Source organism: Chlorocebus sabaeus, chromosome 8 (genome assembly GCF_047675955.1).
Source record: "Chlorocebus sabaeus isolate Y175 chromosome 8, mChlSab1.0.hap1, whole genome shotgun sequence".
Taxonomy (NCBI): Eukaryota; Metazoa; Chordata; class Mammalia; order Primates; family Cercopithecidae; genus Chlorocebus; species Chlorocebus sabaeus.
In genome coordinates, this window is record NC_132911.1 from 120382157 (window position 1) to 120526335 (window position 144179).

The following is a 144179-nucleotide window of genomic DNA, read 5'->3' on the forward strand; positions in this document are numbered from 1 at the left end:
TTTCGTTCGAATGTAAAAACAGTAATCTGTGGATTAAAGGAGAATATATTTTCTTTGCAGACAACATCAGACAATGAGACCTATTTTGAGGGGTGGGGAATGCTTAGGAAAAGAAAGCAAACACGTACCTGAATCCTATTTTAAAAGACTTCAAGCAAGTCCTAGAATAAGCATGAATTCAGCAGTCCATCTCCTATCCCCTCAACTCACGATGGTTCCAGGGAATACTCAAGTTAGTAAGACTCTGAGGATGTATTCAATCTGTAGCAGACTGCTTGCCATTGATTCAATGAAAAGATTGAAAATTGGCTGCCTAACTCATACAAAAATGCAATTGGCCTCAACATCTGATCTCATGGAATCAAAAATTTTTTAGGGATAGGTGCAGTGGCTCACATCTGTAATCCCAGCTCCTTAGGAAGCCAAGACAGGAGCCAAACCAGCCAGGGCAACATGGCGAAACTCCGTCTCTACAAAAAACACAAAAAAATTAGCCACGTGTGAAGATATGTGCCTAGGGTTCCAGCTATTCGGGAGGCAGAGGTGGATCAGCTAAGCCTGGGAGATCGAGGCGGCAGTGAGCGGTGATTGTGCCCACTACGCTCCAGCCTGGGTGACTGAGTGAGATTCTCAAAAAGAAAAAAGAAAAGAAAAATGTATAGAGATGCAGTCTTTACTATGCTACCCAGGCTAGCCTTTAAAAAAAAAAAAGCTTTTGGGAGTACAAGGGGTTTTTGGTTACATGGGTAATCTGTATAGTGAAGTCTGACATTTTAGTGCACCCTTCACCTGAGTAGTGTACTTTATACCCAATAGTCAGTTTTTATCCCTCATGCCCCCCTACTCTCTTCCCTCCTGAGTCTCCAAAGTTCATTATACTCTTCGTGTGCCCACAGCTTCACTTAGAATAATGGCCTCCAGATCCATCCGAGTTGTTGTAAAAGTCATTATTTCATTCTTTTTTATGGCAGAGTGGTATTCTATGGTGTAGAAATCAAATTTTGAGTCTAATAAATTGATCACATGGCAACTACGTGAGGGCTTAACAGCCGATAAGAACAAGAATGCAGGTACTCAGACAAAGAAATGTCTGGGAAACACCAAACTCCTACCGAATGGCCCAAACTCCCCACAATGGATCAGGGGTATAGCACTTAGAAAGCACTCCTTGCATACCTGGACTATATCCCTAAAATCACCATTGAGGCTTACGCAAAACCAGTTCAGGTTCTGCCAGGAGCTGTGGAGCCAAGCAGGCTCAAAGTGCATTACAAGGAAGTGTCTATTTATGTAAAATGAAGTCTCAAGGCAGTAAGTACTGGGCCACAGCAGTTTGCTCCAGCAAACTGTAATTTCCCAATAGCTCTGGCTTCCCATTTCTCACTCCCTGTCTCAGGTAATTTGGAGTCAAATGAACCCCTCTTCCAATCCATCCAAAGAGGTTCTGACTCCAACTTGGGAGTCACCACTTTTCAATAATAGACTCAGATCTTTATCCTCTTACCACAATGACTACTAACCACTGTCACCCTTTCTGTACACCCCAATTGCAGAAGGATCCTCTGTTGAGATGGCCCAAAGCACTCTCCAAGGCACTTATGACTTCATACTCTATCGGCTTGTATGACTTCATGTTCCCCTCTTGGGTCATATGCTGATTAATAAGCTCAGAGGCAGAATCTGTGTCCTGTCTGCTTTGGAACATCAAGAGTGCTTGACATAGTAGGTATCTGATAAATACTTGTTAAATTAAAAAAAAAAAGAGAGAGAATTTGAAAAAGTACAGAACTAGCATAGAAAAAGATGCCCAGTAAGAATTTTTTTTCAAAATGAGTGTATTACATACTTAATTTGGTTGAGAAATGTTTATTGTAAAAATGGAGTTTCTAATGAAAATAAAAAATTATTTTGTAACATTCTGATACTACTACACCTGAGTTTGATGCCAGCATGGTTTGAAAGTGAAGCTGATACAAGTTTTGTAAAGGATGTTAAAAAACTATAGTATGAAGAATGTAATAATGTTTTAGAAGACACTAAAACTTAAATATTTAGATACTGTATATGAGAAATCACACCAAGCTCTCTTAATTGGGTTAACATTAGATAACCACATCTCAATTTCCAAGCTTCCAAAAATAGGTTAAAAAATTATTTTAGTTTAAGTTGATATTAAAAAGAATAATGCATTGGAAGCAGGAATCCATTCTTTCAGGTTTTAAGAATAATGTTATGACTATTAGATTATCATCAATGACTATAAAGTTAATGTCAAATATCTTCTATTTTCTTGGTGTTTTAACATTCGATTTTTTCATTAGATTAACATGCTAGCTTTTCCTGTCTTTTTGTTCTTGCGTAAGTGAATGATTTATTAGACCTGGTGCTCAATTTATGGGCTTTTCTCATTTCAACTTGAAGAAACTGCAAATATTTATAGAAGATGAATCACATGTATTTGTTCCTAAAAAATGTCAGAATACAGCACTCAAATTAAATGCCGAACAGAAGCTATTCCCTAACACTACATACTGTGGCGATTTAATTTCCACTGACATGTTTTCCTAAACAGTTTTTTCCACTATGATTAATTCCCAAATCAAAAATTACTGAAATCTTTCATTAGCTGTGTATTCACGTTATTAAGTTATAGAAATCTAAACAATCATAAAGAATTTACAAATCACACCTCTAACAACATAGTTGAATTGATTCAGTTAAATGACTCTTACATCCTAAAAAATACGTAGGTTATGTTCAAACTGATTTTCCTTGCTTTTATTTTGCTTGCTTGCTACTTTGAGTGCTTTGTTTAACTCCACAGTAAGATACCAAGTCTAGAAAATTAGAATGCAGAGGAAATGAACCAACAGAGCATACACTCCACAAGGGCAGGGGCCATGGCCAGTTTTACCTGTTAATATATCCCTTCTGTCTAACACAGTCACACTCAAATTTGTGTTGACTCCTATTTAACGTATCACCATGGGGAGGAGGGCAAAACAGCAGAAACTCTTCAAGGCAATTTGGCAATACAGGTACAAGGGCTGACATTTTACATATCCTTTGACTCCAAGTCTACATCAAAGATTATCCTAAAGAAATAATTATATATTTGAGCAAGTGCTTGGATTCTAGAATGTTCTAGGTCCTGAGCTTTTTAAAGTAAAACCCAGCTAACAACCCAATATCCTGGATAGGGTGCCTAGAGTGCCTCCCGCACCATAAATACATGCTGAGTGGCTGCTGCATACCAACCAGAGTTCTGCATGCTTCACCCCAACTCCCAAAAAACGTCTTCAACACTTGCAGCTACCTTGTGAGGTAAGAGACCTGCTCCCATTTCTCATCTCATCTGGTTGACAAAAAGTGAGGGCCAGGGAGGTTAAGTAACTCATGAAAAAGAGGTGCCAGGTTTCAATCTGGCTGCCTGATCCTAGAGCCCCAGTAGTGCCTTCAAAACAATGTTGTCCAAAAAATGGATTTCTTGACTCTCCTGATCTTTCACCCATCTCCTTTTTTGATAACCCTCCTAGGGGACCGTCATCTAAAATTCTCAAAGGCACACTGCCACCAGCTGGCAGGTCTCACTGATTTGGTGGTGCACAAACAGCAAAATCTGTGATAATCTTTAAAATAGAAAAATTACTAAAATACATTTTTCCCAGCATACTACTAGTCTCCTAATTCCTCATTCCTCATTCACAACACTTGCTGTTAGCAGAATTATATTTCATGGTTTGGGAAGACAAATGTGAAGTCCTAAATAATATAAACCAGATGAAGTTTACTTGCAGTGACATGATTCTTTTCATTAAAATTTCTGTGTCCTATCCGGGAGTGGTGGCTCACGCCTATAATCCCAGTACTTTGGGAGACAGAAGCAGGCGAATCACTTGAGGTCAGGAGATGCAGACCAGCCTGGCCAACATGGTGAAACCCCATCTCTACTAAAAATACAAAAATTAGCCAGGCGTGGTGGCACATGCCTGTAGTCCCAGCTACTCTGGAGGCTGAAGTGGGAGAATCGCTTGAACTCGGAAGGCGGAGGTTGCAGCGAGCTGAGATCAAGCCACTACACTCCAGCCTGAGAGACAAAGTGAGACTCTGTCTTTAAAAAAAATATATCTTGTGTCCCATGGCCTATGAGTATGGAGACTGGTTGACCATCACCTGCAGAAATGAAAAGGCAGAATGACCGGAATTACGCCAGGTGATTCCAGGTCCGGAGACAAGGAATTCCTGGGCAAGTACATGAAGCGTGGACATCTCTTGGGGTGCTCATTTGGGAGCAGCGAAGTATAAAAATTCAAAAAAAAAAAAAAAAAATTCTCAATAGGTGCCAGGGTCTCTGAGTCAGGAGCTGGGATAAGTAGTTGGGAGAAGTGGATGGAAAGGTGGCACCTGAGAGGCAGCAAAAGTGGTGAAACTTCTGGTCAAGGCTTGTTTTAGCTTTCAGAAATTAAGTATAAGCAAACAAAAGTAAGCTAGAGAAAAAGAGAAAATACATCTAAAATCAAATGAGCAAGCAGTCAAGATTTTGTTTTATTTTATTATGGCTAGAAAGACACTGTTAGAGCCAAAATCAGCAATGACACTAAAGAAATCCTCTGTGCTTTTCAATATGCAAATATATTTCTTCCAAGAGTTGCCCTGGGGTGATTTCAAGAGTTCATGTCAACTTCTTTTCTGGAAACTTCCTTTTCTTAGTTGTTGTATTCTTGAAGAGCCTGGGCCATGAAGAGCTTGCCTAAGTTTTGGGCAGTGAACTCCTTGATGTTCTGGCAGTAAGTGTTTATCTGGCCTGTGCATTTGAGAAAGAGATAGAGCCATAATGTTCCACAAATTGTAAAATGATCCAGAAAGCTAGTCAAACAGAAAAATCAGCATAAAACAGAATCACCTGTATATTGTTTTGAATCCAGAGTTTATTTTTCCATAAGGGATAAGAAATACAAGTTCTCAAACTACTCCTCAAAAGCTTATCAGCCCTAAGGAGCTGTCAGTCAAAAGGACTGACTAAGTAGATCAAACCAATGCTGTACAACTGAGAAAACAGAGAAAACAGCATTGACTAGCCTTCACAGATAGAAAGGAGATACTAACAATACATCACAGAGCTGCAAACCAGCCAGACCCACTGGACCCAGATGTGAACAAGTATGGTAGGTTTTCAGTTTGTGCTTTGAATATGTTAAGGAGTTTTCCTATGAGTCAAGACAGAGTAAGAGTAGAGAGTTCACTTGAAGAAAGGGCTCCATCATTGCTTTTTATGTCTTTAATGATCTAATCCATCCAACAGTTACATCAGTTACACGCTTCTTCAAAATATAAGGATTTCAATTCTGTTTGAATTGGACCTTTGGGAAGGAATTGTGTCTCATTTCCAAATTTAATTTGTATGTACACTAGAAAATGTTAAGGAATTTGGAATTTCCTCCCACATTACAAACGTATCAGTAGAATTGAGAAACTGCCAATGAGCTTTTGAGTAGGATTTTCACTTTGATAAAATCTTCTCACAGGTTAAGTCTGATTGAATCAAATGGCATTTAGCATTTCTATAAGATTATAGCCAAATAAGGGCATGAATGCCATACATTCAAAATCAAGTCCTAGCACAGGACACAGGACCTCTACTGCTTAAAGGTGGTATTAAACATTAAGTATAACCAGAAAAAGTTCATCCAGAAATATATTCGTGCTGCCACAATTTAAGTCCAAATAAGGGAAATAATTTCCTAAATTCAAGTCAAGTACCAACTGTACAGGGCAGGGCTGGAAGAGGAATAGTAAGAGGACTGAGCTAAGTGATCTTCTGCATTAAGACTATAAACAATTTTTCTGGCTTTCCCTGAAAAAGAACTCATTTTACAAAGTTTATAATGCCATCTCAAAAATGTTTAGAAACATAGGGTGAAGCACTGAAAGGATCTGGACAAAATAACAAACTCTTACAAGTTCTTAGATTTCAGATATTACAGGTGCTAGATTCAAATTCATCTTGTAACTACTGCAAATATACTAGCTTTTATGGCGTGCTTTTCTGTTTGTAAATTTCTCACTGTCTTCTGCTTCCTGAGCAACGAACAAAACCAGCCAGGTTTTGCACGGGGCAACAATACCTGCAATGAGCAGCGAGTCCATCCTGGCAGGGGGCTGTGGCGGTTTGAAGAGTTTGGACAGGTCCTCCTCAGGGAGCGGGGGTTCTCCTCGGCTCTGGCGCTGCATATTCTCCTGCTGGCGACGCTGCTGATACTGAAATTCAAAGGAAAAATGATTTGGTTATATGTCTCCGAGGAGAAAAAAAAAGACGTCCTTCCGCTACACAACCAACAGAACCCTACTGCTCTGAATTACAACCTCAGTTTTTATCAGCGGCAACATTTGGTAACTTACGTCTAAGAAGTTAAATACGCCAATAGTAGAAGAAAATTCCTTTGCTGAAAACTCTAGTGTCTAGAGTTTTCACTCTGAGCTCGCAGAGTCTATAACTAATGATTCAGAAAACAAAACTAGTTATGTAAGTAACAGGGGGCTTAAAGGGAAAGCTCATGATTAGTAAGGTAAAGGGAGTTTCTTTACCATTTATGACAATGGGGTAATAAATGATTCATCCTAATTTTAATGACTAAATAATGAACTACCACACTGGAAATTCTTTCACCTTTACTCCTATTGACCTAAAAATAACAATACAGACTGCTATGTTCACTACTGTTACAACTTTTTTTTCTTTTTGACAGAGTGTCTCACTCTGTCACCCAGGCTGGAGGGTAGTGGCACAATCTTGGCTCACTGCAACCTCCGCCTCCCAGGTTCAAGCAATTTTCCTGCCTCAGTCTCCCTAGTAGTTGGGTTTACAGGCGCCCACCACCACACCTGGCTAATTTTTGTATTTTTGGTAGAGATGGGGTTTCACTATGTTGGCCAGGCTGGTCTTGAATTCCTGACTTCATGATCCACCCGCTTCAACCTCCCAAAGTGCTGGGATTACAGGCAAGAGCCACCACTCTTGGCCTATTGTTACTACTCTTAACAGATAATTGTCTGTACCTTAGCTCCAGAGCTAAGGATGGATACTATTAATAGCTCAGATAATGCTTCAAATACTTTCAAACTCTGGATTCCTATAATTCGCTGAAGAGAAAGTAGGGATATATATAAACTTTTACTATAAACTTATAGATCAACTACAATAAGAGCTAATAGCTACGACTGCTCGCAACAGTGAAGCACATAATATCCCATACACAACCTTAAAATGTCAGGTAATGAGAAACCAAGGTGGGCTAGTAAAAATTTAGTCTTTGGATTCCTAAGAAAATCAAGGGAAACAACAATTCTTTCTAGTGAAGGAAAGTAACTTGCTTTGTGAAGATTCCTGTATTCATTATGGGGTACTCATAGGAAACAAATATTCAATTTGATACCCTGGGTGAGTCCTTCACCTACAGGAAAAACCAGCAGGAAAATGAAATCCAGCTGAGATGATTGTTTTCCTCCTCAGTTTATCAGACATTTGTAACCACTCCCATCTTTTCAGTTAATATATATATATATATATATATATATATATATATATACTGATTTACATATGTTTTCTCAATTCTAAGCTGGCAGAAACAAAGTACTTTAAATTTCACTATATATTATATATGAACTCTGATATTAAGAAAAAATTTAAATACAACATTCTCAGAATCACTTAGTTGCGCTTACAATTCTATATTTAACAACGCTCTGTTTAAAGTACATTGTAATGAACAGAGTAGTCATATATAAATACTACTTTCACAGATAAACATTCTGGAATCAACTTATCTATGAATCAAACGCTAAGAACACTTTAGAGCAGTATAGTCCAAATACAATATTCCAGGAACTGTGAAAACCATGTGGCCTGCAGGCAATATGAATAAAGGTTAAATGGCCAAAGCCATAGATGTGTGCATATGAGAATATTCGGATAATTCCAGGGTTTTTGTCTGTATTATACTATCTACTTCACAGCAGTTGATCTATTATTTCCTATCAAAATTGCTTGCTCTTAATCACAATTGCTCAGTTTTTTAAATGAACTGAAGATTGCTAACTATGCCACAATGAGCCACTGCCATACCAATTACAGTTAGTAAAGAAATGAGCTGTGACATTCTGGAATCTCTTTGCTTCTATTTTCTCAATAAATGTACCTCTTATTTGCACAACCTTGGCATTACAATCTGAGTTTAACAGCTCTTTTTAACACAGGTATGTTTAAGTATAACATGTAAATAACATGTTACGAACATGCCATATAAATAATAATCTTTTAAAAATATAATATAGAGTAACTAGCTAACAGTCAGTGCTTTACCAAAGATAATTTAGGCCATTTTGAACATGACTCTTGAAATACATGAAACTTAGAAATACATGTTTGTTGAATTTTTCCACAATACCAACCTGATGTTTCTGCTGCTGTTGTTTACTAGTATTCCTCATGTATGTGTTGTATTTAACTATATCTTGGCTCATTTCATCCACTCTGTCCATCAGCAACTGTAGATTCTTCCCCAAATGATTGCTGAAATGTAAAGTAAACATACTGACAGGTCTTACTTTAAGTTATACCTTTGCTACTGCTCTAAACAGTTTTAAGATATGAACTTGAACTGGCTTTTGCTAAAAGAATGAGAGCACACATATGCACAAGAGCAAGGGCAGAGGAAAAAAATCTGAGTCAACTTGTTACTAAACTTTCCATACTGAACTTCCAACTATAATCTCAGGGATACCTGAAATAGCTGAGTTTCTTATTGAGAGAGCATAGGTATGTGAGGGTAGGAACTGTGAAACATACCTAGTGAGCCATCTATAATACATATTTCTTACACCAAGTTCAGTATTCCCAAACTCTTTTCATTAACTTACCCCTGCCCAAATGCATTCCATAACATTTAAATCAGTAGTCACAGGAAAGAACCATACAGATTATGACATCTGGCACATGATTTCTCTATCTAGAAGGTTTTAAATGAGCAATGGTAACCTTTATTCTACAAAACCTGATGAACAGGCTCCTTTCCTCTTACTTTTCCCAGAATCTGTAGTACAGTCTTTCATATTTCTTATTCTCTCCAGAAATTTCTATTGCAGCTCAGTTACCAACATCGCTTTATAAAGTAATGTAATGATTGACACAATGACCAGCATATTCACTGATTGCTGCCTGCAACTTACCTCCTACCATGGTAACGCCTGGACAGCTACTATATTTTTAAAATAGCAAGCTTCTAAAGAATAGTGCCCATTCATTAACTGCCAAGAGATATTTACTAAACTCCTATTATGTGCCAGCCTTAGTACTAGAAAACAGGGAGACAACAGTGAATAAGACATACATGTTCTGTATCTTCATTGATCTTATAACTGATTAGGGATGGAGGAGAAAGAGAAGGGGGAAGTGAAGAGACACTTACTTTAGATAGCACAATCAGAATATCTCTTTGAGGAGATGACAGACTGAAAGTGAAAGATGAGCCAGCTATGCCAAAAATCTAAGCAAAAGAAAGTACAAGTCCTGAATGCCTGAGATGAGCAAGAATTAGGCAGATTTGATAACAAGAAGAGGCCTGGCATGGCTAGAGCACAGTGATTGGGTCAGGAAGAGCAGACAAGCACATGTGGGAAGCTCATTAGCACCATACAGCTCCCCAGCAATGTAGTTTGTTGTGAATGAGACCTCACAACTGCAATGTTAATGATACCCTGGAGTTGCACATGTTTACGAAACATTTTGCTTAAATTTTAAAATGATCATTTTGCTGCTATGCAAATAGGCTGGAGAGGAGAAACCAGGAGGTTAGTTAAAAGTCTACTGTAGGGTGTTGGCGAGGATGTGGAAAAATGAAAACACTCATACATTGGGGTGGGAAGGTAAAGTGATACAGCTACTGTGGAAAACAGTTTGGTGGTTCCTCAAAAAGCTAAACCAAATTACCAAATAACCCAGCAATTCCACTCTTACGAATATACCCTATGAATATGTATATACCCTAGGGAATTAAAAATATATACTCACACAAAAATTTATACATGTATGTTAATAGCTACATTATTCTTAATAGTCAAAACTAGAAACAATCTAAAATTCCATCAAATGATGAATATTATATGTCCATATAGTAGAATGTTATTTGGCCTTAAAAATGAATAAAGTACTGATACACCCCACAACATGGATGAACCTTGAAAACATCTGCTATGGGAAAGAAGGTAGACAAATTTATTTATTTATTTATTTATTTATTTATTTATTTATTTATTTATTTTTGGAGACAGTTTCACTCATCATCCAGGCTGGAGTGCAGCGGGGCGACCTTCACCTCCCGGGCTCAAGCAATTCTTGTGCCTCAGCCTCTCGAGTAGCTGGGACTACAGGTATGTGCCACCACATCTGGCTAGATTTTTTCTATTTTCAATAGAGATGGGGGTTTCGCCAGGAACTCCTGACCTCAAGAGATCCTCCCACCTCGGCTTCCCAAAGTGCTGGGATTACAGGCATGAGCCACTGCTCCTGGCCAGGACTCTGTTTTATAAAATATACAGAATAGGCAAATCTGTAGAGATAGAAAGTGACTAGAGGCTGCCAGGGGTTAGGGGAATGGGAATGACAGCTTAATGGGTTTAGGTTCCTGTTCAGGGTGATGAGCATGTTCTAGAGCTAGTAATGGTTGAACAACATTGTGAATATACTAAAAACGACTAAAGTGTATGTTTGAAAAGGGTTTAAATGGTCAATTTTTTCTCCATTTTAAAAACTGCACCTCTGGCAAACAATCTATCGTGACATTACACAGAGAAATTGTGGTGACTTGAACTAGGATGGTGGCAGTGAGCATGGAGAAAAGTGAGCAGAACTGAGAGAGATTCTGGAGGCAGAGCAGGCAATCTTTATTTGCTAGGGGGCACAAGAGAGGAATGGAGGGTGACTCCCAGTCTTCTGGCAGCTGGTTATTACATTTACCGAGAAGGATAAAGGGCTGGGATTACAGGCGTGAGCCACCGCGCCCGGCCGTAAATTTGCCTTTTAATCCCAGCCTGGCACCACCTAGATAACTTTCGTCCAGTAAATGGTCTGATGACTTCACCTGTTGAGGAATCAAGTGCTTCTTTCTTATTTATTTTATTGTGTTGTAATTTTTAAAATCACTTTTAACTTCAAAACAATTCTTCTCTGGATACAGTGTATTTGCTTCTGTTTTACCCTAATTTCTAAATAGTTGATTTAAATTCACTCAGACTTAAGTATTTGAATTTGGCAAGACTGGGGAAAAGAGAGGCAGACAGCAGTCAAAGTGCAATGACTTAAAAACATACTACAAGTCTGGAATCTATCCTCAGGACAGTGGGAAACCAGCTAAAGATTTTAAGTAAAGGAGTAACATGAGCATCTAATTTGCATTTAGCAAGATCATTACAATTTTGAAAGAGGAAAAGGTCAAAAACATGAAGTCAGGAAACTGTGAAAGTAATGAGGAAGAGAAATAAGGTCCTAGACTAAGGCGTTAAAAGTCACAGGAGTAAAACAAAATCGTCCCATGAGTACATGTGTGAGAAGACAGACCCTGAGGGACACGGACAGAGATGAGCAGAGGGTTCACTGTGGAAAATGAGGGGAAACCCAGAAGAGCTATAGTTTCACAGGCTCCTAGGAAAGGATCTCAAGAAGAAGGCCTTATCAACATTATTACGTGCTGAAGAGTCTAAACTACTCAGTGACGCAGTGACATCAAAGTCTTTTGTGACTTTGGAGGGAGGTCTTACTACATACAATGGGTGGAACACTACAAACTGTCGTCAATCACTGGGAAATCAGTGGGAAATGAGGAAACAGTGACATCAAAATTCTATCGAGAAGTTTGATTATGAAACAAATAGAAAAATTCAGCAGAAGACAAAAGGAGATGGGACACTAATGGCATGAGATCAAAAAGTATTCTTTTCATAAGTTTTCTTTTGAGATGGGGGACATAAACAAGTTTAAATGTCTTTGTTTTTAGGAGATGCATGCTGAAGTATTTAGGGGTTAAAAGTCATGTCTACAATTTACTTTCAGATGGTTCAGAAAGAAAAAGTGGTGTTTATGTATGTAGATAGAGTGCAAACGTGGCATCATATACAATTGGTGAATCTAAATGAAAGGTTTATGGATGGATGTTCACAGTGTTTTTCTTTCAAATTGTCTAAAGAGTTGAAAATTTAAAAATAAATTTTTAATTGGAAAAACAAGCCTATAAAGATTTAAAAAAAAAAAAAAACTAGTATAGAAAGAAACTGAAAATCTATGAGGAAGGAAGGAGTACATCAATCTAATGAGGTCCTGAGAACGCAAGAAGACAGGGGGCACCAGCTTCAGATTTCTGATCCTTTCATTTTTACCAATGAGGAACGTGAAGCCCAAAGGGCTATGTTAAGTATAAGAAATGTCATTAGCTACACGATTAGTTGTTAAGTCATTTATGTCATTAACTGCAAAAGGAAATCAGAGAAAGAAAAGATCGTCACCAATGCTGTGGCTGGAAGGTTAAGGGGAAAGCAGTGACAGTAGGGAAAAAATAACAGCACAGGAGAGGTACTGTCATATGCAGAGAAAAATCTATTATTTATACCCAGACCTTAACTCTTGGAGGTTGTTTACAGTAATGAGAAAGGCACTACTAAAACAGACTCACTGTTTCTACCAGAAAAGTCTTTAATATAAAGTACTATTATTATCTGCTGCAAGTATATGAAGTTATTGTGAAAGAACACTGCCACAAGGACAAATATGCGGACTTTACGTATTTCATAACTTTTATATTATGATAATGCTCTTCGGAGAAAACAAATCAGAAACACACACACACACACACAAATCTGTGTACTACAGGCCTTAAAAGGGCATCAGAAATTAACACTGACAGAAAATCAGACCACTACCAAGACCAACTTTGTGAGAATCTTTTCAGTACCAGTTTACCTAGGATGCTGAAACAGGGACTTAACTGTTAGGAGTTTCAGTAACATTGCCTTTTCTTTTATTGCCAAGCAAATAAAGAACTGAAAACAGATAACTTAAACAGATGTGAACCAGCACATGAAGTGTTAAGTCTGCTCTGGCTACAGTATCAATTTATGCTTATAATCCTTAATGTATGATGCCCACCCTTAGTTTACTTTTTTTAAAAGAGGAAATAAAAACAGAATTGTTTTATATGTGTGAAAAGCTGAACGCCTGTGTTACACATTTTTAAAGACTAATAAAGGCTGTTATGGAATAACTATTGCTAGAACTTCTACCTAATAAAATGAAAATCAAAAATTAGAATTTTTCAACAAAAGCAAATGCAGTATGTTTTAGTTGTCACACAGAACAAATTTATCAGTCACATCAAAGAAACTAGTGCCCATGTATAGGCTCTGAAAGGAAAGACCAAGTTTAAGCACCTGCATAAGAAAGATTTCTGATGAGGTTTCTTATAAAAATTTTTATGGCAACTGGCCTGAGCCATCATCACACAACTACTGTTAGAAATTAAAAACTGAGATGTACAAAACGTTATCTTTCTTTTAAAATACTATAATCGATTTGGTTCAATGTAAGAGTCTAGTAGCAAAAACGCACTGCTTCAAGGTTGCTTCATTCTTCTTCCTCCTAACAGAACACCAATTTACACTTTCAATAATTTCATGTGGAAAGCAAAGAAATGGGGCCTCTTTTCCTCATTTACATAAAAATACAGAAGACAAAAACTATAATAAAATATTTGTCTAGGTCTCAGTTGCTAGGGCAAACTCAGAACATTTTCTTGTTTATTATAAATGCTGCTTTGGACAAACGGACATTACAGACCGGCTCATTGGCAATGTTAAAGCACCATCAGGGATGTATTTCTTTTGTATGCTCAATAAAGGAAGCCTGGGAAAAGGTGAAGACATGAATTATGTAAGCAAAGTTTTCATGCAGTAAATTTAAAATTATTATATAACTATATACTTAATACATCAAATTGTAACCTTGTATGCTGAAAAATGTTCTTAGCTAAACGCTTTAAATACAGGTGTGCCGAGTGTGTTTGTAAAAACAATAAAGAAAAATATGACCTTCTAAAATAGACAAATTAAAGGACTATTATGAATATATGTTTGCAGTCAAACAGTACACTCTTTGGTGCCAAATTAGCCTTGCAACCTGGCTATGTTACTTAGCACTCCATTTACATTCATCGTCCATCTCCCTGCCCTGTTAAGACTTTCTTGTGGCCTTTTGATCAATTAATGCAATGGAAGGTGGCGCTTCAACCACAGTCCTACCCATGCCAGAGCATGAAGAAGAACATTGATGTCTCTGGCCCTTCTGGGTTCATCCCACTTGCCTTATCTCCAGGAAGTACAAAGTCTGTACACTTTTTTTTTTTTTAACAAGTCTCTAAGATAACTAGAAATCTGATAAATAATTTAGTCTGCTTCAAACTGGTTGCTTAAGAAAACACACCTTGTTTCTTTCAGCCAACAAGCATATATTGATTCGTTACCTACTCTGACCATTTAATTTCATTCCACAGGTCTGCTGCTAGCCTCCTTCCACCATAGACAAAATAATCACTAACATAACGCTCAAAGGGCATTTAAGAGGAGCTATACATGTGGCTCTATTCACATTTCTGTTAAGAGTAATAGATGAAGGGGGAAATAAACATTAATTTCACAAAGGGAACAATACTTCCTTTTGGAAACCTCAGTCTGCATTTTACAAATATAATAAACATTATCTCAGCAACTAGATAGCTAAGGCAGTTATGCTGGAGGAAATCGTATCACCAACTAAAATAGCTGAAGCCAGTATAAGGTTCAGAAAATTCAAATTTTAGTTGAAAACTCAAACAACTGGAACTTTACAACTGCAAGAGTCTGCCTCTGAACAAGGGCAAGTACAGCCAGTAAAAGAAAAACGCATTTCTGTTCTTTTCCTGAGCATTATTAAACATCCAGACATAATACCCTAAGCCTCTTAGGATCGTGTACAAGAAATAAAGCTGAGCCATATAAAAAAGCCCTCCCTCATGGGCACTGACCTTATCAAAGCACAAATGATACAGCAAAGAAGGCAGCAGAGGGTTCTTCTAATATGAGCAATTAGTATTCAAACAATGTGTCATTTCATATGATCAGTTTGGCGTTTTTCCCTGAGATCCTAACAAGGCCAGACTATTACTCCATGTTATTACAGGTTTTAAGAACCTATAAATGTTCTTAAGTAATTGTTTTCTTGTTTCACAGGTAAAGTTTATGTGAAAGAATCTTTTGCAGAAAGTTCTAAAAAAATGGGACTTTTGATTAGGCAGGGCCACTTACCTGCTGGCAAGGCTGAGCAACTCATGTTTATCTGCAACAGCTGACTTCTTTTCAAGTTCCCACATTAGGACATTGATCAGATGTGAATTTTTAATTACAATCGGCACTTCTTCAAACATGTACTCAAAGGTGATATTTGCTTTTTTCAAACTGTGAAGCATGTTAAAAATACTTTAGTCTGATGGTCAAAAGTAGGTGCTAAATTGACTATTTCATAAAATTTACCTAATTATAGGCCCTATCCAATATCTTTGTTTCATTAACACTCTTAAAAAAAAAAGTAGAGAAACTAGAGTTTTACAGAGTCAAGCATAAGTTAGGTCATTTGAGTAACTTTGAAAATGATCTGAATTTGAGCTAAAGCCCAGAAAATAAGATTCTTGGCAGAAGAAACTACTCATTCTTTGTAATCAGGTATCTTTAAAATTTCACTGATACTAAAATGTAAACGTCACAGTAAGTTATGCTACACAACCTACATCTACAACTTAATTTAAAATAGCTAGAAATGAGAAATACTCTATTTCTTGAAAAGTTCATTTTAAAAGCCTCTTGAATTAAGAGTTTAACAAGTAGCAGAACACTCAAGGAGACTCCAGATACAATAGTTAGAACACGCCAAGAACACAGTTTCTCATAGTTTAGTTATAACTACCACATCCAGGAATTGTCCATGAGGTAGCTTTTCTTTTAAAATTCTCTGTACCTTAACTTTTTAGGAGCCAAATGGGAAACTAGAGATGAACTGTCCTGCATGAAGTCAAAGCCATTAATTTTGATTCAACAGGAACTAAAAATTTCTATAATTAACAGAAAATGGAAGAATTCTAAGTATTTAATTGATTTAAAGTAAATATTACAACGCCATTAAATAGGATCCCAAAACAGCTCCATCCATTAATTCTCTGCATACCTGTCACCCATAAAATTGCCAATAAGCCACATTCTTTAACAAATTCTTAAAATATTTATATCTTTCCCACCCCCTCATTAAACAAGAGTTCGGAAAATAAGACACACAGCTCACAACCAGTCTGACACAGAGCTTACAACCTGACAGCCACTGATCACTCTTTCCACCTCCCTTTATTCAATCATTTATTTCTTCGAATCCGGTAGCTAATTAATTCCCATTCTAACTGAATTCACCCTTGCTGAGAACAACAGATGAGACATTCCCTAAAGAATAATTTAAACATAGAAAGGGATAGAGCAAGCAGCACTCGGCATGCAGAAAACTTCTACAGTCCACATGGCAAAAGCATTACTACACCACAACCGAGGATTCAAGAGACGTGGCAAAGAAAAATCTTAACAGAAAAATACCCAACCCTTTACCAGATGCCCCCAAACACTTACGCTTCAGGGGAAAAATCCTTTTCTTTACAAACTTCCATCAGTTTAGGAGTCAGTCTGTAAGCCTTTAGTGAGAGAGACCCTTGGGCAGTTTTTATGGGATCTCAAACAAGGAAAGAGAAACAAATTACTAAGAATTTTGTCACTACCATGCTTGAATAGCATTGGTTCTAGGCACATTCTGTTGCATATCACACAATCTTTGCAAAATAAAGATCAAAATAAACAACCAGAACACAATTTGAAGCGGACTCAAACCACTATACAGCAAGTAGCACTCGAAAATGCAGGAATACTTCTATCTATCCTACTTATTATGATAGAGTAATTTCCTCTGTCAAAAACTAAACATACAAGAGTTATTTTCAAATTCATTCCTCAGCAAGAACCAGTAATCTTGCTGAAAATTGAATGTATCATATGTTCTAGACATCTTGTATAATTAGGAAATCACTGATAAATATTAAACATGAAAATCCACTGCATATACTTGGGTAGCTCTTCATTCAACTTAAAATGAATAGCCCTGCACACAAAATTTATCCATCCTAATAATCACTGTTCACATTTCTTCGTTAAAACAGATTGTAAAAACCATTCAAGTCAAACTGCTATCACAGAAGTGTCTTTTTGGAGAAACTAATTTTGTCAAAACTAACCGCTGAAACACTCCATGCGTAAGGGAGCTTAGCACTTGCTGCATGATAACGGCTCTGGCATGCCAATATTCGCCTAAAACCTGTGTTAACATTCATGTTGTCTGAAACTTAACACAGTGAAACTTTTTGCAATAGGTGATAAAATGAAAACCAAAATAGATTGAAACAAGTGGAAAATTCATCAAGGTCTGATGATGCAATGTTTCCAGCCAATATAAGTACACTTTAACAACTTGTTCTTTACTGTAATCCAATTGTTAACATACTGAAACAATTTTGGGGCAGCTCATAAGATTGATCGTATTCATTAGTATTTTTTCTGACAGATACTCAGGACGTTACATTTACTTCTCAGCTGGAAACTATATGCAAGTCTGCCAGATATGGCAAACTGTGAGTGTTTGGGGAGGGGGAAGGCTATAAAGCTGTTAAATTGCCTACAGTTCTGATACAGCACAGAACATCTGGTCTGGAGAGCTTGAGGAAACACCATTAAATAGGCCGAAAAGAAAAAAATCTTTGTGCTAAGAAACAGTCCAGGTTTTGTACACTGTTGTCAGAGGTATAAAAAAAAACTTGGCACACTGTATTATGATTGGTCAGTCACGTACAGAGCCAGACACTCTAGCAATCGGGGTTTGTTAGACATCTGGTCTAGTTCCACCAGCCCCTTCAATGAGGGAGGGGAGATGGAGGAATAAAAATGAAGCAGCTACTCCAGCATTCCAAAATGTACACATCAGGGCTCTGATAGCAAGAAAAATAAACAGAAAGAAGGAAACCCTGTCTAGACTGAGCTGCTGCTGAGGCTGCTGCAGAAACAGGGTTGGTATTTACTTGAGAAGGCCTGCCAGACTGCTCTTAGAGGCAAAAAAGACAGAAAGCAAAAATAGTAGTAATAATATTAAGGGAAAAAAAGAATAATAAACCTCCTACTAACCATAAATGAGAACGACAGATTCTTCAATGGCATGCTGGTAACTGAACTGAGAGTCCAGGAGCGCCCGGGTAACGAATGAGCCATAGTATGTGGACTGGTACCAGCCCACATGAAGATGATCAATGTTTACATGGCGAAGGCTCCGCATCATTTCCATCTGATACTGGACTGGATGATGGGGAATAGGAAATTAAAAGAAAAAACTTTTTAATGATGTTACTAACATTAAAAACAAGCCTTTTTGGAAACAAATGTCTACATAACAATTTATTAGCATTAGGGAACAGGAGTCCAGATTTAAAATTCATTCAATTCATATATAAAGCAAAACAAAATTAGGCTTTTAAATCATCGGGTTTCCTTTTATTTAATGAAAAAATATTTTGCAGAAAATGTATTACACACAATATTAATGCCTTGTTGTAACAAAAGAATTATTAAATGTGGCTTCTACTCCCCTTTTTGAAACTCTCAAAATAGTAAATGTTTAAGAAAAATTTGTATAATTACTAAATTGGTTGGTTGTAAGAAGTTTCATTTGAATTAATAAAAGAGGAAGAGTTATCAATCTCTTGTTCAACACAGCTTTTAGAGCTGAAAAACTAAAACCATTAGGAAAACTAAGGGGAAACAATTAACTACCAACCACACTGCTTATATATGAAGAGGATACAGGCTGCAGCTGATTCAAAATACAAGAATACATTTTTGCCTTCATCTGGTGCCCCCTGCTGCATATGCTAAATTTTTTAAAGAATTATTTTTTCTTGTTTGTGTGTTCCTTTGTTAAGTAACAGACACTATTTTTTCCTTAGAATAAAGTTATATTTTAATGACCATGTATAGAATGAAAAGCTTTAGTGACTTTTACTTTTTGTCAAATTAATGACTACAATGTATAATGACTATAATGTATACTATATTAAAGCAGCATTACCAGAAAAACAGATTAAAACAATATAACAAATGACATTTTAAAAAGCAATATAGCACAATAATGCACAACAAATGTATAATACAGGAGAAAGCTTTATAGTCAACATAATAGCCATGCTACTTCTATTATTATTATTAATTATTATTATTAATGAGACAGGGTATCACTCCCATTGCCCAGGCTGGAGTACAATGGCATGATCTTGGCTTACTGCTGCCTCCGCCTCCCGGACTCAAGTGATTCTTTTGACTTAGCCTCCCAAGTAGCTGGAACTACAGGTGGGTACCACCACACCCAGCTAATTTTTGTATTGTATTTTTGTAGAGATCGGGTTTCACCACGTTGCCCAGCCTGGTCTCGAACTCCTGGGATCAAAGGATCCACCCACCTCCGCCTCCCAAAGTGTTGGGATTACAGGCATGAGCCACTGGATTCGGCCCCAAACTCTTTCTATTATAATGAACACATGACCATGCTGAGTAAATGTATTTGCTTAACTTGAAACCTGTTTCATTTTCAAAATTCTTACTCAAGTTTTAGCAAAAGTTATACATCTGTCATTCTTTTGGTTAGAGCACTATGGTTTTACAAAGCCAACAAGACTCAGGATCATAAAGTATAAAAGAGTGTTCCTCAGATGGACACAGTCTGATTTTTCATTACTTGTAGGGGAAGAAGTTATAAATCTGCTTATCCCAAGGAAGGTTACAGTTCTCATGCTAAAAGATGGCAGTCAACTCATCAACTGCTCAAGAATTGTGTGTTTTTTGAGGGTTTTTGTTGTTGTTGTTGTTATGTAGAAAAGCTTAAAAAAAAAAAAAAAAAAAAAAAAAGGTTATTTTGCCACTATCTGAAGAGACTTTCTTAAGCCTATGGCAACGCTGCAACAGAGCTGGAAGCTACACTATTGTCAAGATGCACACAGTTTAAGTGCCTGTTTTGAAAGTGGGCTCATTCATTCATAAAAAGGAAAACCAGTGTTAATATAGAGGAAGTTAGGCTACCAAGAGTATGGGGGAGAAGGTGATACTAATACACCAGACACTTTACATACTAAGCCAGTGTTTCTGTATACTTATGAATAAAATACAAAAACAAAGTCATATAATCTATGCTATACTCTAAACCACCATTTCTACCTTAGAAATCTATTTTATACATAGTATGATAGCTTGAAAAAGCACTATGAAATATGATAATCTTACACCAATTATTTTTTATCTTCATATTTTATTTCTCTAGCATGTAAGAGGAACCTCACCCCGCCCCCCCAGCTAGTTTAACAGATTCACATCAACCACATAAATTTGGCAAGTGGGACAGAGTCATTGCTATGATCTCCTTCTGTTTTGAAATTCCATAATTCTTTTAAATCAGAGTAAAATCACTGATTTGGCTAATAAATTTTAATTAAATTTAATTTACGAGTGAAAAGTCCCAGTTTATTATAAGTAAAATGGGAGCTGAAACTAAATTTGCTATTTATTTTAAAAGGAAAGGGAAGAGGAGAGATTATTAAGCAACTGACAGAATAAGTAAGATTTTTAAAAATCTTTTTTTTAAATCAATACTTACGAAACATATTATTCAATTTAGCTACAACATAAGCAGAGGTTAGAGTCTGCCGACGTGTAATAGCAGAAAAGAAAGACTTGGAATATAGAGGTTGAGGTTCTCATGCCAGCTCTGAGATTTCCCCTGTGAGGATCTTGCTGTACATTTAACAATTCTTCTCTGATATTTAATTTTCCCATCTCCAAAGAGATCTGAGAACCCAATCCCAGTCAAAACGTCATTATTCCACATTGTTCATTGGATATACTAATTATAAATAAAGAACTTTATATTAGCTAGAGGGGCTTCCAGCATGTATTATGATTTAAAATAAAAATACATTCCTCTGAAAAATATTCTATAATCTTGCTAAGTCTCTCCTCAAATACAAGAAATTCTCTAACCGCATTTCAGGATACATGAGGTAAAATCTCCAAGATTAGTAGCAAACTTCCAAATTTCTTCTTTATCCAGTGTCTTACCTATTCTGCAGCACCTCTGATAAGGATAAGAATGAAAATGAAGTGTTCCCCTCAACTAGGGAAGAAAGTCAAGAAAGCCTATAGCCATGTGGAGATACCACTGCTCCAACATATTTCTAGGGACTGAGGAGTAAAGAGAGATCAGCTTCTTTATTAGGAGGAATGAGGTGAGCATTTCCATTTCCTCTTCCATGGTTTAGAATATGACAAAACATTTTGCAAGATTTTGGACACATTTATAAGTCGTTAAGAGTTTTTCATATCACCTAAATATCAGAATAAAGGGGCTAAGAGCAACGATTGGTCAATTAAGAAAATCACTTCAAAAATGTACAATGTACTAGAATTTCACTAATAAACAATGTATGTGTTGGCCTAATCTACGTAAAGTGCCAGGAGATTCTCTATCTTGGTTTGGACTTACCACCCCAGTTTTAAAATTAAAACAAAACCTTTTTTTTTAAGTGCCCTCTCAGAGGCATTATATAAAGAAAGGACCTAAACAGTCTGCAAGTGAGTCTTAAAAAGGTGGGGCTGCGTATGCTAGAGCTCCGAAATGAACCACAGTGCACACAGGCCCAGTTCTCACCATGACTGCTCACATGAAGTGCCAAAAAATGCAATGTTTGAAGAAAAGAGCTCACTTTGATTTAATAAGGTAAAAAAAAATTATAATACTGTTTCTGTTTATTATAAGCCAAGGAACAAGAGACACAACTCACAAACAGCCATGTGAACTGCGTTATCTCTGTACACTTTCAGGTCTGTGTCCCCATTCTTTGAATCCCTTCTCCCTTCACCCCCAGTTTCTCCTCCTCTTCCCATTCAAATTTTCAAAAAGTAGAAAGCCAACTCCTGCAAAAGCTTCCTGGTAAACCTAAGTAGGGATACTAAATGAACAGCAACTGTCCCAGTGACCTGAGTCAAAACCATGCTCCTGGCAGGCACCATCAATGGAGCTAAGCTGCCACACCAGCTGACATGTATTTCCCCCTCTGGACTATGGTAGGGACAAGGGAACAATCGTGAAATGATGACATGCCGGTTAAGTTTTACACAGGAAGTAAGAAATGGTCGTTCCAGATTCCAATCTCCTGGATGAACACCCTTGCTTTTGTGGCTACGCTAGTTTCTCTCAGGAGTTACACTGGGTGGGTATGTAAGGTGAGCACAAAAGACCCAGTTTGGCTACAAAACAGACAAAACAAGGGAGGGGAGAAGCCTCTGCCTACCTGGAATTGTCTTGTGATGATGATGCCATGTCACAGCCCACAGGCACTGGTGACTGTGAGGTAATGCTCTTTGCCTCTTCATATGCAGGCAGTCCTCACATTTCTGGCTGATTTTAAAAGGAGGGTATTTCACTCCTGAGAAATAAGGCTCAGGAGTGGCTCACACCTCAGAAGGAAGAGAATCATGTCCAAAGAAACAAAAGGAAAAAGGAGGAGGAAAAGAAAAAAAGGCTCCTTGACTCGAAGTGCCAGTTGCCTACTGCTGTGTTAATGCAGACCAATGAAGAAACAGGCACTGATTGGCAAATTTGCAGAGTTGGTCCAGGGTTAGACAAGCTTCAATTTTTGTTCTAAAGTTCTCATATTTAATGGAAGTCAAAAGAGCAATTTCTACCAATGACATTCTCTTCTGAGTTAATGTCTAAATATTCCTGGAGAAATTTTCCAAAGATGAATGGCAAGAGGATAATCCTTTAGGGAGAGAGAACTATTTTAAAATTCATAATGTTTAAGAGAAGGACTTAGTAGAAAATAACCTTTTAGGCATTCTTAGTACAAAAAAGCAAACATCCCCACTGAGGAAAAGTAGTATGCAACACATAAATTTCAAAGACAAACTGGTCGGCTGGGCCGTGGCTCATGCCTGTAATCCCAGCACTTTGGGAGGCTGAGGCAGGTGGATTACTTGAGGTCAGGAGTTTGAGACCAGCCTGGCCAACATGGTGAAAACTCATCTCTACTAAAAATACAAAAATTAGCTGGCATGGTGGCAGGCGCTTGTTAATTCCAGCTACTTGAGAGGCTGAAGTGGGAGAATTGTTTGAGCCCAGAAGGCAGACGTTGCAGTGAGCCGAGATCACGCCACTGCACGATACTTGGCAGTAAGCCGAGATCATGACCAGTGCACTGAGCGACAGGGCGAGATTCAGTCTCAAAAAACAAACAAACAAACAAACAAAAAAGACAAACTGGTCTTTACTATTAAGCCAACTGAAACTACTAATACAAAAAGTCACACTTGGACGCAGTTGAGCTGGTGCTACAAAATTTGGAAGGATTATAAAAATGAGAAGTTTTATAAATCTCTTCAACTTCTGCAATTGTTTTAATTGGTACGCATGTCCCAAGCAAAGGAAAGCCTGCTTTACAACACTGAATAACTGCTTGAAGTTCAGCACCAGTATATTCATATTCAGTTTTTCCAGATAACCTCTTTGCAAAACAGTCCATTTTAAAGTGCCTAGAGCTAATCTGTCTTAACTGAGGTGAACTGTCCAATAACTATCCCTTTCAAATATCAACCACATTTGTTGGGATTTCTCTTGTTTGACCGTCACATATGAAAACACTGAAAATAATATGCTGTCTTACATTTAAATGTTATATATATCTGGAGTTGCAATGGCAACCAACCAAGCAAGAGTATGAGATCCAAGTGCTCCTGAAGATCACTGGAAAGGACAACAGAGTAGACGCTTTTCAGTTCAGCAGAAAAACTAACCAGCATTCTTCTCACCTTCAATTCTTCATCCTCATTTTTAAAAAATCATCTTTTTGATTGTATTATTTTAAGTAAGCCCTCGTGAAATACAATTTCTCACTGAAAAACAGGAACAAAGAATTGCCACCGATGGATAGGCTGGGATGAGGATTAAGTGGAAAACTAAAAATGGAGCTTATTCAAACTCGAAAACTCAAGATATGTCCAGTAGATCAAGAAAAAAGAAGTGTTTTGCAGATATGTTATTAGGGAACTCTTAATGAACAAAGTCATTTAACTTCTAAAAATTAAAAACAATTTAAGAATCTACCATCTAATGACTTAATATTTTACCAAATAAATCCAAATTATTTAAAAATACAATAAAATTATTTCTAAAATAAACATAGCCTGCAGGGAAAGAGTAGAGCTAGGCACAGAGAAATAAACTACCACTTAGTGAGCACTTATTATGTCAGACTTCCTGCTAACTGTTCCACATGTTATCTAACTTTGTATTTCTCACAATAACTCTAATGAGCTAATCATGATTATTGAAATCCTTTTAGAAAAGCTGTTTACCATAGCTATGACTTCAGACTCTGACTCCAAAGGCTAGCCAGCCACCCATTTTGAGAGCCTCATTACTTCCTATTGGTGAAGTATACAGTAAATTATTTCTGAATCATTGAAGCACAGCACAAATACAAGAGAAATACACAACAAATTTCTAGGTTTTCAGAAATCACATCTTGTGTATATTTGATATTAAATTAATCAATAATTTAGCAGTACCAGTAAAATTTTAAGTGATAAAACCACCACCAAAGATTGTTAAATACTACAGTTGATAATTATCACAAATACATAATCAAACTCCTAAAACGCTGCATTCTATGTTACTATTTGAGGCTTGTGCCATGACTACTTTGTAACTAAATACTGGCTTAGATCAAAGATGACCTGTACAGGTATACAGACTGAACAGAGACCAGATCTAGTTTTTTTTTTTTTTTTTTTTTTTTTTTTTTTTTGCAGCAAAAAAAACAAAGCTCAATCAGGAGATGCAAATAGCTTAAAAAGCAAGCAAACAAACAAAACCCCACAATGTCCCAGAAACAAACCAATGATCTCAACAAATACGACAGGGAGGTGGAATGCATAAAAACCTCCTATCTGTTCTGGCATGAGAGCTAACCAAAGTAGGACTTTTAAGAATGTAATTAGAGGCCTCCTTCCCAGCTGCAACACGGGACACGAGTGAGCACTAGGCTGTGAACAGTGAATGCTCTGTGCCATTATTTAACAAGACAAACTTTATTCTGTGCTTTCCTCTTCATATCAGACTTTTTGCCAAGCTGCACATACGTTTCAGGCAACATTCAAAGCTACTAGCAGATGTAGACTTAGGCAAACAGAATGTGCATTTGAAAAAAGAATTAAATAAGAGTCTACTTTGGGTGGAAAGAATTATGGAGTACACAAATTCCTTAAAACGTCCATATTCTCTGCATCCAGTCTGTACCACGTATTCATCTCGTTTCAATTAATACATGTTATTAATACCAACCTGTGACTGCTTAAAAATTTTAGTAACAGTTCAATTTTTCACAATGAAGTGTCCAATATAAGTTCTATTCTACCTAGACACTAATCTGTTGTATTGTAAAAGAAGTAACAAAAATACTGCCTTTCTTAATAATCTTACAGAAATATTTTTTAAAATCGTGGGTGGTTTAATGTCTTCTTTGAAGTGTTTATGAATTCTGAAAAAATATTTTTTTTTAATGCCAAGCTGGGGGATAATGGAATGGGAATTGGGTGGGGGCAGGCACTGTTGTCCTATTTTATCTTTAAAACTAGTAATAACTTTGACAATTATTAGAAATCAGGTATTTTGAGGTTTTCCTGTGTCTCAAGAAGTCTTCTATGAAACAAATTGGATTCTTCACACAAAATAACACTTACATCCTGTAACAAATTTATATTATCTTCTTAACCAAATCATGAAATAAAACCATGAGATCTTATTTCTTTGAGGTTATATGAATCTGAAATACATAAATATATTTATGGCCTTGGTCATGAAAACACATATACACAGTGGAAGATAGAGAGCCATCAGGAAGTTAATTGTGTGTCATTTGAGATGTGTTTATACAAACAAACTGAATTTACCTGGAAGGGCTCACCATGAAGAACTCTCACATAAAGAACAGCTTACTGACCAATGCTACCTCTTGCTACAACTAAGAGCATGGTATGTTAGAAGACAAAATGACAATCTTTAGTGTTAGACAAAAAAAAAAATATTACACTATGTAATAGGCTCTTTCACGAGGACAAGTAACACCTCCTGTCATATTTCCCAGGTACTAGGTTAATGTTAGGACAGAGGTGCTGAAAATATTCCCAAAGAATGGAATATTTCAAAAACGTGATTGCTGTTAATGTACTTGAAAAAAGTCACAACTATTGGGAAAGTATACGTGTGTGTGCATGCACCTGTGTGCATGTGTGCACACTCTGCCCCATCCACAAAGGACCTGAGATAGCTTGCATTAAACGATACAAGTGGTAAGTAGTACCAGAACCACAAAACATCTAAATTAGAATATAGAAAGTAGAAACTGAAGGAGAGGCAGAGACCAGAACAAAGTGAATCAGGCCATGGATATTCTGATTAAAACATACAATTCGGCTCCAAGCCAAATCAAAGCAAAAAGGAAAACATGGTCATTCATATCCAAAGGGAGACAAATATCAGATCTTAAAGCAGGTAAAACATTTCCTAGTACTTAACCCTAAATGAAATTAGTTTAACCCTAAAATGAAATTTTCACGTGGGGCTTCAATGAAAACTATTTTAAGACATTTCTGTTATAGAAAAATCATGCTTGATTTGCCTTTCCTATAAATCTCAGTTTCTAATGTAAATCAAGGAGAGAACGACCTGAGTACTTTTGTAAACACAGAAAACTGCACAATTTTACAAAAAAAAAAAAAGATTAAGGGGCTAACAAAATGAATTAACAGGTTCTTTCTATCTACAGAAACAATCTGTAATCAAATTTATAGAAACAATCTGTAAATTTCAAACTCCACGTGTTTACAAAATAGAATAAGACGTATAAGAAATGAGCACTAAACATTCAAAAGAGAACAAATGAATCACTTTTTGGAGGTACAGTTTGTAGTGTACACACAAAAGTGTGGTGATAATAAATGACTCACAGAATCACTTCACTTTATTTGTTCTGAAATCATTTACTGGGCACTGCTTGCACTAGGAGCCTGATAATGCTATAGTGGCCTCATCTTCTAAAAGATACCCTCTTCAATACGGTTGTCCAATGAACCAGTGGTAGTTAACACATTTGTCTCTCTAGGCCTTAATTTCCTCACCTAGAAAGTAATCGTTTCAACTTCCAAACACATGATGATGGCAATTTAAAAAACTTTCCTACAAGCCCAAGGGCTCTTTGCTTAATGAGCATTTTCAAAAGTCCCATAGGTACCACACACCATAAAGGTACAGACTGAGTTTATTAACCCCACCCTCAAACTCTACTACTTCTATATTCTCTCCCTCAGGTAGGAGATTTGTGCCATCAGTTGTGACTACTTCTCCACCACCCAGCTTATAACAGTCAACTACCTTCTGAGTAGAATTCGTTTTCCTCAAGGCAAAATCATTTAGAATATTTCTAAAAATTTTAAATGGCACATAAAATGCTCGTGAGGTGCTAAGAGAAAAAAGCAGAATATAAAACTGTAAACCATCTATAAATGCCAATACGTAAGCAATGTGGACTGCAGTCTCCTCCTAAGGAGAAAGACTGGAAAGAAATACGCTAAAATGGTAATGGAATTGTTCTCCAAAGAGTGAGATCATACAAGGTTTTTGCTTTGTCATTTACTCTTATTTTCCCATGTTTCTTTGGCAAAAGCATTATTCAATGTATACGATGTTAAAAGAAGTACATACATACATACTTCCATACGTACATACACAGTGACAAAAGTTTTCTATTGCTTGCCAACTTGCTGATTTTCCCATGGTCACCTATAGCCTGGTTACCAGTGCTCCTAAACTGTGGGAGCAAGGAACAGGATAGGGTACCAGACTACTCTGAATCTGAAGCACCTAACCTGGTCTGAATAACATCTTTACCACACATTAATTGTGTGACCGGCGAAAAATTAACTACACTGGCCTCCTCTGTTGCCAAAAGAAAAAATGTGGGGAATGTGGGGGATGTGGGGGCTGAGGGGGTGGGCACGATACTATCTACTTCATAAGGCAGTTAAGATTAAATGAAATCATTTACATCAAAAGCTTGGTGCACTGGAAACCTGAGGAAGAGCTCAAACACTTACCACCATAACCTATTATTCAGAAATGTTACTTAGAACCCAGGTACTATGATACTCACCTGGGTCAGAAGGAAATATATGTGTAGAATTGGACTGGATTAACTTGGTCTCCACGGAGTGTTATGCAAGCTCCCCTTTTCTCATCTCCATATTGGCGATGGGGGAAATCAGGAAAATGGGGAGGGGGACTGGAGGCTTTATGTGTCACTACAAAAATCAAAGTCTATGCATTTCTAACATTCATGTCATGAAACAGAATTCATATGTACAAATAGGAATATGATCAAAAAACAATCTACCATGAGAAAAAAATACTTCTAAGATACTAAAAACACTAAGCTAATTATATTCAGTACAATAAAGAACAGATTCAATAAAGAAAGAGACAAGCTACAGAAATTAGATTTCAAGAAAAGGTAATCTTGGGTGTTCTATTATTACTGTGCATATAACAATATAATTGCATTGTGCCATATAAGTTTCTATCTCCTGATTCCATTAATAACTCTTCCAAAGAGAGGAAATAAGCTTCCTGCCCCTATCCCCAACAGGTGACGTTTAAAAAAAGAAAAACATTGAGAACAGGGGTGGGGATGGGAAAGAGGAGTGAGCAGTAATGCCAGCTTACTCAGGGGACTGGGTCAAGAGCTAAAGTCAGTTAAATACAGCAAACAGCTTTATGATACACCATGTATTGCTTAGGAGAAGGGTCCACTCTAGCAACCTCAACTGCCCAAAGATAAGCTCCTTTACCTTCAAACATCAGGATGATTTGGATTTTAAAAAATAGTATTAAAAGACATTATAAAAGCCTGAGGAATATAATTTTTGAAGACTATCCTTAACTGCAACCTAAAGTGGAAGCTGTCAAGAATGGAAAGTGACAGGAGTTATAGACAAGGTTAGGAAGAGCAAATAATTTCCTATGGTTTAGTTAAACCAGAAAAATAGAAGTTTTTATAACCACACACTCCATCCATCCTTTCTTGTCCTCCCTCACTTCCTCACTTCTTTCCCTACACACTCTGCTTCTTCCAAACACTACTCGTAGGACAGGAAATACAGCATTCCAAGCTAAGAAAAATGACCAAGCAGAAACCTTCATTGCAGCCCATGATAAACAACAAATCTGAGGTTAGGAACCTATGGTGTATTTTTAAATGGCGCCACGTTACGTTTCCTGTTATGACAATATCTAACCCGGGAATCCTTATCCTGGGATTTCAAGAAATCTGTGAATTTCCTATAATCAAATGCATATGCACTACTGTGGAGACAGTCCAAAGCTTTCACCAAATTCTCAAAGGGGCTCAAGATCTAAAAGGGTAACAAGTACTGAGATGCAATGGAGAACAAACCAAATGTGCTCCTGGAACTCCCAATGCCCCACAAGTATGTGGGGAGAATGCTGAGGTGAGGCTAGGTGTGAGGCAGTTATCAATCCGGTTCCGGGGCAGCTACAAAGTAGCACGGATCAGTACTGAGATCACCAAAGATACACTATCAGGACAAGTACAAATGACAGACCAAGGGTTCAGAGAAAACCCCAGCTTTCAGCAGGAGAGTCAACAGAATGTGACTGTTACCCTTGCTCTCGTCCTACCAAAAACACAAAGTGCGTGATGAGGGAAACTGGATGGAGGTTTCACCTAACTACTCTGTGATCCAGACTATTACTTTCCAAGGTAGAGAAAGAGACAAAGCTGTGCATGCCCTTACCCACCAGGTGATATGACCAGAGACTTCTACATTTGAGAAGAATATATGTTTATAATTTGGGGGGAAGTTAGTCTCTAGCAAAAATATCACATTATCACATTATTGAAATACTCTCAGGACAAATTTTATTCTATGTTAAGAAGTGTACCTTAGATATAAAGAGCTCTACAGTCACATACTAAATACTAACTTCAAGCAACCATCAAACAAACAAAATTTTTGGAGTTTTTACACACAGATCTCTTGAAGTCATTACTGAGATCAGCCTTACCAGCTGTCATTAGGTAATCTGAAGCTCATGAAGATACTTTCCTATGGAGGGCCACTAGGATTAGAGGAAGGTGAAACACAGTATATATAGGGGAAGTAAAGAATATTGGACGGCAAAAACATTACTACAGAAAGATGTCCGAAGGCTACAAAACAGGCCAAATAATTATCTTCTGCAATTGGCAAACAGGCTCCTGTGAGATGTTTAAAATGGAATTAACTTCTATGGGCTATACTGATAGGAACAAACTGTACAACTATAAATAAATAAACATCTAGGAAAGCATAAATAACTGCCTAGGAAGGACTATCTTTGTTTTACTTTCCCTAAACTTATTTCAGATTGTTTGTCATCCCCTAACCCAGCACAAAAACTGTCCTTCAGTGTAGTATCCACTGATACTAAGCCAGCAGTGTATCCCAAGGCTTTTGAGAATGTGTCAAAGGCAGACCAAACAATACCTGCATAGGGAGCTAGGTTTAATCAGAGTATTTGCAATGTTTCAAAGCATTTCAAAGCAGGTAATAATATCATCTTAACAACAACAAAATCTTCCTTTTCCCCTGAAGAATATATATCTTCTCCTTGCAGAAAAGATGATGAGGCTCAGTTAGACCAATGTGTTAAATGGCTTACATGCTTTCTCCTTATATTTTGGGAGAGAAAAATCTGAAAGAATGAATTCATGCATTCATTCCCATGAGAATTATTTATTCTGTGTTCTAATTGTGCCAGACCTTCCAGATGCTGTCCAGCATAGGTCAGTAAAGACAGAGAAAGCTCCTGCAGCTGACACAGTAGTGTAGAGCAGCAGACAGGGCACAAAGGCTGACAGCATTCTAGGGTCTACGCAAATGCTTAATGTTTGTTCCCTAAAGAAAATACCTGGGTAATCCCACAGAGTTCTCCACGCCTTTAAATTAAACAAACTATCTCTGTCAAGAACCACCAAAAAATCAAGCTTGGAAGTCAAAGGCCTGGCTTCAAACCTTGTAAAATAATACAGTGTAAAAGAATAGTTGTAGGCTGAGAAAACAGAAGATCGGAATTGTAATTTTGGCTCTGTCATTACATGTAATAAACCAAAGCAGAGAAAAACCTCCCCAAAACCTAAATGCCCTTTAAAATACACTTTAAAAATAAACTAATTTTTATTTTATTCCAAATGAAAAAATTGTCTGGTTTAATGTTTATTACAATTGTATGGAGACAAAATAGTAAAACAGCAACGAGTATCCTTGTTAGGTAAAGAAAGCTGACATTTCAAAAGAGTTAAAGCAGACACCAGATAAAAATCTGCCATGAATAGAATTCCATGTATGTCTTTGCTAACTTTTGGTATTAGAATCAATTATCTCTACTGTATGTTCAAAAACTTATATTCCATAGAGATAAGTGGAAAAAGGTAGCTTCACTAAAAATATGGTTTAGAAATCCTAATAACCTGAAATGAACAGAAAATAAGACTCAAAACAGGCCAGGTACAGAGGCTCATGCCTGTAACCCCAACACTTTGGAAGGCTAAGGTGGGAGGACTGCTGGAAGCTATGAGTTCAAGACCAGCGCAGATGACATAGCATCTTTAGAAAAAAAATTTTAAAAATTAGCCAGGCATGGTGGCACATGCCTGTAGTCCTAGCTATTCAGGAGAATAAGGTGGGAGGATCACTTGGGCCCAGGAGTTCGAGGCTGCAGTGAGCTATGATCATGCCACTGCACTCTAGCCTAGGCCACAGAGTGAAACCCTATCTCTTAAAAAAGAAAGAACAAAAAAACCTGAAACAGTGGTCAGTGGTCAGGAGAGGGGGGATAGCAACAAGAATCACAATTTAAGAAATGCCAAGAGTTCTAGTCTAAAGATGACACCAAAAAGCTTATGTGGGTTCCCTGACAGAAAACTGGTCTCAAGCTAATCTGAAAAGGAGAAGGCTCAAAAGGTGTCATCAGATTTTCCTCCTGACACTTTCATTTTTATTTCAAACAAACAAGAATGTCTCTCTCAAACGTTTATCATTTGCAGACCCTTTAACAGACATATGGCATTCATGAAATCCACTGAGTTCAAGTTTTAAAAAGTTAAGTTATCTCAGTCTTAATTATATAACTGAAAGTTTTAATAAAATTACAAAAAAAAAAAAAAAAGAAACACAAAAAACTGCTGTGTGCCAATGACAGGGACAAAGATGATGTGTACCTCTCCCCAGGGTTTCAATACACACCCAGGAGGCAATGGCTTGCACTATAGGTTCCATGTCTAGGAAGCTTATTTTCTCGATTTCTACTCAATTAGAAGCTCTTTACTCAGACTTTTAAAACATCAGCAAAAGCAGCAAGCATTTGGTCACTGTTGGAGGATCCTAGATATATAAACAAAATAGAGACTCTACAATTAAGATTTCACCCTAAATGTCTAAGAAACATGCTATATCTAAAAATTAATATTTCAATTATGGGGATTTGATTCTGATCCTTTAAAGCTCTGGAAGCTTTTCATATCATACTGTGGTATTTAGATGTGGTTTTCAAAAATATGCCCAGCAATCTCATCAATTTCTTCCTCTAATAAAATTAGGAACAAAGCTTGGTAAAGTAAGAACGTCTTACTAACTGCAATATGATAACCTCGATGTTAAAAACTGTGATATTTTTGCTCAGAAATAATGCTGTCAAGCTACCCAGAAAACTGTATGTTTAGCTAAGAATGTCACTTTGGCACATTATTTACAAAAATAGAAATAGCTTTATTGGCATTAACTGTGTCATAAAGAAGGGGTAAAAATGTAATCTCTTCTCTAACGTCAAAGATTCATGCAAGTCTCTCTCCTCAGAGGCAGCATGGAAAAGCAGGGTCAGACTTAAGCTCATGACACATGTTTTTCATTCAGCACACTATAAAGATGAATACTTAAAGGTGGGAATTTAAAATGTATTGTTTTGACTACTTCCTTCCACAATGAATTAAGATTAGAAAGTATAATACATTATTTCATAAAGCCCAAGACTCTACTGAGTAGAAGAAGGAAAGGGAGCTGGTAATTTTAATTCTAAGACATCAAAGATTAACAGATGCATCCCAATTTCATAAGAGTTCAGGTGCAAAAAAGGGGTCTGGGGGTGGAGGTGGGGGTGGGGAAGGGATTCTAAAGCAGATAAAGCTGTTCCCAGCAAATGAAGTAGTGGATGGGTAGGCACTGTGGTAGTAATAGCCTTTTCTTGAAGCACAGCTGCATTCTATCATATACATTCTACCCATCCCACTTTTCCCAGTCTATGTCATAACTCAACACAACTGTTAAATACAAAGTCTCTTCCCTTGAATCAGGTATTTTCCATTACGAATGAAAACACCTAGTACCTCTCCATACAAGAACACACATGCTCAGAATGAATGCTCCTGTGCAGATCAACTATGAGCCTGAATATCTAGTAACGTGCACAATTAAAATAAGTGCTTTTGCGTATTGTATGTGACTGATATTAACCAGTATTACCCGACAGTCATTTTGTAAAGGAAATATAATTACTCTACTTTCTCTCCAAATAATATTTGTCAGTAACTTTGTAGATGTTTTTACAAGGTTCTCTGCTATTATAGTGAGACTTCTGCTTTTTTGTGTTAAACCAAGTGCTACTTTGAACAATGCTCCTGTAGTTGGGACTCCTGTCCATCTTTAAAGACAAGACTCATTATTTTTGGAAATAATCCTTTAGAAAATATAAAATATCTCATTTCACATCGGTCCTCAAAAACTTTATTGACTTATAAAAAATGTCTTTGTAACATATTTTTAAATCACATATGTTCTGATGGCACTGTGCTACCACTTGATAAAGTCATAAATACACAAAGATTCTTGGAACTAGGATCAAATGACTCAAGAAACCAATAAAACCTATTTCAGATATGTGTCATTTTAATTCCTATTTACACACTTCTTTTTCAACTGCCTGTGTAAATCATCAAACTCCTAGATTCTTATTCCCAGTATATACAGATCTACACTCCATTTTGACCAGACTTTCCCATCCTGGCCACTAATGATGGTATTTCGGGTAGGCTAATTTTTTGTTGTGGAGAACTATCCTGTGCATTGTAAGATGTTTCATTCACAGTGCCCCAGCCTCTATCCTCTATGTGCCAGTAATGAGCACACACACACCACTTCCCAAGTTGTGACAACCAAAAGTGTCTCCAAACACCTCCTGATGTCCTCTGGGGAGTAATCCCAATACCGCTCCCGCCCAGAACACTGATTTAAGCACTGGAATTCTGTTTAAATGTCAAATTTATTTTAGTCAAATAAAACAGTGCTATGTTACTATTTTTATGATTAGATAATCTACTGCTGATCCACTTTTGAAAGGGGATTACAACACAAAGAGAATGAAGCATCTGAATGCAACAAAATACGTAACTGATATAAAAATGTTAACCAAAACAAACTACTCTATTAATTGAATATTATCTGACACATGATAACCAACTCACTGTCCTTTATGGTACACATACAACCTTTAAAAAGTTAATAATTACTAAGAACATAAAAAAGCATTCTAGAAAATGCTTAACCAATCTTATATTTCAATGTGTAAAACGTGTATGAATAAGATTGTTGCAATGTCTTATCCTCTGAAAACATCAAAATATGAGGATCTTTTAGAAAGTAAAGGCCAAGTTAAAAAAAAATAACTGCTATTTTAAATAATAAGTATTTAACCTAATTCACTACCATCAAAATGTGATACAGGCCCAGGAGCATGCAGGAACCTTTAAAAGGTTAGATAAACTAACAACAGTTACATATATGCAGTTAAGATCTTGAAGCTGGTTGTCAACTGCAGCAGTTAGGACTTCTCATAAAACTTGTCTCTTGTTATAATACTATTTACTAATACTAATGAGAGAAAGAATACAAGGTGGAGAAGAACACGTATTAGTCCGTTTTTATGCTGCTATGAAGAACTGCCTGAGACTAGACTGTGTAATCTAGAAAGGTCTTTTAATTGATTCACAGTTCAGCATGGCTGGGGAGCCCTGAGGAAACTTACAATCATGGAGGAAGGTGAAGGAGAAGCAAGGCACCTTCTTCACAAGGTGGCAGGATGAAGTGCCGAGCAAGGGGGAAGAACTTCTTATAAAACCATCAGATCTCGTGAGAACTCACTTACTATCATGAGAACAGCATGGGAAAACCGTCCCCCATGATTCAATTACCTCCACCTGGTCTCTCCCTTGACAAGTGGGGATTATGAAGATTACAATTCAAGATGACATCTGGATGGGGTCACAAAGCCTAACCATATCAGACCACAAGCCTGAATTAGTATGACAGTACTACTAATATAAATGGCAAGGAAGAGAAAGGTTAAACATAGGATGCTCATCCTTCAGGTCTTGGCTTAGAAGTCTCTTCTTTCTAGAAACGTACTTAGTTCCCCAAAATTCAGGTTCAGTTCCTTCACTTGGTGCACTGTATTTCTGCTTTCGTAAGTTTAGCCCCTTATGCTATAATTGTCTTGTTTTGTCTACATTTTCCCAAATAAGCCACTGTGAACCCAGCACCATGCAGGCGATTGGCACCAGTGGGTGCTTTACTAAGTCCTTGCTTAAAAAAAAAAAAAAAAAGATTCATATGAATACTGTGATAGCTCTCCTTACGTAATGTAAAAGAAATAACATATACAAATTTATCCAGCATAATTAAGAATATCAAGGGGGGAAATTCCTGATAGCAATCTAAAACATTGCAAAGACTCCAAATTTTTACAAATCTCAATGAGCTCTGTGTATAATGGTTGTTATATTTAAGAAGGGGTGAGTTAAAATTATATAGCTAATTTTACTTACGTCTTTTGCAGAAAAATACACCGTGCAAAAATAAAGATAATCTTTTAGATGATGTTTAAATTCAGAATCTTACTCCATTGGGCTTATCCAAATAAGTAGCTTACAAATCAACGTATTTTGCAATCAAATACATTTTCAACTAAAACATGTAATTTTCACCTGAAAAATGTGCAACTGAAAAAAAAAAAAGTTCAATGATGGTTAAGATGTGTTTTAACCATAGAGGGACATATGTTCTAATGTGGCTGGATCCCCATTTTTACTTGTCCTGATGTCCCACATGATTTAGCATTTACTTGGGAGTAAGGCATTCCAGTTTGTATGGTAAATTATATGGTCACAGTTAAATGCCATTCTCATATACTGAGAGCAACAACGTTGAAGAAAAAATGCTGGCACCAACAATAATAGCTTCCATTTACTGAGCACTTATTACACTTCAATCAATAAATCTGATAGTTTCCATATTGTATGTAAGGTAGGTAGGTTTTTCCAATCGTCATATGTGTAACTTGCCCATATAATAGTGACAACTACAGCTCAAGGCTAGACTTTCTCAGTTACCAAGCTCATGTTCCTTTCAATATACCATAAAATGTTTATGTCCTGTGATTCTTTGATTCTGTTGATAGAAATCTAGAATAAGGTTACAATTCTAATTTGAAAGAAAAAATATTTGTTTTTAAATGGTTACCAAAAACTATGTATACTAATAAAAATATTAGAAATTACCTAACAGGTCTGATGACAGGAAATGCTAAGTAAAATGTAATATATTCACGCCTTCAAGAGTTTACAGTACAGCTTAAATAATGATGGTGATGAGATCATTCAATAATACAAAAATGTACTTAATCTGAAATACATACATACGGTAAAAAAAAAACTGGCCAGGTGCAGTGGCTCACACCTGTAATCCCAGCACTTTGGGAGGCCGAGGTGGGCAGATCACCTGAGGTCAGGAGTTTGAGACCAGCCTGGACAACATGGTAAAACCCTGTCTCTACTAAAAATACAAAAATTAGCCAGGTGTGGTGGAACACGCCTGTAGTCCTAGCTACTCAGGAGGCTAAGGCACAAGAATTGCTTGAACTGGGAGGCAGAGGTTGTAAGTGAGCTGAGATTGGGCCACTATACTCCAGCCTGGGCAATACAGCAAGACTCTATCTAAAAGAAAAGGTACAAACACTACGACCAGGCACGGTGGCTCACCTGAGGTAGGGAGTTCAAGACCAGTCTGACCAACACGGAGAAACTCCGTCTCTACTAAAACTACAAAATTAGCTGGGCGTGGTGGCACATGCCTGTAATCCCAGCTACTAGGGAGGCTGAGGCAGGAGAATCGCTTGAACCCAGGAGGTAGAGGTTGTAGTGAGCCAAGATCGTGCCACTGCACTCCACCCTGGGCAATAAGAGCGAAACTCTGTCTCAAAAAACAGAAACAAAAAACAAAAACAAAACAAAAAACACCCAAAAACCCACTCTAAAATTTTAAAGCATATTTTAAACATTTAGAAAGAATTATACCAACCTAGTAACTACTGTGTTAAAGATGATGCAAGATAAACAATTCTTTTCTAAATTCTATAAAATATTGTTCTGATAATTTTATTTTTCAAAAAACATTTAAAATAGAAAAACTTACCAAGGGCTGAAAGTTCAGAGAGAGTACATTCTGTTCTCTAATTCATAACAAAATTCACATGCTCACAAAAGTGATAGTTAAGTTTAAAGATATAGATAAGATAGGGAGAGAAAAAGCAAATGAGAGATGCAAGAATTTAAGGAGTTCAGTAACGGAAGCATTTCAAGAGGTAAACCAGATGTTCCTATGGAATTGCAGCATAGAATCCAGCAGACAGAAAATCATAATGTCAATAGCTGTACTCAGATCAAAGAACATAAAAGTAGTGTCCATCCACTACAGAAATGTCCATTATACTCAAAGGATCAGGCCACTCTATGCTCTCAGCAAAACCCAAAATTAAAATCAGCTGAAGGCTGTTGATTAAGAAAGTACTGGAAAGATGAGAAGATTGCTTCCTCAAACATTTCACTGGTAAACGGAAGCTTGGCAATCGAGTCAATACATAGAGGTCAAAAGCATAATTTAAGTCAATAATATCTCATTTGAAGCTTTAAAAAGTTACTAACAGTGATTGGTATAGATCCATTTTACTTGCTTTTGCTGCCATCATCATGCCTTCCTTTCCAAGTATCTCTCTCCTGCTTTACTTTTACAAAGGCAATGCTGTAGATAATGTTGTAGACGCTCCCTCCAAAAACCTCTCAAAACCAGACGAAAAACTCCTAAAGATAGTCCTGTCTCCAGAGGCAGTACAGTTCAAATGCCCTCACAAAACACTTCCTAGGTCTGTATCACCTTTCAAGAGGATAAAAGATGCATACTCTGGTTAAATTACTCACAATAGGTAAAAAGTAAAAATTATTACAAGTGGTCTGTACCTATTAAATGTACCTTGCTTCCAAAATTAAAATGGAATTAAGGTTATATAGAGTAGTATGTAGCTACTTAAGCTGGGAATGTTTGGTTTTTTGAGGGGTAAAAGTCTTACTTTCCAATTGCCTGTTACTTCAACAACCTAATCAAGAGAACATATAAAATGAAATGTTGTAATATGTGGTTTGCTATGGTTGTGACCCATGAACTTTTTCATAGAGAACTATGCTTAGATGATAATCATCTGACACTGAATTATGACTAGTACATTAAGTGCCTGTCCAGAGAAGATCAATTAAATTTCCATGAATGTTAAAGGTCAAAACATCTCAGGCTACCTACCACCTACTAAACAATAACATTTTACAGATGGTGTCATAAAACAAAAATTTCAATAGACATCTGCTCTTCTATCAGGAATAAAGGCAGATAAAGCTATACCCCACACATTAAGCAGAATGCCTTTCATTGTTTCATGTTCTATATAATGAATTTATCTCCTTCGTATAGACAGAGATCAGCCTGCTTCGTACATATTTGCTCCAATTTTCAATTTCACTTGGGTATTGCTCTGCTCTGGCTGCCATTACAAAACACCACAGGCTAGGTGGCTTAAATAACAGGATTGTATTTTCTTACAATTTCTAGAGGCTGAGAAGTCTAAGATCAAAGCTCCCAACCAATTACACTCCTTTTGAGAGACCCTTCCTGGCTTGCAGATGGCCGGCCATTTTCTCACTGTGTCCTCAGGTGGCAAAAGGAAGAGTCACGCTCTCTTGTGTGGATGACACAAATTAAAATTTTTTATTTAAACCATAAATTTTGGAATAAGAAATGGTTGATATCAATAGTCACAAAAAAAGACTATATAAGAAAATAATACCAAAGCTGGATAAAGCAAAAAACAATCTCTGGTTATGAAGATGCTATTTTATAAATGCTAAAGGTCACATTAGTACTTGCTGATTTATATAATCCAGGCAAGTTACATACGTTCAATTCTTTCTAATTCTAGCTATCATTTTTTTCTGAAGCCACAGGCATGATTAACAGTAGCCCATATTTATTCATAGTTTACTACACAGTAGCCACTTAGCATGTATTTATGTTAATCTTCCCAATAGTTCAAAAATAAGGCTACTGTTTCTGACCCCATTTTACAGATGAGGAAGTCTAAGCACTGTCTCCTACAGTAGTACAACTTTAAAATACAGAGTTTAGAAAAGAGAAAAATAAGCCGTGTCACTAATAATCCCATTTCTGCAAAAAGAACTAGTAAAAAATCTGTAGCTTTTCATTTGACTATTAATAAAAGGAGTCTGTCTTTGTTCTATGTTTTAATCTCAAAGAGATGCTCTTATACAACCACTGGAGAGGGCCAAGATGAAACTGGGCAGAAAGGATCAAGTTCTCCCCAGATGGAAGTCCTGCAGACGTGAGGGCTTTTTCCAAAGTATTTGATTGAAAGTAGAAAAAACAGAGTGAATCTTCTAAAATACATCCACTGTAAAACTGTTCTTTTTGGATCCCCCCTAAAGTGAAGATCTAGAATGAACAGTTTTAAAGCAGTTTCCAAAAGACACGTGATTCTTCCCTTTCTTCAATTAATACAAACTTTAAAATTACCTTGCAGCTATTCTATTCCTATTATTCCAAAAAAACAAGATGATGCATTTCTCCTTAACTACTACTGCTATTTTTTTAAAGTAACAGTCCTTAATGTTACATAAAACCACTAGACAATTATTGATGGGAAGGAAAAACACAGAAATCTGGAATATCATGAAATCTTTTCCAGACTCAGAATTATGACCAGTGCTAAAATTCAAAGATTGAAGGAAATAGATAAGAAAATAATTCTTTTGAACTATACACATACACTACAGGAAATATGCATAGCATCAAAACAACACAGTATTTTACAGTGTTTATAAATCAACATCCTGCAGATGTTATCATTAGGAATATCCACAATTTGTTCAATTATAAAATGTTTTAAATTGTCATATTAACAAGAAACTCATATCTGCTTCAAATGCTTTTTTGGAATGCATATGTAAATCATAAATATTTGCTGTACAGTCAAGAAAGAATACTAATTTACTATTTATTCGTAAGGGGTACTTCTTAAAAGGTATTTTTTCCCCAACGTTTTCATACAGAGTATAGATGCAATATGAATCAGAAAAACATTTATAAAATGTAGCTGTAGCACAACTTATTTGATATTATGAAAATCACTCAGTCTTTAGGTTATAAAAGACTGTGTGTTTTCGTTCTCCTATCTGTTTAAGATAAACTTCAAATTCTGATTTCTTATGATGTTTGATGTAAGAAACTAACCAGGAGGATACCCTACAGAGAAACAGAACATCTGGTGAAATGTGTAACATGCCTCAGGATTATGTCTGCTACTAAGGTTAGTGTCCAATGTGAGAGCTGCAGTCTCCGTGTTAAACGGTAAAAGCATAACAAAGAACCAGGCAGTAAGAAGCCTGTTCTTCAGCCACAGACTACTTCCTTTTTCTCAGCAATGTGTTAACACTGAGCCTCACACAGTATTTGGAGAAATAGTTCCGTAATAAGTATACACTTTGGTTCAGAACGCGTAGCTGTTCAATAGACTGCTTCTCTCATATGACTGCTCATTACATTCCTTCCCCAAATATATTAACCTAGGCATTCATCAAGACAGGATGTATGCTGTTGCTTGTCTGTGATTCATCAATGTATTCTGCTTTTATTTTTCAACCCACAAATAAAACAATTTGGAGCAGAAGAAATAGGAATGAAAAGCTGAGCAAGTCCAGGGGACCAGGAGAGATGGCATTATTAACTCAAGAAGGCACATAATGCTCAGCAGCCTTGCTCCTCCATTTGTTTTTAACTTTCCATTTTCTACCATAAACAGCAACAACCAAATTCTACACTTACTTCAGTAAAAACTGCCTTACTTCTGTGACATTTTTAAAAGCCCCTACTGCATCATGAAAGGCTCCCAAACAAGGAAAGATCTGCACAGCAGGAGAAGAACCTACTTGGATTTTCTGACAGCTGTGAGGGATCAGTCTCCTACAGTAATAGAAATCAACCCCAAACTGAAAAGTGTTTGAAAATAAAATGTTTCCATCACCTCACACTATCAGCTACTTCCATTAGTACCCATGAAAAAGACACTGGATTTTACCCAGCATTTTAATACAATAAACTTTACTGACAGTAGAAGAGAGAATACAATTACAAACTAATCCTGTTACTAAACATAGGAAGTAATCAATGAAGAGAAAGAATACTTCTACCTCTTCCCTACTGGACTATACTAACCACAAAAGCCTTACAGAACAGTTTACAAATGTTACTCATGAAGCTTATTTTGGGCTCCATATTCTGAGTCAAAGTATTATTACTTAAAATATAAAAGCATCTCATCAGGAGTTGATTTTACATCATTTTACATCAAGTTCCAAGTCAATGATAAGCCCCATGGAATGAATTTTGTCTGTCTGTGGCTATCTTGACTACCTACTTATCAGAAAGAATAATACAATCTACATACCCTGGAGACTAAATGTGCTCGAGTTATCCATATTACAATAAAAATAAAAAGGTTGTGGAAAGATATTCATCGGTCATTACAGAGTCAGTCCCTAACTCCAGTTCTTGATTTCTGCCAGTATTTCCTGAGCGCTTAGCTCTGTTTCTAGGATCTATGGTAAAAGCTGACACAGCCAGCTAAATTAAGACATATTCCTTGCCTCCCAGCAGTTCAGAGTATGTTTTAAAAAAAAAAAAAGTCACATAAACAATACTAGGTGATCAACAGGTTGTAGGGTACAGAATTAATGCAAAGGGGATGACTATGGGGACAGGGGAATTAGGAAAGGCTTTGCAGAGGAAATGATACCTCTGCTAGGTTTTGCAGGATGGGCAAGAGTTTGCCAGGCCAAAAAAAAAGGGAAAGCAGTATTTCAGCCAGAGGAAACCACTGTGCAAAGGCATAAAAATGTAAATAAATTTTTAGGGTAATCTTCAAACAATCTTATACTATATACAGGAGAAAGAATAAAAAATAAAGCTGGGAAGGCAGGCCTGAGCCATATCTCAAAGGGCCACAGGTCAGGGAAACTTAGACTTTACTGAACTAGCAAGGAGGTGTCAGAGAAGGGTTTAGTTGGAGAGTGACATTCAAACTTCTGCTGTAAGACATTACCTAGGAGGAGAGGATGGACTAAAAAGGAAAAGACTTGGATAAGGAAACCTATTAAGAGGCTACGGCAGTAATTCATGCACAAAATGATAATGAAAGCCTGGAGTTAGGAAATGTGAATACAGAGTCAGCAATAAAACTGGAACATAAGCAAGAACTGTATGTGTTACCTTTAAAAGGTGCTCACGGAAAAGTGCTTCAACAAGAAAACATCAAAATTCCAGAAAGAATTTTAGGCCAGATACAGTACTAAAGGAATATTCCAAAACAAATTCAATTAGTAAGCATCAACAAAGTTTACACATTCACAAAAATGACTAAAAATCTCCATCTTATTTGCTGAAACTTTTGGAGCTCCAGCAAAAGAAAAGCAAATCACAAACTGATAGCACTAAATTCACAAATCAACAGTGTAATCTCCAAATTTTTAAATAATTGCTACAATGTATAATTACAGAGTTTCATTACTGTATCACATAACGACAAAACTAGGAATTCACAAAAAATTGATTTGTCTATTTGTCCGTACTTTATGAAGGGTCAGGAAACATTTGTTTAATTTGGGGCATTTTTATAGGATTTTAAAACTGCATCATTTCCAATGCTGCTTTCATTTCTGAAATAATTTTCAAATCTATGGTAAACCATCTAAATTTAAAGAAAAAAAAAACCCCTCTAACACTGAGGGTTGCTAAGTTATTTGTGTACTCCACGATTCCTTTTAAAGACACTTAGAAAGAGTATCATGAAAGCAATCACTCATTTAAATAAGGAACCTGAAATGTCCAAGATGCCCATCTAGAATGAATCAGTTCTGACTACTGTCAGCATATATTTAATGATACAAGCTAAGAATATTTGTAAAAAATAAAGTACTTTAGAAGGTCCAGGCCTTCTAAATATTGATCACAGCTTAAGTTCAAAATAAAGTGTTACTACCAATGCAAAGAAACAATCTGAAGACAAATATATTGAACAGTCCAATTTAACTCATAATTTCCTTCACTTATATAAGATACAGTATCGGGGAAAACTGAAGAAACATACCTGAATTCCAAGGGAAACATTTCAAAAATTTTGCTACACGCCACTACTGACAAACTTACCACAAGCTAGACAGTAGTGAAATACCTTCTACAGAATATGCCATATGCTTGAAACATAGAATGATGTCTTATCTCGCTGGTATTCAGACCTTAGATAAGGGTTGTAAAATGACTAGCTTTACAGGACAATTTCAGCATACAAATGTTCTGACATATACAGGGCTTTAAAATAATCTAGAAATTTCACATAAAAAGTGGGAACAGCCAAAATCCCTATTGACAGTAGAATGAAAAAATAAAATGTGATATACTCATACCAAAGGATATGGCAATGAAAAATGAACTAGAGAAAATGAACCCACAAACAATGCTGAGTAAAAGAAGCAAGACATAAAAGATACACTGTCATTACATTTATAAAGTTTAAAAACCCACAAAATTAAATTCATAAGGCATGTAAATGCTGCTGCAAGAATTACGAAAAACTTGAGTTTCATAAAAGTCAATATACTGGCTACCTGAAAATAAGGGGCAGCATAGGAACACTCAGGGAGAATCCATGGTGCTACCTATGTTCTATTTCTTGACCAAAGTAATGGTTACATAGATAGATATTTGCTTCATAATTATTAAGTTGTGCATCTGTTTGATGTACTTCTCTTGCAAATATCTTTTGTAACAAAAAGTTTTTAAATATGGGAAGTAATAAAAACTAATGGGTAGTATCTTGATTTAAAAAATAATAAAAACGTGTAAATGGTGCAACTGCTTTGGAAAACAGCTTCGCAGTTCCTCAAGGGATTGCATGGAGTTACCGTATGACCCAGCAATTCCCTCCTAGGAATACACCCAAGAGAAATGAAAGCAAGGTCCACACAATTTTGTACACATAGATTTATAGCAGCATTATTCAAAATAGGCAAATGTTCAGATGAATAACAAAAATGTATTACTTACATACATTTAATGGAATACTACTCAGCAATAACAAGTAACGAAGTTCTCATGTATGCTGCACTATGAACCTTGAAAATATTATTTTAGTGAAAAAAGTCAGAGACAAAAGGACAAATATTGTAATGATTCCACTTATATGAGTTATCTAGAAAGAGCAAACTCAAAAAAAAAAAAATGTAGATTTGAGGATACCAGAGACTGGGAAGGAAGGATGACAGGGTTTCTTTTTAAGGTGCTGAAAATACTCTAGAATTGACCCTAGTGATGGATGCACTTATCTGTGAATATACTAAAAGCTACAGAATTGTAAGCTTTAAATGGGTGAACTATAGAGTATAAGAATTACGCCTCAATAAAATTATCAAAAACTAATGTGTAAAATATTTCAATAGAAGTGAGGGTAATGTTTTAGCCCCATCTGTTTAGAAATAATAATGCAGATAGAGCAATTCAAATTATATATTTTAATAACTACAGATTTCTGAATTAACTATATAAAAAGCATCCATGAGCTGAATGCAGAAACAGGTTTCATTCTTTTCATCTAACAATTAATTACAATTGACTATTTTTAAGAACCAAGAAAAACTAAAGCCAAAGAAAATAAGTGTAATATAAAAGAGCTCAGTAATATGGGTTGTATGTAAGTTCATTAATGAAAGTCCTAAAACCAATGCATTGCTATTACAAAATCATCAAGAACTCTGGAAATCATGTTTATATTTATTAAAAACTCCAATGTAGTCAGAGGCTCTATCCATTGAAAGGTCAGATTTCCTTGATTTTAGTTAACTAATATGAGTAAAATGAATGGCACAATAGGAAAAGTATATATAATATCAACACAAGCCAAAAGATGCAAGAGGTTTGACAGCTGGTGGCTTGATAATGCCATATCTACCCCTCCCATATATAATAACATATTCATATCTATAACAATCCCTGTCAGTTTAATATCTGCTTAAAATAATTTCTACATTTAGAATTATTTCTAAAAGTCAGTCATATCTGTCTTTTCAGAGGATACCAAGCTTCAGGTCCTTCTCCATACTGGCTCTCCGTTTATCCTTTTCTGTTTCCTACTATTATACTCTTTTGTGTTAAGTGAAAGCAAAGAGCTGGTAGATCTTAGAGATGACAAACCTCTGATGGACCACACAACAGAAACTACTAGAGTCACGTGCTCTATTACTGAAAATACAGCAATATAAAACTATCAGATTGAAGGGCTAATATAATTCAAAAGAAAAACAGCTCCTCTCTTCCTTTATCCCTCAACCCCACCAGTAATAATGGTTATTGGAAATAAACTAGAAAAAAAAAAAAAAAGCCATAAAGTTTGAAAAGAATGGGCTGGACAGAGCGGCTCACACTTGTAATTCCAGCACTTTGGGGGGCCAAGGAGTGAGGACTGCTTGAGCCCAGGAGATCATGACCAGCCACGGCAACATGGTGAGACCTCATCTCTAAATAAACAAAACAAAACAATTTGAAAAGAAATTCTAACTGAGCTAAGGCACTTACTGAAAAGGCTGTAATAGCAGACATTTAAGCCTAGAAAAAGGGGCACAGAATGTATTAATCCTTACAGACTGCCATAACATTACTTTGATCCTAACTGCCATTTCCAGGTGTGATTTACATTAGGATCTAATTATAAAGTGTTTTTCTTATAATTCTCAGAATGCAGAAGAAAATATGCTTACTATAATGAGACACAGCAAATATTCAAAGATTATCTCTGCTCTCTACACTCATTTTAAATAAAAAGTAAAAACAGGCAGAAAATACTTTTCCTCTGTTTGTTAAATCAAGCAAATGAATCAGAAACCCATTATTCTCAACATATTAAAGGCTCTGATAAGCAAAATGAACATGTTATCATGGCTAAGTCTGTACTAATTTTCACCAAAATCAGTGATACTGCTGCTGTGTTTCTGGGAATACAGTCAACCCTAATGTTTACTGTTCAGTCAACTCTGTTGCTCCTCGGTATTCTTAGATCAAAGGGGTATTTTATAGCCCTAGCTAAATACATTTTACTACGTTACTAAGTTTGATGGCAACTCCCAATGAGAGCAAACATTGGTTAAACTACTTAGTTAGGAAATGTAGAAACAACTTTAATTTACCATTCATAAATAACAATCCATTTGTAGACGGCATCCACGAGAAACACACATATACCACACTTTGAAAGAAATGTTGCCAGCAGTACTAACAGCTGACTGCAGTTCAAGACCAAATGCCACCTTTTGGTTTTGACTCACTCCCCAAGCTCCTACAAACCTGGAGGAAGAGGAGTGCTGGGAGGTGCTGGGTATGATTCTGTCTAAAAAGCCCCAAGACATCCCAAATATATGGACTCTCAAGTGTTATTTCCTTTGGTCAGTTAACATGTACTACATAATCTCCATGCATTTTCTGTCTGACATACCATGTTCTTCAGTCATCTAAATTTTGCCTCAAAATACTACCAACAGAAAGATCTATTTTAGTCGGGGGGGGGCGGGGGGAAGGCCTATAAAAGAAATGCCCTTTTAGGCCAGGCACAATGGTTCACACCTGTAATCCCAGCACCCTAGGAGGATGAGGCAGGAGGATCACATGAGGTTAGGAGTTCGAGACCAGCCTGGCCAACATGGTGAAAGCCCATCTCTACTAAAAACACAAAAATTAGCTGGGTTTAGTTGTGCACGCTTGTAATGCCAGCTACTTGGGAGGCTGAAACAGGAGAATCGCTTGAACCCGGGAGGCGGAGGATGCAGCAAGCAGAGATCACGCCACTGCACTCCAGCCTAGGTGACAGAGAAGGACTGTCTCAAAGAAAAAAAAAAAGGGAGGTACAACATTTAAAGTTTCTATTTTGAATGTTAAGGTTTTCTAGGTTAGACACAATTACCTTTTATGTTATTCCTCCTGGAAAAGAGGTTTTCTGATAGCTTGTCCAAACACTAATATAAACTTCCGTCTTCCCAAATGCTCACTGTTTCACATTGTTGTCAGTTTAAATACGGCTTTCTAGATTACCAATCTCCCAAGAAATCCTTCCTAGGATCCCACTCTGGCACTACCTTCTTTTACTTATTAGACTGAACTAAATCTAACAGACTACAGGGGTAAGCATAGACAGATACACATGCACTCTGCAGGCTCCCTAAGTCCAATAATTCCACAATTTCAATAATATGAAATAACCCAGAAGAAACTGGAAGAAAAGAACCATTACTATTCACTTTATAAAGACCTTCCCAAGATTCCTCTCAATAGCAAATTCTCAGCACATTTAAAAGATTATACATTTACAAAAATACAAGCTGCATATTTTTCTAGGGCCTTGATTATACAAAAAAAAGCATCAATATGATAAAGACCAATTAAATCTTCTAATTTAGAGAAAAGACCACCTGGCTTATTAACTGTGAATAAAGGTAAATACTGTTTTAAAATCTAACCTAACTGGAACTTGGGCAAAACATTTAGAGAATGCTTTCATATGATAAATGACTGAGACTTACTTAATTAAGACAGGATTTCACAGCACAATTAAAGAGCACTCAGGAAAAGTACACTCTGTCCTACAGAAAGCAAACCCCTTTCCTTCCACTCACATTATATTTTCACCTTATACTGTGGCACTCAAACATTTATTTTAAAAGACTGTATTCGTAATGTTTAACGAGTTTATTCTCCAAACTAAAATATTAAAATAGGAGTTTAATATCAAATTTGAGACACTAAGAAAACAACAAGCCTTCAGCTGGTTTTCACAATCTGTTGAGAAGCTATTTTCTTAATAAGCCCCAAGTTCTTCGAACTGGCACAAAGCTTAAGTTAATTTTATCTTTGTATCAATATAAATTAATTTTATCTTTGTATCAATACCATACTTCCTGCTCTTTCTACTTGGGAATAAAATGGAATTCGTTTATATATGCCAGAGTAATTTACTTTGTAGAGAAGATTTCTTATAACTCAAATCTTTAAATATACAAAGTTCATATCCTGAAAAGTATGTAATTAAATAAAAATGTTATCCTTCCTGAACCCTAAGTAAGTTTTTCACCTTCAGTGACAATAAGGCAGGAATATATCTGGAAGTCAAATTACTAAATTTGGTTATGTTAAATAATCAAATAGACCTAAAGTATAACTGAAATATAAAGAACGTTCAATTTTTAGGAAACTACATTCTTAATTTTATAATTAAGTTAGTATCATTTGAAATCAGAAAATTTTAGCAATCGCTTGTTAGCTCAACAGAGCTCCCTAAGAGTGAGGAGTGCTACTCTTCAGGGTCATTTTTTTTCCAGAAATAAAATTTTAATCACTTTGAAAATGGCACCACCTACATGGTAACAAACAGAGAAACACACTGCTGCATTGATAAGTAGATGTTGAATGTTGAACTGGGCGGCATGCTAAGCTAATTTCACCAAGTGGTTGTACATTCTGACACCATGCTGGAAGAAAGAATGATAAATCTATTAATGTCAACAGTCCACTGTGGCACTTTAAATGGAAACCTATGTTTCAAAATTCAGTACAGACTGAAAACTCGGTTTCCAGTTTAAGTATATTTCTTTTTTTTTTCTTTTTTTCTTTTTTTTTTTTTTAAGAGACAGGGTCTTGCTCTGTCTCCCAGGCTGGAGTACAGTGACATGGTCATAGCTCACTGCAGCTCTGAATTCCTTAAGGGATCCTCCCGCCTCAGCCTCCCAAAGAGCTGGGACTACAGGAGTGTACCACCGCGTGGCTAATTTAATTTTGTGTAGAGTCAGGGTCACCCTGTGTTACCCAGGCCGGCCTCGAGCTTCCGGCCTCTAGGGATCCTTCTGCCTTGGTCTCCTCCAAAGTGCTAGGATGACAGGCATGAGCTGCCACGCCTGGCCAGATGTATCATATTTCAATCATTCTTTTGATATTAAACATTCCTATAATACTCTTGTATGTATATCACTTTACATATGTATATGAATATGAGTAAGTCAAAATTCTTTTCAGAGAAACTGCAAGGTCAAGAATTATGAGCAAACTTTTTTTTACATTGCCAAACTTCTCTTCACAGTTTGTACCAATTGACACTCCTATCAGCAATCAGCAGTACATGAGTGTGCCCGTTTCCCTCCAGTGTCTGTCAAATTCACCATGCTATAAAACTTTTAATCTTTGCAAATCTAAAGTGTGAAATGCCGTATTTTGTTATAATTTGAAATTGCATTTCTTTCATTATGAATAAGGTTGGGCATCATTTTGCATATGTAAGTGCCATTTCTATCTTTTCTTGTGAACTGTCTAAACCATCTTTGGCCTGTTGTGGCCACTGGTCTGTCTGTTTGTTTTCCTTCTCGATTTGATTAGTTAAAAAAATCATTTATATATTAAAAATTTAGCCTTTTGTCAGCGCTGAATTGCGAATATTCTCTTTCACTTTGCCATTTGTTTTTATTTTTATTTGTTTTAGGTACAGACCATTTATTTTGTGCCTTCTGGGTTCTGTGTCATACACAGAAAGGTCATATCTAGTCTCACACTGCAGTGATATCATTCATTCATGTTTTCCTTTAACTGTTTCACGATTTTTTTGTTTTTTAAGTTAAAATGTTTGACCTACATGTAAATTATTATTATTATTATTTTTTTTTTTTTTTTTTTTTTTTTTTTGAGACGGAGTCTTTGCTCTGTCGCCCAGGCTGGAGTGCAGTGGCACGAACTCGGCTCACTACAAGCTCCGCCTCCCGGGTTTACGCCATTCTCCTGCCTCAGCCTCCCGAGTAGCTGGGACTACAGGCGCCCGCCACCTCGCCCGGCTAGTTTTTTGTATTTTTTAGTAGAGACGGGGTTTCACCGTGTTCGCCAGGATGGTCTCGATCTCCTGACCTTGTGATCCGCCCGTCTCGGCCTCCCAAAGTGCTGGGATTACAGGCGTGAGCCACCGCGCCCGGCCGTAAATTATTTTTGAAAAGATCAATAACTTCTACCAAAAGAAGTTTTCTTAAAACTAAATTATGTTCAGGAGAGATGGAGATACATACTACAGGAGATGGAGATACATACTAGCAAGGCAGATAGTGTAATCCCTTAAAGAAGGAAGAATGAGCCAGAACTGACTTGTAGAGCTGTATTCCAACATAGCAACAGAGAATAAGAAAATAAAAATGTATCTCCATACTTCCTCTGTTTATCCCACGGTCCTGCCCACTGTCTTTAAAAAGAAAGCAAAACAAAGCAGCAGCAAAACAAAATGATGTAGTACAAAAAAACTAAGGTAAATTTGATTTTTTTTTTTTTTTTTTTTTTGAGACAGTCTCACTCTGTCGCCCAGGCTGGAGTGTGGTGGAGCAATCTAGGCTCACTGCAATCTCCACCACCATGTTCAAGCAATTCTGGTGCCTCAGCCACCCAAGTAGCTGGGCTTACAGGCATGTACCACCACGCCCGGCTAATTTTTGTATTTCTTAGTAGAGATGGGGTTTCACCATGTTGACCAGGCTAGTCTTGAACTCCTGGAACTCCTGGTCTCAAAGGATGGCCCACCTTGGCCTCCCAAAGTGCTGGGATTGCACAGCCACCATGCCCGCTGCTCCTGAATTCTTATGCATAACTTGGAACACAGGTACATATTTTTCTAAAGAAAAGGTCTGTAGCTTTGGGGGAGAGGAAAATACAATGGCTCAGAGCAGTGTTGCAGCCCAACTAGGTAAGTAGGGTATCAAGAGTAGGAGGCCTGTCCATTTTAGAGTGTCAGAGACCAGACCATGCAAGAAAGGAATCCCCACAAGGAATTCCCACAAGATGGTGGTTGTCATGGGGATTCAGAGATTCAGTAAAGTGAGGAAGGTATTGTGGGTAGGAGGAGGAATAGCACAAGGAGTCAGCATCTGAGCAGGATAAGGAAGGCAGGGCAACCCATGCATGGGTGCTCTGGCACAAGACTTCAGAGCCCGAGTGGGATGGTATGTGGAATCAGAGACTGAGCAAGGTGAGGAGGGCATCTGAACAGGAAAAAGTTTGGGAACAGAAATAAATTAGTTACATAAAAAGGAAATTAACCAAATAAGTAAATGTATTAAGAATAATATGAACATGTATTTTCACTATCAGAGAAGGGAATTACAAATATGAAAAGGGAGAAAAGTGGAATAAACTCTGTTGTAATGAACTGGAGTTGGAGTTATCAGTGTAAACTCATAGTTTTCAATATAAATAAATACAGAAATACAGATGTAAATGTGTTTATTTGTGTGTGATTTGTATATTCAAATACATGCTCAGTCAGCTCAAAAGGCCTTCAGGTAGTAATATCCCAAGAGCAATGAGCACACTCAGGGTGTTCTTGGCACCTAAATACCATTCTTCTCTTGGAGGATCTAGGGCTCCTTTGAGAAATGACTAAATCCAGAAATGGGACAGGGAAGGTACAAAATGAGCTTGGAACATTATGTTATGCCAAAGAGGGAGGAATGCTCAAATAATTGATGGAAACATTGCAAAAGGGTACAAGCTACCTTGAATGGGATTCCACTGATCAAACCGGGGATAAACTGAACATTAAATAATGACAGTAACTTGTAATAGCCCACTGAATAAAACAGGAAACCATAAGTATATACAGATATAGATACATGACTAAATTGAAAAATGTGTTAAAAGAGAATACTTACAAAGTTCCCCTATAAAATACTTGGGAATGGTTCTCTCCTGAGACTATTTAAAGTTTACTAGCTCTATAACACAACTAATAATTACGAATAATGATTGAGGTTTGAAAGAAGATAAGCATACTTCATGATTGCATCAAGGATCAGATTCCAATGCACTAAACATATTGTTTGTGAAATAATTTATTTCTGCCTAAAATACAGAGTTCAATGACTAAGGCTTCGGAATACTTACAAAATAGCAGGGGGGGTTTTGTTGTTGTTGTTGTTAGCGTGATACTGAATCTCTACTGTGTCCTCATTTATTTAATCCCTGTATTATGCTTAGTCTTCTCGAGGAATAAAATCTAAATAATTTATAAGGGCAAAATAATAAAGTATAAGTTTGACTACAAAACATACGAGGTAGAACAGCCCTGCATGCACAAAAAAGTCAAAAGCACAGGTGACAAAACTTTTGTAAAAGAAAACAACACAAAACCAACAGTTAAGGCAGAACATGTAGGCAAACAAAAAAAGCTAGGACACCAACCCTCTCCACATTACATGTTAATACAATTAGGGCACAGAGGTAATAGTAGTCTCACTGTGGACAGCCCTGGCTCACCTCTCCAGCTGGGATCTCTCTCCTGAGAGGTCTCCATCACCACCCAGCTGTCCCTGGTGAATATCACTCTCTCAGTGTCCCACCGAATTCTGCTTCCCTTCCCTCCCAAACTTGTGCCTCCTCTCCTGTGTGTGTTTGTCCCTTTTTTCCAAGGGGTTGGTAGACCACCCCAAAGGAAATACTGGGCCTAGATGAAATCAGAAGAAACAAAAAAAGAATAGATTTTTAGGGTTTTTTTTTTAAGTGTAAAAAGAAAAAAATTGCATGCCTGCTTGCAAACATATGGGATACTGAAGAACTATTGCTGCTTTCACCAATCCAATTGCTGGTCAGCATCAGTGCTGACAAACTTGCTTGCTTTCCTCCTCTGTTTTACTACCTGCATCTTCTTAATGACTGGGAACAAAGGGGAAGTCGAGTCCTTTCACCAGTCAGCTTTTGAATTAAATTGAAATTGTAGAGATGACCACAACCTACTCTGTACTCAAGCCGCTATCCCTATATTCCTTAAAGCCACTATAAAGAGGTGAGATTCCCACCGTATTATGTTACAAATTTATGTTTACCCCCCTTACCAGAAACCTCTAGCTGAACCTGTCCTCTTCACACTGAGTAATGGTTTATGTTTCTTCCCTCACAGCCTAAACTTTTATTTGTTCCTATTAAATATTATTCTGTTTTTAAAGCTTCTAAATTTCAACTTGCCCTGATTACTTTGAATTATGCAATGCAAATTAGTCTATTGAATAAAGATTGGTCTTGAAATCTGATGAGCATCTCAACTGATTAAGTTAAATTATGCTTTAGTGGGGGGCATACCCTATATACTTCAAATACCTCCAGGCACACAATGAACTAATAACTGTACCAAGACTTCTGTGAAAAATAATGACAATAGCTACTACACATTAAGTGCTTACTAAAAGGCAGGCACTGCCTTAATGCATTATATGCATTCTTTCTTAACCTTCAGAACAACTCTAAAGGGCAGGCAGAATTATCATGCTCAGGATCAGACTGGATTCAAATGCACCAAGTCTGTTTAATTCCAGAGACTATGTCTTGACCAATTTATCAGAGGGCCGTTATCATGGCTACTAGGTGGCTACAATTTCACAAGCAAAGTAATTATAAGAGCAGTTATTTTTTTTTAACCATGACTTTAACAGGCTGATCAATATGATGTAAAATAAATTTCACAAGACGGATTACTCAAAGAAGTAAACCATACACATTTCATTCAAAAGGGGCATAAGGTACAACTTTCCAGATACTTATGAGCCTAGCCTACAAGTCATGAGTGACAAGTTAGATGTCACTCATGAATGAAAATTACCTGTCTCCTCAGTAGACACCACATTTCTCATATCCACCCCATCTTCATTCCCTCCACCACTAACTTGTCTTCTTGCATTCAACTATTATTTTTTTCTTAAAACTGATCTGAATATTGTCATGATACTTACAAAAAGTGTTCATGGTTGCCCACTGTCAATAGTATAAAAGCCAAACTCCTGACCAAAATGATCACAACTAATATAGGTTATGCTGTAGATATCAATTGTCTCTGTTTTACAGATGAGGAAACTGAAACTGAAAGACTAAATGTTAATATACCCTGCATCTCTCAGCATCCTTGCCCATGCCATAGCCTCTATTTCAAAACCTCTTGCCACTACCAATCTCTTTCTCCAACTTAATGCTGCCAACTACCAACTTTCATTGTTTAAGATGCTTTTTTTTCTATTGAGACATAAATCACTGTTAATACCAGTGGCTCATTAGAGCAAGAAATAGAGGTGGAGCTGTTAAAAATGTAGTCTATATAGGCAGAGTGCAGTGGCTGACATCTGTAACCCCAGCACTTTGGGAGGCCAAGATGGGCAGATCTTTGAGCTTAGGAGTTTGAGACCAGCTTGGGCAACATGGCAAAACCCCATCTCTACAAAAAAAAAAAAATACAAAAATTAGCTGGGCATAGTGGCATGTGCCTGCAGTCCCAGTTACTCTGAAGGCTAACATGGGAGAATGGCTTGAGCCCGGGAGGCGGAGGTTGCAGCATGCTGAGATCATGCCTCGGCAACAGAGCTAGAACCTGTGTCAAAAAAAAAAAAATTGAATACACATATATCCATATATTTACTTGGGTGTACATGCCTAAATCCACTGAGTTATAGGTCTACCATTCTTAAACTCCCCAACTGTATCATATGAATTACAAAAAATTACTGATATCACGACATACACTTCAATCTTCACCCATTTCAGAGTTCAATTTCTCAACAATTTTTGTCAGACAAATTTTAGACATTTGACTCAATTCAACAAACTTTTCTCTAAATCTTGTTAAAACAGGTAATCTACATGAACACTGCTACATGCCATTATCCTAAGCAAATTAACGTAGGGACAGAAAACCAAATACTGCATGTTCTCACTTGTAAGTGGGAGCTAAAAATTGGGTACTTATGGACATAAAGATGAGAACAGAAGACACTAGGAACTACTAGAGGGGGTAGGGAGCCAGGGTGACAAGTATTGAGAAACCGTTGAGTACTATGATGGCTACATGGGTAACAGGATCATCCATAACCCAAACCTCAGCATTATGCAATATACTCATGTGGCAAATCTGGACATTTACCCTGTGAATCTAGAAGTTGAAATTATAAACATAAATATACATATAAATGAATGCATGGGTGCTCTAATTATTCTCTTCTAAGAGTGAGGGTCTTAACGTCAAATGACAAGCCGGTTTTTTTTTTTCTTTGTTTTGTTTGTTTGTTTGAAACGGAGTTTCGCTCTTGTTGCCCAGGCTGGAGGCTGGAGTGCAACAGTGCGATCTCAGCTCACTGCGTCTTCTGCCTCCTGAGTTCAAGCGACTCCCCTACCTCAGCCTTCTGAGAGCTGGGATTACAGGCATGCACCACTACACCTGGCTAATTTTGCATTTTTTAGTAGAGACAGGGTTTCTCCATGTTGGTCAGGCTGGTCTCCAACTCCCGACCTCAGGTGATCCGCCTGCCTCGGCCTCCCAAAGTGTTGGGATTACAGGTGTGAGCCACCGCGCCCGGCCACAGGTTTTTTTTTTTTATTTTTAATGGAAACAATAAAATAGAAGACAGTATTTTTAACAGTGCCAAATGGCCACTCAGAAGTCTGGCACTGGAGCAAGAGCTCCTTAAATTAATTGTCTAGGGAAAAATGGAGGTAGAGAAAACTCAACCTTCTTGGGATGGTGGCAATAGCAGCTAAAACAAAATATTAAAATCCATCTCCTAAAGCAAGTTTGTACAACCTGCAGCCCAGGACAGCTTTGAATGGAGTCGAACACAAACTTGTAAACTTTCTTAAAACATTATAAGATTTTTTTTTTTTTTTCATTTTTTTTTTTAAGCTCATCAGCTATCACCAGTGTTAGCATATTTTATGTGTGTCCCAAGACGATTCTTCTTCTTCCAGTGTGGCCCAGGGAAGCCATAAGATTGGACATCTCTGTCCTGGAGTCTTCATGTCATTAAGGGAAAATCTTCTCTACTTTTTACCTACTACTTAGCAAAAAAAGGCAAAGATCAAATGCAAGTATGACTTACTGTTCCTGTTTCTAGTAAGTCAAGCGACATAAAGAAAAGAAAAAGATTTATACAGTTTGATCAGGGAGGCCCGAAGACATCCATAAGTCAAACTGGCAACTACTATGAAAGTTAAATTTAGCATGGTTGGGTTTCAGGGAGTCCATTTGTAATGCAAAAGTTAGGGTAAACATAATAAATTGATACTTTTAAACACCTTTTTTGAGAAATGGGAAAGAATTTTTCTATCACTGCTAATTTACTTACAAATTATATGCTTTCCCAAGTCAGTCCACCCTTCTAAATACAGGGTATACTCAAAGCATTGAACTAGCTATCTTTAATCATAAAGTAAGACTGCTGGTCTAAATTTACATTGTTAAATTACTTTATTCTAATCAGTTCTCCAAAGCCAGAAAAAAAAATTACTTTCTAAATAGTGTGTTAAATTTAGGAAATAATATATTCCTTAATTTCAAACAAATTTGACACAGTAATTTTTGGGGGGTTGGGGGGATCACATCACTCAGTTAATGTTGTTCTATACCTACAGCATTAAATGTAGCTACTTTAGTTCTGTACGCAATTCACAATCTCCATTTAATCCACTCAACAAATATTTTATTGGGCATGTATTATATTCCACTATTCTAACAATAAATATTGGGGGAAAATATATCTCAGTCCCTGAGCTCACTGAGCATCCAGTCTAGCAGAAGTGAATAATAATTGATGATATAGTGTGATAGTCCCCATATTAATTACTAGGGTGTTTTTCATATATCTCCAGAAATTCTTTGTTGTTCCTCCCACCAAGCAACAGAATTTAATTCCCCTCCTCTTATTTATGGGCTGGACTTAGTGACTCAATTCTAAGGAATAGAGTAAGGGAAGGAATAAAAAGTAACTTTTCAGTGAAGAAACCTGGCAGTCACCACCTAAACCAAGTAACCAAGGTTAACATGATCATTATTAAGACATGTTGAGATGATGCAATGAAAGGGTCAGTTCACTTGTATACTTCCCCAAATCATGGGGATTATTCTTCCACATAATCATGAGAAAACATCAGACAAACCCAAATTGATAGAATGTATAAAACAGCTGACAAGCACTCTTTAAAAGTGTCATGGCCAGGAAAAACTAGAAAAAGAAACAGACTGGAACAGACTAAAGAGATACATGAAATTGAACGTGGCATCCTATATCAACAGAAAAAGAACATGAGTAAAAACTGGAGAAATGTGAATTCTGCATTTTAGTTAATGGTACTGTACCAATTATAATTTCTTACTTTTGATAAATACACAAGAGTTACATGTTAATGGTCTTTCCAAGTTCTGTAAATCTAAAAATTTTTTTAAATAAAAGATTTAAATATATACAGTCTGATAAGAATCATCATGAGATAAGCATATGAGACATGCAGCCAGGGTCAGCATCAAGCATTATGTGTGTGAAATCTGGGAATAATGTCTCAACTTACTCTTGAAATATGGGAAGGAGTTGATCAGCTGGAATGAGGAAGGGGGTAGAGAAAACAGAATAATCCACTATCCAGGAACAAGGCGGTTTTTGGTTTGTGTAATTAACAAATGGTTCAGTATGGCTGGCAAAATGGGAGAAGAAATGGAAGTAGTATCAGGAAATAAGGTCAGAGAGAAAAGCCAGAATTACCTGTCTTCAAGATCCAGCCTGAAATCCCACATATATCATATCAATCTACTGCTGAAGTGACTTCCTCTCTTGACGTCATTTCCTATACCAGTCATTTGGCCATAACCAGGTACCGCCTTGTGTTAAGTTTGTCCTATTATTTTAATTTTCCCAATTTAAATCTTACTCCACAGAGTGAGATAGTAGGAACGAAGCTTCACACACCCCCGAAATTCACTTTACTGGTTTCTACCTTATATCATGCCTTGGACAGTGTCTAGCATAGTAGGGACTCAGTGAATGAGCAATATATAATATAAACTGGTCATCAGAATTAATCTGAAGAATATGGTATCAATGAGAAGTTGATTTTAATCATCATAAGCTGATTCACTGGGGAGGGGGAGGGTGCACAGGGAACAACGGTACAGATATTTCCAAAATCGAGTACGAATAACAAAGGACAACGTACTAAAAACCTTAGAAATCATTTTAGGGCAGTGGTCCCCAATCTTTATGGCACCAGTGATCAGTTTCCTGCAGGACAATGTTTCCATGGAAGGTGGGGGGTTGGGGGGTGACGGCAGCCGCGGTGATTTTGGAATGAAACTGTTCCACCTCAGATCATCAGGCATTAGATTCTCATAAAGAAGGTGCAACCTAGGTCACTCACATGCGCAACTCACAACAAGGTTAGCGTGTGGGCAGCAAGCCATTCAGGTGCCAAGGCAAGACACTGAAGGCACAGGCTGTTTGAGTATAATAAAGAAAACACTTAAAATCAGAATAGTTATATTAGACATATAGATATGATTATATATGAATATTACTAATCATTATTTTATAGTATTACTCTTTATTCCAGTATTATAATAATCTCTGTTCTACAATTACAATCTAAGAAAAACCAGGGCATACAGAGATAGGAGCTGAAGGGACACGGTGAGAAGTTACCAGAAGACAAAAGCGTGAGCCATGTCATGCCCAGACAGGGCCACTAGAGGGCTCCCTGGTCTAGCAGTAACACCAGTGCCTGGGAACGCGCCCCTTACTTAGCAGACCTTGGTCTAGCGGTAGCACCAGGGCCTGGGAAGCACCCATTACTTAGCAGACCGGAAAAGGGAGTCTCCCTTTCCCCGGGGGAGTCAGAAAAGATTCTGCTCCACCACCTCTTGTGGAAGGTCTGACATCAGTCGGGCCCGCCCACCAGAGGCCTGACATCTCCCTTTGATGCTGCGCTTCAGCGGTCACGCTCCTGGTCCACTCTCATGTTCCACCCTGTACACCTGGGCTCTGAGGCCTTCTAGATAGCAGTAGTAGAATTAGTGAAAATACTCAAGTTTTGAAATACATAGAAGAAATAATGACGTAAGCTGTCCTCTCTCTCTCTCTCTCTCTCTCTCTCTCTCTCTCTCTCTTCGCCTCGGCTACCAAACAGGGAGCGGACCCCTGTCCAGTGGACACGTGGCTCGCGTGACCTTACCTATCATTGGAGATGGCTTACACTCCTTACCCTGCCCTCTTGTCTTCTACACAATAAATAACAGCGCAGCCAGGCATTCGGGGCCACTACCACTCTCCACATCTAGGTGGTAGTGGTCCCCCCAGGCCCAGCTGTCTTTCCTTCTATCTCTCTGTCTTGTGTCTTTATTTCTACGATCTCTCGTCTCCCCACACGAAGAGAAAACTCCACAGGCCCAGTAGGGCTGGACCCTATATTAGTGCTCCTATGAGAATCTAATCCAACAGCTTTTCTGACAGGAGGCAGCATTCCTGGTTCCTAACAGACCAGTACTGGTCCACGGCCTGGACACTGGGGACTCCTGTCTTACAGTACTTAAGGACTAAGAAGATAAAAACTGTTCCACATAACATCATTTCTGCCTATCATTCTGATACTCTGCTCCATTCTACCTCCTGAAAATCAACAATCAACAAAAAGGTGTCCTATAAAGTGGTTAAGAATCCAGGCTTTGAATCCTGATTCCATACACTGTAGCAAAGGTTCTTGGACAAAGTGCTTAGCTTCTCTAGCCTTCAGTAAAATGGGAACAGTAACAGTACTCAACTCCTAAAAGAACCATTGGATTCAGTGCATGCAAGTCTTCAACACAATCAACGTTTGGCATATGACAAGTGCTCGACAAATGTTAGCAATTATAACTGTGACTGTAATGTTATCATCACCACTATAATAATGGTGAGGATAATGATATCATTCAAGAGTACTGCCTTGCCATTGCCCACTTCTAAGTCTTTTACTTTTTAATCACCTTCTCTAGTTTAAAAGATAGAGGGGGAAAATTCCTTGTTGCTGTGTTCTTCCTAAAAGCTAGTAAAAAAACTATTTTACTAAAAGTAAAATCTTCATGTACAGTTGGTGTTTTATTCCACATACAGAAGAGTAAGGTTAATCGACAAACAGGAAGATATCCTTGGCGTCAATAATCAAATAAACGTTGAAGAACAACTGCATAAAAGGGAAAACAAAGGAACAGTCCTAAAATTTTACTGTTTCCTTTCCTACTAACATTTTTAACTTCAACAGTTTAAAAGACGTCAAGCTAATACATGTCAAATATCTAAAACACAAACTACTTATGGCTATTTTAAAGCAACTTATTTCAACCATTTTTTTCCTTCAACTATTTAAATAATTTTGTAGATTGTATGCAATGTGTAGCTCTCACGTTGATAACGTACTCTATGATAGTGGCCAAAGGTACATTATACCAAATGTAAAGGTCTAGAGAGTTCCTCTGTACAAAAGGTACTTTGCAGTGGAAACCAACTATGCCAATAATACTTTGTAGCACTGCCCACAGGAAACACTAACTGCTGTATCCAACATTCCTGATGCTGAAGTGCTTATTATCTACAAAGAATGTTCTTCAACATCTAATTCATACTTGGTAAGAGATGGATCCTAATCCACCCATATGAATTTGGATAATCAACAGTATGACCAAGATACTACCTATATACATATTTTCATACGATATTTGTGAGAAGTTATAGATTAAGACACAGAATATATTTATAGCAAGAATCAGTATAAGGACAAAAGTTGTTCAAGCTGTTTTATCCAAGAGAGATAAATTTTTAATTTCTTTTTTTTTTTTTTTTTTTTTTTTTTTTGAGACAGAGTCTCACTCTGTCGCCCAGGCTGGAGTGCAGTGGCCGGATCTCAGCTCACTGCAAGCTCCACCTCCCGGGTTTACGCCATTCTCTTGCCTCAGCCTCCCAAGTAGCTGGGACTACAGGTGCCCGCCACCTCGCCCGGCTAGTTTTTTGTATTTTTTAGTAAAGACGGGGTTTCACCGGGTTAGCCAGGATGGTCTCGATCTCCTGACCTCGTGATCCGCCCGTCTCGGCCTCCCAAAGTGCCGGGATTACAGGCTTGAGCCACCGCGCCTGGCCGAATTTCTAATTTCTTCACCAAAAGATTCATGTCCTAATGCTTCCTTAGGTTATAAAGATCCACAAGATAGTAAGGTAACTCAGAAAGACATTAGACACTACCTTCACCAAGTGACCAAGGTTAGCATCACCAGTGATGTCATGTGGGTATCATGTTACACCACCCCCCCCCCCCCGCAAGAATGCAATGAAAGGGGCACTTCAGCACTGAGAGTCCTCCTCAAAAATCTGCAACTTCAGTTTAATCATGAAAACACATCCAGCATATCCAAACTGAGGAACATTTTACAAAATACTTAACCAGCACTCTTTAAAACTGCCTAAATCGTGGGAAACAAGAAAAGACTGAGACAGTCACAGACCAGAGGGGCCTAAGGAGACATGACAACCAGCACAACGTGGTATTCTAGACTGGATCCTGGTAAAGAAAAGGACATTACTGGAAAAACTGGTGAAATCCAGATAAAGTTAGCAGTAAGATGTCAATGTTGGTTTCTTAAACTAATGTATCTCAGTAATATAAGATGGGAATACTAAGGGAAAACTGGTTGAAGGATATAGGGGAACTCTCTGTACTATCTTTGCAACGTTTCAGTAAAATCTAAAATTACTCCAAAACAAAGTTTATTTAAAAAAAAAAAAAAAAGACTCCAGACACACTTGTTTACAAAGGTTTTCTAGTAGCCATGGATAAACTTTCTTGGAGTAAACACTACCACCAATAAATCCAATCACCAAGCTGAGTTCCCATAAATATTTCAAATGTCAAGTGAAAAGTCCTAGATTAAGTCACAGAATTATAAAGACATTGATGACAGTCGTCAATTCAACTAGATTACTACAGATAGCTTAAAGCTTTTTAGTAGTCTCTTACAGTTTACAGAATAAAACCTAAACTCCTGTAAGCTCTGAAGAACACAGCCACTTGGTTTTCATTCAGCAAGATTTACTCAGACAGACTAACCTTCTGAAGGTTCCTGAACAACGTCAAGCTCATTCCCACCTCAGGGCCTTCAGCACTTGGTTTTCCTCATCTGTCTCTTCACACAGCTAGTTTCTTCTCATCTTTCAGTTGAGCACATCCCCATTCCAGGAACTCCCTAAACACTCCATATAACCACTCTGTTTTTCATGTTTCAATACAGCATTCAATAAATTACATGAGATATTTAACTATTTATTAATTAATTTATTTAGAGACTAGGTCTCACTCTGTCACCCACGCTGGAGCGCAGAGGCACGATCTCGGCTCACTGCAACCTCCACTTTCCGGTTTCAAGCGATTCTTGTGCCTCAGCCTCACGAGTAGCTGAGACTACAGGTGAATGGAATGCCACCACACCTGGCTAATTTTTGTATTTTTAAGAGACGGAGTTTCACCAGGGGTTTTGTCATGTTGGTCAGACTGGTCTTGAACTCCTGGCCTCATGTTATCTGCCCGCCTCAGGCTCCCAAAGTGCTGGGAATACAGGCATGAGCCACCACACCCAGCCAACACTTTATTATAAAACAAGTTCTGTGTCAGATGATTTTGCACAACTGTAGGCTAATGTAAGTGTTCTGAATACATTTCAAGTGGGATAGGCTAGGCTATGACGTTTGGTAGGTTAGGTGTATTAAATGCTGGGTTTATCGGGATGTGACCCCATCGTAAGTTGAGGAGCACCTGTATATTATTGGGTTAACTAATGTCTCTCTCCTCTACGTTTTCATCATGTTATTCCGGAGACAAGGCAGAATTATCCATGGAATCCCATCCTATAAAGGGAATATTCTGTTGAAAAAGTATCTTATTTCTCTTTTGGTAATCTTAGTTCTGTCTTTTGGAGCTTGATAGTAAAAATTAATCCTCTCTCCAGAAAACAGGCATAAAAAATATCAGTCCGCATACGTATTACACTGACTCACTACTCCACATAATGAATGTACTTTTTAAATGATCCAAAAAGATATCAATAATTTCTGAATTGAAAAACCTTAAACATTTCATATTTTAGTGAAGCTGATATTGTTACAAGTACAGGAATTCCCCTGCTGGTTATCAGCAGCTTACGTTTACTAAATTCATCTGCTCTGTAATACATACTATCATCACAGAACAGGTGCTTTTCACAAAGTATTCAAGATAGAAGGGAAGGCAAACAGGAATTTAATTCTCTATGTGTGAGGTATTAAAGTTATTTGATAATATTCAGTCAAATATCTCTTATGTGAGATATTAAAGTTATTTGATAATAATATTCAGTCAAGCCCCCAAAACATGAGTGTACTCGTCTACTCAATCTTTTGTCATTTCTTCCAACTCTCTCTAGTGTTCATCTTTTCATTCTCATTGCTATTGTTCATATTTCAGTAAAGCCCTCATTATGCTTTTCCCACCTTCAGTCACAAAATATTGGTTTTATATCAACACACCTCTGCCAGAAAACCCAGAATGATTCAAAACTACTTCAAATCTAAGCTTCATTTTCAAGAGTTCAAAGTTTTCCATAATCTGATCCTATTACTTCAGACCATTTCCCGAACTAAGTCTCTGATCTAACTAATCTCATTTTTCTATGCTTATAATACATGCTTGTTTCTAATTCCATACCTTTGTCTCATATAAGTTCATGTTTCCTGATTCAATCAGTCATGAATTTCTAAAACTTTGAGTACAGTCCTACTCTCAAAAAAATAATATTACAAACTCTTGGTAAGCAGTATTTGCATTATTCAAATCTTTTCCTTTTTAAAACACTCTTCCCTTTGTTTTATCAGGAGAAGCAAAAAGGCTGTTGATGGTCACTTCCAAAAAAGACTACTACATTCTTAGGTGTCTTTAAGTTACACTGGAATTTGGAAACTTCAAGCCAAATCACAACAGTATAACAGAGTACTCAAAAATCAAAACAGCAAAAAATAATGGGCACATGAATAAAAGTACAAAGCAACTTATTTGTAAATTTTCAAGATGTCACCTCATTATTATTATTATTATGCTAAGGACAACAGTATCTTAAAATTATAAACCTTCATAGTCTTCCATTTACTAGTCAAAATGAATATTTTTCCAAGACAAAACAGTCACTTAAATACATCACAAAGATACCAATAAATACCTGTAAAAGACTATTTCTATAGTAAAGAAAATTAGTAAAAGTGTTGATATTGATGACTATAAATTTCATTCAATTATATTAGGCTAATTAAAATTTAAAGATTTCAAGTTCAAAGGCCAAGTGAGATAATTTACCAAGCAAATTAAATTCTGTGATTAGTATAATTCATTCACTATGGGTAAAGTAGTTAAAAATCTTTCCTAATTCTCAAAGACGTTCATCAAAACCACTTAATACCAGTTGAAGGGAAACCGAGAGCAGTACTTTATTCTTAAAACATGAAATACACATTTTAAATGTACATATTTATATCAAATGGTAACTAATTGAATTATACCAAACATCCTTATGGTACTCACTACCATATGATAATTATGATCCAAGCAAAAAACTAAAGAAAAGCAAGGTCGGATGAACTTAATATTCAACTGCTGTACTTTCAAGCTTTCCTTTTTTTATGTTGAACAGGTTTTCTAGTTCTAAGGTTTGCCTAGATGTTGAACTTGTACCTCCTTAGAATTTTGGTTAAGCCAGAGCCTTTCTTTAAAAAAAAAAAAAAAAAAAAAAAATTGCCATAAAAGAAATTATGGTCTAAATCGCAAAGATGACAAGAAACCTTAGCAATTTAAATAGACAAGCCTTGAAATAATACTGTGATCAAAGTATCAAGCAGCCTAATATAACCCAGCTGGCTCAGGCTTATCATATATGGTACTCATTACCACAACTGCACTATTTAATCTACTTCCTGGTGTCAACAAAAACTTTCTGTTATTAATTCCTCCCAGTTATGGATCTGCTTAAATTATTGCACTTTCTGATAAGACAACCCTCTGTCCAAAAAATTTTTTTAAAAGGAACGGGTCTTATTTTAAATGTTTTAGAAATGGAACCACGGTTAGTAAAACCACAGAAACCACGGTGGCTTTGTATTATTAGCCATCTATATAAGGGTATGTTAATTTCTATGGAGGTAATAGATGACTCATGGTTAACACAATTTTGTAAGGGATCACATGTTTTATCAAAAAGGTAACCATATGCACGTATGCAAAAAGAACTATTCTACAAATTGTTAAAATTCAAGTAAGAGATGTATCCACTGACAAAGGTATACAGGTTAGATTCTGCTAGCCCATCCTCTTATCCATACACAACTTCTCCATCCCTCATGTAGATCCTTGTTGGTTACAACTTGTAAGATTTTGAAGCTATAGCTCTTACTGCCTTTAAGTAATTAAATGTTTCTTAGGAACTTACTTTTACACATAATTTGTTTCCAAAAAGACTCCATTTAGGCAAAGTAAAAATGCTAGGATTATTAAATCTACCTCAACACTTGTACCAAACACTGAAGCAGCAAAAAACTAAATCAAAAAATACAAAGAGATAAATAAGAAAAGAGCAGCGTGATCATGATTACTGTCACTGGATTTACTGGTCTGTCTCAGCCACAGGTACCAGGACATTGAAAAGATGAATTGTGAGAGTTGTTCACGGTACACACCTCCATTTTTCACAAAGAGCTAGTTGGACTGGTTACAAAGGAGTCACTAACTGCTCAGTGTTTCATGAGTGGCACCCAGCGTTCACACAGATTCCTTACAGCTAACTGATCCATTTCCTTTCCATGCTCTCTTCTCTTTCATTCTGCTTGCCCAGATGGCAGCCACAGCAGATTGGAAGCATTGCACAACATACTACTTAACCATACTGTGTACTCAGTAAAGAAGGAAATTCACATGACAGGCTTTATCAGTATTTTCTGTTTAAGTCATCTGCAAAGCAATGTATTCTAGAAAGTCTTCCTGTGTCATCAGTCAGGCACTGATTTCCTAAGTCAAATTAAACCATCTATTCAAACTATTATTTGTAATTGCATTCAGTGATATTTAATAAGAACATATTTTTCTTCCCCTTCCCCACCCAGCTTGATCTGTACTTTCAGTTAGTTTCTCCATTCCATGTAGCAAAATAGTAGAGGCTGTGTTGACTTTCAGCAGTGAAATGGGTTTAGTGTCTGTATATATTCAACTACCGCTAATTTTCCGTTGACCTTCATTTTTACTTAATACAATACCTAGTGTACACCCCACAAACTTAACTTTCTAAACATCTGGTGTTATATTTAATACTCCTTTGATTTCATTTGTGTTGATAGTAAATGATGTCAAGAAGCAGCCTTTTAAGTAAATACAATATGTCTACAAGTCACAACTGCAGGCAACTGCATCACTCACTGTGCTTCTGAAAACATACTGGAATTACTGCCACCTCCCTAAATTGTGATGGATTATATATTAGATGGGCGTACTGGGGTTTCTGGTTCTGCATTTGCCATTAATTTTAAACTTGGGCATCTCTAGGACTCAGTTTCTCATCGGCTAAAATAATTACACAAGTTCCTCCTGTGATTCTCTTTGTAAATACGAAAAGAAAAGCTGCAGAGACTCAAGATTCCAATTAGCAGTAAAGTCAGAACTTTATCAGTAGCCAGAAGTCAGTCTAGATTTCCTGTTATACCTATCTGAAAGTTTCCCATATATAAGAAATATATAATATTTGCTATACATACATTTTAGAAATATATTCTATTTTAGAAATTTTATCAACTAAGAACTGTAACAGTATACGTGTATACACATTGCTTCCATAATTGGATACTAGCATCTTTTCAGGTTGCCCAGAAGATGAGGAGACAATTTAGACAGAAATGTAAATCTGGATTATGAAAAAAACATCAGAGTCTCACTGTTGGTCACATCAAATATCTCCGAAAGGGGCAGGGAGGCAAACCATATACAGCTTAACCCTGCATATAACGTCTATACCACCCCATTTCCCATTTTATCAACAGAGAAAATAGCTCATACCCATCAAGGTATTTTATTATCCTTTATACAACCCCTCATCCTCTTCTAGTACTGAATCTTTTTAATGTTTTATCTTTTTTTCATGGGGTTGGTGAGGCTGGTAGTTGGAGGAAGAAGAGAAATTAAAATATTAAGAAGAAACAATCCACATTACCAACAATCCTGGTAATACTTTTTTAAAAACTGAGTACATTTAAAGTATTGGGAGTTGCTACCAAATGACAATGAATCAAAAATGAAAATAAAATGCTTCTAATATGACAAAGAAAAAAAGATGATCGACTTATAAATTTTCAAGAACAAAAGTATCGTATGAAACACATACATTCAGAATCACTTTGAATTACAAACCTGGAGACACAGAGTTTCATAAATACGTGTTTATAACCCCAAGACATTCTCCAGCTAAACAAAAATATGTTCCAGACATGTTCACCTGCATATTAACATAATATTCACCTTTCAATAATCTGATTCACTAACATAATGCACTAAAACAAGTCTCCTCATGCTTCTCATGTTCAAGTCAAATATACTGCTTAAAACCGCTAAGTTCTATAAATAACAAACATTTCAAAAAATATCTGTAGCAGAAATGTAAGTTAGCAAAGGCCAAAGTGCCCAGCACACAGTTTCCACTCAAATATTGGTGTGATGAATAAACAACAAAAGAAGAAACAAAGAAAAGCAAAAAGGAGACACTGAAGTGAGAGCAGATGAGCCTGGAATCTACAGTGACTTGAGAGCAACTGGAATTCGTAGGACTGTTGCTGTTGCTGCTGCTGCTGCTGCTGCCGCCGCTGCTGCTGCTGCTGCTGTCACTGCTGTCTGCTGAGGATAACAGCATGCCACAAGTCTAGGGAGCCCCATCAAGGGCTCTGCTGCCAAACTCCTTCTACCACAGTTACTGGTTTGTGAGGTTAGTAGCCTACCACCAAAGTATGTCTCCACAAGGTAGTCGCCCATTCAATTCTATAAACCAGAAAAAAGATGAATACATTTCTGCAAAGACCACTGGAAGAACTGTATGGCCCTCTCATCCGTCACATAGGAAAGAAGGGCTGTCCGTATATCAAATGATGATGTCTGTAGGTTAGATGTTAGAGGGCAAAAAAAAAAAAAAAAAACGGTAAATATGTATATGGGGTAAGGAAAGAGGGAGATGTCGGGTTTCATTATAAACCTATATCATAACATCATTACTTAAAGTCAAAATAAACACTGCCTTTGTTTTCAACTACATTAGAAAGCATCTAAAACGTACTGAGTAAAAATTACTGGTAGAAAAAAGCATTAAATAATACTCATGGTGGAGAAGCGTTAATGGTATGAAAACACAATTCTGAAACTGCTAATAGGTAAGCCATGAAGAATAATCTCAAACAGATAAAAGAACAATCTCAAAATAGATAAAAGCTCCACAAACTGAAAATTTCACCTGGAGAGAGATGAATATAAAGCAAACAGAACACTTTACTGGCATAACTAAGATAGCACTCTATTAGGATAAAGGCCAATTTGGAAAACTCAGTATTAGCACCAAAACATCAAATGTAATTATAATTAATTATTGACTTGTAAAACATACATTAGGTAATATATTTAATTGGGGGAATGAAACTGAGTACCATTTCTCCTGGGCAAGATAGGAAGCAACTCTGAACTTGAAAAAAAAGAAATAGCAAGGATCTTTAGTTACATACTGTAATTGTGACTTTTTGACATTTTAATTAGCACGAAAGCAGTTCATGTTAATGGTTATTACCTTAAAGTTTAGTAATAAATTCAAATATCTTTACCTAAAGTTGTTGTGGGTCAAAAGTAAGACAGTTTTTATTTAATTAAAATTTAAACCACTGGGAACAGTAATTTAAGGATTACATTTTTAGACTTGGGAAACTTAGGAATTTTAAATACTATTTAAGTACTGTATCCACCTGTAATTTTCAAATCTTACAGTATTACTTTAAGTCTGCACAAAATTTGAACAGGTTTTACTTGGCTTCTTTCCAAACCATAGCACTTACGCTTTGGGGACTAAGGGAGAATAGAGTGTAAAGCGCTTTAATTTCTTTAAGCAGAAAAATCTTTTACCTTGACTACATTTTCAAAAGTTTATCCTTCCACGCACAAGAGTTTCTCAACTTATTTTTAAAAAAGAAAAACATGAAGCAAATACAAACATATTTTTCAAGCTTTCAAAATGAAGCTAGACTTTGTTCCTACTATTGTATTTAAAATCTTGAGACACTCAAACTGAAAGAACCAAAAGCCATGAAAATACGGGAACTGATGCTTCCTATTCGGATTTTGCTTCTCGTATATTCTAATCACCTTAATAAACCAAAAGCCAAACACATAAAGTAAATTTAGGTTTTTATGTTAAAGTTTCACCTCACAAATCAGGCTTTTCTGAGTGATTCAAAAAAATGTAAGTGAGCAGAAATCTAAAGTTCATTGCCCTAATTATTTAGCAGTAAATCACTAAATGTGAACAGTTTAACATTTTCAAAATACTACGTGAGCAACAAAAAGATGAGTATCAAGAGGAATTATATAATTCAGTGTACAGATTCTCTCTAGTTACCTGCTTACATAATGCTTCTAAAATCAAGTATCTATTAAGTATTTTACTTAAGTATTTTACTAAATGTTTTAAATAGAACTGCAATATGGGCCCCAAGGTTCTATAAACATGACACTAACATCATTATTAGGAGAACTTTCATGTATAAAAACAAACGTCAAAAACAACTTCTCTACCTGAATACTAAAGCAACAGCAATATCTGAAAAGTATTTTCAAGGAATCTGAACAATAAAGATGTCAAACTAAAAATATATACGTATCAGTTTGTTCTTGATTTCTAGAGGTGTGTGTGCCACTTATGAGGACTCAGATAAACAAATAATCAGAACACATTCAAAGGACACAACTTTCTTGTTTAACAGTCACTTAAAATTGCAACTGACATCTATCTATAGAATCAAACTTCACCTCTCCTGTGAAGTCATCCCCCAAAAGGAATTAGTGGCTGATAGCTGGGTGTTCCCATCATTTTTTCCTCTTGTAGTCTAGACTTACATCAATTCTGTTTTACAGTTTTTTTATGTACGCACTTGTCTCTCCCACTTAAAATCTTTTGAGGCAGTAACCAGATTTGGTGTCTTTGTATCTTTTTTACTTCCCACTCAAGTAATTTGCTGGCTAAATGCTGAAGTGAATTAGGGTGGACTAATTTTTTTTCTGGATATTTGAAACATTTTATCATACCTCCACACCTGACCACAATGATATGAGGTCACTAGGTAAACATGCTATTTCTCCAGTAAATTTCAAAACATACCCCAAAATTGTCTACATATCGTTTCTAACATTTCTACCAAAAATATATCATTTTTTTAAAAAATGTAACAAAAGAAACAGAAGTTTTCAAAAAAGGAATGTGTCAAACAGACCACAATGATCACTGACTATTCATACAGATGGGGGTAAGACAAAATAATAAGTAAACACATGTCTATTCACAAAATGTCCCCATCTGTCTAAAAAATATCAAATGCTTTCTCTGTCCAAATTCAATTCTTCCCTGAGCTTAAAAGCAATACAAAGGCGAAGTAGTAACTACAGACTAGGTTTCCAGCAGTTTTACCCTGGGTGTGGGCTGCAGGAAAACTAAGAAGAGAAGGAAGGTGAGATTTGAGGAAGCAAGTAACTAAGCAGAGATTTTCTCCAATGTAAAATATGACTAACTTGCACAGAGAGCACTGCAAATAACATCACCATACAAATTTATTCTCTCCAAACTCAGTCACACAAAAATAACCCTATGCTGGGAAAAATTACTCTAAATACATCAGTATTTTAATTACAATTTTGTCAATTCATATTTTAGCCTCTGAAAGGACTGATTCTACAACTCTGCTTTTCTTTTGAAAACATAAACAAAATATGTAAACAGTTGACGCCAGTATTTCTTACTGCAACACCAAACTTGATTAATACAAGAGCAAATAATTTTCAAGTAACAATTTTCTCCAACTGAAAATGAACAAAAACAGATAAAAGCTATGTGTTGTACTTATCACTACAATGCGTATTATCACTTTAATAATTACACATGGTGCACACATGAATACTGTCTGAGTAAAAAGACATTATTTTATTCCCCTAACTGAATTTCAGGAATACAATGCACTCTTCAGGCTTCGTTTTGAAATCAACCTATTTTGAAGGCTAAGGATCATCCTTTGTGTGTAATAAGCAAAATTGGCCACTCTAAATATGAAAATTATGGATTTGGCTCTGATGCAAAATAAAGTAAGCTTCTTATAGCACCTGAAATATTAAATCAATTTAGTCTGCTGAAAAGCAAGGCAGTGAATTATTGAATCTGTGTTTAATTCAGCACACTTTATAACATATTTAAGGAATTCAGTTGTATAAAACAGTATCTGAATCTTATCAGATGAAAATATTTTTCCCTTTTAGCAAGCCTTGGGTTGCATGTTTGAGAAAACAAATTAGTCTTCAGTTCTGCTAAGCTTGATAATAGTGCCCCCTAATGGGAATTTTAGTATGAGTTTTTCTACTCTTTTTTTGTTTTGTTTTGAAAAAGCATATATTCTCTAATATGATCAAATTATCTCACTTTCAACTAGAAGGTGAATTCTGTAATACAAAAGTTTATGAAGACTGAATCCACTCAAAGGAGAGTTACCACATGTACAAAAAAACAAATTGTAAATTAAGAGAAACACAGAGAAAACTTATAACAAAAGTTTTCTAGGTTTTGAATCATCCGGTAACATAATCTAACACAGCACAATACAAAACATTACTCTCATAAGGAAATTATCATTCTCATTGTTTCTAGGACTCAAGTGAGCAATTAATATGTGCTAAATAAAAGATACCAGAGTCAGAAAAAATTGGTACATAAGTTATTCTATGTTGCACAGCTCCAAAGTATAAAGCTAAGATTTCCACCCAGGTTTTCTGGCCTCATACCATTATCTTCCCACAATGCCTAGTCACAGGTCAGCAACCACGAATTACAACTTCATATGTGTTTTCTTTTTCATGAAAAAGGCACTAAAACTAAAGCAAAAACTACCTATTCTGATACTTTCTAGGTGTGCCAGTGAAACAAACATCCTATAGTATCAGTATTTTCGTTTCAGTGCTCAAAATATATTCTGAGCTCAGCCAAGATTAAAGGTAACATCAAGAGCAAATATTGCACAAAAATTATCAATTTATGATGAAAGAGAGGATTTATTGCCTTATTCTTTAACTTTACAGGAGAGGGAGAACAGTAAGACATGAAGTTATATATAAATCACAGGTGGTCAAAATTTCTTTAAGGATCAGACAGTAAATATGTCAGGCTTAGGATCCATATGGTCTCAGCCACAACTACGCAACTGTGCCACTGTATCGGGAACGAAGTCACACAAAAATATGTGAATGGGCATTGCAGTGTCCCTACAAAACTTATTTACAAATCAGATCATTGTTTGTCAATCTCTGATTTAAACCATTTATTAATATTTCACTTTTGGACAACAGATTAAAAATATCCTCTTTACATGAGACACCAAAACAAACAAACAAAACACTTGAAATATATACTCATTAAAATTCTGAAATATTTGGCATATTACCTCCCTGAGGCGGATGGCACAAAAAAAGACCTTTCTCTGAATAAATGCTAGTTTTAGAGAGCACAAAACAATAGAAAAGCAGTAAGAAATGCAATGGGTCTTTACCATGATTTTAAAAAATCAACATACAGGACTATTCCATATAATAGAAAATTATAGTTTTTATCTAAGTTTAACAAAAAATCTACTGGTGACTACATTTTAATGCCCATTTATATTAATGAGTATATGGGTTAGCACGGAAGTGAAAAACCTCTACCAGGAAAATTACAAAACACTGCTCAAAGAAATCATAGATGACACAAACAAATGGAAACACATCCATGCTCATGGATGGGTAGAATCAATGTTGTGAAAATGACCATACTGCCAAAAGCAATCTACAAATTCAATGCAGTCCCCTCTCAAAATACCACCTCATTCTTCACAGAACTAGAAAAAACAATCCTAAAATTCATATGGAACCAAAAAAGAGCCTGCACAGCCAAAAGAAGACTAAGCAAGAAAACAAATCTGGAGGAATTACATTACCCAACTTTAAACTACTGTAAGGCCACAGTCACCAAACAGTATGGTACTGGTATAAAAACATGTATCTAGCCCAATGGAACAGAATAGAGAACCCAGAAATAATGCCAAATACTTACAGTTAACCGACTTCAACAAAGCAAACAAAAACATAAAGTGAGGAAATGACACCCTATTCAACAAATGGTGCTGAGATAATGGGCAATCCACATGTAGAAGAATGAAACTGGATCCTCACCTCTCACCTTACACAAAAATCAACTCAAGATGGATCAAAGACTTAAATCTAAAACCTGAAACCATAAAAATTCTAGAAGCTAACATTGGAGAACCCCTTCAGTACACTAGCTTAGGCAGACTTCATAACCAAGAACCCAAAAGCAAACGCAACAAAACAAAGATAAATAGATGGGACTTAATTAAACTAAAAAGCTTCTGCACAGCAAAAGAAATAATCAGCAGAGTAAACAGACAACCCACAGAGTAGGAAAAATCTTCACGATCTATATAACCGACGAAGGACTAATATCCAGAATCTACAACGAACTCAAACAAGTCAGCAAGAAAAAAACAACTGCATCAAAAAGTGGGCTAAGGACATGAAAGAAGATACACAAATGGCCAACAAACATGAAAAAATGCTCACATCACTAATGATCAGGAAAATGCAAATCAAAACCACAGTGCAATACCACCTTACTCCTAGCTAGAATGTCCACAATCAAAAAAAAAACAAAAAACAAAAAAACAAAATTATAGATGTTGGCGTGGATGGGGTGAAAAGAAAATACTTTTGGTGAAATGTAAACTAGTACAACCACTATGGAAAACAGTGTGTGGCAATTCCTTAAAAAACTGAAAGTAGATCTACCATCTGATCCAGCAATTCCACCCCTGGGTATCTACCAAGAAGAAAAGAAGTCATTATGGGAAAAAGATAGTTGTACACGTATGTTTATAGCAGCACAATTTGCAATTGCAAAAATATGGAACCAGCACAAATGCTCATCAATCAATCAGTGAATAAAGAAAATGTGATGCATACATATATTATGGAATGCTATTCAGGCATAAAAAGTAACAAAATAATGGCATTTGCAGCAACCTTGATGGAATTAGAAACGATTATTCTAAGTGAAGTAACTCGGGAATGGAAAACCGAGTATCACATGTTCTCATTCCTAAGTTGGAGTGAAGCTATGAGGATGCAAAGGCATAAGAAGGATACAACAGGCTTTGAGGAATTGGGGGAAAGGGTCGGGGGGTGGTAAGGGTTGAAAGACTACACACTGCATACAGTGTACACTGCTCAGGTGATGGGTGCACCAAAATCTCAGAAAAAGAACTTATTCATGTAACCAAACACCACCCATTCCCCAAAACCCTATTGAAATAAAAATACATATATTAAAATTAATAATAAAACCCGCTTCCCCAAAGAAAGAAAAAAAAAGTTAGGAGTTACATTGTATTGAAAATGCTAATTGTGATAAAAACATAAAAGAATAAAGAAAAATTACTATGATGGGAAAGAAAATGAAGATAGAAATAATTATGTCCAATATCTGTATATCTAGAAATACGTGAACAGTACATTCAAGGCCAGGAGGAAATGAGCCTTAGTTTAATAACTGACCATTGGATCATATCAGAATTCATTGTTTTTGTGAGGACAATGGATTGAGAAACAGCACTTGGCAAGTTTGTAATCTCTCAACTCAGAGTTGGGTGAAATATCAACTGCGTAATAATGGGTCTTTTAATTCTGAATAAAAGAGTTCCTAACTTTGCATTTTTTCAGAATTATAGTTAGAATGGAAACTGTGGCTATCACCATGAAGCCTGTCATCTCACCAACTTCTTAGAGAAACTATGGCAAGGCTCTGGAAGACAGAAAAACTAAATTTTTATAGGGAATGAATAATCTGAGATGAAAAAGAAAAAGAGGAAAGGATAGAAGTAGGGAAACTTAAACGGAGAGAATGTAATATGGGAATGTCCATCCCCTCAAAATGTTTGAATGGAAAGCACAGTCACCCAGGAAAAAGGCCAGACAGAGGACAGCACACAAATAAAAAAGAGGGAATATTACCATCACCAAGTACACAGTCATTCTAAAGGTTTGAGGAGTAAATAGTTGTCAGAAAAATTTATGAATATTTTTTAAATTCTCACAAAAAATAAAATGGAAAGAGCAATGGAAATATTTTTTCAAAAAGAATATATGGGTTAGGTGAAAAAACCTAAAATTTAAATCTATCACATGAGGTTATGAAAAACTAACAATATTATTATCTTAGATTTTTAACATGTATAAGAAAAATGACAATTCCCATTAATTTCTAAAGGTAGACCAAGAAAAACTTATTTACTTGTTTTACACAAAAAGTGGATTTCACATACGGAATAATGACCTACACTCAACACCCTTTAACTTCTGGCATACACTTCACTAAGAGTCTAAGAGCAACATATCATAGTAGAAAAACCGTGGTATTTGGAACTCAGCCAGCTACCAGTTATAATCCCTATATTACCAATTCCTACTTAAGATTTCTGATAAGTTATTTACGTCACTAAACATCAGTATACTAATTTCGGAAAATGGGACTGAAAAGACCTTCAACTGTGCAGATTAACAACTAATCACAGGCAATTTACATACAGTACACAGAATACAATGCCTATTTTTTTATTATTTAATGATAAACAAGTCTCTATCTCAGTGCTAAAATATTTTTTAACATTTACAACTGTTTCTTTTAAATTTAAAATATTTTTTAATTGAAATTTTAAAAACTTGAATTGTTGTAATGTTCTTAAATTTACATTTTTACACTGACAAACATTAAATGTTTTCATTTAAATGTTTAATGTGCATGTTCATGCTCATTTTCTCTCTTGCCAGCCACCATCTAAGACATGCCTTTTGCCTTCTGCCATGATTGTGAGGCCTCCCCATCCACGTAGGAGTCTGTTAAATCTCTTTTTCTTTATAAATTGCCAGGTCTCGGGTATGTCTTTATCAGTAGCATGAAAATGGACTAATACAGTAAATTGGTACCAAGAGTTGGGTGCCACTGTAAATATCCAAAAATGTGGAAGTAACTTTGGAACCAGATAACAGGCAAAGGCTGAAACAGTCAAAAGGGCTCAGAAGACAGAAAAACTGTAGGAAAGTTTGGAACTTCCCAGAGACTTGTTGAATGGTTTTGACCAAAATGCTAATAATGACATGGATAACGAAATCTAAGCTGAGGTGATCTCAGATGGAGATGAGGAACTTGCTGGGAACTGCAATAAAAATGATTCTCGCTAGGTTTTAGCAAAGAGACTGCTAAATGATTTGTGGAACTCTGAACTTGAGAGAGATGATTTAGGGTATCTGGTGGAAAAAATTTCTAAGCAGCATAGCATTGAAGAGGTGACTTGGGTGCTGTTAAAATCATTCAGTTTTAAAAGGGAAACACAGAATAAAAGTTCAGAAAACTTGCAGCCTAACAATGCGATAGAAAAGAAAAGCCCACTTTCCGAGGAGAAATGCAAGCAGAAATTTGCGTAATGAGAAGCCAAATGCGAATCTCCAAGACAGTGGGGAAAATGTCTCCAGGGCATGTTGGAGACCTTCACAGCAGCAGCTCCCATCACAGGCCTAGAGGCCTAGAAGGAAAAAAAGGTTTTGTGGGCCCTCCTGTTGTGTGTAGCCTAGGGACTTGGTGGCCTGCATCCTAGCCACTCTAGCCATGGCTAAAAGGAGCCAAGATACAGCTCGGGCTGTGGCTTCAGAGGGTGCAAGCCCCAAGTCTTGGCAGCTCCCATGCAGTGTTGAGCCTGCAGGTGCCCAGAAGTCAAGAATTGAGGTTTGAGAACCTCTGCCTAAATTTCAGAGGATGTATGGAAACGCCTGGATGTCCAGGCAGAAGTTTGCTGCAGGCACGGGGCTCTCATGTAGAACCTCTGCTAGGGCTGTGCAAAAGGGAAATGTGGGGTTGAAGCCCCCACACAGAGTCCCCACTGGGATACTGCCTAGTGGAGCTGTGAGAAGAAGGTCACTGTCCTCCAGACCCCAGAATGGTAGATCCACCAACAGCTTGCACCATGCACCTGGAAAAGCTGCAGACACTCAATGCCAGCCCATGAAAGCAGCTGGGAGGAAGGCTGTACCCTGCAAAGACACAGGGGCAGAGCTGCCCACTTCTCGCATTAGCTTGACCTGAATGTGAGACATGGAGTCAAAGGAGATCACTTCTGGAGCTTTAAGATTTGACTGCCCCACTGGATTTCAAGACTTGCCTGGGGCCTTCTGCCCTTTCATTTTGGCTCATTTCTCCCATTTGAAATGGGTGTATTTATCCAATGCCTGTACCCCCATCATATTTAGGAAGAACTAACTTGCTTTTGATATTACAGGATCACGGGTAGAAGGAACTTGCCTTGTTTCAGATCAGACTTTGGACTGTGGACTTTTGAGTTAATGCTGAACTGAGTTAAGACTCTGGGGGACAGCTGGGAAGGCATGATTGGTTTTGAAATCTGGGGACATGTGACTTAGGAAGAGCAGGGGTGGCATGATACAGTTTGGCTGTGTCGTCACCCAAATCTCGTCTTGAATTGTGGCTCCCATAATTCCCACATGTTGTGGGAGGGGGCGTAGTGGGAGATAACTGAATCATAGGGGCGGTTGCCCCCATACTGTTCTCATGGTAATGAGCAAGTCTTGCAAAATCTGATGATTTTATAAGGGTAAACCCTCTTCACTTGGTTCTCATTTTATTTCTTGCCTGCTGCCATGTAAGACGTGCCTTTCACGTTCCATCGTGATTGTGAGGTCCTCCCAGCCATGTGGAACTGTGAGTCCATTAAACCTCTTTTTCTTTGTAAGTTACCCAGTGTGAGGTATGTCTTTATCAGCAGCATGAAAATGGACTAACACAAATAACATACACTTGTGTCCTTGCTACCCAACTTAAGTAATTTTACCAATAAAGCTGAAGTCCTCTGTGTCCCCTCTATACCTCCCCTTCCAGAGGTAACTATTATCCTGAATTTGGTGTTTATTATTCTCATGCATGTTTATACTCTTAACATGTGTATCTTTTATCAGTATGTAGTATTATATTTTTTAAAATTTCACACAAATAGCAGCATGTAGTACATATTCTGGAACTTGCTTTCTCTCTAATCCAAGTGAAGAAGCAGAGAAAACTGGCAGGAAAACCGAAGAATTGAGGTTTTGTTTTTCTTATCAGTTAAAAGGCCCTAAATGATCATTTTTTAAAAAAAAAAAATCTATTGTCGCAAAGTCTACCTACGTAAATCCACACAGTTATTCTTCTGTTCTCAGTTTTCCAATTTGTAAAATTAGGATAATAATCTGTGCTTCTTACTCCATCTGAAACTTTTGAAATAAACAGTCTTTTAAGACTTTGAAAATAAAGAGATTATAGAAATTTTAAAAATCAAGTGCATGTTCGTGAAATAACATATTGGTCAATTCAAGTATTTCAGGCTCATAAAAGAAGTTGGTTTCCAATGATCTAGAATTAGTAATATATTTTGTTTCATTCGCCTACCATAATTGCAATGAATATTATTTCTTCATATTCTAAACCAAGAATATTATTTAAAAAATTAATTACCTGAGAAAACTGTGTGACAGTGTTAACTGTTCTGGAATAGATTCTACTCTCAACTGTGCCACCAACCCAATAACCAAACAAAAAACTTAAAGTAAACCTCTCAAACTCCTCACTTGTAAACCAAAGAAACTGCATTAACAATCTCTTCTTTTCCAGCCCTACTGATTATTTAAATATAATTAAGTACCCCTAGATATGTACATGTATAGAGAAAGAGATATTCTAATACTGCCAGAATGAACTGCAGAGAAATCTCAACCTTAATTCTGTGGGAGGTAATTCAGATGAAATAGGGAGAGCATAGCCGGTTTTTTTTAAAGAAAAAAAAAAAAAAAGATGCACACTGCATAAAGGTTTAAAAAATCCAAGTATGCTAGTATTCAGGTGCCTAGAACAAAAGTAGCCCTGGTTAGTTTCCAGAGGAGTTACTTTAATGAAAAACTGTTTTGCAGACAAATTGCAAGGTATTTCACTTTAGCAAGCATATACTTTGTGTCTATCATATGCTCAAGGTATTATGAAGGTATGAAGTCAAATGAAGTAAGTAACAATCTATCAAAGTTAAAGTGATCAGTTAAAAGTCATATCGAAAATGACAAAAAGGAAATTAAGAAAAATCCAATTTACAATAGCATCATGAAGAATAAAATGCTTAGGAATAAACTTAACCAAAGAGGTAAAACACTTTGGTTAACTACAAAACGCTGCTAAAAGATGACGCAAATAAATTGAGTACATCAAATGTAAAAACTCCTGCCCAGCAAACAATCAATATAGTAAAAAGGCAACCTACAAAACAGGAGAAAATACATATTGCAAACCACATATCTGATAAGAGGTTAATATCCAGAATATAAAGAACTCCTTCAACTCAAAAGGAAAAAAAAAAGCCTCCAATTTTAAAATAAGCAAAGGACCTGAATAGACATTTTTTCAAAGATATACAAATCACCAACAAGCATATGAAAAGATCCTCAATATCAGTAATCATCAGAAGTGCAAATCAAAACCACAATGAGATGATCACCTCACATCTGTTAAAATGGCCATTATCAAACACACAGAAAATAACAAGTGTTGACAAGGATATTAAGAAATTGGAACCTTTGTGCAAGGCTGGAAACGTAAAATGGTGCAGCTGCTACTAAAAAACATACAGAAGTTCCTCAAAAAATTAAAAATAGAATTACTATGTAATACCACTTCTGGGTACATATCCAAAAGAAAATGGGAACAGGATCTTGAAGAGATATTTGCACACCCATGTTCAATGCAGCATTATTCACAATAGCCAATAGGTGGGAGTAACCTAAACTTCCATCGACAGATGGCTGGATAAGGAGAAGTGGTAAATACAGATGATGAATTATTATTCAGCGTTAAGAAAAAAGAAGAAAATCCTGTCATTGCTACAACATGGATGAACTTTTAGGACATTATGCTAAATAAGCCACTCACAAAACAATAAATGCCACATGATTCCACTAACATGAAGTATCTATAGTCAGACTCTTGGAAACACAAAATAGAATGGGGGATGAAGGGATGAAAGAGGTGGAAAAAGGATTGTTCAATGGATACACAGTTTGAGTTTTGCAAGATGAAATAGTTCTAGAAACCTACCGCACAATATGCATATACTTAACACTACTGTAATGTATACTTAAAATTTTTATGTGCTTTTTACCACAATAAAAAGTTACACAGAAAATGAAACCTGAGAGTTCAAATAAGTGAGAAGTTATTTTCAACCTGATTTTTTAAAAAATCTTTTAGATGCTGACTTTAGCCTTTGATGTGAACTTTTAACTACTCTCAGCCTTTGCCAACAAAACAATTACACCCATAGTACAAAAACAAAATATTTCTGAAATGCTTGAGCAGTATCTTCTTTCTGAAGCAGAAAATAACTCCATCTCTTTCTAAACACTGACTTAATCAAAAGAGGATAGAAGGGAATGGATACCAGACACATATGGATGATCTTTGTCCCTCAAAACTTTATTTAGCAAGCTGATTTCAGGTTGACAAAGTCAACATCAGCAGAGTTCCTATCCAATCTATTACCAATCGGAATCACAAATTCCAAATAAGTAAAAGCCAAACTAATGATGTCTATAGTATAAACCCTCATTTCCCAGAATTTATATAATTTTCCCAAAGTATCAGATACCACGTGAAGTAGGCTAGCCTGACAGACTCCCAGGTCACACATTATCAAAAGTTATGGTGAGACCTGTGTTAATATCCATTTGTATGCACTGCAGAGACACACTTGTGATGAACACCCTTACCTTCATCAAAGTCAGCATCATCCTCTGTGTGCTGAGGGAAAGGAAAGCAGTTGGTAATTTCAAGTCGATCTTCTACAACCAGGCCCAAAAGCACTCCTTGAACAACTTCAGTTCCTTGTCCTTCTTCTTGATAATGTTTGATTATCTTTAATACCACCTAAAACACACACACACAGAAAGGAGCTTAACAACCATCCTAGTTTATTATTTCCTTTATTTCTAAGAAAAAACAAAATAAACTGCACTAGGTTTGCAAAACCACAAAATTAAATAAGAGGAATAAATAAATGTCTTACAAATCCTTTCCTTTACCCTTACATAAATAATAAAGCTCACATAATCTAAATGTAGATCTGAAACCCCAGGAGTTGGACTACATGTCAAAAACGTCTATGTACAGCACTTATGCTCTTAAATCAAAGCTCCCCCATGGTCTGGCATCTAGGAGTTCCTTCAGCCAAATCAAACAATAAATACCCCCTCAACCTGCGGCTATTATTGAGAAAGTGATCATGTTAATAGACATGTAAATGACAAAAATCAATAAGATACAGAGATAAAGGTCTCAATTATTGGGACACCTGAAAGCAGAGCCTTCTGATAAATTCTTATTTTGCCTTTCTCAACAGATCATCTCCATAGTCAGAGGATGCGACAATGGGAATCTGGTTGGTACAGTCTCCAGCATGTATCCAACAAGAATCTGGTTGGTACAGTCTCCAGCATGATCTAGTTTTCCTCAACCAGAAGGATTCACTAAACAACCTCTCATGGAATAACCAGATCTTATACTACTCTCTCCTTTAATATTCCCATAAAGATAAAAGAGGTAACACCGTGCATAGGTGGACAAGCAATTAAAGTCTGCAATAATAATAATACTAATAATTTCTACAACATGGGGTTAATATATGTAAAGTGCTTTTTATAGTGCCTGACACTTATTAATAATAATAACATTAATATTTTATATAAGCCCATGGCCTGAAGACCAAAAGGCAACACATTCAAAATTGTAATGTAAAGTTCTCAGAGGGAAAAGAAGTCTAACAAGAAAATGACAATTTATTTGTACGTTATTAGTGCCCCATTAAAACAAATGTATTACTGTTAGAAATTAAGTAATGGGTGGGCCAGGCACACACAGGGCGGGCAGCTACTTCTGTGTGCAGCCTGAGTCCACAGGTCAGCTCAGCCACAGGGGTGGTGAAGAAACAGCCTAAGAGGGAATCAATGCGGTTGTCAGCTAAACTTGCCCCCGCAAAAGTGGAAACAAAGCTAAAAAAGGCAGCAGGAAAGGATAAATCTTCAGACAAAAAAGTGCACACAAACGGAAAAGGGGAGCAAAGGGAAAACAGGCCAAAGTGGCCAACCAGGAAACTAAAGAAATTTACCTGCACAAAACGAAGAAACTAAAACTGAGAAAAGTCCAGCCTCTGATGACGCCAGAGATAAAGAAGCCGAGTTTAACTGATATCATAGCACACTGCATTTTATCAGTAGTCCCTATTCCCCTTCTTGTACAACCCAGAGGAATACTGTTATCAACTACTTTATAAACACAAGTTTGTGCGAGATATTGAATTATGGGAGGGTTTGACTGTCTTGTCAGCTTAACATTCCATAGTTGGGGGTTAGTTTTTATATCCTGTAATACAAAGCATATTAAATGGCAATATGGAGTTACAGTACTGCATTTAATGTCTTGAACAGTTTAAATTACTTTCACTCCCACATTATTTTTAGTAGAACTATTTCCTAAAGAAAAACACTCTTTGATCATGACTCTCCCTGTCATAATTGTATGCACTGTAACATCTTTGGTAGTGGGAGTCCTGCTTTTCTAAATAACTTTGTCAATGTGCTGTGGAAGATCGAAACTTTGAGTATGTAGTCCATACGGTATTATATTGTGAATTGGTGAGATCTATGTAACAGCTTACTAACATGTGAAGATACTGGCACTTGATAGCCTCTTACGGAAAATTTGCTTCCCAATTTTAAGCTGGAAAGTCACTGAAATAACTTTAAAAATTACAACACATGGCTTTTTAGATTTTTGGTATATATGTTAAGAATTGCGAACAAACTGAAATGTCTGTGTACTGATCCTCAACACAACCAATAAACCAATTATGAAAGAAAAAAAGAAACTAATTAATGACCAGTTAATGACAGCACATTACATTTACTAAACATTATATGACAGGCAATAACCTAATTATTTCGCATGTATTACCCTATCATGTAATTTTCACAACAACCTTAGGGGAAAGGTACAGTTATACTCATTTTATAGATAAGAAAACTGAGGTAGAGAGAAATTAAGTAAATGGCTAATGGTCACACATCTAGGAAGTAGTGGAGCCAAGATTTAAACCTAGTTGAAGTTCAAAGCTTGTGTGTATACTTTAATAACAAGGAGATGATTTTCATATTACTAAATTGATAATTAAAATAACCGGTTAGTAACAGACAACAGACATGCAGTAAAAACTGTGTTATGAATAGATCCAAAAAGACTACACCAGTAAGATATGGAGCTCCAAAGGAGAGCAAGCAGTCAGCAGGGAAAAGAGCTCAAAATGGATTAACACCAACTAATAAGACTGGCAGACCTTCAATACTATGAAATTAAAGAAGTACACAACCTACACATTCCTGTATGAAAGACCTCTCCACTTCTTGAAAGGCACAAAAATGGGCTTGATGAGTCATACAAGTATGGGTATGAGTTCCAGCTCCAGCATGTACTAGCTGTGCCCTTGAGAAAGCTATTTAATCTTCTCAAGCCTTAGATTATAATTTGCAAAATAGCACTATTTCATATCATTACCGACACTACTAAAAATGACACAGTATAGAGTTCTTTGCAGAGTCTGCCACATACTAAGTGCTCAATAAATGACCAATATTGTTGATTTTTGTCAATAACTAATGCTTATTCAACATACCTCTCTGCCAAAAAAATCATTTTCACACTTAAAAAACAGAACAAACACAGATGATTAAGAAGGGATAAACTAAACTGATAGTTATTACAAACACATCTATCAATTCATCTAGGTTACCTAGATTCCTTTACACTAACCCCTACTAATGAAATTGCTGAACCACTACTGAAATCAAAGTAAACAAGAGATACTAGAAGATATACATGAGCTTAACACAGTTCTTTAGACAAATTCTAGAAGTGATTCCTAAACAGCTGATTTCTACATATGCAAAAGACAATACTGGTGACTAGGACCAGCACAGTTTCATAAAGAAGCCAGGTGAAAATAACCTCATTTCCAGTTACGAAGAAAATAGCAATAAAAAAAAATTAATATATTTTAAAACAAGTTATTACAGTTCAAACTATATTGAAAACTGTCTTAACTCTAACAAAAGTGAATTCTAAAAGGATCAGTAAGGATAACGTAACCAAACAGCACACCAGGCTTGACATGCTTGCCAAACAGCCAATGCAATTTTATGTATTATCAATAGAATACAGTGCTCCAAGTAAAAGAAATAATTATCTCACTCTTTCAACATCACTGAACTGTTATCCTCAGTTCTTCACAATGACCCAAGAGAAAATTTACCAGTAACAGTACCCAACTAAGAAATGAGAAAAACACAAAAAACAATCAGTATGCGTAAGAATCCACAGAAAAGGGTAATTACAAGATAGAAAGCTTAAAATCCTATGACGAGAACCAGTAAAATTAATGCAAATCTCTCTCTAGGCAAGGGACACTCAAAAAAAGCACTTTCCAAACACTGAAGAGCACTTTGGTTGCTAGAGGATTAGTCTTACTTTGAAGGTAAAATCTAAGGACCACAGGTGATAGTTTCTGGAAAGAAGATTTCAACTGGGGAGGCTGTCCAAAAAAGAAAGCATTCAGGAAAGACTCGATCACTAAAATAATTTCCAACTTTAATATTTATGATCTTGTCATTTTAATATAATCTGATAAAGTACTCAGGAAAAAAAAAACCATTATTATCAAAACTAAGCTAGCTCATTCTTCATTGTGACATTTTATGATCGTCCTACTTCCTACATACACACTAAAACCTCAATTCTTTAGTTCAAGAAGTAATGTCGTGGAGATGCCTTAGAGTAGGATTCATTTGGAGCAGGGGTTCCCAACCCCCAGGCCACAGACAGGTACTGCTCGGGTACTGCTCCGTGTCCTGATAGCAACCTGGCTGCACGGCGGGAGGTAAACTGCCTAAACTCGTCTCCTGTCAGGTGACCTGTGGCACTGATTCTCATAGAAGCACAAACCTTTATTGTGAACTGCACATACGAGGGATCTAGGTTGCATGCTCCTTTGGAGAATCTAATGTCTGACAATCTGAGGTGGAACAGTGTCGTCCAGAAACCATCCTCTTATCTCCCCACAACTATCCCTGCGTGGAAAAACGGTCTTTCACGAAACTAGTCCCTGGTGCCAGAAAGGTTGTGGACATTGATCTAGATGTTAAAAGGAAAGGAAATTCCTGATTCAATAGAACTAAATGACATACATACTTCTGCTACTCTACACAGATAACCAAGAATTTCCCATGTATATGTATTTCAAAGTTTCTTAGATTTGAAGTATCTTTAATAAGAGACAGAATCAATGCGCTCATTGTTTCCCCTTGTAAAGGTTCCCATAAAAATGAAAGGATGATATACTCACCACATCTTTAACACCTAACACAGATACTGGCACATAAAAGATACTCAAAACAGGGCCGGGCGCGGTGGCTCAAGCCTGTAATCCCAGCACTTTGGGAGGCCGAGACGGGCGGATCACGAGGTCAGGAGATCGAGACCATCCTGGTTAACATGGTGAAACCCCGTCTCTACTAAAAAATACAGAAAACTAGCCGGGCGAGGTGGCGGGCGCCTGTAGTCCCAGCTACTCGGGAGGCGGAGGCAGGAGAATGGCGTGAACCCGGGAGGCGGAGCTTGCAGTGAGCTGAGATCCGGCCACTGCACTCCAGCCTAGGCGGCAGAGCGAGACTCCGTCTCAAAAAAAAAAAAAAAAAAAAAGATACTCAAAACATATTTTGCTGAAGGAATGAATGGCAAACACTTATCAATCACTTATGATATGTCAAGCTAAGACCACTAAGTGTCTTACACGCAATGACTCACTGAATCCTTACAACCACCCTATGAAGTCAGTTATATTATTTTCCCATTTTACATAAGGAAACAGAGATAAGCTGACAGGGAATCCAGCCAGGAAAGTGAGATCTGACTTCTGAGTCCAAAGCACTTCTAATTACTTCACAATAAATGAGTGACACCAAGCTGAGCGCACCAAACATGGTGATAACAGCAAAGGCTGAAAAAGACACATGGAAAGCTTAACCATTCTTCAAAACAAAAACACTCTCCTGTTATATTTTGTTTACATGTATCACAAATGACCCCGCCATTTGTGATACATATACACTCATGAGCCCTATTTACTCATTCTCAGCTAAGCAAAATCACCTAAAGAGTTTTTTTTAGATAAATGAAGAGGGGTCCTCATTCTGGATACACATTAGAGCCATCTGGGGAGCTTTAAAGTATACTAATGCCTGAGCACACTCCTGAAATTCAGCTAACTGATATGGGATGGGTTCCTATACTGGGTTTGGTGGGCGGTGTCTGTTTTCAGTTTCTCCAACTTACTCTAACATCCTATTTAATTCTAACTTTCAATGAAGTTGTACGGCCTAGCTTTCCTTTGTTTTTGTTTTGTTGTAACTCCTCAGGCGACTACAATACACTGCTGGTCAAACCCCAATTTCCTTTCCTCTGTTTTAAGACTTCGTGAGGTGCTGAAAAGTGAAGGCACTGAGAAATACAGACCCAAAAGTGAATATGTTGTTTATAAATAAACATAAATATCCCCCTAATAAGAGGAATTCAAGCCCTACTTGGAAGAATCTCTACAACATATAAACAAGAGGGAAGGTAATACCAGCAACCCATCTTGAAATATTCATGTTTTCTGCAGCACAGTAAGACACCTTAGGATCTGACCCCATATCTAAGACTGTTATGAACTGTTGCTGACTAGATTTGTTTATCCTATAAATTAGTGGGTAAATGAGGATTCTACTATGAATTATGCCTCAAGGGACAGAAGCAAACTTGCCAGTAGAAACCTAACTCATCAAATTCTTCTACACCTTCTGAAACTTTGTCACGTTCTGGGTCTAAATGCTTAACGTACTCTATGTGCCCTAAACAGTAAGTATTGTTCTTTGATTAGGTCAGTTGCCTCTCAAACCGTTTCCCAGATTTCTGAAGTTTACACAGTCTCAAGTTGGGCAGATCTTCAAGGAATCCCAACCTGCAAGACAGTAAACAGATGTCCTGTCTGCTGAAATTACCCTGAAGGGAACAGTTTTCTACTATTGTTCATTATTCAGTGTAACTATTTGAAAAAGCAAAGCAGACTATTACGCAATCTCTAATGAACACAAAGCTATTTTTTAAAGTGTCTGGCTTTAAAAAAAAGAAAAGAAAAAGAAAAGAAAACCTATTAGATTTTAGATTTTTAAATCTAAAAATCTAAACCTATTAGATTAGATTTTTAGATTTTTGCCCGAAAATCTAAAAGCAAGAAAGAATTTAACTTCTCTGACAAGTATTCTCTGCATTATAGGATAAAATATAAATACCAATCTAAAATAGCCAAATAAATAACACTACTAATTCAATAAATCTAAAATTTAGAAGAGTTAAGAATGGCAGGTAAAATCTTCCATCCTTCCTAAAGGGAAAGATTTAACAGAATCTCTAAGACCTCTCTATCAAAATCACATCAAAGACTCAGTTCCATGGCAGGGAACAGTTCAAATTTGACCAAAATAAATATTACAGTTTTTTGATGAACTAGAATAATTTCCCATCAAACATAATGTCTGCATAGACCAGTAACTACAGAAAGATTTGAAATCTTTCTGCATAGAATCACTAGGCTTCTGTTATTTTGACTTCTTTCATTCCTTCATCCATTCATTCATTCATTCATTCACTTAGATATTTACTGAGTGACTTTTCAGATCAGTCACCTCTGCCAGGCCCTGGAAATATGAAACTAAATCAAACACATAGGTCTTCCTTTCATGGGGCTCATATTTTTTAGAACAGCAAGTCTCAAACACACTGTTTCTCTTTACTCTCACACAACTGCTGACACCAGATGTGTGGGTTCTTTCTATACCATGTAATTCTTCAATTCGCCAAACACCAGCTGGGTATCTTACAATTTAATTCAATTTTTGACACTATCTTCCTGAAGTTAGTGTCAGATTCCAAAAGTTAAGGGCACAGTCCTACAAGACTGCCCTAACTTCAGATGCCAATTCCAAATCCAGGCCTCCAGTACGTCTGACCAACCAGTGATAAATCGGGAGTTCCCACAAAACCCTCCTCAGATTGAATAATTTGCTAGAATGACTCACAGAATTCAGAGAAACACTTTACTTGCATTTACAGTTTATTATAAAGGACATGACAAAGGATACAAATGAAAAGCCAGATGAAGGGATGCACAGGACAAAGTATTTGAGGTTAGGGGGCAGAGCTTCTCTGGGCCTCCATCCTCCCAGCTCCTCCAAGTGTCTGGAAACCCAAAAGCTCATCAAATCTTATACAAGAGTTTTTACAGAGCTTAATGGATGGAGCTTAATCTCCAGCCCAGCTACCCTCCTTTCCAGAGGTCAGTGGGGCTGAAGGTTCCAACCCGCTAATCACTTGCTCTTTTGGGTGACTAGCCCCATCCTGAGGGGCTTGACCCAAACCATCTCATCAGCATTAACTCAGGTGTGACCAAAGGGGAAGCATTATGAATAAAAGACAGTCCTATCACTCAGGAAATCCTAAAGGTTTGGGGAACTGTGTGACAGGAACAAGAACAAAGACTAAAGATATTTCATGTTATTTCAAGGCCCTTTAAAATTAAAAAAAAAAAACTCTTAAAACATTTTAAAAATCCCTAAAATTTTCACAGACCCCTCAAAAATCTTATACATTGATATCTGCATATCAGAAATTCAGACCAAGAAATGTCTGAAATATTTATTTCTCTTAAAAATAACTTCTATTGGAAGTTTTGAAAAAAAATAAAAATAAATGCATTGCATGCTAATATAAACTATGTTTTAATGAAAAAATATTTTATAAAATAAGGTAATTTTATCAGGATATAAGAACAACAACGTTTCTCATTTTCGTAAAAAATTTACATTTTCAAAAAAAAAATTTAATCCAGGAGAGGAGAGACGTAGTTTTACATTTTTGTAAATCTTTTTAATATCTGGTTTAATAGAAAACAGATGGATAATCATATCTGTTCTTGCAGTCAATCCTTTATGATATGACACACATCATGTAGCATCTGGAAACCTCCATCAAACAGTCGTGAAATAATGAGAGTAAAAATGACAAATTATGTGTTATTATGAAAATAAGTTTTGACCTTGGAGACTCTCTAAAAGGGTGTCCAAGATCCTCACACTTTAGGAACCACTATTCTAGAATGACAATTAGGAAAATTAATGTGATTACAGATTGTGGAAATTGCTAAGAAGAAAAGGAGAAATGTAACGAGGAGGGGCAGGGAGGCAGCCTTAACTGAAGGGAATCCAGGAAGGGCTTCTGAGAGGATACCTGACCAGAGAGCTGAAGAACAAGCCATCAGCCCTAGGAAAACTTGGGAGAAGAGAATACTTGATGATTATGGATTTTTAATCTTTAAAAATGCTAATATTTACATTTCATAAAGCACACAAGTTGTATTTTAGGGGAAGAAAAAGGTCTCTAGACGGATAAGCACTAGCGTGGGAGTGATACACATTCACATTTTTACTAAAAGGAAGTGTTAGATAAATAATAGCCCCACTTACCGGCATAAAGTTGTGTGTTTTCGAGACAGGATCTCGCTCTGTCACCCAGGCTGGAGGGCAGTGGCACAATCCCGACTCACTGCAACTTCTGCCTCCCAGGTTCAAGCGATTCTCCTGCCTCAGCCTCCCTAGTAGCTGGAATTACAGGTGCCTGCCACCACACCCAGCTAAGTTTGTTTCGTATTTTTAGGGGAGACGGGGTTTCACCATATTGGCCAGGCTGGTCTCATACTCCTGGCCTCAAGTGATCTACCCGCCCGGGGCCTCCAAAAATGCTGGGATTACAGGCGTGAGCCACCACGCCAAGCAGGAATAGTTATATCTTAAAATAACATTAAGTAATTCAAAACTACCAATTACATTTATGTTTTGTTAATGAATTATAAAATACAATATACTAGTAAAACCCTTTCAAGAAAAGTTACCATAGCTTTTAATTAGCAATATGCGTATTCCTGATGCCAGGGTCAGGGTCAATCTTTACCTAGTAGGCATGTCTATGAAGCTAACACCAGAATTCCTCTAATAAAGGCTGCAACTCCAATAAAGTTCAGAGGTAAAAAGAAAACGATTTAAGAAACATATGGGACTTTCAGGACCTGCAAGTTGATGCTGTCACATCCCAAAATACATCAGACTAGATACAATCAGCAAAATCCAGGAGCCGAGTAATAATCCAATCTCTGTTCTTGGGCCAGGATATGGAGTTTTGAACTTGTCTGAGCCACGAAAGTAGAAAGTGAGACCTTTCTAAAAAGCTTCCACTCTATGAAAATTGCTAGTGTGGAAGCAGAAAACAGTAACTACAATATCTTATTAGCTAAACATAAACGCACCAAATGACTATACCTAGTCCCAGGAACCTACCCAAGAGAAATAAAAACATCCAAAGACATAAAAACATACAAATGTTCATGGTAGACATTCATAAGAGCTAAAAACTGGAAGCAACCCAAACCACCAAATGCAGATGAATAAATAAACTGCAGCACACGTTGAATATCCCTCACCCAAAATGCTTGGGACCACACGTGTTCCAGATTTCGGAATATTTGCATTTTCAATCCTATCTTTACACCACAGAGCAGAGAATAAGCAAAAACACCACCACCACCACCACCACACAGTGAGTAATGCAGACAGGTCGTCTTGGCCCCATGTGGATCATCATGGGAATCTGCTGTTGATGTATCAAGCCCCCACTTTATCATGCTCTGCAGGTATGCTTGCAGGGGGCAATTTGGGCATACAGGGAAAAAAAAAAACTTCGTAACATAGCTGAAGGAGACTGGGAGGGTCTCTTTCCCCTTGGAGCCCCCAAATAAACTGTGTGGTGCGCACCTGTGTTTTGACAACGATCCATCACATGAAGTGAGGTATAGAATTTTCCATTGTGGCATCATGTCAGCGCTGAAAAAGTTTCACAGTTTGGAACTTTTCAAATTCTAGATTTTCCAATTAGGGATGTTCAACCTGTATATCTGTTCTATGGAATTATACTCAACAATAAAAAGGAATAAAATATCAATAGACAAAACAGGGAGGAATCTCAAAAACATACCAAGTGAAAGAAGTTAAACAAAATGTTATGTACTACGCACATAATTTCATTTACATGAAATTCTAGAAAAGGCAAAACAATAGTAACAGGAAGCTAATAGATAAGTGGTTGCCTAGGGCCAAAGTGAGAAGGCAAATACCGACTGCAGAAGGATACCAGGAAACTCTCCAAGTGGGAAACTATTCTATTAATACATCTTGATTGTGGTAGCAGTTAAGCAATTGTTTACAATTACTAAAGTTCATCCAACTGTGCATTTAAAATGAATGGAATTGCCAAGTGCAGGGGCTCATACCTGTAATCCCAGCACTTCGGGAGGCTGAGGCCAGAGGATCATGGGGACAGGAGATTGGGACCATCCTGACTAACACAGTGAAACCCCATCTCTACTAAAATACAAAAAAATTATCTGTGCATGGTGGCACGTGCCTATAGTTCCAGCTACTTGGGAGGCTGAGGCAGACGAATCGCTTGAACCAGGGAGGTGGAGGTTGCACCTTTGCACTCCAGCCTGGGCGACAGAGCAAGACTCCGTCTCACAAAAAAAAAAAAAAAGAGTGGAATTCGTTGTGTACAAATAATACCGTAACTGAGCAAAATCATACACACTTTAAAAGTCTGATGAAGAAACAATTCATACATGCGCTGACTCCTAATTTTACTCTCAATTTCAGAATTCAAAGATCCCCTGAGATGCTGTAATACCCAAAGAGCTAAGCTAAAAACCACAACTATAACCCCACCTATTATGTATAATATAAAATAAATATCTATTGACTCATGTTTTTAATAAACCTAGGTCACCAAAAATAAACTGTATTATTGTAGAAGACAAAGTATACTACTTAGAATTTTCCTGTTTACAGTATTTTGGAATTTAATGAGATTATTTAGACAACAGATAATTTGTTCCTAGAAAAGCCTGCTTATGTAAAACAAATTCAGAGAAACTGGAAAACGTTAAAATACTTACCATCTCCCTGCCCAAAAAGACATGATTTTTTTTTAAATTCACACTACCCAATATTCTATATCAAAAAGCGTACTTCTCAAAGTATGCAAGCCCTAAAAGCAAACATTCAAACCTGAAGGGCAGATATGCGCTTGAAAAGATCTATGAACCTCTTAAAATCAACAGCAATATTTTCTATCTGTGTACTTGAAGGCATTTCCCTGGGGGGGGGGGGGGGGGGAAGACTTTGTCATTCTTCAAATTCCCAAAAAAGCCCATAACCCAAAAAGAAAGTTTTAAAAATTAATAGGGCCGAGTGCAGTGGCTGGTGCCTGTAATCCCAGCACTCTGGGAGGCTGAGGCAGGCCGATTACCTGAGGTCAGGAGTTCCAGACCAGTCTGACCAACATGGTGAAACCCATCTCTACTAAAAATACAAAATATTGGCCGGGCATGATGGCTGGCACCTGTAACCCCAGCTACACAGGAGGCTGAATGCAGGAGAATCACTTGAACCTGGGAGGCGGAGGCTGCAGAGAGCCGAGATCCCACCACGGTACTCTAGCCTGGGCAACAGAGCAAGACTCTGTCTCAACCAAAAAAAAAAAATTAACGGTAATAAAAACTTATTACCTACATGTAGTTACGTGTTGGAATGAAGAAGAATGATGCCGGATGTGGGTGGCTCATGCCTGTAATCCTGGCACTTTGGAAGATCTAATTGGGCAGACTGCCTGAGCTCAGAAATTCAAGACCAGCCTGGGCAACATGGTAAAACCCCATCTCTACTAACACAAAAAAAATTAGCCAGGCCTGGTGGTGTGCACCAGTAGTCCCAGCTACTCTGTAGGCTGAGGCAGGAGAATCGCTTGAACCCAGGAAGCGGAGGTTGCAGTGAGCCGAGATTATGCCATTACACTCCAGCCTGGGCGACTCCAGAGTGAGGCTCCATCTCAAAAAAAAAAAAGAAGAATGGGTATGGACGTATGGATGGACATACTTCTTCCTTTATACATCTGTATTTTAGTTATAATAGAATTGAGCATGTGTTTGTTTTTAATTCAAAAAGCATCAAATAAAAAAACTGAGGAAAAAGATCTTTAAAATACAGCAATAACTGTGATTTGCTATGTGGAGTTTCACAAAATAGAACAAACTAATGTTTCATTTTTTTCTGACAGTGCTACTGAGTTGACAATGATGGAGACATAATATATCTTGATTTTAGCAGGTCCCTTTACATCTGTAAAATATGAGCTGAATGAAGCAGTTAAGACTTGAAAGGACGAGAAAAAGAAGCCCACACACTACAAGCCAAAGCACCTGCTGATTTTAAATTCTCATCTCTTGTTAACCTGACTCCTCTTCAACTCTGTGAATATCACTGCACACACATATACAAATTGCCAGAAAATATGCACACATACACACACCATCAACTTAAAGAGGTAACTAACATCTGGCCTGGTTTTCAACAAGCAGAGAGGCCTGTTTAAGAGAAGCCTAACCTATGCTTCAACAATTGAACAATTTGTCCAAATTTATTACAATAAACCTTCACCAGGAAAAGCAGGCTTCCCATCATCTTTGTAACAGACACGATAAGGATCTGCTGAAAAGCCCTACTAAAATAATTAGGGACAGAAGTAACTTTAAACTGTTAGAACCATACCACCTATCATTTTTAAGCCTGCTTTATAAAGCTGAGCTACGGAATGCTGAGGTTACAACCTGTTGATCTTTTTAAACAGTTCACAGTATTCAAAAACACTGAATTATTAAAATGTTTTACTACTAAAACTAATTTAAAAATTAAGTAAATCTAATGGTATTCAGTGGTCACAATACTATTTTAAATACAGTTCAATTAAATTCTTAAATTATTACTCTTGCTGGGAACAGGCCCCAAAATCTGGCCATAAACTGGCCCCAAAATTGGCCATAAACAAATCTTCTGCAGCACTGTGACATGCTTCTGATGGCCTTGACGCCACACTGGAAGGTAGTCAGTTTACTGGAATGACAGCAAAGAATACCTGGACCACCCAGGGCGGAAAACCCCTTAAGGCGTTCTTAGACCACAAACAACAGCATGAGCGATCTGTGCCTTAAGGACATGCTCCTGCTGCAGATAACTAGCCAGAGCCATCCCTTTATTTCTGCCCATCCCTTTATTTCCCTTAAGGAACACTTTTAGTTAATCTATAACCTAAAGAAACAATGTTTATCACTGGCTTGCTGTCAATAAATATGTGGGTAAATCTGTTCTGGGTTCTCAGCTCTGAAGGCTGTGAGACCCCTGATTTCCCACTCCACACTCCATGTTTCTGCATGTGTGTCTAATTCCTCTAGCACCACTGGGTTAGGGTCTCCCTGACAGAGCTGGTCTCAGCAACTCTGGTTACAGAAAGATGCTATTAGTCAAAACAGACACGAAAATAGTTTACAACAATGCTTCTCAAGTTATCAGTGGTGAAGAACCCATTTTCCCACAATCTATCACAGACCAATACTTTAGTAAATTACAATAAAAATTACTTACTAGAAAGATGAAAATTAAAAAACACACACACACACACACACAAGTCCAGGGATATCACTTGGATATCACAGCAGTGTCAAACTACTCTAATAAAAGTTTCTAAACACTCAGTCTCAACCCTGTGTTTATTCTGTGCAGGCCAGTGTTCCCAAACCATTCCTCGTACTTTGAACAGCACTGGTTTACAGAATCCGTAACATTAAGCAGGTAAACAGTTCTTTTCCAACTCCCAAAATTGAGCATTTAGACTACAGAATCAAACACATTTATGTCACAAAGTCTCTCAAAATACGTGAACACAATAGACATGAGCTCCAAACTGTGTAATATCAAGCACTTATGTAACTGTAAGCCCAGTAGCATAAGACTGTGTCAACAGTTGAGAAGACAGTAAGAAATAGTTTTCTCTGCCACTCCTTGCTGCTTCTACAGATGACAGGCATAATCCTCCACTGAGGTCAAATCACAACTCCCTTAGCTCCAATTCTATTCTGAACATTGTATTTTTAAGAATGGTTTAAAAAAAAAAAAAAAAAAAAAAAAAAAAACTTGTTTCAGCAGCAGGGCCCACTTTGAATCACAGCTTCTATAAGATAGTGATTTATTTATTCAGTGAGTAAGCCCAGCTGAAACCCCAACATTCAAACCTCTCACTGCTGTCTTCCATTTGTTGTCTAGTACGCAGTAATTCTAGAAATATTTATTTCTTTGTAAAAATGTAATGTTTGAGTAAAAGAAAAAAAACTTTAGTAAAAGCTTAAACATGAATTCTTATGAATGTATACACCAGTGTGACTGACTCCCCAACCCTGTAGTCGACACAAACAGAAAAATCCTATAGCATAGTGGTTGAGGGGCTGGGAACCAGAATCCAAAATACAGTTTGAGTGCCAGCTCTGCGGCCTTAGGTAAGTTACCTTATCTACCCTAGCCACACCTTCCTCCTACAGAGATAAAGACAGTACCAATCTCAAGCACTGTTGCAAAAATTAAAAAATAATACACTCAAACTACCCAGCACACAATTACTAGTAAGTCTTCAGTAAATGTTAGCTACTATTATAACAAGTATTAAAACAAACATTTCACCTCTTCTCTTTTTTCTCCCTTTTTATTTTTTAGAATCATCGAGTCTGATTTAATTTTTTTCTATCTTTTTTTTAGAATTGTCATATTTCACCTACTCTCATTCATTCATCTATCCATCTGTCCATCCAAGGAATATTCAGTGACTAAAATATGCCTAGTTACCCTTATGGTACAGACACTTCTCTCCTCAGAATGTTTACAGTTCATTCCTCAGAGAGGTTTTTTTCAGCCTAATAAGAGGTGAATTATAACTTATTAACCCAACTGATGCCAAACTTCCATTTTTTTTAAGACGCATCAATCACCTGGACATGCTATCCTTATAACAACCCATACCACAAAGTTTTACAACAAGATGCTTTAAATCTGCATTAAAAAGTCAAGAGTTCAATTAAATTTACTCAAAATATTCTGTATACATGTGTGTTTATCTGTATGTAATTTTCCCTTAAAACATCATTAAAGACAAAGTACAGTCCATACATTTCTTAAAAGTCTGAAATAAAAAAGACAAAGCTCAAACTGTACCAGTCACTGCCTAGTTGAAGAAGAGGTCAGGCAGGATGCACAATTCCTACTTGGCTTTATTACAGTTTTGTAGCTTCTGGGAGGTAAGTCCCACAGCCTGAATTTCTCATATCAATCACCGTCAAAGAACAGCTATTGCTGCAGAAGATTTTTATTCTCAAAGAAACTGTAATGCTGTAAAATCTCCCTTCAGCATATTCTGCAAAGTCAGTATCTAGACTTTCATTTAATTCTGGCTTCTTTCACTGACTGATCGTGAACTTGGCAGTTTTCTTATTTGGTTAAGCCTAGATCATTTTTTCTAACACTGAACAAAGATGGTAGTTATTGCCAAAATGTAAATTCAAAAAGCAGAAAGCTGCATTAGTCTTAAATTTAACACATTTTATGGCTCAAGTGGGATAGGGTTCCATTTCATAACTGGCTGAGTCAAACAATAAATGGGATTTAAATCACTGCTGTTAAGTTTTGATGTGAAAGAAATTTAAGTTACTTCAATGGGGAAAAAAAAAAGATTTTTTGCTTCTGACACATATGGGATTAGTTACAATGCTCCAATACACTTAATCAATATCAACCTCTATAATATTTCAGTTTGAAAGGGCATAATTCATTATTATTCTCTTGGATCTAATGCTCACTGATGGTCCACATTTTTAAAGTTAAATCAACTAATAATTGTTGGGAAAAAGAGAAGGTAGAGAATTTAGCCTCAAGAAATTCAAAAGAATGGTAATAATCTTATAAAAATTAGTCACATATAAGTATAATGATGCAATCAAATGTACAAATATATAATCATAATTAAGAATTAACTGATAAGATGTTTAATTTATAAGTTTTTGCTTTACCAATTCAATATACATAACCAACCAGAAAATTTTCCCACATGTACCTGGTTGGTAATTTTTCTAAAATAAAAATGAGTGATTAAAAAGCTTAGCTGAAACAAAATTCATTTCCTTTCTCATAAAACAAAAAAACCATTCAGAATTGTTATGAACTATCTACCTTCTAACACATTCTAAGTTTCTTACATTCAAGCTTATTACATTCAGGAGCACTGGCCACTGCTTAAATAGAAGGCAGGACTTTAGGTGATTTGGGGGCACTCTCATTATAATTTGTTCCTGCCTCCTGATGCAGAAGGAAACACGTGAAAAGCAACTATGATTGCTTCTGGGAAGAGGGTGGTTGGAAGACACGGATGACAGTGAGAGTTTCTTTTCACTATATACTTTTACTTTGTCTTTGATTTGTGTGCCATAGGCATGTATTACCAGTGTAATGGTTGTGTTTAAACCGGCCTAATAAATTAAAAGGGTTTCCATTTTCCTGTATAAAAAGCGCACCACAGTAAGTCCACAAGGTGGTTATTCATCTTCTTTCTGGTCAAGAGGGCCTTCAGAATGAAAACAAAGCTGATGCATTTCTGTGTAAAACGTAAAATGGGAGTTTTCTTCTCTCCAAAAGGAAAATACTTCTATTTTGTTTTAAAGGCTACCAGTAAACCACACTTGAAAACACCATCTACAAGCCCTCGTTTGGAGGATGAAAACAAAAGGTGGCAGGCAAGGCCAGGTGGTGGTGGCTCACACCTGTAATACTAGCGCTTTGGGAGGCCAAGGCAGAAGGATCACCTTAAGGCCAGGAGTTCAAAACCAGCCTGATCAATATAGAGATGCCCCATCTCTACAAAAGAACAATAAAAAAATTAGCCAGGCAAGTTGCCCACACCTGTAGTCCCAGCTACTAGAAGGCTGAGGAGGAGGATCACTCAAGCCCAGGAGTGTAAAACTGCTGTGAGCCATGACCGCACCACTACACTCCAGTCTGGGCAGCACAACGAGATCCTGCCTCAAAAAGCAATAATAGGCCAGGCACAGTGGCTCATGCCTATAATCCCAGCACTTTGGGAGGCTGAGGCAGGAGAATCATTTGAGGCCAGGAATTCAAGACTAGCCTGGCCAACATGGAGAAATCCTACCTCTACTAAAAATAGAAAACAAAAACAAAAATTAGCTAGGTGTGGTAACATGCACCTATGGTCCCAGCTACTAAGGAGGCTGAGGTGGGAGGATTGCTTGAGTCCAGGAGGTAGAGGCTGCGGTGAGCCGAGATCACACCACTGCACTCCAGCCTGGGCAACAGAGCAATATCATCTCAAAAATACATACATACATATATACACACACACACACGCACACACACAGGCACATACACACATACACACATATATAAATAATAAGTTGGGAATTAAAGTTTGATTTTATTTTGTATGTAATAGTGATTTTCCAAAGGGTTGAGTTTTAGGACTACAGCTGTCCATTGAGAAGATAACTTAGCAGCACTGTACAAGTACAAAATAAAAGCTGTTAAGACCAGTTATACAGGCTTTGGTGATAGTTGAGAAAGGCAGCAAGAACTGAACAGTACAGACAATGTAGTTATAAACTCAAAGAACTAAGTAAGTGATCTTAGGAAAACCTGAAGAAACAGTCAAAGACGATACCAGGAGCCTGCATGACTTGGGTAGACAATGGTATCACTAATGGACAGGAAATAAAATTAGATGGTGACGGGGAGAGGTGGAAATATAAAAAGTATTTTTAAAAAAATTCATAGTAAGCCTCAAGATACAACAAACATCTGTGGCACTTAGGTGCTAGTTTAGGTACTATTAAGAAAATCTTAAAATTTTATGCCAAAATGCAGCTGATGTTTAAAGGGTCAAAGACTCAAAGGATTAAAAATACATATTTTTTGACTAAGTTAATACTGAGTTATCACTACTTTTCCCGAATCCAATTTTTTTCTTCTATGCCTTAGCATAGTACCAACATTATCAAGAATATGGCATACTAGTCCAGCAAATTTAAGTATCCACTTCAGCCCTTTCAGTTTTAACGAAACAAGTACAGTTTGTCATCAAACAGCCAAGTAAATTACACTACACTTTGCTATTAAACCTAATCTTTACTGGATATAACCATTTTAAAGAATGATCTACCTACCAGTAGTAGTTTACAAAAAAGGAAGCTATATTCTCTTTAAGATATTACCTAAAACCCTACCAAATAAAATAACATCCAAGTACCATAAATTAAATATTTTACCAAAAAAATTATAAACTAATTTTGAAAAGAAAGCAAATGCAACCAAGCTTTCTGTAAGTGCTAAAATTAGGAGCTTTTATCTAAGAAATGACCTATGGTAGACTTGAAGTAAAAATAAGAAAATCTTTACACAAAAACAAGAACTTGCAAAGATTCTTTTCAAAGCTTCATGCTTTGTAGAGGCTTTTTTCTCCAAGGTGTGGGTTAGGACTGAGCTGCAAGTCCAGAGCATTGCTGCCAAGACTTAAAATACCTGGAGTTGCTCAGCCAAACCAATGAAGTCTGAGATATTGAACAAAAGATCCGAATTTATCATATACAGAAACCAGGTGAGCAAAAAGTGACAAGGCGGCAAAAGATAAAAAGTGCTTATAGCACACCCACACCTTTTAATGTTAAATAGATATTTGGGGTGTTAACCATATAAATCCAGGCCAGATTTGCTGTAACAACTAAAGTTAAAAATTTTTTAATCATATTCCATTTACTTGGGAAACCATCCACTTTGGAATTCAACAGTAACTATTACCAACTATTAAAATCAATATCTACTACTAAAAATCATATCAACAATGTAAGAAATCACCCATTCAGGTTCTGTTTATTACAGTGGGAAGGTCATTCACTATCTTCATATCAAACATATCTAGGTTTCATATCAAACCTAGAGATCATAACTGATTTAAGTTATCTCCCCCATGAGAAGTACTGTGTATGCTGCCTTAAATTATACCCAAGAAGACAGCTACAAGAAACAAATGACAGATTGTCATCACTAGCATATATGTCACAAACAAAGTAAGTACTGTCAAAAAGCAAACGGCAATGAATTTCAATAAAGTGTCTGACCCTAAGGGAAAGGACCAATGGCCCGGGATGTTTGCAGGTTTATCCAAATCTTGGGAGGAACATAAAAATGGAAAAGTCTGGCCCAGTGTGGTGGCTCATCCCTTTAATCTCAGTATTTTGGGAGGTCGGGGTGGGTGGATCGCTTGAGGCTAGAAGTTCTAGACCAGTCTGGCCAACATGGCAACACGCCATCTCTACTAAAAACACAAAAATTAGCTGGGTGTGATGGCACATAGCTATTTGGGAGGCTGAAGCATGAGAATCACTTGAACCTGGGAGGTGGAAAACGCAGTGAGCCAAGATCGGGCCACTGCACTCCAGCCCGATCGACAGAGCGAGACTCTGTCTCAAAGGAAAAAAAAGGAAAAGTCAGATGGACTAAGAATTACCACCTACCTAATGTAGGTAAATTACCTTACTTAGGAACACCTACCAGTACTCTTCCCAATGCTCCTTAATATACTGATTTTCTTTACTATTTATCCCCAGTATCTTAATATGTGAACTCAGCAGTTTAAGGTTGCATTTTTCCAAACTTGAGAATATTTACTAAATTGACTTCTTAAAGCTACAAATCTTCTACAATATGACTGACTATTAAACATAAAGATTCTAATATCTGTTTTCTCATGCATTTTAAAGTTAGAAGTCTGTAAGACACCTGAGTTTTGAAAAATGTATTTCCCAATGCTCAAACAAGAAGCACTAGATTAACTGTTCTGTACACACCTTAACTTCTATTTCCTCCAACTAGATGTTAATGAAATCACATAAACTATTTGTACCGACGTCTCCTCACTGATAAAATAGGGATGTATCAATGAGTTGTTGTATTGCTTCAATGCCCTAATAAATACACAATACTTAAAACAGTACCTGTCACATAACACGTAACAACTACCGGGATCTTAAAGTGTATGAAGCTGCTATAAAATGTAAAAGAAAATGAGTCAAGGATGGCTGGATGTGATCTGAATTCAAGTTCTAGGATATATTCACTCTATGTCTTTGAAAAGCCATTCAGCTTCCTGGAGTGGGAGAATCACATGTATAATCCAGATAATACTAGTCTGCCCAGTTCCTGGAGCTACCAAGATATAACAATGTATGCTAAATGATTTTTCTATTATAAAAAGTCACTATTTGTAAGCAATAATATCTTACTTGCCTAAGCAAAAAATATAACTAAGCGATCAAAATGTCAGACTGCATAATGAATTTAATCCTCACTCACAAATACTCAGGTTAGAGATAATCCTGCATAACTGGTTCTTCACTCACAGCAAATAAAAACCTGAAAAGCAAGGGGATAAGAAACAGATAAATTTAACAACCAAAAAAGGCACCAACTAGAAATATAAACTACTCAAGGCACCTAAAATTAAATGACGGGGGACATTTATTATAGATGTAACAGGCTACCTGAAGGGATTTCTTGACAGATCTACTGTCTCGTCTGGTTCAATAACATGTTCTTTCTTTTTTTTTTTTTTTTTGAGAGTCTCCATCTGTCGTCCAGGCTGGAGTACAGTGGTGTGATCTTGGCTCACTGCAACCTCTGCCTCCTGAGTTCAAGCAATTCTCCTACCTCAGCCTCCTGAGTAGCTGGGATTACAGGCATCCGCCACCACACCCGGCTAATTTATTTTGTATTTTTAGTAGAGACAGGGTTTCACCATGTTGGCCAGGTTGGTCTCAAACTCCTGACCTCAGGTGATCCGCCCACCTCAGCCTCCCAAAGTGCTGGGATTACAGGCAGGAGCCCAGCCCAATAACATGTTCTTAATGATAATACTATGCAATCAAAACATGGTTAGGTTGTGTTCAATATTCTCTGACTAAAGCAGCAGAAAATTATGTATTACAATTCAGAAAGACATATAATTAAAATAGCTAAAATATGCAAGTTTTAGTGCTTGAAAGGATTTCAAATTATCTGACTGAAAAAATTATCTGACTGAAAAAGTTATCTCACATGTGAAACAACTTACGTATGTACCACTCAAGTCAGAAAACTGAAAGAAGAGGCCAAGGGTCATATAATTGTTTTGCTGTTAAAACATTAAAAGGCCAAACTATATTTTACTTCAGAACAGGATCTCAGACAAAAGCTTCCATTTCAATGGAATTTAACAAGCTGTTGTCTAGTCTCTTTAACTTCCTAGAGTATCACAAAAAATCTACAGTGACACATGTGACAGCCTGGCATTATAAATCCGCATTACTGGATTCAGGTCACAAAGCACTCCCACCAGCCCACTGCGGTGGCTCACGACTGTAATCCCAACATTTTGGGAGGCCAAGGTAGGTGGGTCACCTGAGGCCAGGAGTTCGAGACCAGCCTGACCAACATGGCGAAATCCCGTCTCTACTACAAATACAAAAAGTTAGCCAGGCGTGGTGGCGCATGACTGTAATCCCAGCTACTTGGGAGGCTGAGGCACGAAAATTGCTTGAACCTGGGAGGCAGAGGCTGCAGTCCCCAAGATCGCACCATTGCACTCCAGCCTGGGCAACAAGAGCAAAACTCTGTCTCAAAAAAAAAAAAAAACAAAAAAAACAAAGTACTTCCACCAAAATTTTTCCATTAGATTTGAATAACCATAAGGTAGCTAAGGTAGCAATAACATTTATCCCCAAAGTTGTTGTGAGGATCACAACATCTAAAATTTAACACAAAATTTAACCAAACAACACAAAGTTTAACCAAACATCCCTGTACAGGGTCTTATAATAGGTGCTCAATTAATGTTAGTGATTTTTCAGATAAGAAATCAACAAAAAGATGGAGACATACGAACAAGCTCAGAAAGCTAACTAGTTTATCCTCAACTGTGTGCTCTTTTCTCGCCAACACTCTATTAATTTCTACAAAGCATTTACTAATCCAGTTTCTTAATGATTGATTTTCAAGAAAATTTCCACGCAACAACAGTATATTCATTCATTCACAACATCTGAGTGCCTTCTATACACAACGTACTATTCTAGATACTTGGAAATACTGCAGCGAACAAATCTGACGTGGGTGCCACTCTCAGGAAGCTGATATTCTAGTGAAGAAATAAGCAACAAGTAAAAAGAGTTTTAGACAGAAACAAGGACTAAACTGGATACCACAATTTGCAGATGCTCAAGTCCTGTATATAAAATAGTATGGTATTAGTAATTGCATGTAACCTAGGCATATCTTCCTATATATCATCCCTAGACTGCGTATAACATTTAATACAATATAAATGTTATGTAAATAATTATACTGTATTGGTTATTTGTATTTTTAATTGTTTTTTTCCTAGTATTTTTGATTCATGGTTGGTTGAATCCATGGATGTGAGATTGCTGGATTCAGAACCCACAGATATGGAGAGTTGACTGTATATGTAACTCACACTTTTCCATTTATTAATAACATACTCTACCTTACTTACAAAACCAGGGGAATAAGGCATCTAATAAGATAACTTACATAAAGGGGAAAACAAAATTTAAAAGGTAAGAAATTTCAATGGCAATGGGTTTCAAGCACTGACTTGTGGAGGAGACAAATGTTTTACATTTTAGCCTTCGAAAGGGTTATTATCTCAATGAGAAGGGGAAAATATACTAACAGTAAATCACTAACAGTATGGATCACATACCAAAGGTGAATGATACAAGCTGTCATCAAAGACAGCAATGTTTCTTCTCAAACATTAATATGCTATAAATCACCTGACTGTGTAGGTCAGGAGAGGGGCCTGAGACTCTGTGATACTGTATGTCTGCATTTCTAACAAACTCAAGTGTAGCTAGTATTGCTCATCTTACTGATCATGGATCACACTTTGAATAGCAAGAGTCTCATGAACATAAGAAAGGTAAAATTCAAATGTTCTAGGGAACAAAGTGGGTTCCACATGAAAAGTTTAATGGAAAGAATTAGCTTGATCTTGTCTAGGAACAATGAGACCACCTGACAGAATGAAGACCCATTCTTTCATTTCTTTATCTTTGGCTTTTTTTTTTTTTTTTTTTGGTTTTTTCTTTTAACTCATCTGTATTTGCTACAACTTTAAGCAGAATGTGACTCAGGCACTACATTTCCATCCGCAAGACTAGCTCTAAGTTACTTTTGAACAGCTTTATGATATGCTTAGGTAGGCTTATAACTTTGCTCCTCCAAATGATACTTTTATTTGGAAAACAAGCACTCTGGAGAGTTCCTTCCATCAAGTTCCTTCAGTTTAAACCATTCTCCCATTTCACAAGGAAGTACCCAAGCACTGACTCTTGCAAGGTACACAGTAAGAGACACATTGACAAGTCTATTGGAATGGACAATTAAAAGATTATTGAGAGAGAACATTTCAACTTAGTGAACTGACAAAAATGGGTATCTATCCATACTAAAGATAAAAAGAGATGTGAAGCAATGGGATTCCTCATAAAGTGCTAGGACAAATGTGAAATGGTACAAATACTTAGGGAAATAATTTGACATTATGGTACTTAGTATAACTGTCGAGGAGCATCCCTAAGTCCTACCAATCATGGTGTGAGACAGACATATCAAGACTCAAAACACAGGAGAATATAAACTATGATTTAATTCATATTTATTCATATAGACAGGTGAAAACAATCAAACTGTTTAATACTCCATGTGGTAAAGCCACAAAAGAATCATTAAAACAAACCTCACCAATAGTGATTCATACAGGGGGAGAAGGGATTGGAGGAAGGGATGAAAAAGAGGAAGGGGTTTCAAAGATACTTCTTATGTTCTATTTCTCAAGTTGAACAGTGGGTAACTGGATGTTTAGACACTATCTTCCATGTACATTTTGATGTACTTTACAGTTCTTTGCTGATGTTATCAATAATCTTTAAAAAGTAATAATAATTTGGGGAGTCTGTGGTGGCAGATTCTAACAGCAATAGAGTTTTAGAAAGTATGAAAGACTACAAATATAAAATAGTCCTTTAACTATTAACTTAAAGAGGAAAAAAAGTCAAGGCAAAAAAAAAAATGGAACACAGGAAGCTAAAAGAGACAATGCTGAAAATTTTAATATGGGAAAGTCCTGATGATGTTTATGTGCTAAGGGAACATACAGTTGACCTTAAACAATATGGACTTGAACTGCACAGGTTCAGGGAGTGAACCTTGCATATAGGAAAGGCCAACTTTTCCAATATGTGAGTTCCACAGGGATCCACATGGCCAACTGTAAGACTTCAGTATGTACAGATTTTGTATACACAGGGGTCCTGGTTTCCCTGTGGATACTGAGAGACTGCTATGTTACAGAGACAGAGGAATTGATGAAATAGGTCTAAGATAGGAAAGGAAGGGTTCAAGAATATAAGAAAAATTGGTCTTGGCCACTATCAATGTGCCAGGAAGGAAGAAATGTGTTAAAACATCAGGCTAAACATAGGATGAGACTAATCTCTGGGTTCATCTACATCTACATATGGCTGAGAATGGTCATGAGAGTCGGGACTGTGCTCTACCTTGCTCACCTATATAATATCTCATATAGGTTATTGTAATACATCCCAGCATGTAGCAGAGCTAGACCTGGCATATGGTCGGCAATCAATAAATATTTGTTACATGAATGAAGAACAGAATACATCTACAGATTCAAGTTAAACTCTATGGAGGATTTTTTAAAAAACAGAGTAAGTCGATTAAGTCAACATTTTTTATTCAGTACGTGATGATGAAAGAGAGGAATTTCAAAGAAAAAGAACTTCATGAACCAAAAGCAAGGTCATGCTTACTGCTTGAATAAGGATGTGAATCTAGGTCTGTCTTTAGCATGACTTTATTTATTTATTTATTTATTTATTTATTTATTTATTTTGAGATGGAGTCTCGCTCTGTCGCCCAGGCTGGAGTGCAGTGGCACGATCTCAGCTCACTGCAAGCTCTGCCTCCCAGGTCCATGCCCTCCTCCTGCCTCAGCCTCCCAAGTAGCTGGGACTACAGGCGCCCACCACACCCGGCTAATTTTTTGTATTTTTAATAGAGACGGGGTTTCACCATGTTAACCAGGATGGTCTTGATCTCCTGACCTCGTGATACACCTGCCTCAGCCTCCCAAAGTGCTGGGATTACAGGCGTGAGCCACTATGCCCGGCCTTTAGCATGACTTATTAAAGAAAAAAACAAGTAGTCTGAGTGGCTGGAATTTACAGTTCCTACAAAGCTTGGAAAGAAAGGAAATAAACCTGAACATAAATGCAAGAAACAAGAACAACATTTTGGTGGGCTTTAAATTCAATGGAAAGTCATTGCAAACATCTAAGGAAAGAAGTTAAAATCTGAATGTTCACATTAAATGAACATTTTAATAAAAGTATGAATGGTAGAGACTGAAGAGGGCAGGGGAAAACAATATTAAAATAACCTATATAAGATACTAGAACATAAACTAGGAGTAGTATAATAAAATGGAATACATACTCACTCATTTACCCTACTCTGTCAATTAACAGGTTCAGCATTGGAGATAAAACAGGTGAAAAAGCATAGTCCCTGCCCTCAGTAGCATATATTCTGATGGAGAAAACAAAGAAGAAAACAAACAAGATAGTTACAGGCTGTGGAAAATCCTAGACAGAAATACAGGGTGCTGTGATGGAAAAGTAAGGAGAAGAACAAGTCTATAATTCTATTTTGGACATGTTAAACACGAGATGCCTATGAGATATCCAAATAGTGACGTCAAACAGGCAATGGGTAATCAAGAGAAGCATTCAAGAGCCATTACTGGCAGAAATATAAATCTGGGACTTACCAGCACATAAATAATATTTAAAGCCATGAGCACAGATAAGAATACCTTAAAAAATACTACTATAATTACTGAAAATAAAGCAGCAGCTACACCTAAATTGTGACTTATTCTGTCCCAGACATTGTTCTACTTATTGACATATATTCAGTCCATTTAAAGTCTCAAAACAATTCAGATGAGGAAAATGAGGCACAAAGACTTGCCCAATGTCATTCAGTGAATTTCAGAGCTGGGAATCAAACCCAAGCAGTCTGGCTCCAGAGCATGTACTTTTATTAACTTCATTACACTACCTATGTCAAGCAGAGACTAAAAGAAAAGCCAAAACCTAAACCATGAGGCATTCCAACATGCACAGATAGGGAAGAAACATAAAAGGTGAGGAGTAAGTGGCCTAAAAGGAAGGATAGTGATTGACTGGGGTCATACACCAGTAAGAACCCTCAGGATTTAGGTATGAAAGCAAAAGAAAGAAATCATAAACTATTAAAATTGATAGGGATAGTGGCAATCATTTTGTGGATGAGAAAATGTACCTTCGGAGTAAAACAATCATAGAACTGGCTGGTGGTTGCAGACTGGAACGCATGTCTCCTGATTACCAGTTCAGTGCTCTTTCTACAATTCTAATCTACATTAGCAAAGTTAGCTTTCGGAATGATTTGAGGAACATTAATATGGATGAGAGTGGCAAAGACACTGACAGAAATCTGACTGTTTACGACGACACAGGTACTAAACACTTTAAATACCTCAGAATTTCATTCTCACAAGCCTAATGAGTTACTATGTTATCATCATCCCCATTTTATAAAGGATAAACCTGAGGCCTAGAAAAATTAATAACTTCCCCAAGGTCATGCTTACTGCTGGAATAAAGATCTGAATCCAAGTCTGTCTTCAGGATTCTCTTGGCTAATATATAATACCGCTTTCCTAAGAGTAACACTGTTAATCAAGATGAAAGAAAGAAAGAGAGAGAAAGAGAGAAAGAGAGAAAGAGAGAAAGAGAGAGAGAGAGAGAGAGGGAGGGAGGGAGGGAGAGAGGGGAGGGGAGGGCAGGGGAGGGTGTAAGAGTTTTTTTAAATTGTATCTGGGCAAAGGTAGGTATACTTATAAGACATCCATGTGGAGACTGTATTAAAGATGGATGATTCTTGGTCACTCCATGTACAATCATCCATTAATAAAATTTAGAGTAACCAGTACTCCTTGTATCTAATAATGTATAAGGCATAAAGAACATACCATTTCAATGTTCCCTACATGATTTATGGTAACTGGAAAACATTCACAATTAAAATATGAGCAACCAAGATAAAAGAACCTTGCAACTGCATTATAATCTAGCTGCCTAAAATTATATAAACGACAGAAAAGCAGATGTCCAAAGATAGGGAAAGTTGTCAGGAATTCATTTTGTTAATATCTACCCAACCGGTGGAGAAAAAAGCAGAGAGGTACCCACTACTGTGAATGAGAGATAATTCACTAAGTTCATCAAGAATCTGGATATAAATAACCCTCAAGTAAAATAATCCTTTAGCTGCTCTTATTATGATTGATTTTGGAGTCACTAGTAAGCTTCTGATTTTTTATCCGATTTCCAAGGTGCTTTGGTAATCAAAAAGGGTCTTTTTGGTAGTAGATATGAGCATTTTCACCACTGAAAAGGTATGTCTTCCACAGCAAATGAGTAAATCAACATTTACATGTATATAAACCAATCTCCTGTGAGAAGGATTAATCGGTTCCTTAGCATTAATCAATTCTGAGAGAGCTGATAAAAAAAAAAAAAAGAGCATTTTGTGAAACCACAAAATTGAGAACCAGTTTCTTAACCTTCCTAAGCCCACTGCCTATTTGTGAAACTTGAAGTGATCCAGTCCATCTCCACCTGCAGGTCTCTTTTTAATTCAACAATCCCTCTTAAAGCTGCCAGGACATCGTTATGGAAGTGCTTTTATCACTGCCCTATGTTAGACAGTATTTGGCACTTAAAAGAATGTCCTAAAATATTTGCTGAATAAATGACCTCCAAATAGATTTATGCCACTGACCTGTTGCCTTTTTCAACTCTGGAAACTAAGTGATTCAAAGAGTACTGTTGTGACATAGCAAATTTAATAAGAAATATGTTTCTAAGAAATAAACATTTCCCAAGTGTATAAGTGGTACTTATTTTATTCTTTTTATTTTTTTATTTTTTTGATTTTTGAGACGGAGTCTCACTCTGTCACCCAGGCTGGAGTGCAGTGGCGTGATCTGGGCTCACTACAAGCTCCGCCTCCCGGGTTCACGGCATTATCCTGCCTCAGCCTCCCAAGTAGCTGGGACTACCGGCGCCTGCCACCACGCCCGGCTAATTTTTTGTACTTTTAGTACAGAAGGGGTTTCACTGTGTTAGCCAGGATAGTTTCCATCGCCTGACCTCGCAATCCACCCGCCTTGGCCTCCCAAAGTGCTGGGATTACAGGCGTGAGCCACCGCACCCGGCCAAGTGGCACTTATTTTAACAAGTGTAATCTAAGTTCCCCCACTAACTTTAGAGATTTGCAATCTCTAAAGACAAGTCATTTATTCCTGAACACACATCTGCCTCCCATGAGACAGGGAAAGCCAGAGTGTCAGTACACAGACCAAACAGTACTCCATTTTCTTTCTGTTTTTTGTTTTTGTTTTTTGAGATGCAGTCTTGCTCTATTGCCCTGGCTGGAGTGCAGTGGCACGATCTCGGCTCACTGCAACCTCCGCCTCCCAGGTTCAAGTGATTCTCTTGCCTCAGCCTCCTGAGTAGCTGGGATAACAGGCGCTGGCCAGCATGCCCAGCTAATTTTTGTATTTTTAGTAGAGACGGGGTTTCACCATGTTGGTCAGGCTGGTCTCGAACTCCTGACCTCGTGATCCACCCGCCTTGGCCTCCCAAAGTGCTGGGATTACAGCCCTGAGCCACCGCGCCTGGTCTGCATTTTCAAAGTATTACACAAGTGGCATTTAGAACAAAACATTCCAAAGTTAATCTCTTGCCTGCATCTTTCAAACTCTGCTAACCACAGACATAAAACTCATAATAATCATCATAACTAACATTAAATGATTACATTGTATTACATATTACAGGTCACCACATAAATTTTTTCATTTAATCCAAACAACTCTATGATATAGATACTTATCATTCCCACTTGACAGATGAGGAAAGCAAAGCTTGGAAAGGCTAACTTGCCTAAAGTCACAGAGCTGGTTAAGTGGAAGAGCCTAGAAGACTGAATGAGCTCTTAACCACCAGGCTACACTGTGGTATCCAGTTTAACTAAGTCAGTTCAACTGATTCAGTTACACGCTGGGTTTAAATTATCAATAGTTTCCACTTAAAAATACCCCCTTGCAATTACAATTTTCACATGAATTTAAAAGTACTTCCTTATTACAAATATCTAAGATCTGCATTAATAGGAAATAACCTTTAAAAAAAATCAAAAGAAGAGAGGATGCTTTTTAAAAAGAGAGGCAGGAAGGATGCTTGTAAAACTAAAACGTCGTACAAATGCATTTTGCTTCGAAACAACAGAAATAAAATTTCTCATTCTAGATTTTCCTTTTGCCAGCTAAGTCCATTTCCTTATCGAGAATTTCCTTGGATGTCCTAGTTCACGAACCTTAACTACTAAACACATCTAAGGCCCTTCTCTTTGATATTCTTTTGTTTTTCAGAATGAACACTACAAAAGAGTCTATTTTAAATTATGCGGTTTCAGATAAAGCGCCGAAGTACAGGCTCAAAAGAGGGGCTACAAGGTATACCTCCACTTGGGAAGTTATAGATGTCAGATCCCAGCAGGCAAGCAGTGGAGTTTCCCTACTCTCTCCTTCCCAGAGCCCTACTAGGTCCCTAAATCCTACTCGACACCTTTGTTAGCTGCTTGTCTCCAGCAGTCTTTCTCCAAATACCCCCACCGGGCATCTCGAAACAAGACCCCAGGAACCTGTCACTCACACCCCTATTCTCAGTCCCCTTCCTGAAGGCCCAACTGTCCCGTTAGAAGACAAGAGAAGGTTCTCGCCTCTCCTGAACAAAAAGTGAAGATGAAAGAGAAAAGTACTAGGGAAAAACTTTGGCCCAGCCACACCAAGCCCGGCGGGGAGAATGCTGAAAAGTACGTCTGGTGGGACGGGGTTGGGAACTGCGCTCCCTACGTGGGTCAGAGGAAACGGAACAGCACTCACGAGGCCATCTATCTGCACTTGCTTCACGGCTGAATCTCCGGAGCCGCCTTTGCCTTTGCCTTTCCCTGCTCCGCCGGTGGTGGAGCTGGAAGAGGTGGCAGTAGAACCGGTGCCTTCCTTGCGGGACGCCATCTTTCCAGACAGACAGGAAGAAAGAGAAACGTGGGTTACCGGAAGCGGAAGTACAAGTCTCGCGTGACGTCACCCGCAGGCCGGCGTTCGAGGGGCGGAGATGGAAGGAGAAGCCAAAATTGGGCCCCGCCTCCCTCCTCTTCTCTAGTTTTACCTTATTTCCAGGCGTTATCCTTTGTGCATGCCTACTGTACATTTTCGACCTCTTTCCAACGGAATGATCTAAGATGAAAATAAACTTTTTAAATGTTTAATCATTCACCATTAGGCAAACGGTCATAATAGCATTACAGTTCACATTATTTCTGTAGTGTCTCTTATGTAAAAATGCTTTCATTTCTGATCTCGCAATGAAGTGCTGTACTAACTCGCATTATGCATATTAGAAAACTGAGGAGTGTTTTGTCCGACATTATTCTGTTAATTAGCGGTGAGCCAGTATTGCTCAACTTGTTTTATGTAATTTTAGATAGCTACTTGTAACCACTTAGATTATACAGAAATTAAGACATGGAAACTTTTATCAGAATTACCAGAAATAGTAGCCTTCTGCTATTAGTTTCATGTAGAGATTTACATGAATAAAGTACCAAAGAAGTTATTTTAGGTATTGTTGAAGGATGATACAGAACATATTTTCTAAAAATCATGCTGATTTATGACACATTACTCTGACATACACATCTCTAGTCCTTAAAAGAATATGTGACAACTGTAAGAAGCCATTTTAGATAAGTAATTTTAAACATTCTTTTCTACTTCCAAATGACTTTTTTCCTATCCCTTATTTTTGAAATGTTTATTCATTCAATCAATATATATACAGAACTGATGAAATAGTTAAATCAGTAAACGGCATATCCTGCCCTGAAGTTTTTTGTTGTTTTGTCATTGGGATCTGGTGTTATATTTCAATCTGGGAGAAGAAATAATTACATGTTTCAAATTCTTAACACTGCAAAATGAAAAGTTAATATCCACTCATTTTGAGTGTATATGAAATATTTATCAAAATAGACTACATCCTAGGTCACAGAGAAAGTCTACAAATTTAGAGGTGCTAAAGGTTGATCCATGTAGAACTACACTAGAATTTGGTAATAGAACATTAACAAAAAGAAAAAAAAGAAGAAAGAAAATCTCTCATGGAAGAACAGACTGGAGATTTTTGCCTACCACTAGGTAGCTGGAATGATGAGCATTAGAAAACAGCTAGGCTACTTACGAACAATAACACATTTATTTATTGTTTTATCCTACAACATAGGATCCAGAGTTCATTCAAAAAAAAAAATACCCAAATGTCCAAGTTTCAATTAAAAATCTTTCATCTCCTCAAGAACCAGGATGTACATGCACTAGAAGATTTCAAACTAGATGAAACAAGACAATCAATAGATGCTGCTGAAATGACAGGGAAGTTAGAATTAGCTGACAAAGATTTTAAAGCAGCCCTCATAAAATGTTTCAATAAACAATTACCAACACGCTTGAAACAAATAAAGTCTCAACAAACAAATTCAGCTTATCTAAGATACACAAGATGTAAATAAGGACCAGCAAAGGACATAAATAGACACTTCACAAAAGAAGACACACACGTGGCCAACAAGCATATGAAAAAATGCTCAGTATCACTAATCATTAGGGAAATGCAAATCAAAACCACAATGAAACACCATCTCACACTGGTCAGGACAACTATAATTAAAAAGTCAAAAAATAACATGTTGGTGAGGTTTCAGAGAAATGGGAACACTTGTACACTGCTGGTAGGAAGGTAAATTAGTTTAGCCACTACGGAAAGCAGTCTGGAGATTTCTGAAAGAACTTACAATAGAACTATCATTTGACCCAGCAATCTTATTACGTATATATGGTCAAAGGAATATAAATCATTCTCCATAAAGACACATGCACATATCTGTTCATCACAGCATTATTCACAATAGCAAAGACTTGGAATCAACCTGGATGCCCATCAGTGGTGGATTGGATAAAGAAATGTGGTACATATATAGCATGCAATACTGTGCAGCTATACAAGAAATGAGATCATGACCTTACAGCAACATGGATGGAGCTGGAGGATATTTCCTAAGTAAATTAACATAGAAACAGAAAACCAAATACCACATGTTCTCATTTATAAGTGGGAGCTAAACATTGCGTACACATGACAAAGAAAGGAACAATAACTGGGGCCTATTTGAGGGTGGAGGATGGGAGGAGAACGAAGATTGAAAAACTACCTATCAGGTATTATACAGATTACCTGGATAACAAAATTATCTGTACACCAAACCTCCACAACACGCAATTTTCCCGTGTAACAAACCTGTGCATGTAACCCTTAAACCTAAAATAAAAGTTGGAAAGGAAAGGAAAAAAAAAAAGAACCAAATGCCAATGGAAATTTAGAACCTAAAAAGTACAATAACCAAAACCAAAAGCTAAATGAATGGGCTAACAGCAGAATCAAAAGGAAAAAAGAAAAAGGTCAGTAAAATAGAGATAGAATGATAGAAATGACCTAGTCTGTACAGCAGCTTAACAGAATGTAAAATGATGCACCATTGTGGAAAACAATATGGCAGCTCCTCAAAAATTAAGCATAGCATTACCAAATGATCCAGCATTTCCCTTTCAGGTATACATCCAAAAGAGTTGAAAGCAGAAATTCAAACATATTTGTACATCAATGTTTATAACATCATTATTCACAATAGCCAAAAATGGAAACAATTCACATGTTCATCTGCTGACGAATGGATAAACAAAATGTGGTATATACATACGATATGGTTTGGCTGTGTCCCCACCCAAATCTCATCCTGAACTGTAGTTCCCATAATCCCCATGTGTCATGGGAGGGACCCAGTGGGATGTAATTGAATCATGGGGGCAGTTACCCCATGCTGTTCTCATGATAGTGAGTGAGTTCTCATGAGAACTGACAGTTTTATAAGAGGCTTTCCCCTTTTGCTCACCACTTCTCTCTCCTGCCATCATGTGTTTGCTTCACCTTCCACTATGATTGTAAGTTTCCTGAGGCCTCCCCAGTCATGTCGAACTTCTTTCCTTTATAAATTACCCAGTCTCGGGCAGTTCTTTACAGCAGCCTGAGAACAGACTAATACAACATACAATGGAATATCATACAGCCTTAAAAGGAATTAAATTCTAATGCATGCTACAACATGGATGAACCTTGAATACATTATGCTAATTGAAATAAGTTGGACACAATAGAACAAATACTGTATTATTCCACTTATGAGATTTCCATAATAGTCAAATTCATCAAGAAAGTAGAATAGTGTCTACCAGCACCTGGGATGAGGGAGAACTAGGAGTTATTATTTAATGGGTACCAAGTTTCAGTTTGGGATGATGGAAAAGTTCTGGAGATGAATAGTGATAATGTTGAACAACAATGTAAATATACTTAATGGCACTGAATCATACACTCAGAGGTTTAAATGTTAACATTTATGCTACATATACTTTTTATGATTTTTCAAAATTTTACTCTAGTTTCAAGACAGATTAAATGTTACATGTATCTTACCATAATAAAAAAAAAATAGACTGGTACAAAAAATGAACAGAGCGTTGGGAAACTGTGGAACTGTAAGAAAAAAAAATCAGCCCAGGTGCAGTGGCTCACACCTATAATCTCAGCACTTTGGGACGCTGAGGCAGGTGGATTGCTTGAACTCAGGAGTTTGAGACCAGCCTGGGCAACATGCGAAAAAACATTCCTACCAAAAATACAAAAAATTAGCTGGGCGGTGGTGGCGTGTGTCTATGGTTCCAGCTACTAGGGAGGCTGAGGCAGGAGGATCGCTTGAGCCTCGGAGGCAGAGGTTGCAGTGAGGCAAGATCATGCCACTGTACTCCAGCCTGGGTGACAAAGTGAGACCCTAACTTAAAAAAAGAAAAAAAAAATGAACAAAAATCGAACAATCCTATCATACGAACCTCAAAAGGAGAAGAAAAAAAGAACAGGAATAAAAAAGTATTTGAACAAATAATGACTGAAAGCATTCCAAATAGGGCAAAAGTCATAACCTACAAATTCAAGAAGCTTAGCAAACTCCAAAAGGGACACCCCCTAAAGAAATTTACACCAACACATATCAAAGTCAAACTTCTGGAAACAAAGAAAAAATCTTGACAGCAGAAGAAAGAAATAACACCTTACTTATACAGGAAAAACCATTAGAATTAAAGTGAGTTTCTCATTAGAAACCACAGAAGTCAAAAGGAAGTTACACATTTTTCAACTGCTGAAAGAAAAAAATGTCAATCGAGAAGCAAATATTCAGCAAAAATATCCTTTAAGAATAAAAGAGAAATCAAGACATTCTCCGATGAAAAAACATTGGGAGGATTTGTCACTAGCCTACCTACCCTGGAAGAACTGCTAAAAGAAGTTATAAAGAAAGGAAAGGACAAGAACAAAAAACAAACAAACCAAACATTGAGCTATTCTTAAAGAAGCAAGAACACAGTATATTAAAATACAGATAATTATAGTAGCCTTTCCTTCTCCTCTTGAGTTTTCTAAATTATTTTTTATGGTTAAAGCAAAAATCATGAGACTGTCCAGCATGGTTCTAAATGTCTGTGGAAGAAATAGTTAAGACAATTACATCTAAATGGACGTGTTTAAGGACCTATATGGCCCTTAAAGTAAGTTTCTTAGTTTCTTCTACACGTCTGCATTGAAATTCAGCTGCTTTCCCTCACTTGGCTAAGAGGTAAAGTTTCTACATGTCACTCATACTGGTAAAATGACAAAGCACTGAACTGTGATAAATTATTTAAATATAATGTAAACCCTAGAGAAACCACTAAAAAGCTTTACAAAGAGATATACTCAAAATAACATAAATAAATCAATATATGATTTAAAATGTTCAAATAACCCAGAAGAATGAAGAAAAAGAAAAGAGACAAATAAAAACAGAGAGAATGAATAAAAAATAACTTAAATGGCAATCTTAAGCCCAAATATATTAATCGTTATGTTAATTTTTTTTCTTTTTTTGGGGGGGACAGAGTCTCCCTCTGTCACCCAGGCTTGGAGTGCAATGGCGTGATCTTGGCTCACTGCAACCTCCACCTCCTGGGTTCAAGCGATTCTCTTGTGTCAGCCTCTCGAGTAGCTGGGATTTCAGGCACCTACCACCCCACCCAGCTAATTTTTGTATTTTTAGTAGAGACAGTGTTTTGCCATGTTGGCCAGGCTGGTTTCGAACTCCTGACCTCAGGTGATCTGCCCACCTCAGCTTCCCAAAGTGCTGGGATTATAGGCATGAGCCACCGCACCCAGCCAATATAAATGTTTTAAATATACCAGTAAAAGGAAAACAATTGAATGAATGAATAAACGGATAAAAACATGATCTATCCATAGGCTGTCTATAAGAAATTCACTTCAAACATAGTAATATAAGTACAAAGAAAGTAAAACAATGGAAAAAATACACCATGTAACCACTAATCAAAAGAAAGCAGGAGTGGCTATATTAATATCAAATAAGGCAAAACTCAGAAAAAAGAAAATAATCAGAGACAGAAGGAGACAACAAACAATAATTGAATGGTCAATCACAAACAACACCTGAGAATTCTCAATGTGTATGCCCCTACAGAAATCAGAACTTATGTGAAGAAAAATCTCATACAGCTGAAAGGAAAAAATGGGCAAATCCATAATTATAGTTGGAGATGTCAACTCCCTCTGTCAACAATGGATAGTGCAACTATGGAGAAAATCAATAAGGATATAAGGATCTCAACAATACTATCAACCAACAGGATCGAATCAGTATTTATGGAACCCTCAAAGTACAAAATACATACTTTTTTCGAGTGTCCATGGAACATATAGGTCATATCCTGAACCATAAACAAACCTCAGCAAGCTTAAACATCACCAAATTTAATGATTTCTGAGTTGAAATTATTCATAGTGTGTTCTCAAATCACAATATATTTAAACAGGGAATTAAAACATAGGATAACAAAATTTTCTGAGTATTTGGAAACTAAACAACATACTTCTAGTAATATTAATCCACAGATCAAAGAGGAAGTCTCCAGGAAAATTTTAAAACATACACACAAACTGAACTAGATGAATATGAAAATATAAAATATTAAAATGTGTGGGGCACAGATATATCAGTGCTGAGAAAGAAGTTTATAGCTACCTGCCCACATTAGAAAAAGGAAATGTGTCAAATCCATCATCTAAGCTCTCTAACATCCTAGACAAATAAGAACAAAATAAACCTGAAGTATGCATAAGAAAGTAAATAACAGATTGTAGAAGAAACTAAATATATTTAATCACTTAAAGATGGTTGGTCACAACCATAAAATTGTCTTTCTGGCCTCCCATAAGGAAGTTCAATATTGTAGATATTAATTTCATTGTGGATATTTATTTATTATATAAAATAAATTTATCCTGTATTCACAACAAGATGTTCTTCATTCTCTTTGTCACAGAAACTAATGTTTTTAGCATACTTCTCCAATTGCTGGAAATATTTCTAATTTAGTTACAGGCGAAAAGAGAGAGGCTGATGAGGGCCTTCCAAACTAAGCTGTGGGTGCTGCCCATGTGTGATTACTGCATGAGGATAGGAAGCAGAGGACAGCCTGTCACACCTGAGTGAGCAAATAAAAAATAAACAGTCTAACTAGTTTAGCTTTTGTGGCATAATAACTCTACCCACTAGAAAAACAGCCCAATAAAAGTCAGGCTGTGACCATTCCATGCCTCAGAACCACCCAGTATTGGAGCTGCTTTCCCTCACTTGGCTAAGACACTTAAACCCCTTTCAATGCAGTAAAATGAGAGTCAGGACACCAAAGATGAACCCCTAAATGTTGTTAAATGTCATTTTATTACGATAGAGAGCGTTCACTTACAACAGAGAATATAAATTTGGGGGTTCATCTGGCTCGTTCTATATTCAGATGAGCCAAAAGATGTGTGTGTGTGTGTGTGTGTGTGTGTGTGTGTGTGTGTGTGTGTAAGCGCTTGCTGTGTCTTACTCTGTTGCCCAGGCTGGAGTGCAATGACACGATCTCAGCTCACAGCAGCCTCAACCTCCCCGGGCTCAGGTGATCTTCCCACCTCAGCCTCTCAAATAGCTGGGACTCCAGGCACAGAGCACCATACTTGAATAATTGTTGTACTTTTTGTAGAGAACCAGTTCCTCAGTGTTGCTCAGGCTGGCCTCAAACTCCTGGGCTCAAGTGATCCTCCTGCCTTGGTTTCCCAAAGTGCTAGGATTATAGGTGTGAGCCATCATGCTCAGCCTGCCAATTTTAATTATTTTAAACAAGAGGGAAATATATGTTATCATGGATCTGGATGTCTAGAGAAGGGCATACTCCAAGTGAAGCAGCATAAAGACTCCAGTTTCATTACTTGATGACTCTCTGGACTCTGTCTCCTGCCATGTTTGGGTTCAGACCGCAGACTGGCTACCACTATAATCTCAAGCTCTCAGTAGCAATGGAAACAATACACTTTTTGTTTTGTTTATTTCAAGAAAACTTCTCCCCCAGCCATAGAGAAAAGGTCTTTCTCATTAGCCTTATTGAGATCAATTTAAGTCATAGGCGTCCTTTTGTGTACACATGTGAAACGAGACTATGGGAGGTTATACTTTGAAGAGCTAAGTAATTTGTTCAATGTTATGAAAGAAACAATAGAGAGTATAAAGTTGGAGCCAATAAAAAGAAAATAATATTCATTTACACATAAGAATTAACATGTGGGCATTTTCTATATGTTTGCTAAAATAATAATAATTTTTAAAATGACATTGCACTTTTCATCCCAGTATTTTAATTCATCACTTACCAACTAATATTTAAACAAAGTAATCTTGCAGTTAAAAAAAAAAAAAAAGCAATTTGAGAAGATTCTAAGAGTTACTTTTATTTTGTATAATATCATGCAATTAATACTTCATATTGGTGTAATTCAATTATAAGTACTAGACTTTGAAGTAATATTCTACTGAATTATTGAAAGCATGTTTAATTTCTTGCCATCAGGAGTTCAGTTTCTGCCCTGAGTCCTCCTGCTGCTTAAAAATATATACACAACCATGAGTGAAAGAGTTGTCTTCAACATTTTGTTAAATATAGTGTTTTTTAGAAAATCCTTTTAAAGCTGTAATCTGACATAATTTCTAATCTTTCGACTTCTTTAAGTAACAGTAATAATATTTGGTTACCTACAGTAATTTTGTAAGGATTCATTAGTCTTCTAAAGTGCCTTGATAGATTAAAATGAAAGACCCATTTAGTGTGAACTTCTCTATCAGTTTCAATAATAATGTAATTAAATTTCAAATGGCAGTTTGCTTTGTATTACACTAAAACATGTTTGCCATTGATACTACTTCTTAACTTATTGCTCTGTTCTACTAGTTTTTATTTTTTAACCATTTAAATTAATGCCATTAAACATTTTGTAGTAAAATGCCAATGGAGAGCACTATTTAAATCTGTTAGAGACAGGCTGGGTGAGGTGGCTCACACCTGTACTCCCAGCACTTTGGGAGGCCGAGGTGGGCAGATCACTTGAGGTCAGGAGTTTGAGACCAACCTGGTCAACATGGTAAAAACCTGTTTCTACTAAAAATACAAAAATCAGCCAGGCGTGGTGGTGGGCACCTGTAATCCCAGCTACTCCGGAGGCTAAGGCAAGAGAATCGCTTGAATCTGGGAGGCAGAGTTTGAAGTGAGCCGAGATTGCACCACTGCACTTCAGCTGGGGCAACAGAGTGAGACTCTGTCTCAAATAAATACATACATATATCTGTTAGAGAAACAGATATATTTCAATTTACCTAACATGGCAGTATTTGTTCTAAGTATGATTTCATCCAAATATATTATTACAGAAAGCAAACTTGCTAGACTAATTTTATAGTGATCTGACAATAGTCATCTGATAACTAATGATGGGCACTTCCTGTTTACTGTCTAGTTTAGAAATATCCTGGAGAAACAGAAATCTCTTGAAATCTTTTTCTAAGAGACAGCTTCTCCTTTGTCATTTGACCTGAAAGAAGAGCTCACTGTTACTGGCAGGACTGACATACATGAATTCTGCTTGCTTTCATTAATTGACAATTGGGTGACACTAACATTTCCTTGATGTTCCTTACCCAAGCAGCTGGGGCTTTTCACATTTAACTAACTTTCCTCAACAGGAGATATATCCCACTGACATACCAAATTCAAATTAAATTGTTTATACTTCCAAGAGAAACAAATGTCAAGACAGTTTCTATAGTATGTAAAGAAAGATGTGGTTTATTTAACTTTGAAGACTTTCTCCCTTTTAGAGGAAACGTATAAACTAGTATTTTGAACCTGTTCAAAGGAACAGCAATTGTATTGACTAACATGAACTAACATCAAGGTTTCATCAAACATATTTGCCCATATAAAATTATCTAATTCTGGCAAGTAGTTTTAACTTCCTCTATCAGTTAGCATTGAGTTTGGCTACATATAAAATAAACTTATGACAACATTTTTTAATAAAAAACCAAGGTAGAAGTTTATTTTTCTTCTCATGTAAAAGAAGTCCAGAAGTAGAAAGTCTACATTCGGAAAGACAATTTCACAGTTGCGAGCGATCCAAGCTCCTCTTATCTGCTTTGCCAGTGTTAAGCGAATGACCTCCATTCTCAAAACCTCATGGTCTAAAATAGGTTGCTGGAGTTAAGTTTATCCCATCCAAATTCCCGGGAGTAGGAAAGAAGGAGATATAAAACACAAAAGTGTCCACCGCCAAGCTAAGTTGACTTCCTTTAAGCCAGCTTCCCAGAATTCCATGCAACACTTACACTTACATATCTTTGGCTAGAACTTAATCCCATGGTTCTACCTAACTGCACAGAATGCTGGTGAATGGGCTAGGTGCTGTGGCTCATGCCTGTAATCCCAGCACTTTGGGAGGCCAAGTTGGGCGGACTACTTGAGGTCAGGAGTTCGAGACCAGCCTGGCCAGCATAGTGAAACCCGGTCCCTGCATAAAAATACAAAAATTAGCCGGGCATGGGGGCCTGTACCTGTAATCGCAGCTCCTTGGAAGGCTGAGGCAGGTGAATCGCTCGAACCCAGGGGGTGGAGGTTGCAGTAAGCCAAGATTCTGCCACTGCATTCCACCATGGGCGACAGAGCGAGATTCCGTCTCAAAAAGAAAAGAAAAAAAAAAAAAAAAAAGAATTCTGGGGAATGGATTTGCTTATCTGGGCACATTACACTCCAGAATACAATCGGGAGTCTATTCCTACAAAGAAGAGAAGAGATATTGGGTGAAAATTCATAGTCTGTGTCATATCTATTATGTTATACTTGGTGATTTTGTGAGAAATGTCATGCAGCCATGAAAAATAATGAATGAGAACTCTGCCAATTGACTTTGGGGAGATGTGTGTAGGGATTTCTACAGGATTGTTAGGTGAGAAAAGTAAATGTATAGAATTGTAAAATATGATTCAATTTTGCATAACAGAGTATCTCTACATAAATATTAAATTGTATATATATGTATATGATATATCAATATGTGAATATGGAAACATTGCAGAGAGATACATAATAGATCATCAAGGTGTTATCTGGGAAGGGGAGAAGAAATTACTATCTTCGTGTTGTTCCACTTGTTTTAAGAGGCATATGTTATTTTTGTAATTTGAAATACATAAAGTTTTTTGTTATTTTATTTTATTTTAAAGATTGTTTAAAAAGGTGACAACCTCCGTATCTGACCTTCATAACACCTTCTGACATATACGAAATTTCGCAGTAAGGCATTCCATGACAGCGCCTATCCTAGAGGATCTTAACGAAGAACCTCATAGGACCTCAATACAAAGTGCTTTACCTAAGTTGTCTTAAAATATTTATTTAGCTAAATTATTTATTTAGACAGTATGTTAGATAATGTCAGGAAGAAATTTTTTTTTAAGCTAATGAATGTTAACACATGTTTATAAATATTTAGATATGAATATAAGGCAGAATAATACTACAATAGATATGTTAGCTAAATTGTCTAACATTTATGAAATTAAACAAAATTATACTAACATTGATGAAATTCAACAAAGTAACCTTTATGAATTATGTTTAATGTTTACCTCTTTAATTCCATTTAGGCCATGAATCTTTCATGAGAAAGTCCTATTTGGGAATTAGTCACACATTTCAAAAATAAATTATTCTCATGTCAACTTGGCTTCATCAAAATTTCATGAAGAAAAAAACTTCAAAATCATGTACAACAGCATAATATTATAAAACTATATTTGATCCAGACATAATAAAATGAAGAACATAAAAAATAAAGAAAAATAAATTAATCGCCTGCTTACTCCAGCTGAATGTGGATTTCTATTTGGCATGGAAAATGGCCAGTGGACTGACCTGAGAAAAAAGCTAAAAGCCAGCAATGCTGTTATGAATTATTGTTCCTTCAGTATAAGGTCAAAAATTTTTCAACAATTATTAAATATTTTAATAATGACATAATTTTCAAAATAAAATTTCAGATTTAAATTTATATTCAAATAGTTCATTCAATAATGGCAGTATTTGTCTTCCACCTTGGTTGTGGCTAAATATTGATTTTCCATTACAGATCATTTGGCATCTAAACAAAAGTATATTAAGTGGACCAATTAATAAAAATATCTTATTGACTAAACAATGCTTTATTACAAAAAAGGTCCTTCAGGAACACTAATGAGCATAATAATGACTTGGGGAGATAGTAATAAATGTCACTTCCTCTCTGAATAGTACCCCTCTCCCTCAATACTTATTCTGAATCAGAAATGGGCATTTTAAACAAGCACACTAAGCTTTTTCTGCATATCTCAGGACCATGTTTTGAGAAACACTGCCATAATACAAAACTCTATTTTTTTTTTCTCATTTCGTCTTTTTTAAATTTAGTAGAGACAGGGACTCCCTATGTTGCCCAGGCTGGTTTCAAACTCCTGGGCTCAAGTGATCCTCCTGCCACGGGCTCCCAAAGTTCTGGTATTACAGGCATAAGCCACCACGCCCCGCCAAAAACTTTGTTTTAAACTTGATAACTGTCATTATAGACCATCTTCATGTTTTCATAATAAAGATTGGGTGCAAACTGGCACTGTCATATACATGGAGCTTGGGGGGAAAAAATGTGCTGTAGTTTGGTAAATTAAAAAAAAAAAAAAAAAAACTAAGATAAGACTAAAATCCCTAGTGCTGCACCACATTTTTCTTAGTACAGAAAAGTGGCCAAGGAGCTGGTAGATAAATCCGAGGCTATTTAAGAAAAAATGTTTTAACTGTTTTGCAAGACTCAGGTGGTATCTCGTTTCTCTGTGGTAGGCGCATAGTTGGAGTAGAGAGTTGGCATACAGGGATAAAAAGAGGATTCAAATTGAAAAGTACTGAGCAATTACACTCAAAGACCATGAACCCAACCCTGCAAAAGTTTTCATGGCTTCCAATTCCTAAATTTATTTTAAGTTTAAATGAAAGCAACCATCTAAGTGATGTGCTGGGACTCAGGGCAGGGCTAACATTATAGATCTTAGTTCCAATTTCATAAACCTATATATTGAAATAAAACCCCAAATGCAAACAATGCATTCAATCACGTTGTAAATCATTTTCTGTGCTGGTTCTTTCGATCTTTAGCCAAAACTAGATCTGGGACAGATTCCAGGCCAGGACAAAAATGCAAAATTCCATACTCCCCATTCTTTGATTATTTTGCCTTGAAGTAGATTCTCGACAGTTAGCCATGGGAGAACTTGAAATTTTCTGATTCATTCTCCTCATTAATCAAATTGACCAAGTAATTTTTAAACCTTCAGTCAGCTTTGTGCCTTCCTGTTACTGGCCCAGTATGTAGTCTTCCTATGTCAGAGGCTCTAGCCATAAAAAGAGTCCTTGAAACTCATCTAGACCTATAACCAGTTTGACAGTGAGGAAGTTGAACCCAGCTTTCTTGGGGAGTTGCCCAAGATCAAACGGCTTGGGTTTGTGGCAGAACCAGGACTCAAGGTTAGGAATTCTGACTCTAAGCAAACGAAGCTCTTGAGAGTTCTTTCAAAACACTCCGTGCGAATGATTTAGGATGGTCCTAAGGCAGGAGGAAATACAAAATGGTGGCACCCCTTGCCCTGACAAATGGTTCCTGAGTGACATTAGTTTCTATGGTGGTGTAGCAAGAACATTTGAACTTCAGGCACGAAAAATGGGTTCCAAACACTAACAAACTACATGCTTTTCGTGAACGAGCTTAATTTCTTTATGGGAAAGCAGCCAGTACAAACCTCCCCACTCATAGCTATCCAATATATCATTTCCTTCTTTCACTTGGGAATTATAAACATTCAAGGGAATAAGGTAAGGTAAATCACTTAGGACAGTGTCTGGAACATATTAAGGCTCAATATTATCACTGACTACTACGATACTGCCAGTCTTTCAGAGAAGCTCTTGATACGTGTCTCTGAAACGTAGGTAACACGCTAAATGTATTCTGTAATTTTCTTCTACCGTGGCCCCAGACTGCGCATGTGCGCCCCCATGCGGAATCGCTCAACCCAGCGATTTTCCCGCGTACGCACAAGTTCCGCCCTAGGACCGCCCCTTTAAGCGCGGGCACCGCGGTGGAAGCGCGCACTAGTCTGGACATGACGTAAGCCAGTGGGCAGGCCCGGAAGACAGGGGCGTTTGCTTCCGGCGCCAAAGGCACTTCATTTCCGGGTGAAACTGGCATTGAGGGTACTGGGTTGTCCGTGAAGGCGTTTGCTGATGTTTCCTGGTCCGGTGGCCTCGGTCCCGGTAAGCCAGGCATGAAGATCACAAGGCAGAAACATGCCAAGAAGCATCTTGGCTTCTTCCGCAACAATTTCGGAGTCCGCGAGCCGTACCAGATCCTGCTGGACGGCACCTTCTGTCAGGCGGCGCTGCGGGGCCGCATCCAGCTGCGGGAGCAGCTGCCCCGCTACCTCATGGGGGAGACACAGCTGTGCACCACAAGGTGGGCCCGAGGGGCCGGGGAGGAGGCATAGGGGGTCCGTCGGGTGTTGTAGAGGCGAGGCCATTGCCCACAGACCTTCACTGAGAGCTCAGGAGGGGCAAAACGCCCCGCCCACGTGGAGTTGATAGTTAAGTGGAGAGGTGAAGGTGGTCCGGCGAATACCTATAATAGAGGCAGATTGGACAGTGCCCTGTGAATATCACGTGTCGTTAGCCTGGTGAATGAGAGCACATTATAGCAGAAAGATCTGACTTCGACTCTTAATCCCAGTCCTACCAGTTCTGTGATTATATAGCCTCTCTGAGCCTCGGATTCCTCATTTGTAAAATAGAGATCGTAACTGCTTGTAAGATTGCTGTAAGCTCAAAGGAATATAGCGTACTAGAGCGTTTTTCGGTATCCAAAGTGTACCCCTCTTCAAATGGTTGCCGTCATTTGCATAGCTTTTCTTAGGTTAAACCAAAACTCTTCAAGCCTCACAGTGAACCTATGAGTTACCATCTTTGATGTCCAAGGCAAAAAGTCAGTACTTGAGATTAAGGAATCTGCACAAGGACATTTGTTTATTCAACTGGTTTTATTAAGTACCCCCTATATGCCACACACTGCTCCCTCATGGCCAGTAAAGTGCATAGGTCAGTCTGCAGTGGATGTGTTTTCACTCTAGGTCTGATGTTTCCCCACTTCATTGAAATGTGGGATGGAAGCTTGTGGGGATGAAGAGTGGGGAGGAGAGAATTGTGACAGATTTCAGATAACATTTGAGCCCATTCACTTGTTCAGTTCTGAGGGGAAGAACTATTTTGAATGACAGAAAAGAATGACACTTCTTCTTGTGGAGACCTCTTCACACAGAATGGAGTTGTGAAATGCCTGGGAAAGAGGTTGCAGCACAGAATATATTTGAGAATGAAACTAGGAAGAAGGCAAATTGAGGCTAGACCATGAAGAACTATTAAGAAATTTAGTAGTTTTTTCATTGTAGAATATTTACTTTTTAAAAAGCAAAAAAAGAAAATTAAAATGAGTCATAATGCCACTACTCACGAATAATCACTGTTAACATGTGCAGTGTCATCCATCCAGTTATTTATACACACTCACACAAGCACAAGAATGGACTTTTAAGCCAGGCAAGGTGGCTCACACTTGTAATCCCAGCTACACAGGAGGCTGAGACAGGAGGGTTGCCTGAGTCTAGGAGTTTGAGGTAAGCCTGAGCAACATAGGGTAACTCCCATCTCTAACTACAACCATAACAAAGTATGGGCTTTTTCTGTGTATACCGTGTTAATAGTCTCCTTTTCTCACATACCACTACTTAATGAACAGCTTTCTGTATTTGTTCAGAATTTCTCAAGCAGTGTCTCGGCTGGGTTACACATACCCCCAAAGTTTTGATCCTCTTAGTCTTTAGGGCTAACAAATCCTTCAGTAGTCTTTGCCCCTGAATTGATTGCTTTTGTCTACAAGCAATTTGTCCATATACTCCTGTGTGCCATAGAAATATTAACATTTTAAATACAGTGCTATGATATTAAAAAGGTTGAGAAGTGCCACATAAAATTATGCTCTACAGCAATTTTTCTAACAAATTTATTTTAACTCTGGAATTTTTCAGACAACTCAAAAGTAGAATAATATAATGAAATCTCTCCCCAGCTTTTGCAGTTACTAACATGGCCAATCTTGTTGAATCCCTCACCTCTCCTTACTGATGGGTTACTTTGGAGCGTATTATTCTATCAGTTCTTTGGCATGTATCTTGAAAAGAGAAAGAAGCCTTTTAAAAATCAGGATTCAAACTAAATACATATATTACATTTGATTTATATGTCGCTTACTTTTTTTAAAAAAATTATTTTTGAGATGGAGTCTCACTTTATTGCCCAGGCTGGAGTGCAGTGGTGCAGTCATGACTAACTGCAGCCTTCGCCTCCCGAGTTCAAGCGATTCTCCTGCATCAGCCTCCCAAGTAGCTGAGATTACAGATGTGTAACACCATGCCCTACTAATTTTTGTATTTTTTAGCAGAGACAGAATTTCACCATGTTGGCCAGGCAGGTCTTGAACTCCTGACCACAGGTGATCCACCCACCTCCGCCCCTCAAAGCGAAGGGATTACAGACCTGAGCCATCACACCAGGCAGTTTTTAAATATATTAACAGTTTTCCCCCCCATTACATGTTGCAATTTATGTTTTTAAGAAATCAGGTCGTTCGTTTTTCAGTGGAATATATTCCTTAGCCACTAGTAGTTAGGTCTCTACAGAGGTAGAAGGTTTGAAGATACGTGGAGTTAACTGATGAAGTAGAACAGGAGAATGTCATCAGGCCTGGGTTTTATTTTAGAAAAGGTAGCTGCAGTGATGTGAAGGGTAAATAGGAGAAACAGGAGAGCAAAGGCATGAATTGTGGTTGTTCAATCAAGAAGTAAGGGGAGCCTAAACCTGGGAGAGGAAAGGCAGGAACCCAAGGGTTCTCCAAAGAAACATTACGTTACTGAGATAGATAGGTCGAGCAACTGATGGCATAGGAGTATGGGTGAAGAAGGGCAGGAAGGTCAAATGTGATTTCTGATTTCTGTCTAGGATGTCTGGGAAAATAATAATTTCAAAGAGATAGCAAGTCTTGGAGGATAAATTTGGATGCAGGAAAGTGGTTTGATCTTAGACATGGTGAATTTGAAGAGTTGATGGTGGGATGTCCACAGGCCGGCAGTACTCAAAATAGAGGTCAAGTCTAATGACTAAAGCAGCAAAATCTTAAAACAGAAAGATGATAAAGGAGATGAAGCGAGAAAGAATCTGGCAAAGGCTGGCTAGGGTCAAGGAACTCTTATGACTAAATGTTTTTTTAAAAACAACTTGATGACGTGAGAAGTTTTACTGTTCTGAATTGAAAATATTTTGAAAGTGTACCAATTTGTACTTGAAGCAGACGCTTATTACGCTATGGTTGGGACAAGGGAGCTGTTGTCAAACTACAAGTCTCAGTACCACTTACTAGTTACTCGAACTTTGGCATGTGACTCGAAATCTCAGAATGAGGTGCTCTAAAATAAGGATAATTTCAAGGTAAGCGACCTAACTCTTCGTAGGGTTATTTTGAGATTAAGCAAGAATTATGTGAAGAGCAATTTGCATGCGCATGGAGCATAATAAGTGCTCAGTAAATTTTAACTGTTGTTCTTCCTACTTGGTAAATGCATTTTTCAAGTCATCTTTTAAAGTAAATGGTTACCAGGTGACAAATTTAGATTGTAATAGCATAGTTTTATTTTAACAAAAAATTGACTATTGTTTTTTACACTTTATGTAAACAACTGAAATGTATCTGCTGTAATTTTTCTTTTCAGGTGTGTATTAAAAGAGTTAGAAACGTTGGGAAACGACTTATATGGGGCAAAATTGATTGCACAAAAATGCCAAGTTCGAAATTGTCCTCATTTCAAGAATGCAGTGAGCGGATCAGAATGTCTGCTTTCTATGGTTGAAGAGGGAAATCCTCATCATTATTTTGTGGCAACACAGGTGATACTACTTTTAAAACCACAGGCAATTTTAACCATTTCTATTTATACTTCATATGCAGCTATTTATAATCAGAAAAAAGTTAGAGTGATTAGACTTTTAAAAATACAGGCTTCTAAGTTAATTTGCAGTCAGTAAAAGCAATTGTCATTTGATAATTTGAGGAAAACTTTAAGCATGTGATATTCTTTTCAGTATTGGAAGGTTGGTTTTTTTTTTTAAATGATTCCTTTGTTTTGCTTTTTTTGTTTGCTTGTTTCTTGAGACTTGAGGGTCTCACTGTGTTCCCTAGGCTGCTCTCGAACCCCTGGGCTAAAGTGATTCTTCCACCTCAGCTCCTGAGTACCTGGGATTACAGGCATTTGCCATCATGCTGGACACTGGCAGAAGTTTCTTTTTTTAAAACGAGAAATTGTTGACATGAGATGTGATGATTTGTTGTAGGATTCTTGAAGGGAAGATAAGTAGAGCGAAGTTCCTATATTCTGTTAATGTTTGTTCATGTTCCTGGATTTCATACTGTTTCTCAAAGTCATGGTTCATACTGCTTAAGACTGTACCAACAGTATGAAATATTTCAGGCTTTTAAAGAAAAACATTCCCATCTTCTTGAAGGCAGGAGAAGAGAGGCTTTCGGGGGTGATATTAAGTTCACATACATACAGATTTGATTATCAGAATTATAAAATTACAGAGAGGCAGAGGTGAATTTAGAATCTGAGTAGCTAATTACTACGCATTTTCTTTTCCTTTAACCTCTTCAAGCATTCTTGACCCTTTCCAAAGAATATCTTAGAGTGGAAACAGGAGAAACCCACCTAACACATTTACCTTTGCATTAGTTTGTAATTTGTGGCTCTAGAGTATCAATAAATCCAATTCACACAGCTGCTACTAACTCTGTGCTCAGTTTTTACGTTTTTCTTCGTTTATCATAAAATATACCCCCATTACTCAAATGAATAAGTGAAGCTTACTCATTTGAAAAAAAAAAATCTGTGATCTCTTTTATTTTTAATACAGTTCTTGAAAACCTATTTAAGTTACCTTAATTGACATTTGAACTAAATAATTCTGTTTTCTTTTAAATAGGATCAGAATTTGTCTATGAAAGTAAAGAAGGAGCCTGGAGTTCCTCTCATGTTTATTATTCAGAACACTATGGTTTTGGACAAACCTTCTCCCAAAACAATTGCCTTTGTAAAAGCGGTGGAGTCAGGTCAACTTGTCTCAGTGCATGAGAAAGAAAGTATCAAACATCTCAAAGAGGAACATGGTTTAGTAAAAAACCCTGAACAGAGAAGAAGAAAAAAGCGCAAGAAAATAAGTGGTCCCAATCCTCTTAGCTGTTTGAAGAAAAAGAAAAAGGCACCGGATACACAGTCATCTGCTTCTGAAAAGAAAAGAAAAAGAAAAAGAATTCGGAACAGATCTAACTCAAAAGTACTTTCTGAGAAGCAGAATGCAGAAGGAGAATGAATCCTTGAGATACTTTTAAGGACATTCAAGTGTGAAAATGAATTTTTTACAACTAGAAGTATTTGTATAAGAAGGCCAAACTTGTTTTTGTAAATGAACCCATATGTTTTAGCTAAAATTAATTATAAAATAAAAAACAGTGACCAGTCTAGCCAGCATGGCAAAACCCTGTCTCTACTAAAATACAAAAATTAGCTGGGCATGATGGTACACGGTTGTAATTCCAGCTACCCAGGAGGCTGAGGCATGAGAATCGCTTGAACCTGGGAGGCAGAGGTTGCAGTGAGCCGAGTTTGCATCATTACACTCCAACCTGGGCAACAGAGTGAGAACCTGTCTCAAAAAAAATAAAAATTAAAAAAAATAAAAGCAGTGAATGGGTTTAGGTATAATGGTATTCACTTTACTTACTAAATGGTTTTGGGGGGTTGTTTTTCCAGGTAAAATTGTCGCCTCTCTGGTCCCATTCCCACCTTCAAACATGTGCAAACAGTTTTTAAAAATCATATAGTTAGTTCTAAAAGGCTTGTGACAAAAAAGAGGCAGTCCGTCTTTCACAGTGACAGAAGAAACTTCCTCTTTCAATTCTAGTAGTTGAAGAATTTATATTTCCAAATTATATGATCATACTGCTACTTTTTGATACATCAATTATTTATTGACTTCCTACTAGAAAGAATGAAATTTTGCCCATTTATACTGCACCATTTTTTCTAGTACATGAGTATTTTACTCTTTGTACATCAGAAACTCAGTATTTTCATTATTATGACTAGGGTTTTTTTTGTTTGTTTGAGTTCCACTTGTCCAATAAGGATGATGATTTTCTTTTAGATGTAAATGTTAACTTCAATAGCAAGAATTCAGAAATAATGTTTTCTTTAAGATTGACTGTGAATATTATTGAAAAGTGTCTAAATGAGTCTGAGGATCAATGAAGGTCAATTCGGTTAGGAATTGAATAATCAAACCTGTCTCTCTCAATTCCCCCAGCAATTCTTTTAGTCAGGCCAAAATTAAAATGTTTTTGTACTACAAGATGGAAGTATAAAATTATTGAACAAGACAGTTCCTGACTGGCAACTTCTGGAGTCGCCCTAGAGCAGTGATTCTCAGTCTAACATTAGGTTATCATGATGAGGTATGAGTAAGTTCTTAATGGTTAAATGTGAGAAAATTCACATTTATTCCCATAGAAATGTCATTCTCAGTTGAATTCAGAGATACTTCTTCCCTGGAAATTGGAATTAGAGCTTTACACCAAAGAGTAAGACATAGACTATTTAATCTGGCAAGCCAAGGTAGTGTTTGGATTGCAATGTCATGATTCTGTTTTAAATTCTTGACAGTTGAAACATTTTTAATAAGGAAGGCAAAAATACTGGAAAAAACTGAATACTGTAGTTTTTGTGAGGAAAGTTAACATTTGTCAATAATGACAAGCGTTAAGGCCACCTAATAAAGTGTAGACAAAGCAAATGAAATACACACTGATGATACTCATTTCAATATGCTAAAATACATTAATTTTAGGTATTACTCAATCTATTTCTACTTAATCAATGCTATCTGATTACCTGTTAATAAGCATCTGAACTGGAGAGCTGGAAAAATTCACTTTTTTATGAAGCAGTAATTATAGAAGTACTAAAAATTACAATGTATTAGAAAGTATGTTTAATATTTTGGTAGGGCGTGGTGGCTCACACCTGTAATCCCAGTACTTTGGAGGGCTAGGGCTGGCAGATCACAAAATCAAGAGATAAGACCATCCTGGCCAACATGGTAAAACCCTGTCTCTACTAAAAATACAAAAATTAGCTGGGTGTGGTGGTGCACGCCTGTAGTCCCAGCTACTTGGGAGGCTGAGGCAGGAGAATCACTTGAACCCAGGAGGCAGAGGTGGCAGTAAGCCAAGATCTTGCCACTGTGCTCCAGCCTGGCGAGAGTGAAACTCCATCCCAAGAAAAAAAAAAGTATGTTTAATATTTTAAAATTGATTAGTCATTTATGTATTTTGCCAGTAAAATTACTTTAAAAGATATTTTAACAAAAGTCTCATATCCTTGTGCTTCAGTTTTTTTGTGTGTGAATATTATTCCTACACCACTACCCCTAAAATCCTCATAATTATTTGCTTTATTTTTTCATACAACTTGGGGAGGGGAACCATGGGAGTATGCACATGGGATATCCATTCTGTGGTTTGGAAAAGAAAATGTTAACCTCTGCTTTAGAGGGTAGCTACTAGCTTTGTTGGGGATAAAAGTGTAATACATTCACTTTTGAACTCTGAAAGTTTGCCAGTCTGAAAAAGGGTGTTTCTGAAGACCACTATTATGAACACTTAAAAATAAGTGTTTGCAGTTGTGTATGGGCATGATACTGTATTCCTTACATTTTTATAGCCCTACATCTACTTCTCATCCCTGTGAGTATATAAATTAAAACCAAGTCACTTTAGAACAGCTTTGAAACTAGAGTTTCAAAGGTAAAAGGATTTCATGTTTCTGAATCTGGGTGAAGCAGGATGACTGTCATTTGACAGGTTTAATTACTAGTTTTGTTTTGTTTTGTTTTTCAAGATGGAGTCTCGCTGTGTCACCCAGCTATAGTGCAGTGGCACCATCTCGGCTCACTGCAAACCACCTCCCGGGTTCATGCCATTCTGCTGCCTCAGCCTCCTGAGTAGCGGGACTACAGGTGTGCGCCACCATGCCCAGCTAATTTTTTGTATTTTTAGTAGAGATGGGGTTTCACCGTGTTAGCCAGGCTGGTCTTGATCTCCTGACTTCGTGATCCACCCGCCTTGGCCTCCCAAAGTGCTGGGATTACAGGTGTGAGCCACCATGCCTGGCCTAATCCTAATTACTAGTATTTTTGTGGGTGGATAGAATGAATAGTTTGGAATATTTAAAATGTTTTTATAAATGTTTGCTTACTCTCTCTCTGTATATATGACATTATTCCCAATTAGTTTTATATCTCCAAGATATATGTATTTGGTATATACACATATGTATATATACATATTCTATATAAGAATATATTCCATATAAGAATATACTGTATATATTACATACGGGAATATGTTAGTCATTGATGTATTTTACCAGTAAAATTAAAAGATATTTTAACAAAAGTCTCATATCCTTGTACTTCAGGTTTTTTTGTTTTGTTTTGTTTTGTTTTTTGTGAATACTATCCCTATATGTATATTCCATACAGGAATATATTCTATATATTCCATACAGGAATATATTCTATATATTCCATATAATATATTCTATGAAAATACATATTCCATATAAGAATATAGAATGTATAATACACGAATTTGTACTAAGAGTAAGATGTGTCAATACATACTTGTTGAATGAACGAAAATGAAAGCCAAGTGTGGTGGCTTATGTCTGTAATCCCAACATTTTGGTAGGCCAAGGTGGTAGGACCACTTGAGCCCAGGAGTTTGAGACCAGCCTCAGCAACATAGGGAGATCTCATCTTTACAAATAATCGAAAAAGTGCCGGGTGTGGTGGAACGTGCCTGTGGTCCTAACTACATGGAAGGGTGAGGTGGGAGGATCGCTTGAGCCTGGGAGGTTGACATTGCAGTGAGTCTTTATCATGCTACTGCACTACAGCCTGGGCGACAGAGCAAGACCCTGTCTCAACAAACAAAAAGAAAATGAAATAAGGTCAGGTCTACCAGAAGGGAGAGTCATGACCTCTCATCCAATTTCCAGACTAAAACAGTTCAAGGGCCAGAGCCCCTTAATTTAAAGGGAGGCTGGGTTCTCTTGAGAAAGAACCCAGTATATAAAAATTTTTCCTCTACCCCTTCCCCAAAGGGACCTGTGGCCACTTTCTAGAGGGACTGTGTTTTGGGGAATAGAAATACTCAGACCTTTGGGAGTATTTCTGGCTGTGAATTGATGCTAATTGCTAGGGTCTCAAAATGCCACTGGACTACCATTTAGAGTGGGAGTTTATGGTGGTGAAGTGACAGAAAAATTGAGTTATAGGTCAAATTTGAGTCCGGTGGACTCAGCAGGTACTTGAGCCCATCCTGTTTATTCCTAATTCAGAATGTATAGTTGTTAAAAACATACTGGTAACTGGTCATGTCCCCATATTGGCTCTCATTTATGGACTAAGGGTCATTAGGATAGGAAGGGTCAAATAGAAGCTGTTGGAATTTCTCTTTTCTGCCTGTATAATAAACCAAAAGATAGGACATCATTGGAGGAATTGCAGAGATTATTAACACTACTATCATCTAATGCTAGAATTAGGTAGAAGTGTTCATTCCTATTACATCTCCATTTAATGCATCTATTGGGCCTCTGCAGAAGGTAGATGATCTTAAAACCAATGACTGTGGAATATTTTAATGTTAATCAGGCATGGTTTATTTGCAGCAGTTTTTTCAGATGTAATGTCTTTACTGGAACAATAAATACAGCTCTTGACACCTGAGACAAAAATGTGCACCACTCCCCCACCCCCACCCTCCTCGGCCCCTTCCCCATATCCTGCTCTTTACCAATGTGCTAGGATGACTAAAAGAACTTTGTTTTTCAGTTGGGTGCAGTAGCTCACGCCTTTAATCCCAGCACTTTGGGAGGCCGAGGCTGGTGAATCACGAGGTCAGGAGTTCAATACCAGCCTGGCCCACATGGTGAAACCTGGTCTCTACTAAAAATACAAAAATTAGCTTGGCGTGGTGGTGGGCACCTGTAATCCCAGCTACTCAGGAGGCTGAGGCAGAAGAATCATTGGCACCCAGGAGGCAGAGGTTGCAGTGAGCTGAGATCATGCCATTGCACTCCAGCCTGGGTGACAAGAGCGAGACCGTGTTTCGAATAAAAAATAAATAAATAAATAAATAAATAAATAAATAAATAAATAAAACTTTGTTTTTCTTTGACAACGTCAATAGTACACCTTCACAGTCCTGCTTCATGCATATGTTGGCTCATAGGCTGTCAGCCATAATATAGTCTACAGAGATCTTGATCATCTTGACATTCTACACAACATCACGCTGGCCCACTACAATGATTTATTTGTATGAAGAATAGTTGCACCATCTTAGGTGAAAGAGGGAGGGCCAAATGCAGTGGCTCTCTCCTGTAATCCTAGCACTTTGGGAGGCTGAAGCAGGAGGATCACGTGAGGCCAGGAGTTTGAAACCAGCCTGGGTAACATGGCAAAAACCCTGTCTCTACAATTTTTTAAAAAAATTATCGAGGCACTGTAGCATGCACCTGTAGTCCTGGCTAGTCAGGAGGCTGAGGCAGGAGGTTCTCTTGAAACCAAGAGTTGAAGGCTACGGTGAGCTATGATGACACCATTACACTCCAACCTGGGCAACGGAGTAAGTCTCCATCTCTAAAAAAAAAAAAAAAAAAAAAAAAGGAAACAGATTGTTAATTGTTATATGAAGGTTTAAATATGTATAGAAGGGTGCATATGGATGCAGTGTAGGCAAAGGGGTGGGCTGTGCCAGTTCCAAGCTCACTTTTCTATATTCTGCATTGTGATGTTGCAGCTGGAACTCTGCAATGTACAATTTTCCAGTGACAGCTACTTTTTGTTGGGTTCTGCCAATAATGGGCTCTGGAGGCAGGATCTGGAAGGCTGGTTGGGGAGGAAAAGACTGAATTCCTCCTGTTGCTTCCTGTGAGCTTACCGCTTGTAGCTTTTGTAAATATCATTTCTTCCCTTCAGGCAGCAGCAATTTCTCATCAAAGTAGGCTTCAGATCAAGTTTGCAACATTTGCAGAACCTGCTGTATTGCTTCAACCCACCTCCCTCCCACCAGAGAACCAGATACCAGCTCTAGATGGCTGGAGCCCACTCTTCTGAGATTTGTCTGGGTAGTTGGCCCTGCCACTAAGCTGAGAGACATCAGCAACTGTGGATTAAAGCCTAGCTTCTCAGGGGTTTCAGCTCCATAGGGATTCTTTTTCAAGCTTTTAAATTTTAAGAATTCTAACCCTTTCCTTTTGTCCCCCTTGACTTAGGAACAGAAACTGCTTCCTCTAGTTACTACCTCCAGAATCCTTCGAGTTCACTTTTTAGCTATTTAGTTATCTAGTTAATAACTTTATACCTAATTAATATGTGTTTATATTAAATGTTCTCTGTTTACATTACTGCTGTGTTTTTTCTCTTAACTAGACCCTGATGACTACAAGAATTTTGCTTGGCCAGCCTTGTTTCTTGTGTCCATTCTGGAGCTAGAGGAAGAGATCGCCTCTACCTAAATTAGATAGACTGAGATTGAATAAGGCATAGTCTACTAAAGGAAAAATATAAGGTCCTATTACCAAGAGAGGCGAGGAGGTATCAGAAAAAAATCATATCTAAGCACTAAGTTTATCTTTAAACTTGGGAAGGTGAAAAGACAACCCCCAGAATGGAAGAAAACTTTTGCAAATAACATATTTGATTTAAAAACTTGGCCAGGCATGGTGGCTCACACCCGTAATCCCAGCATTTTGGAAGGCCGAGGTGGGCAGATCACCTGAGGTCAGGAGTTCAAGACCAGCCTGAGCATATGGAGAAACCCCGTCTCTACTGAAAATACAAAAAAATTAGCTGGGCGTGTTGGTGCTTGCCTGTAATCCCAGCTACTTGGGAGGCTGAGGCAGGAGAATCGCTTGAACCTGGGAGGCGGAGGTTGCAGAGAGCAGAGATCGCACCATTGCACTCCAGCCTAGGCAACAAGAGTGAAACTCCGTCTCAAAATTAAAAAAAAAAAAAAAACAAAATAAAACAAAAACAAAACAACAACAACAACAACAACAAAACCAAACTAGAATATAGAAAAACTACAAGTCAATAACTTAAAACACCCAACATTATATCAACATAAAAATTTAAAAACAACCCAATTAAAAAATTGGCATAGGATATGCATAAACGTTTCTCCAAAGGAATATACAAATGGCTAATAAGAAGATGAAAAGATTTTCAACATCACTAGCCATCAGGGAAATGCAAATAAAACCACTATGAGATGCCATTTCATACCTAGTAGGATGGTTATAATCAAATAGAAAATAACTCTTAGAGAGGATATAGAGAAATTGAAATCCTCATATATTGCTGGTGGGAATGTGAAATGGTACAACTGGTTTGGAAAACAGTCTGGCAGTTTTTCAAGTAGTTAAGCATAGAATTACCATATTATCCCGCAATTTTACCCACAGACATATCCTCAAGAAAAATGAAAACAGATACATGTACTTGAAAATTTGCAGCAGCATTATTGATTATACTCCAAAATGGAAACAACCTAAATGTCCATCAACTGATGAGTGGATAAACAAAAGGTGGTACAATAGAATATTATTTAGCAGTAAAAAGAAATGCTACACATTACAAGATGAATGAATCTTGAAAATATACTGAAAGAAACCAGTCATGAAGGATCATATACAGTATGATTCCATTTATATGAAATGTCCAGAATAGGTAAATATATAGACAGAAAGCAGATTAGTGGATTCCTTGGGCTAGAGGAGATGGGGGTGAAGAGGGGACTATAGGAATTTTCTGGGAGGGCAGTGAAAAAATTCTAAAGTCCAGTGTTATGATTAATGCCCAACAACGTGAACATATTAACAGTCATTGAATTAAATTACACTTTAAATGAGTGAATTTGCATATTATGTAAATTATAAATCAATAAAGCTGTTTAAAAAGTGTTGTACACACAGTAGGGATACAACACATTCTTTTTTTTTTTTTTTTTTTTTTTTTTTTTTGAGACGGAGTCTCCCTCTGTTGCCCAGGCTGGAGTGCGGTGGTGCGATCTCGGCTCACTGCAAGCTCCGCCTCCCGGGTTCACGCCATTCTCCTGTCTCAGCCTCCCGAGTAGCTGGGACTACAGGCGCCCGCCACCATGCCCGGCTAATTTTTCTGTGTTTTTAGTAGAGACGAGGTTTCACAGTGTTAGCCAGGATGGTCTCAATCTCCTGACCTCGTGATCCGCCCGCCTCGACCTCTCAAAGTGCTGGGATTACAGGCGTAAACTACCGTACCTGGCCGGTATATAATACATTCTTATTCATGAATTAGTCGAGTAACCAAGTGGATTGAACAAAACATACCTCTGCACTTTAGATGTATTTACTGGTAGGTAAAGAAGAAAAGCAAATATATCCAACTGTTTCCAGTTTCCTTAAAGGGGGGAAAAAGCAAAATTTACTGACAAGCTATTTGGGTGCTAATATTTGATTTCTTTTTCTCCTATGAATTAATCTCAAGTGGGTCTCTGCCAGCTTACTAATGCTCACTGTCCACCACCTCATGCAGTCAGAAAGATGCCATCTGTTCTCTTCAGTTGCCAAAGTGTTACAGATTACACACAGGTACTAAATGCTGAAAAGATAAACTTTCCAGATGCTCGTCATTTTGCCCAACTATTTTACAATAAATTTTGTTCAACTTTATATGAAAATGATAATCCCTATGTGATGAAATACTTTGATCTCCAAAACTGAATTAGTAAACATAAATCTTTTATGTGCTGACCAACATGAACATGGTGCAGTTTAGCTATCGGAAGTAACAGCATTCATCCTGGGACTTATTTAGTTTTCTACATTCAGAAAGAGCAGCGCATGAAAGGAATGTCATTGAAGTGTAGAAGACCCATGTTTGCTATTAGCATGTGCTCTCCCTATCCCAGGCCCCTGAGAATGGTTGTAAAGCCAGGTAGCTAGTCAGGTGGGCAGCAGGCCTGATTTTGACAGCTCTGGGTTTTTCTCTCTCATCATCACTCCCTGACACAATACATTCTGACACTTAAAGCTGTAACTAGGATTTTCTTTGGTTAAAGTTCAAAGACATTATTTTATTCCACTCTTGTTTTCCAGTAGTGCTTGATGTCATTTCTGGCGCCCAAGTGCTTAATAAATGTTGAATAAATGAGTAAATGAATAAATGAACAAATTGAATTGAAGTAAATAAAGTCTATTATTATCACCTGTTTCATACAGTCTCCAGCCTTCCTGATTCATGACTGTCAGTATCACAGGCATGTTCTCACTCTTTCTTTTATGTATGACAAAACAGGAGTTATGTAACTTTTCTTGTCAATACAGCACAGGTATTGCTCAAAACTTTATGCCTGGAACACTTGTACATTTGGAAATAATCAGCAGTTAGAGAAAAGAATCTTACACTGTGGTCAAATGGAAGAAATAGTTAGAAGTCTATTGTTGGCAAATATGTATTTTTTTTTTTTTACAAATATGTATCTTAACTGAAATATTACTAACTTACCTCTAAAACTTATTTACTGCTTTTCTCATCTCTCTCTTTCTCTCTGTCTCTCTCTCTCTATATATATATAATATGTATTTTTTGTTGTTGTTTTTTTGAGACAGGGTTTCACCGTGTCACCCAGGCTGGAGTGGAGTGGCACCATCTCAGCTCACTGCAACCTCAGCCTCCCAGGTTCAAGTGATCCTCCCACCTCAGCCTCCAGAGTAGCTGGGACTGTGGGACTACAGGTGGGTGCCACCACACCCAGTTAATTTTTGTAGTTTTTATGGAGACAGGGTTTTGGATGTTGCCCAGGCTGGTTTCGAACTCCTAAGCTCAAGCGATCCACTCTCCTTGGCTTCCCAAAGTGCTGAGATTACAGGCATGAGCCACCACACCCAGCCCTCATCACTCCATTCTATGGATTATTTTGATTGGGAATATTCTGAATGTGTGTGTGTGTGTGCATACACTCTGTTGCACATAAAACACCTATTATTTTTTAGAACAAGTGTAATTAATAGTGCAAGACTGCCTACTGCCCCTCACCTTCTAGCAATCCTGAAGCAGTTTCCCAGAGATCATTGCTAATTTCAAGAGGACAGAGACATACTCTTTCATTTCTCTCTCTGTAAACCAAAAAAAGCTCATAAGAGAGCCATCATCTGACCAGTGTCTGACTCAGTGCCCTCCCTACTGTGTCATTATCCTTTGTACTGACATCTACTCTGCCCTGGCTTCCTGGAAGACACCTAACCATCCTCCATTATTTATCTCTGCAATGAGAAAGTGCTGTAACCTTTCTGGAAATAATAGCCTATCATTATGCATCTGGTCCCTACCATGCTCTGGCTAAACACACCCAGGACCTTCTGAAAAAAAGAAATCTGAAAAAGAAAAAGGAAGTCAGAAAGAGGTATATGTACCATCAGTGTGAGAAGCAGAATGCTGTGAGACAATGATTTTCAGCTCTGACTGTGCGCCAGGATCATGGGGAACACTAATAAAACTAACAGATATCCAACTCCAACCTGAGAGAATTAGATCTCTTCAGTCCGAGATGGGTCCAGGCATTTGTGTAATGTAAATGTCCTCCAGATGTTTCTAATGTGCAGGTTGGTTGACAATCTCTGGTGTAGGAAAGAACTTGAATTTGAGAGTCAGGTAATTCCAGGTTCAAATAATCAACTTGGGCTTCTCCTTCTCAGTTTTCTAACAGGTAAACTAGGACTGAGAGGAGTATAAATAATTATAGTGACTGTCACCTAATACATGGTCAATAAATAGTTTCCAGGTTAAAGTGGAATACCATGCAGCCATTAAAACTTTTGGTGGGTGGATCACCTGAGGTCAGGAGTTCGAGACCAGACTGGCTAAAATGGTTACTAAAAATACAAAATCAGCTGGGCTTAGTGGTGGGCACCTGTCATCCCAGCTACTAGGGAGGCTGAGGCAGAAGAATCACTGAACCTGGGAGGCGGAGGTTGCAGTGAGCCGAGATCGCACCACTGCACTCCAGCCTGGGCCACAGACTGAACCTCCATCTCAAAAACAAACAAAAAAACAAAAAAGAGATGTGTTGTCTCACAGTTCTGGAGGCTGGAAGTCTGAAATCGAGGTATTAGCAGAGCCAGGTTCCCTCTGAAACCTTCAGGGGAGAATCAATCCTTCTTGCCCCCTTCCTTGTTTCTGGCAGTTGCTGGCAATCCTGAGACTTAAGGAAGGCCTCCTGCTGCGGCACTGCCACCTCCACCTCTGCAGTCACAGGGCGCTGTCCCCACCTGTGTCTATGTCTCTGTATCTCTTTTCCTCTTTATTTTTTTCCTTTAAATTTCTATTTATTTATTTATTTATTTTGTTGGTTGTTTTTTTCTTTTCTTTTTTTTCTTTTTAGTTTCTTTTCCTCTTCTTATAAGGACATCAGTCATATTGGGTTACAGGCCCATCCTACTCCAGTGTGACCTCATTCCCAACTTTAATTACATCTGCAATGACTCTTTCTTTCTTTCTTTCTTTCTTTCTTTCTTTCTTTCTTTCTTTCTTTCTTTCTTTCTTTCTTTCTTTCTTTCTTTCTTTCTTTCTTTCTTTCTTTCTTTTTTTCTGAGACGGAGTCTCACTTTGTTGCCCAGGCTGGAGTGCAGTGGCAGGATCCCGGCTCACAGCAACCTCTGCCTCCTGGATTCAGTGATTCTCCTTCTCAGCCTGCCTAGTAGTTGGGATTACAGGCACCCACCACCATGCCTGGCTATTTTTGTATTTTTAGTAGAAACGGGGTTTCACCATTTTAACCAGTCTGGTCTCCAACTCCTGAGCTCAGGTGATCAACCCGCCTCGGCCTCCGAAAGTGCTGGGATTACAGGCGTGAGCCAATGCACCCAGCCCCAACTTTCAAATAATGTCACATTCCTAGGTACCTGCAGTTAGAACTTCAACAAATCTCTTTAAGGAACATGATTCAACCCATCCCAGATTGGAAAGAAAAGAGGTAAAATGATGGTTTTTGGCTTGAGCAACTGGAAGGATAAAGTTGCCATCGCCCAAAATGGAGAAGGCTGCAGACAAAGCACATTTTGGGGGTGAGGATCAGGATTTCCAAAGTATTTCAACTCGTACTACATACACAATCAGCTTCTTGTTCCACAACTAAAAAGGGAGGGGAGAATTACATTCCTGTAAATTTACGTGGATTATGGCAAAAATAATTCTGAGAGCAACTGCTCTCATAAGAAAATCATATATATTCAGAAAACAGTTATTCAGTTTCCTGAATAAAAGCTTAAATTGTTTAAATGAATAGGAAGTTGCCTTCCATATTTGTCAGGACCCATCCCCGCCCCTTTGTTTTTTTTGCAAATTTACCTTTAGTACACAGGTGGTTTCGGCACTGAAAAGGAAAAACTCTTTTTGAAAATCTATAAAAGCTTTCTGAACTCTTTAAGTAGGCAGAGATGACTCTTAGGGGATGAGTCTAAGTAAACACTTGGCTCATTATGTAAATTTGGTGTGTGGGTGCCAAAGTCATTATAATATTTCAGTTGAAAGTTACTGAATGTTCATAGCTTTGAATCATTTTCAGACAGTTTTCTTTCTTTGAACACTTTGGCATATTTCTAATGTCCTAGGGATTATTCGATTGTACAGACTAAAATCTGTTAAAAATGACATAAACAAA

At 37.2% G+C, this 144179-nt stretch overlaps 2 protein-coding genes across 2 annotated transcripts; one reads left to right on the plus strand and one right to left on the minus strand.

Moving 5' to 3' along the window:
* Positions 1-4532: 4532 nt before the first annotated feature.
* On the minus strand, positions 4533-112645 carry EIF3H (eukaryotic translation initiation factor 3 subunit H). Its single transcript, XM_008001406.3, has 8 exons — positions 112478-112645; positions 81928-82084; positions 18337-18504; positions 16741-16840; positions 15382-15531; positions 8449-8569; positions 6126-6258; positions 4533-4804 (listed from the first exon to the last, which is right to left on the minus strand). The coding sequence occupies exons 1-8, from the start codon at positions 112607-112609 to the stop codon at positions 4707-4709; spliced, it is 1059 nt and encodes a 352-aa protein (XP_007999597.1). The 5' UTR covers positions 112610-112645; the 3' UTR covers positions 4533-4706.
* A 13784-nt stretch (positions 112646-126429) lies between these two features.
* UTP23 (UTP23 small subunit processome component) lies at positions 126430-131876 on the plus strand. Its single transcript, XM_008001407.3, has 3 exons — positions 126430-126713; positions 130072-130246; positions 131339-131876. The coding sequence occupies exons 1-3, from the start codon at positions 126526-126528 to the stop codon at positions 131723-131725; spliced, it is 750 nt and encodes a 249-aa protein (XP_007999598.1). The 5' UTR covers positions 126430-126525; the 3' UTR covers positions 131726-131876.
* Positions 131877-144179: the final 12303 nt, after the last annotated feature.

What these genes read in the sequence shown, in the direction of transcription:
- EIF3H (XM_008001406.3), bottom strand. Translation starts at nt 112,609, where the DNA reads ATGGCGTCCCGCAAGGAAGGCACCGGTTCTACTGCCACCTCTTCCAGC. An exon ending in AAGTGCAGATAGATGGCCTC is followed by an intron (nt 82,085 to 112,477) that starts GTGAGTGCTGTT and finishes TGTGTGTTTTAG; the next exon opens with GTGGTATTAAAGATAATCAA. An exon ending in AACAGCAGCAGAAACATCAG is followed by an intron (nt 6,259 to 8,448) that starts GTTGGTATTGTG and finishes TTTGAATTTCAG; the next exon opens with TATCAGCAGCGTCGCCAGCA.
- UTP23 (XM_008001407.3), top strand. Translation starts at nt 126,526, where the DNA reads ATGAAGATCACAAGGCAGAAACATGCCAAGAAGCATCTTGGCTTCTTC. An exon ending in ACACAGCTGTGCACCACAAG is followed by an intron (nt 126,714 to 130,071) that starts GTGGGCCCGAGG and finishes TTTTCTTTTCAG; the next exon opens with GTGTGTATTAAAAGAGTTAG. An exon ending in ATTATTTTGTGGCAACACAG is followed by an intron (nt 130,247 to 131,338) that starts GTGATACTACTT and finishes TCTTTTAAATAG; the next exon opens with GATCAGAATTTGTCTATGAA.